Raw genomic sequence first — 125729 nt, 5'->3', positions numbered from 1 at the left:
GAAGTGCTACGCACTGTTATAGACATAACAATCATATGCCTTTCGGCTGATATGCCATTTGTTTTTCTGCTTTCATTCTCTCTACTAGACTCGTCATTGATAAATTAGGACGCCGTGTACAGCCCAAAGCTCTTGACCCCCTCTTTCCAAACGGCGAAATGTGGTTATGTATCTGTTGTGTTTGCAGTTGGTAATAGTTCTACACTCGTATCAGAGGGAACATAATAATCAATAGAAACAGGCATCAGCTTATAGCCCAACGTCACGCAATCAGCTCTGATGCCTATTACGTATAAGCCACAGGTCTTTCGTCTTTTTGTTTTTCATTTACCCATGTATTATTGATGGAATCACAAATTCAGTTGCTATAAACAGGACGCAATCCTTTCGTATCTTTGCTCGTGCGTGAAACGCTGGACTTGTTGCCGATCACATTTTTTATTTCCTGCTTTTGATTCATTTCGTTTGGAAATGAATATACGAGAGATTGGATCACAATCGTCGTCTGGCGATGGCAATATCAATAATTGAATGGCGTCGTTATCGATAGTTAAAATGGCGCCATTCCTGCGAGAATGGGTTTTACAAATGGCTACCTTCAGGTGTTGTTGAAAATGTCGCCAGCACCTTATGTTTGCCAAGCTGAGTCATTCAGGGGTTAAGGCATAAAAATCAAAAATGGCGACCATTGCCCTCAAAAAAGATGCAAAATTCAAACCCTTCCTCTATCCTTGAACTTGTTTTCATCTCTGTTTTTCCTGCTAAACCCTTCCTCTAAGAAATGCTTATCATGATCAATTGTTTTCCTTTCAAAATTGTTTCAGTGTCTCTTGACGAGTCTGGACGAGAACATGTGGAATGTCGAAATGTTCGATCTTCGTCATCAAATTTTCTTTTGTGTGTGATTGTAACGCTTCTGTAACTGACTATGTGCACGGTTAATTACTGTGATCGTCTCAGTCGCCAACTCTTGTGAAAAAAACAAGCTGAACAAAAGTTATGTCGGTGGAGTCATTAATATTGGTTATTGATCCATCAGTATTACTTCGGCAACCCCTAAATTCACGTGGTAAATATCTAGATGTCTGTATTAATCTACATCAATGTTTCTATTCGATGTTAATGAGTCCTGCGTAAAATACTCCCCTTCACTCTGCGATACGATATTTTATTAACTTTGATTTCTCATTGCTGCATTTCGTTTCCGCTTTCCTCATCAATTCATCCTCTCGCGGCCCGTTTATCTATTTTTCATCGTTGTGTTCATCGATGCATTTTCTCTAGATTGAAAATATCATTTGTACCACAGTGTAAGCAAGGATTAGTTAATTTCTTTGATGCTTAAAAGAAGCGTCGATTTTCCTGTTGTCACTGAAACATCGTTATCTGTTCTAAATGTATGGATTTTCGGGAAGGGTATGTTATCTCGGCGTTCACTCCATGATCATCTGCCTTTTGTTCTTGTGACTCGCTTTTTGTTAACGGTCGTGTGCCGTAGTCCTTATTAGATTTTGGCTATTTATAAAATAGAATCAGCCCCATTCCATTTGTTTTTAAAAATCCGGCAGTTCGCCTTTTTTGTTGTCGTCTGATGGAGGGTGAAGGGGTGGATAATTAAAATGTTGGTTAATGATTAGATCGTCATCGCAAACTTTGCAGCTATTCTGTACTGACGTAGACTGGGAGAGGAAAAAAAGGAAGTTTGTAGCGACTCATCAGATACATTCGGAAACTAAAAGGCTGTGGAGATTGTCTTTATAGATCAAATATCGTATCATCATTTCATATCTTTCCATCTCATTTCTGATGGATGAATAATACAAAAAACACAAAGGAAACGGCGGCGAAATAAACGAGCTGAGCTTAACTTACTCTCTGTCATTCTACCTCCCCCCTCTCTATTCGACATAGCCGACCTGCGATTCTTGGGCATCATCAGTTCTACAGCCGAAAAGATTCCCAACAGACTGTGCTGCACACAACAAAAAGCGAATAAATATCCTGGAACAAATGGATTCAACATCCGGTAGATTTTCATTTTGCCATCTTCCACGATATCCGCATGCCCTCAGTTGATTTGCAAACAGTTAGACACGTTTGATCAAACAGATGATCCCTTTTTTCTTCTTCAATGATGAAGGAAAAACCATGAAATGCATCAAAGAGATGGTGATGTTTATTTGATTACATTGTTTTATTACAAATACGCTCCCAGTCAGGTCATGCTCAAGACCTAACCTCGTCAGTCTTTGTTTTCCTCTATGGCACATAGTCTGTGTTTGACCTCCCCAAACAGCCAGTGCTCCTACATTGTATCCAGCTCAACATCTCCAGTTGGCTAAAAGGGGCCAAGTCGATTGAGTGTAGCTTCACTCCTTTTTCCTCAACTAGAAAAACGACAACATGTACCCTAGGTGCGATCGTCTCGATATGGCATAGCCTCTGTGTGTATGTTTGTATTATTGGGAGGTTGGATGGGGAAAAAACTGAAAACAGAAAATAAGGACAGACAAGAAGATGTGATAGAATATAAGGGAAAGAGGGAGAGTTAGTGGCTCCCCAGATGGCCGTGGATGCATTAGTCAGCTTCAGTATTGACCTAACAAAAGGTCCTCGTTGATGTTCTATACTCTACTAGACATGCATGTGTATACTCTGTTGGCTGTTGCCTGGTGTTGCCTGTCGATCAGAGCGTCGGCACCCTGGGGCAATATTGGCGCCCATCTTTTTAAAACTGTAATAAGTCTATAACGCCACAGCGTGTGTGTGTACCGGCGGCTAAATGCTGCGTGTAACGTCGAATGAAGAGGAAAAAGGGGAATCATCACTTAGAAATGTTAGCGTTTGTGTGTGAACCATCAGAGGCAATCGACGTTTCTCCCCTTCCTTTTCTCTTTATCTGCACTATCCTCTGTATATCGACTATCGATTCAATCCCGCACGGACCACGTGGCGAAGCGCGTAATCGAATGAAACTCTGTTGAGCGTCGACTCGTTACCAGTCTCTCTCTTTTGAAACTACCAATCAGCCAAGAGTTTGCGCTCATCTCTTTACTCCCCCTCCCCCTAAAACAGATGGTACGTTTGTTGTATAGGACGAAGAAGGAAAATAGTTAATATAGTTCAAAGTTGATGTCTGGCAAAAGAGGCCCAGCAGTTGGAACAGAATTGACTTTTCACGTTTCTAATTGCCTGCCTTATCTTTTTGTGTTCCCGCACAAGTTTTCCTCTTTTTTTAAATTGTATGTTAAAGATGCGAGGAACACGCTCTGATGGTCGTATCTTTAATGGCTAAAACGAATTACGATCAGTAGATTGATCCCACTCCTTCAGAGGGTAAATTCATCAATCTTTGGGTTGTATTTGTTGTTGAGTGCGTCACACACCTGGCGATCTTTAACTACATTTTTTTTATCGTGTGAGGGATGAGAAATAAACTACCAAAGTAATTAATAGGATTGTCGTCGATCCTTTTGTGCTATCGGTGGCAACTTAGATGAAGGATGCTCTTCTGCCTCCATCCTTTCATGTGTTGATTGCGCAGTACCAAAGATCGTTGGTTTGGACAAGTTCGGATTGCTTTTTCCTTGACTACCCCACCCAACATTCATTCTACCTTTTCTTTCGTCGAGGTCTGAATTGCCATCGCGTGTTTGCTCTTACCCAGCGAAGGCAATTTTTCAGCTATTGGAAATGAGATCTATTGCTATCGATGATATCTGGCTATTTAACATGGATGGATCAATATGTCCAACTGATGGCGTTCCCCCATTTGAAATGGGCGATGTACGTACAGCACGCTTGTTGCACTGTCGCATCCCACCTCGAAACATCACCCTATTATTCCGTTTGAATCGCTGAGCGACGTTTTGTTCCAACAATGGCCATTTTTGTAATGTGTGTTCAACAGCGACGCTCTTTTTCCTTCTCCTTCCACTGTTGCTCTAGACGTAATAATAGCTTCGGTCGTAACCTGTATATTTTATGTTGAATATTATATCTAATACTGGAACATGTGTGTGTGCACCCCGTTTTCTCTTGCAAGTCTTTGATGCTTGTTTAAGATCCCCGGCATGGAACTTTTCTTTTTTATTCGACTATTTTGGCTATTGAATTGTAATGTGGCCCGTCTTTATTTTTTTTTATACTTTGCAAAATATGCACGAAAAGGCATAAAATAGGAAAACAGGCAATGGGGCGTGTTTTTCTTTTATTTCCAACGCGAAAACATAAATCGTTCGTTTTTTTTTTCTTCCCTCTTATGTGTTTATTTCATTTGCGCGGCAAGCAAAAAAAAAAGGGAAATATGGCAACAAAACGTTCGGTGCCTGAGGAGAGACGAAACCCAGCAATTAAACATGCAAATGCTGCGGATCAAATGCCCAGCATCAGTTTTTGGGAAAAAAAGGGGGGGAATATATTCAAGTACATCGTACGTAGCATTTTTGTTTTCTATAGTGTCCGGGGTGTCTTGTGTGGGAGGGATACACGAGATTACAGCTGGACGAGTGTGTGTTGTCTCTGCAATTTAAGAGTGCAAACGACTTGAAAGAATATGGCCGATTCCCATCGTTTTCCATAACACTTTTTTTTTTTTTTTTACGAGCAAAAAAAGTACACGGCCAGCCGCAACGATACACAAAGAAAACCGCTGGATAATAGAGTTCTTCTTGCTTTGCCAGTAAAAAAAAAGGGACTTAAATTAGTTGTTAAAAAAAATATTAATTGCTGTTAATATAAATCAGGATATTAAACGTTTTGTTAAATTTTCATTTCAGATCCGGTGCCTTTGGTTGGAAATGACGAATGGGTTGCAGGCTAAAGCGGCCCGGATGCAGGACGTCGATCTGGAAGTGAAACAATTGCGCGAGACGCTAGCCGAGTACAACGAGGAATTCCGTCAAGTCCGCAACCAAGGTAAGCGAAACAAATAGAAATTTTTTTTTTTTTTTTGAAATCATTTTGTGCGGTTTTGCTCGTTCCATCGTCGAGGGGGAGGGAATATGAAATGACAACGAGTCGAGATGTTTAGGGACAATAAGAAACAAAACGTGACGAAACTTCTTTTCGTCATCATCGAGCCCGTGGTGTCTGCTGATCGTATTTATTTTGTTGGAATCAAAATAGGCAACGGTAGAATGTTTGCCTATTTGAAGGCGTCAGATGGTTGTCGATGAATCTTTTTCTTTTTCGGTTTTTCGCTTTTGTGTTTGCAACGAAAAACGTCCACTCCTTCAAAACATGGCTCTTAATACTCAGCTTTTTTTATAAATTATGTTTTGTTTGTTGTTGACTTCCTGCGTTCATTTGCTCAACGACCTCCACGTGATGCAAAGAGAAAGGCTTCAGCAAATCGTCAGGAAAAGATTTCAGAGCCTCCAAGAACCCGTGTCTTAGATTAGAATTGAAAGGCGCCTTTATTGTTTTCTATTTATTCTTCACTGGTCGTCTAGAAAGAGAAAAATCTCGCGTTCTTTTCTCTTCGTTGCTCTTTGTTCGTCGTCACACACAGACTGGCAAGTCTGTACTGGGATGGACACTATCGCTCACTAACGGGGGCTTCCGTATTTTTCTTTAACTTGTTTGAAAACTCATCTGTTTTGTGTGTGCCCTCGGATTGTAGTGGCAGCGGTCGACTTTGATTTTTACGGTGTCTGTGTATTCGGGGGATGTATTGAAAAGGAGGCAATTTTTGACGTCATCCTCCAACAAACACCATCAAACCGATGATTTTGTCGCGCCATCTTCCTTTTGTTGCTTCTTTTGTTGTTGTTGTTGTTGTTGATCATTAAAGTTATGGCGTCGATAGACTCGAAACAAGGAGGACTCTTCCGCTTTGATTCATTTTTATTTGATGCGAAACTGAAACTCATTGATGAAGTTACTTTGGCTAAAAACGGTTCCGCTTGGCCGGTCAATTTCCAATTGTTTTTTTTTCCCCCACTCCCCTGATTCCTTTTTTCTTACGGAGGAGGAATCAACGCAATAACAACAACGATGACGGAACAGCAGGCAACAACAAACCTCTTTTCTCTTTACTCAAAGCTCAGCAGCAAGATGGAGCCAAGTTTTCATTCATGACATGTCTTAAAAATGTCTTTTCTATACGAATTTTATCTGCTGATTTTGTTTTTCATTCTAAACTTTCATCGCCACCGTAACCGAATCGAAGTAGTTTCCATTCAAAACTGTGGCGATAAGCGATGTCGAACCTCGAAATAAGAGTCGACATTGAAAATTGTATTTTTTTATTCGATTCGTCCGTGTCCGGCACTCAAAAAAATCAACAAAAGCCGTGCGACTGGAATAGCGTAAGAAACCGGGCGGAAAGAAGAAGCAAAAAAAAAAAAAACCACAACAAACAATACACACTTTCAATACGAAAACTGTTGATCGGAATCGAGCGGAAAGAGAGTCGATAAAAAAACAAAACAGAGAGAGCGCTCTTCTTCCGCTGACGAACCATGTTTTTGTGTGTCGTTTATTGTTTGCCACTTTGAACAGTTTGAGGGAGGCTAAGATTCTTTTGTTCTCTTTTGATGGCGCAACATATAAAAACAACAACAGCAGCAGCAAATCGATGAATCTATTCTTGAAGCCGCAGATACTGCCGAAGACGGTCCACTGTACACACTTGACTCTGTAAAGCTCTTAAAAGTTTATTTTATGACGTTCGGATGGGCCGGAGCAATCCGGATGGGGGCCGTATCGGAACATCTTTTTCTTTGCGGGTTTCGCGATCTATTGCCCCGGCCCAAAAGATCGTTATGACCCTGTTGATAGTGTGGTCTTTTGACGATTCCCTATTCAGAGTCTTTTTTTTCGAGGGGAGGATACGGTCCTCCTTTGAGTCCCTTCTTTTTTATTGTTGGGCCATTTCGTTTGTTGGACCCGAGATGTCGAAAAACTTTACGGCCTTTGGTTTGCCTAGCTTCTTGATGGGCAAACCGCAATTTCGGGGTAGGCTAAAAGAAAGGCTTCCACTCCACCGCAGACTATACGAGAGACTATCGCAATTGATCTAGTCCCGAGGAGACTACCCTCCGTTTTATTTTTTTATGTACTCTGCTTGTATCGAAATGCTATTTTGAATTCCGCGCGCGCTTCTTTGTAGTCTGCATTGACGTTGTATTGTGTGTGTGGCTTGGCCTTTTTTTTTGCGCTTCCCTTCCCTCGCGATGGTTGCGGAAAGTACGGAGTGTTACACGGCAGTTGCAAAGGGCTACCAATTTCGAAATAGGTTGGAAACAAGATGGATATGCGCCACGAAAGGGAAACAAGTGAGTGAACGTGTGGGGATTATTGCGGCCTCGCAAGTTTACGTATGACGCCTGCGCGCGGATCACAGCACACAACGCAAGTTTAGTTTTCGGGGTCTCTCCTGCTCGTTGATGGGGCGCCCTTTGGATCCTATACATCAGCTTCATCAGCACCCGACTATATATCTATATGGCTGGGTGTATATTCTTGTCCGCCTTTTATCGATTGGGGTTCTTTGATCACCCCACTCTTGTTGCCCCCTCTCTTAGTCCCTAGTGATGATCTAACGGGGGCTGCGGAACTGCCGACAATCCAAGGCTTGATCAATTACCTCTCTTCGATCAAGAGTCGTCGTCTCCCCCTTCCTCCCCATTTGATCGTTGGGCCGCCACTATCGATTTCTCCTATATAGGACTTTATTCGGTGATCTCTTCCCCCCTCACTCCATCGGGTCGTCCTTTCTCCGTTGAGATGAAAGAGAGACGAATCGAGCGATGGTGCAGATATGGATGGGGGATCGTTGTCGTCGTGTTATGACAACAACAGCCCATGAAGCGGCGAGGCGGCGGCGGGGTTATAGGAAGTGAGTCAAAAGAGGCCGGCGACACCCGAGACATAATCTGATCAGCGACTTGTCGATCGATTTGATTGAACGTCTTTGCGGCCGTGACGACGCCAGCGAACGACAAGCAGCTCTTCTTGGCAATCGGCTCTCTCTCTACTCGAATGGAGTGGCAGATGATTTCATTCCTTTCATTCCTTTTGTTGCTGGCATTCGCCTATCTATCTCTTTCAGCCTCTCCGTCTTGCACTCGTCTTGTTGGCTTTTCTCGTGTTATTTATTCTCTTTGTGTTATGTTTTGTGTTGACCCTGTGTGTGTGTGTCTTTTCTATCGAATCTATTCGTTGTTTGAATCAATCGCTTCCCTTATTTGCCCGTCTTAGCCAATTACATATCCGCTCCAGCTGTCTGTCGGCTGCTGTGACAGGCCGAGTCCTTTTTGTTTTTCTTTCTCCCCGACCGGGCAAAAAGCCCGGCCATGAGAAAATCCATACATCATCCTTCATTCCGTCTAGAGTCATCACGCTAGATGAGGCGAGAGGCAGATTCTCCTTTTTTTCTATTTCTCTTCGATTCCATCTTTTTTTTTTGAGGGGGCTGCCTAGTAAAACGTTGAACGAGATGAAACGATTAACAGGGAAAAAAAGAGTTTTTATTTTGAAAAAACAAAATGGTTATATTGGATTGATACTCATTTCATTGAATGCGCCGCGAGTTTGTTTTTTTTTCTTTCGGGAGGTGTAATCAACCGGACTGCGTGTAAAAGAAAACGGTTTGGCCCGATAGACGAACGTCTTTCTTTTCTCTTCCATCACGTGTATTTTCGTAGAATTTCTTGTTCAAAACTGTCGGATGTCGAATGCCTTGAAGCGTTTGAAATTTTAAAGGTTTTTTGTTTTTAATTTTTCGTTTTTTCGAATTCGATGCCAACCGCTAGCGTTTATTACTATATATCCCTCAGAACCCGACAACTGCGCTCTTATGGCCACACCACAACCCCACCCAAACATGGATGTAAAAGCCAGTAACTGAACAGACTGGCTTAGTTGTTTTTTTTTCCAAAATAAAAGATGACTGAAAAGGCCAACCAGACGATCCACGAAAAGAAAAGAAAAAAACTAAAATGACGAAAGAGAAAAACTTGGTTAATTGGAGGGGGTGACCCTGCACCAAAAGGTCAAACGAATGCATCATCCATCAATGTCTCGCAATGTACGTACCTGCCGGATGAAGAAACTCAGACGCAACACATGCGAGACGTGTCCGTGACTGTTGGCTGCTGTTCCCGCGGCCCCTTTTGTTTTTTTTTCTTCCATCTTACGTTTATTGTTTTGTTCTCTGAAGAACATCAATCAAAGGAATTCTCGATCCAATCAGTCGTGGGATAAACGGTTGTCTTTTTTTTTTTAAAGGAGAAATTGACTAATCACACAATTATTGGGCAATGCTGGAATATGTTTTTGTATTTTCTTTTTTTGTAGACGTGTGACTCGGACGTATCGATTGTTACCTCCCGGCTTTGACACATAGTCTTTTGTCATCGAGATCCTTTTGAGGCTTTTTATTGCCTATCGTCCCGAAATCCTTCGGCACACGCTTTCTGCATCGATGATTCGTTTTTGCCCCATTTTTTTTCCTTCTTCTTCTAGACAATCCGGTGATATTTCGCTGTTTAGTTCCACTCTATCAAACCAGAAGTGACAATCGCCTTTTTGTTTTGTTTTTATCGGATGATCAGCTCCGTTATTGGCAATTTTTGTGTTTCAACTTTTCAAATTCGTTTTTGGCATTCCTTTTAAAAATTCTCTTTTCCCTTCCCCTCTTTATGGTGAAGGTATGCTTGTGAAGCGGCAAGGGTCATCCTCCTCGCTATGCGGATGAAATGGGCAGGGAGAGGCAAGACATTAGAGTGCACCCGATTTATTCCCTTGAATCGTAAATAATAAAAAAGCGAGAAGAAGAGGCCGTTATAATTGTTCCTCCTCCTCCTCTTCGTACATAATCAGAAGAGAGAGAAAAAAAATGAAACAAGACCAAAACACTAAAAAAAGAAGAAGAGGATCTCACCAAATTAGAAGCGCTGCGGTCATTAATGTATCGGACCGGTCGGGTCCGCTGCCGAAGCATTTTTTAATATTAACCAAGCCAAGGTGGTGGGGAGGGGGTATAAACACGTTTCCTGGTGCTGTGGATAATTACGTGAGTTCATCGGCTTTGGCGTTCATCAACAGGCAGGGGGGATGGAGGAAAAGAAAGAAAATGTGAAAAAAAATGTGGGGCTTCTTGTGCCCTGATTTTGTTTTGTTTTTTTTTCCTCTCTGATCCCCACCTTCTGAAAGTCGAACGATGATGATGATGATCATCACCGATAAAAACAATTGAAATCACGAGGTTGAGCTCATTTTCGAATCGGTTCTGTTAATAATTGCTAACCACCTGACCAGGTGCCGATGTTCATACAAAGTAGGACTGGCTCCTGTATGTAGGATAAATCTTTTTTCTTTTTGTTCTTTTATAAGGCAAAAAAAAAAAAAAAAGCAACTGTACCGGTATCCTTTCCTGATTGCTTCTCATTTCTTATTTTTTCTTGTTTGAGAAAAAAAATCTTTTTAGTGTGATCCCTGGGGCAATCGACAATCCAATCAAAAACGATTCATCAAATCTATCAGACCCCTATAACTCCTCTCTATCCTCTGGTAGCCGGCCTCTTGAGTTTGGTTAGAAATTGCGTTTTCCTTTTTATTTTATTTTGCATTTGCGCGACTGCCAACTCGAATCCCATATGGAATGTATTCGTTCCATCGTCGTGTCCCGGAGCCGCTGCAGCCGCAATCCAATCCATCTTGCTTTCTGATATCGCCCGTTTTTTTTTCGGCTGCCGTTGCCCCCGGAGAGGCAAACGGGAAAAATAAATAATAATAAAAAAAAAACGTTGTTTTGATCTATCGACTCTAAGTGATCTATAAGTTTAAAATCTTTAATTCGTTTTCGATTGTCTTTTTAAAATATCACAACTTTGGAAAGGACTTGATGAATTTCCAGGAGGTCAATGCGGTCGTTTTTCGGTAATCGAGGATTTATTAACTGTTTCAGTTAATTAACTTTTTCTTCATAATTCTTCTGATTTGTTGTTATCTTGTTACTTTCTGGGTATACACCTGTTGTTGAATCATTGCCAGTCGAGCTCGATGATCTTTTTTTTAAATATATACAATGGCTCGCGCGCCGCCGTTTCCCCCCACAACGCCGACGAATATTGTCCGGTTATTTCTGCCCTTGAACGCAGCCAATCCATGCGGATAATCGACCGTGAAAAGATCCAAAGTTTAAACAGAAAATAATAAAAAAAAATGGATGCCTTTCTTCTTATTTAATGCATAAACCGCTTGGTTTTTTCCATTTAAAGTAGTACTACAGTAAATTTTTGCATCTGCTTCAGTCGGACGATTTTGCGTTCATTTTTGTTTTTTGTCACGATAAATTCATTTACAATAGACCAAAAATTTGTTATAAAAAGTCTGTTTGTATTCAATCCCTTGCATATTTTCACAACTTCCCCCTAAAATGTCAGGCTCTTGTTTCCTATTTCGTTCGCCAGACCAGAAAAGGCAACTGGCCATAACTTTGGGGGAAGAAAAAAATAACAAATGGATGAATTTGACCGATGTTGTTTGAAACACTAGAACAAAACGAGTTGTTTTGCAGCAGTAATAAAATTTAAAAAAAAAAAAGAATGAACAACAAGTCAAGCGATTGTCATTGTTCCCGAACGCTGCCTTGCTCTTCTTTTTATAAATATCATTGCAAACCCAAAGATTGTTTACTTTGCTCGCTAGACCTTTAAACGGTGATCATCGTAGTGTTGCATTTCCTGTCGAGACTTCCCTTGGAAATAATAAATATTTTTCTTTTTCTTTCTCTTTTTTACATACCTGACGGAATCGAAAGACAATAAGCAAGTCTTTTGTCGTGAAGGTATTTGATAGTTTAGTTTGAATGCTGCGCTTGACGATCGTATTCTCTTGTTGTTTTTTGTCCGTCTCGTGCCAACGCGATCGTTAAAAACAGGTGATAATGACGAGCCAATTAGAGAGGTGACTAGACTGGAAGAAGCTAATTTATGAATGGCATAATTTCGCTAGAAAAGGTAATCATCAAAGAGCTGATGATTCAACGGAGCTTCTTTTTCGTCGCTAATTTCCCAATTGTTGCCGAAAATGTGACACTAGATTACCTCAGCTTTGACTAGCTATTAGGAGAGGGACGACGGTTGACAATCGTTAATGAGATGCAAATATTTAACGGTACTCTAGCCATCCTATGATTGCCGAAAATTATCAAAGCTCTTCAAAGGTTACTGCGGTGATTGACGGCAGGCCTATTTTCTGAAACACATTTATCGCTTGGGCCACTTTTAGCTGATCGCTCTTCTTTTGTTTGTGCTTCGCCAAAGTGGAGACAATCGAAGGCTCTATTTTCTTTCCTTTCAGCTCGAATTTCAAAACCGTGAACCTATTTTTTTTTTTTTTTTTTATAATTTAAATACTTTGCTCTTGACGTAGACTCCGCTTTTCTTATCTTTCGTTTGACGTCATTGACAACTACACAAGCGGCAGGAAACGCGATACGTTCGCCAGCGGAACGGACTGCGTCATCATCGTCCTGCCGCTGCGTAAATTGCACTAGAACGGCAGCGTTTATTTAACGAAAGACTTAACATGGGGGTGTAGCAGCTATATACTTGCGAGGATTAAAACAAACAAAGCGGCATGCACTTGCATCGGGTGCGACAAAAACGAGAAAAAGAGGATCGTTTATTTCCGACTGACCGGCCCGCCCTGCAGCAGCACTTTTGAAAATAAATCCTGCATAATTTCACAGAAGAAGGCGAAAGAACAACGGAAGCAGTAGGCGCACGAGAGAGGGACGGTCGTGAAAACAAAAAGGTGGGATAGGACGCGAGGCTCTGCAATAACACAGGCGACTGACGAGACGTTGTTGACGCATCCTCTCTTTTTCTTCTTCGAGGATGGCGAGGATTTATTTCCCTCTCAATCAAGAGAATTCGCTTCCCCCTTTCATCAACATTTTTATGAAAAGCGCTGAATCGACAGAAGAAACGATTCATTTCGGTCCCCACCCCCTACCCGTTGGCGCACTGCATCGTGCACTGCATTGCAGTTGTATGTATGTATCCGTTTTTTGGTTGTCGTTTTCAAGCGAGTCGTCGGGAGTAAGAAAAGCCTTTGCTTCAATTCTTCATAACTTTTTTTTGTTTTTGTTTTTCATCTCTGCCCCAACTGCTACGATCGAATCATAATAATAATTACTTTCCCTCTTGACGAGAGACAGAACGTGATTATTATATGTATACGCAGACACTAATCCCTCTGGCGTGTTCCGTTGCTCGTCATCCATCGGCGCAAAAGATCATTAAAAAAACAAGTGAATTAGTGTTCATTAATCCGCCAAGATGACGAGAGTGGAACGAGAACAAAAGATGAAACGATGCTGGATCTTTTCGAAATTACACTTTTTTTTTTTTTGAATTTTTATTCCTTTAAATTTATAGACAGGGAAAGAGGAGGAGAATGTCTTTTGTTTCATGCAAACATGTCGGCGCTCTATGGGAAAAAAAAAAAATGAATGCGTATTATATAGCGCCACCGGTTCTCATATGTGCGCATGTTGAGGGTGGTTTAAAAAAAAAATTGGAATAAACACAAAAATCTGATTGAAATGACTGCGGATGCAAGCTGCTGCTGCTGGATGCGCGCATTGTCTCTGGTGTCGAGAGAAGGTGAGAATCGTCTTCGGCTAGCCCTCGTGTGATGGGCTTTCTTTTTGCTTTATTGTATAGGTGGGGGGCCTCCTGGAGCGTCCCATGGACCGGCCAGTTATTATATGCAGTTGATTTTCCTTTCTTTTTTTTTTTTCTTGTCTAAGAAAACCAGGTGGAAGATGAGGGCAGCCTTTTTTCGGTTGGTGTAACACAACAACAACAACAAAGGCCGCCGATGATACTCCATTACCGAGAAGAAGAAAGAGAAGCGAACGTGGGGCTTCCGCCACCACACTGAGTGCGGTGAGACGCCCGTTGGTGTACGGCCGTGCCACGTTGCACCTGATTTATCGGAGATTGCACCTCGGAGTCTCTTTTTCTTTTTCTTTCTTGCTTGACGCTGAGCGTTTTACAGTCTGTGCCACCGACTTTTCGTTTCTTTCGGTGTGTTACCTGCCATCATCACCGTGGCTGCGTTTTGTTCGGTGCTATTCTCTTTATTGAGGGGGTTGATTTTTTCTTTTCTGAGCCACCATTTTTTTTTTTTTTTAATGTTTTTTTGTTGATGATGATATTCGTTTAAAATCAATCGATAAAAATGCCCATTGATGTGTTTTTTTAAACTGTTTTAAAAAATGTTTGTCGTTCTGGCAAAAACTTCTGATTTGATTTCAATGGCCTGTAGGTTCTTTTGATAATGCAAAATGTTCGGTTTCCTTTTTATTTATCAAAAATGGGCAAAATCGTTTTTTTTTTTCCTTTTTATATGGTAATATGTTTGTTTCAAGGAAATCGACGTCATTTAGAAGACAAAATATCGTGAGAATCGAAAAACAAAAAAAGATATTTCCTCCTCTCCAAAGAAATTTTTTTGCCTTATTTTGGGACCGACTCACGCCGCAATTCACGCACGCATTTATCTGTCTATTGCCTTTCCTTCTACGAAACACAGAATGCCGAAATCTTCGGGAGAAGGAAACAAAAACACAACCCCACTGCGGTTTATAGTATTACGAACACCACATATAGAAAGAAAAAGGGAACGACGAAGAACTATGCTAGGCAGTGAGAGACGAACGCGAGCGAACGTTATGTATGTCTGTATATTTATATTATTTTTTGCCTTGGAGGCTCTCTCCTGGTTTGATGCATACGTAATAAACGAGCAGAGAGAGAGAGCGGTTGATCGCGCCCCGCCTATCGATCGTTAACCGGCGAAATGTACGACCGATCGCCTCTGAAGATTATGCCACCGCCGCCGCCGCCGCGAAAAAGACCCGTCGTCGACCATATAGCGATAAGATTCATCCCCCCTAAAAAAAAATAAATATATATGAGGGTCTGAATATTATTATTCGTCCGGTTGGTTACGATCGCAACAACAGGTAGATATTGTGTGTCGGAATCAAAAGAAAGAGATGTGGCTTCTTGGAGAGAGCGACCCGTATTTTTATATTTTATTTCATTCTTTACATTTCAAATGATTATTTTTTTTCCACGTTCCGCTTGAATGATCGAACTTTTATTTTTCATTTTTAAGTGCGCCATACGGCACCATAAGGCTACATCTGTGTGTGTGTCGATCAGCGACGCAAATGACGGGGTCAATAAAACCATAAAAACGGGAAAGGGAAGTCGAGACGAGGACGCTTTGTGTGCGGGAATAAATGTTTGAAAGACGAGGAGGGGGGGGGGGAGCAGCTCGATGTGACGCCAATACAGATATAATAATAAGACAAGCAACAGCGGCTCGACCCGATAATAGAGGTCGAGCTTTAAAGCCGATCGCCCCTTGCAATAAAACTTTTGTAATCAGCAGGTTTTTTTTTTTTTATATTGACTTGATAATTTCGTTGCTGTCGGACCGGCTGACCGACCAGACATTTCAGTCTTCTATTTTTTTTTTGTCTTATTTTCGCTTTTCACTCAATAATAAAATATTGGGAAATGTTTCTAAAATGAGATATGACCTTATCGAGTCGACTCGCGCAGTTGCCAGTTTTATTTTTGGTGGGCTTTGTTCTCTTCGGGATCGCAACAGGTTGAGAAACAATGCCGTCAAAAATACAAAACAACAAAATTGTATCGTGAATGAGGTAATTTTGAATGAAAAAAAAACGAAGGCAGGGCATCTAGACTGGTGAATGAGAAGAATCAACTGAGAAAATAATGCTCGAATCTCTTGATGAGATTCTGGTGCCGCCGCCTTCCGTCCACGCCCACTGGGGGGACCCTGCCGCCGCCGCCGCCAAGTTGTGTATATACCTACCGTAGGAACGAATGTTATAACCGTAATTATATCCGTCGCTGGCTGGCCATTTCAGCGATGCCAATTGAAGATGAAAAAGGGAGGAGGAGAAGGGCTATACCAAGAAGGTAGTGGGTATATTTATTTAATAAAAGCAACACACACAAAAAAGAAGATGAGGGTCAGAGATTTCGAGTGATGGAGATTTTTTTTTTTCTTCTTCTTCTTTCCCTCCACTTCCGTCTGACTGTCGCCATCGACAATACGGCGAAACACTGTCATCATATCATCATCAACGACTCTGTTCTTCGTCGTGTGGGTCTGTGTTTTTCCTTTTTTTCCCATAGATTCGACGCCATCCACTCGGTGATGATGGCCAAAGTGTAATGTTCCGTTGACGTGTCGTTCGTGACAGACGCGCAGCCAGTTGCACCCAATTATCTACCCATCCGCCCCAAAGAAAAGAAAAAACGAACTCCCCCTTCTTTTTAACGCGCACCTGAGGAAAAAAAAACCAAACAAAGACGACAACAAAAATCAATGCCAGCCATTATAAACTGATTTTTGAAGAGGGGAGAACTGAAGTTTTGAACAGTCTAACGTCGTAGTTTGGATGTACGTTTTTTAACCTTCATACTTTTTTTGTTGTACATTTCTCGTCGCATGCGAGATACTTGCGCTTGATTGGCGACATACCAGTATGTCGCTAGTGTACAATTAACATTTCTTTTTTTTCTTAAATCATCATCGAAAAGTTTGTGATCAAAAAGAAGGAGAAGAAAAAAAGAGGAGATGCTTTGTAGTTTAAAAACTTAAATTTTACAGAACGATCGATCGATAGACTGTTCAATTGTTCGGTTTGAGTTTCAGCTAAAACGGGGCCGTAATACTGTAGATTGAAATATAAAAGTTGGAACACACATTTTCTGATGTGCCTTTCGGGCTTTCTGGCCGTTGAAAGAAAGAAGGAAAAGTTTTTTAAACTCCGGAAGGGTAGAGAGAGAGAGAGAGAGGGAGTTGGTATATAGCCAATTACATTATTGAGTAAAAGAAGAAGAAACAGGACAGACGAAGAAGACTGGAGCTCCGTTCTAATGAGAAGAATCTGGCCATCCTTTGGTTGATAATTGATTTGCCGAGCTTGGAAAACTTTATACTTTTTCGTTGGTGCGTTTAACTGGGAGGAAGGGAGTTACAACGCGAGCAAGAGTATGGGCAGGGCGAGTGCGGATGAAAATGGGGGATAAGGACAACAAAAAAAAAACCTTGGCTTCTTATTCATTCGATTGAAAGAAATCAAAGTTTTATTTTTTATTTGGGGGGGGGATTTCCTTTTGAATTTTTTTTTTTTTTAAAGATAAGAAAATGGCGGAACTTTTTAAGTATCGTCGAAACCCATTGATGATTTATTGCTCTTTCCCCTCATTTAACCGGTACCGGCTTTGGCTATTAACATATACGGCGAGCCAGTGCGTGTGTGTGAACTAGAACACACCGACGTTTGTTTGATGTGTACGGCCGGCGCTTCTGGCCATCGTTAACTGCCGTAGTTGAAAATTATACGACAAAACACTGAGGGGACGAGGGAGAGAGAGAGCGGAGGGGAGAATTATAGCTAGGTTTAACTCACAAAAATTTTTCGGGTTCCGCAACCCTCAAATATCCTACACGAAAAATTACCTGCGATAACCTTGCGAATATGGTCGATCTGTTTCACTTGATTTCTTCCGGGGGCAAAGCTTTGCCCTGGCAACCGGATTTCCTACACCCACCATTTTTTTTATTTTTAAATAAAATAAAACATTTTGATTTCCTCCTTTTTTGACTTGTTTCAACATCTTGTCGATGGAGTGGAAATTGACGCCAGTCTATTCACTAACAGTCAAATGAAGCTTAAGTGTTTTCATGTTACGTTTCTTTCTTTTTTAGGGGGGGGGGGATAAAATACTGACGCCCTTCAAAATTTGCTTCCATTTCGATCCTCTTGCTTGTCACTCCAGACGACTATTAACACGCACAAGGCCGTGTTTGTGTCTCGTTTATTGTGCACTTGTATATTTATCTTATTTTCCTTTCCCTACTTGACTTATCCGTTCGTCTTCGCATCTCTTCACTTAATGGGCGCCCACCTTATTATTTTATCTATTTACCTAATTTTTTGTTTTCCTTCTTTCGTTTGTTCAAGTTTTCACATGGAGAGTCGTGTAATCTGTAGGTTGGCGTTAGCGTTATCAGTTTAATTACGTTGCGCGCACCTTTTGCGTCGTTCCCACCTTTTAAAACAAAAATCGATGATCTAGCAGTTGTTTTGTAGCGCTCGTTTTCCATGTTTAATCATTCTTTGATTATACCTTGATTCACTAACATTATTGCCTTGTTTCTAAAAAAAAATTAATAATTTTGAAACCATTTTCGGGATCAAACTAAAGGGGGAAACGGGTGGAATTTGGCGGCGGACAGACGCACAAAAAAAAACCTGCTTTTGCTCGTAATAAGGTGATTGGCTAAGGTTGTTCCAATCATCATCATAAACACAAGACGTGTAACAATACCCTATGCCGCCGCCACTACATTTTTTCTTTTAAACTCTTCTCCCTTTTTTGGTAGAAAAAGAAAGAAAGAAAAAAAAAAAAAAACAGTGGCTAGCGTGGCAACGCTGTGTCTCAGTCGCTTACCGGGGTGTTTGATTTACGGCACCAACACTCGCACTTTACAGCGTGTTAAAGAAGAAGAAAAAAAAAAGGTGGAGGAAGAACAGAAAGGAAGGAAAAAGAAATAGGTAAAAAAAAAAAGGGGGGGGGGAAGAAATGTGATTTACAGCTTTGCAGTGGAACTCACGGATAAAAAGGCCACTTTTTTTTTCTATCGTTGCGTTGCCGCTTTTTTATTTTTTTACTTGCTCATATGTGTATTTTTTATGTAAAGCCCAAAATGGTCTTAAAAAAAAAAACAGTAGTAGGTTTGGATCGTGAGACAAAATAATTGAACTGGATGTAAATTACGAGCCTGTGCCGCTCCGGAATTGCTTTTTGTTTAACGCCTTTTGTTTTTGAATGGCCGGTGTAGGTTTTTTTTTATTTGTCTGTGCTAAATGCGGATTCGTACGCTCGTCAATTAGTTCAGTTGTATCGATGACGAACATGAGGCGAATGAAAGGGGGGGGCGGTTTATGGCAATTTATTTTTTCTTTTCATTAAAAAAATTTTTTTTTTCAGTTTTCCTGATGTTTTGAAAATTTTTTTCCGGGCGTTGATGTATTTGAATCTATGGCGGCAAAAAGGACTTGTGATATTATTTCTTTGGTAACGAAAATAAAAATGGGACAAATGAAGAAAAAGAAAAAGAAAAATCAGAAAAAAAAATGAAGAATAAGACGGGAAAATTTTCGTCGGTATTTATAGAAAGAGCCCTCCAGTGTCCATTAATTTTTATTGCCTCTAAATCTGAATGATGGTTAGAAAAGAAGCCAAGAAAAGAGACAGAAAGATGGGGAGGAGTTTGAAAAAAATGGGGGAGAAGAAGAAAATAAGAATTTGAAGAAAAAAAGTAAATGCATTATATCCATATTGTATACACGAAAAGAAAAGGCACTTGGTCCGCGTCGCAATGAACCGAACAGCAGGTGAAATGAATCACGTTATGTATCGGGTAAAGAACTTCCTGTCTTTTCAAGTGGAACGTCGTACAAGAAAATCGTGTCCCGAAGAAGAAGAAGAAGAAAAAAACGATAATTCTTCCACACACACACACACAGAAAAAAAAAAACGGGCATTACTCCGTTTGTATATTACGCTGCTTGTACATAAGTAAAAAGTGTGTAAGAGATTGATTTATTTTCGAAAAAAAAAAAACTGGAGAAAAGACCGGACACGCGTTCAATCCGAAGAGGTCGGTGAAAAGTCAAGTACAAAACATGGAAAAATCTTTTTTTCTTCTGTGTGTGTGTGTGTGTGTGTGTGTGTGTAAGAGGTCCTTGGAAACGAGTCAACTTGTTCATGCGTTGAAATTTCTAAAACTCGCTTGCGTCCATCGTGTGATAAACGACGCTAACGTTCGTCGTTGCTACCGAGATTTTTCATTCGGCAGATGGGCTTAAACGACGCTACACGTATCATTGCCATGTATCCCCCCCTTCTTCTTTAAAAAAAAAAAAAAATTATCTTTTCCATGATGAATGTTTATCATTGAAAAGAAGTTGAAAAACGAAACGTTCAGTCGAGAAACGATTTAAAATGTTGATTTTTTTCCGGGGGTTGTCGACTGAACATCGTTCGAGATTTAGTTGCGCAATTTCCGGTGCAATACAGGAGAACGAACGCTTTTGTTTTCATCTTATAGTTCAACATCTCTTGTACGGGGTAGGAAGGGGGGGGGGAGGGGGTAGTAGTTTGTGTTTATTGTTTGCAGGTAAAAAAAGGCGAGAGCGCACACAATATAAAGGTAGGCGCTACGTGATGATGGAAGAGCTTATGCCTGGACGGATGAGTGTGTATACACTTTTTTGAGGGTGTAGAACGGATGGAAACGCAAAGGGGCCTTGACTTGAACCGCGCACATTCAACCGAGTCATGCAATCCACTACCGATCAAAGCAAACAAAAAATGTTTTTTTTTTTTTTTTTTTTCTTTCCCGGCTCCCTCCTACACTTTGATGCTTCGACGACCGCCACCTGATGGCATACCACCGAGAAATGAAAAGCTCAAAGAGAAATGGGAATAAACAAATAGGATTGCGGGGGTTTGTCGAAAAGGCGCACACGGAAAGGAAAATCGTAAATGTATGTATGCATATATTTGGAAGTTTCAGAAGAACAGCAGGTTGGCCAGTAGCGCCTTACTACCGTAGTCGTAAGTACACGTCGGTCATACTCGGAAGGGCATATCATGCGATACCCCCTCTTCTTCTTCTTTTTTTTTTTTTTTACCTAGAAAAATGTAAACAAAACACGATCGGTAATTGTATATTATCCGTCCCTCTTCTGTACGTAGCAGCTCTGTTGCAAGCTCACGGTTCATACTTTCCGAACATCAGCCGGTGAGGTTTTCGACCGAGCATATCGACTTACGTTAGTTATGCAAGGTTGATTTTGATGAATAAGTAGAATATTATTATTTATTTTTTGTTTTTATAGGAAAAATGGATGCGAAGTAGAAGACAAGGAGGGGGGGGGGAGTCATTGCTTTCTTTCGTTTTTATTTATTTATTTTATTTTTTTTAAAGAACAATAGCATAAAGGGGGGGAGGGAAAGTCAACACCCGAGCCGAACGAACGAAAAAAAAAAAGCGCGAAAACAAAAAATTTGAAAAATAAAAATCGGTTGGAAATGGATCCGGCTGCATAATCGCTTTGAACACAATCTCGTCATTCGTAATATAAACAATAAAGAAGAAATCACACACCAATCTTATTCTTATTCCGTTATAATCAACCTTCACCCCACCCCTCTCTATGCATTATTTTCCAGCTGACCGGGAACCCCCTCCCCCACCAAAAAACAGGTTGCGAATTTTAAGAACCATGTCCTTGCTCCGCGTTTTTTTTTTTTTTTTTTTTTCCCTTTTTAAAAAATAATAATTCAAACATATTTTTTTCAAGTGCTTGGTAACGATGACGACATTTTCTTTGTTTGCGTTTTGCTTCCCGGAAAAGAAAAAGGGCATGAGAATTTGTGATGTGAAGAGTTTAAAGGTTCGTCGCTTGTATGATTGCAATTGAATATCTCTGCCGGTAGCTGTTTCGAACAAAATATTTAGTAAAAGTAAAAAGCGATAACAGTGGCGAAGATTTTGAAAGAAAAGAAAAAAAGGAACGGCAGCAGGAGGCGTGTTCGGTAGCGGCCATTTGGGGCGGACTTATGGGACAGATAACACGCCCCCTCGGCGAGTTTTCTTGCGAGACTTGTCAGGATGAAAATAGAAAAAGATGGGCGAAAGAGGTTGGATATTTATAGCTGAAAGGAAAAGAGACAACAGACGAAGAAAAGATCTTACCTGGTGTGTGTGTCTGTGTGTACCTGAATTGCAGCCAAACATGAGAAAATATAGGGTAGCCACTTCAATGTGTCGCCGTTTGTAATGTACGGCCTTAGGTTCGAGCCTGGGTTAGGCTGCAAACTTTTATATATCGAAAGCATTCTATTTTTTCGTATTGAAATACGGCAGGCTCAATATTTATCGAAGAGACATTTCTATGAATTGATTATATTTATTTTTTTCTGGGTTTATATATATATATTTTTTCTTTCGTCGTTGCGTAAATATTTTCTTTAAACTGGTTGGTTTGTTCCACACAAACACGTCTATTATTTATTTTTTTTAACGACGTTCCTGCTGTTATTGTACAGTGTGCATATATTTCTTTCTCTCGCTCTTTTGTGTCTTATTTTATGTGCGACCGCTTCTTTCCCCCCACGTTTTGGATGGGTACATTTTTGCTGACGATGCTGCAGCCATTTTTCTTAAACTCTGCAGAGCAATAGTCTTTCCTTCTTTGAAAGAAAAGATGTTCATCATGTTTACGTTGTTTTCTAGATCCTCCATCAACCACCAGCCAAAGACTTTTTTTTTTTTCTTTTCTTGTTTCCTAACCAGTTTTTAACGGCCATCTGGCTAATTAGCTTTTCTGGAGAGCTCTCTAGCAGCTGATATAGTAGTCCCGTTTTTTTTTTCCCCTTTAAAATGTTATTATTGTTATTATGTAAGAGCTGGTCGCTGCAACATTCGGCACTCTCTCTCTCTCTTAACAGTCATCTGATCGCCTTGAGCTAATAGTTCAATCGATTGCTTGCGACTGATAGACGTTAATGTAATCTACTTTCTCCCGGACGTTGTATATTATACAGATTAGATTTTTCTCGTTCACCTGGACTATTATATAGGCCGTTTCAACTTTACGGTCACTTCAAAAGCCCTTCATTTTTCTTTTTTTTCTTTCTTTCTTTAGAGACAGGAGGGGGAATTAAACCGTGTTAGTGCGGAGCAAAAAGTGTAGGACCGCCCGTTGGTTTGCATAGACTTGTATACGAAGGTACACACACACCTATAGGCAAAAGGGGGCATCAGATCATATAGCCACACACACACACACACGAACACACCAGAGGGGGGGTTACATAAGGTAGCTGCTGCCGTGTGTTCTCTCTTCGGTTATAATTTTTTCGAAATTAAAAAAAGGAAAAAGTAAAAGAGAAAAGAATCGCTTTTGAAAGGGCTTCATTAACTCGATATGCTTTGCGGAGGAAAAGAGTTTTGTGCCGACGCCGCTCCGTGTGTTACTGGTAACTATAGAACTGAAAACAATGGGACGAGAAAAATGAAAGGGAAGAGAACCGATCTCATGGAAACCCCCCAATGAGGAACAGAGGGGGAAAGGGTGGCTGCCATCATTTTTTCTTATTTTTTTTATTCTGCATGATAATAGTTCAAACTCTTCTTCTTCCCCTATACAATAAGCAATCCATTTGATTTTTTTATAAATAAAAAAGGGGGTTGAAAACAGTAGAAGGGGTTGCGTGATTGTCATGCAAGTTGTGGGGTGTCGTCCATCGTGCGGTAAAAAACGAAGCACCCCGAGTGTGAAAAGCAGAGGGGACAACTGCGAAATGAACGCCAGCGCATCACCATATAGACGCAACGGCATTTGCATAATATGTAGAGCGCATAGGTTTGAAATATCGGGTCTCTCTGTCAACTTCTTTTCATTGCGCAATGTATGTGGCTCGTTTGCGCATAGCGGTCTGCCTTTTCTTACCTCTTCCCTTTTTTTTCTTTCTTTCTTTCTTCTAATATTCAAATAATATAGCAGGAAAGCTTTTGTTGTTATTAACCAAGCGTATCCTACAGATTATCATGTACGAGAGTCTTTTTTTTTTTTTTTGAACTCTAGTGCACGTTTGTTTGAAATCCCGTTGGATGATTTGATATGAATCGGAAGTGCTGCGCTTTTAATGAAATTCAATAGAATCGAACATTCTTTGAATACAACAAGCGATTTTAAAAAACTGGTAGAGTCAAGTGGATAAAAAATGGAGGAAATTCCACAGTTGCAACACTTTTTTTTCCGGATTTCGAAAGGATGTTTTCTAGTATCAACTAATAACTGTAAATATTATCTTAATACGAGCTGGGTTATTTGAACGATGGGAGCAAAAACACAAGAAAAGGAAACGTACCGTTGCCGTGTCGATCACAAGACAAAGAAGACCAGATACTTAACTTTTTTCTCTTTTTTCTTTTAAATATTACAATAAAAAAAAAAAAAAGGAAAAAGGCCAACCGAAATGATCAGGCGTGACTTGACTGGCTAATTGCTGTTGAGCATCAACTCGATCCTTGACTCAAACCGTTTTCTTCTTCTTTTTAACGTCATGTATACAACCCACAGTAAAACACAACTACTGGTGAAATAAGGAAGTGACCTTTTTTTTTCTTCTTCTTTATTTTTGTATGGAAAATGTAATTTTCTTTTCTTCTTCCTCCTCCTTCATTTTTGTGTGGAAAAGTAGTAGAAGAGTTTCAAAAGAGATAACCACCAACCAACCAAGCAAACAAATAGGTATGGCGGCATCGTCGGAATTGGTTGAAACCTGTTGAACGAGTCGAGTTTTTTCTTTCTTCCCCCAACTACTGTTGTCCACTTCTTCTTTTTTGCATATCGAGTTTGTTATGTTGTTGTTTTTAAGGAGAAAAAAGAAAAAAACTACTGTGAGTGAACTTGTTTTTTTCTTCCTCTTAAACACAGCAGAAAACAAAAGAGACGCTAGTTTGACGCTGTTGTGTTTCGAGAGGGTCTACACCCTTATGAATTTATTGTGTCGTGCGTGAGGACCACCTCGTGTGTTGCAATACAGCTCCCGAAGAAGAAAATTTTTTTATTTAATGATTGCTCTGCGTCTATATGGACCCTCCTTCGCAGCCGCCGTTGTCTGTGTTGCTGACTTCATTAACGTCTTCAATTATCTTTCCAAACCCTCCCTTCTCCGAAAATAAAAGAACGTTGAAATTTTCTTTTTCCCACCACCGTCGTACGCCACTGGTGGTTGCATAGTACCGAAAAATATAGAGCTCGCATCGTTTTTTGTTTTGTTTAAAAAAATATATATATATTTTAGGGTCTTATTATTCTGTATAGACAGAGTGAGCATAGTCAGTATCTATCCTGTTTTAAATATCTATCCCTTTCTTCTTTTTGTATGATATGATATAATATCTTCGACGGGGGCAGAATGGAACACACAAAAAAAGGGGGAAAGAAAAAAAGAAGGGCCATCAAAAACAAAAATTGACGGCGGGAGCATTTTAAATTATTTTTTACGATGGACGCGCGGGCATCAAAAAAAAGACCAAACGTTTTATTCCTTTTTTTTTTTCTAATACGGGGAACAAAAAAAAAAAAAAGAGGAAGATGAGGGGGGGGGGGGAACCTGCTGCTGGATGCGTTATATAGGGCTACACCTAATGCGGTAATCATCACCTGAGGCGGCCCATCAGCAACCAATGGCGACGGCGGCACATCAGGCGGCGGCTGCGTTCAAACAGCTGCTCGACTTGGGTGTTTTTATTTTAATGCGATACGTTAAAAAGGAAAAAAAAAAAAAAGGGGCAAGGGGAAGAAGGAACAAAGCTGTGTTAGCAAAAAGAACGCCACCTGTAAGATTTAGGGATGCGCTACCGGTCCGTGGCGTCCGTTGCTATGGGTTACCATTCTTTAACTTCGTTTGATTTTCCTCGGCCGCAAATCCAATCGACTGCATTTCTTATTTCTTCCAGTCTTCAGTCAATTAAACAGAAATGATGATAACGAGGAGAAAAAAGAAAAAAAACAATGGATGCAATGGATGGGTAGATTTTTTGTTGGGGTCTGCACGTGAAAGAAACGCAACCTTGTACGTTTGATATACACACACACACACACAAAAAAAACGAGAGATTGTAATTGAATTTCAGTTCGAGAATGAGGCAGATAGCCTCAAGGCCAATCTGTATGTTCTACTAGATTATTTTTTTCCCCCTTTTTATTTTCTTCTTCCTCTTCACTGATGTTCTCCTTTTTTTTTTTCGATTCAAGGCAATCACCATCTGTAATAATAATCATGCGCCAGAAGGCAATCAGGGCCAGAGCAAAAAGCATTTTTGTGCGTAGGCTAATATATCTTGAGACTATAGCGATGAAGATCAGGCGATAGCTAAAAAGAAAAAAAAATTGATCTCCACATCGCATGCATCTAAAAAGAGATGCCTCGTCAATTGCTCGTGTATCGTTTAAATTCGGTTAAACACGACAGCTACACTTTTTTTTTTTTTTTTTTTTACGTGAAAAGGTCGCCGTATGGCGTTCGAAGGCGATGCGGAAGAAGACGCCCTTTTTGGCAATAGTTGGTGGGGGAGCTGTTGGGGCTGATGCGATTATACTTAATCACGCCCGAGCGACGTCAACACACTCTAAAAGAAAAGCAAGCGGACTGTCTGCCGTGTGCTTGTGCGGCAATGGCCATTTTAACCGCGATGGAAAGTAGCAACTCTGCCCCCCTTTCTTCTCGTTTTTGAATGCTTGAACAAGTGCTGCAACGCGAAGATCGGCAAGCGACATCAAAGTGTGAGGGACGAGGGCGAGCAGCACGGATCGGGGCAGCCGAGAATTCCGTCAACCGTCTGGAGGCGAAGAGGGATTGCTCTCTGTACGTGCGGGCATTACTTTTTTCTTTCTTTTTTCTTCAACTCGTTTCCGTGCTTCTATTTTCGCCCCTCTTCCATCGTCGGTCGTAAACTTAATGAACACGGTCGGATGACTCGTGATTGGATGCGAGCACCAAGGTCTGCTTAAATGTAGGACACAACGATGGCGATGTAAAAAGGATTTTGTTTTCTTCTTCTTCTTCTTCTTATCTTGCACGTAGAAACGAAGTGAAATTCTGTGCTTTAATTTTTTTGTTATCCTTCAATTTCGAATGAGAGTGCACGTCAATTGGGAAGGAGAGGGGAGGATCTGTGTAAATGTGAATCGTCATTGAACAGCGACAACTTCAAACAAATAGGGAAACAAATAAAGGCGACGTAATAGACGTGTGTGTGTGTGTGTGTGCAGGTCATCAACACATACACACTCGATGAGTTCTTCTTTTTCCTGGTAACAGACGAAGAGGAAGGAAAAAAAAAAAAGTTAAACGTCATCGTCGTGTCATGATGATAACCATTTCCCTTATTTTTTTTCTTACTTGTTATTCCTTTTTGTCGTAGCCCCACGTTGTCGTCGCCACTCACGTTCGAATGGCGAGGCAGATGAGGTGACACGGTAACAATGACGTGGAAAACATGTGTGCAAAAGGAGACACACGCAGGGGAAGAGCCAAGTTTTTCTATTTTTTTCTTGTGTCTATTATTATTCTAGCCTCTCTTATTTCTGTTCACTTCTTGATAAACAGCTCGACCTGAACGTCTCTTAGTTTTTTTTTTTGAATATTATTGTTTGCTTCAGCATTTTTTTCCAACCAGTCAGTACAGACTAAAATAATATGAGCGGCCATTTCTTTTTTTTTTTCTTATTAAAAAAAAAAAAAAACTCTTCAAATATGACATCTCATTTCAGTTGATTGTCGCGCCTCTCTTTCCCTGGAAAGAAGCGACTATCGTCTGTCAATTGACACAATAGGATTCGAGAAAGTTTGGTTCTTTTAAACGCGTCCCTATTTTTTTTTTCGCCTCTTCGTTTTCTTTGTTGTTTCTGCTGTTGTCTCTTGTTTTCCCCCCTCCATCAATAAATACAAGACTGTTTAGCTGAGACGGGAAGCATATGCAGATGGGATTTTGAGGGGGGGGGGATGTTATTGGCGTCTTTTATTCCGTCACGTCTTCCTGCATTGTTATTGTATGATCTCGTTTCTAGTCATTTCAGACATTCAAGAAAAAGAGAAAACGAGTCACTTCTTTTTCGTCACTAAACTTATGAATAAGATGGATCATAATAAGCTCTTTAGGATTCGATTAGATCTACTCCCCATACTCGAGAACGGATAGCGTTTGCCGCTCGGTTTAACTCGATGATTATTATTTATTTTTTTTTTTTTAAATAGGTCTTTATCTTTTCTTTTGAATTGTTTGAGAAGAAACAACAAATGCCAGTTTGGTTGATGCGTTCGAAATGAAATAACGCGGACTAAACGGAATCGTTTACATAACAACACGACGAGGTTTGCCCAGGTGCACCTTCCCGAATTGATTTTAAAAGAAAAAGAAAAAAAAAAAAAAATGCTGTTCACGTTTGTTTCGTTTGGCGCAAGAATTAAATGCAGGGAATTTATTATTATTATTATTTTTTTTCCCTTTCAACTTTGGGGGAAGGGAACGGATTGTCTGCGGACGAGTTATATCAAACGAGCAGATCGATGACTAGAACCGTTGAAGTGATGATCCAATTTACTTGAGCACAAGACCCGTTTTATTTCTGTTATTTTCTTTCGTTTTTGTTTTTGTTTTTTTTCTCTTGAACTAATTCATTGTATTTTTCTTTGTTTGTTTGTGTGTGTGTTATCTTTTTTCACAGAGGTGACAATCAAGCAGCTGAAGGAGAAGGTCCGCCAAGCTGAAGAATCCCTGGAACTAATAGTTCAGGTAAGAAGTTGTTCTTGTCTTATAGGAAGAAAAATACCCTCACACACATACGCGTATAGATGTTGTAATTCGCGTTTGATTGTCTTCCTTTATTTTTCTTGCTTTTCTCTAACTACTACTACTACTGCTTGTTATCTTTGGTTGATTGCTTGATATCCCCATTCCATCAACTTTTTTTTTTTTTTTTTACCTTTTGCGTTCGCTCGGTAGCCCCCGGAAGGGGCAAACAAACGAATCAAACCAGTTTTTTGTTGTTTTTTCCTTCCACTTTTTCGTGTGTGTGTGTGTGTGTGTGTGTGTGTGTGTTAACCATCGTTTTTATTTTTTTGATGATGCATTGGTATACCTGTAAACAACCTTGCCGCTCGGCATTCTCTCTCACACACTATTTTATTTGTTATCGCTCGTCTCGCCTTGTATTGATAGCGAGGAAGACTTTAAGAAGATTCAGCCGGTCTTTTGTGACAGAAAACAAAAAGGGGGGAATCCGATGTCAAAGGTTCAAATTAACTATTTTTTTTTCTTTGTAAAAACGTAATCGCGGTACTACTTAAATTTGCCGCCGTCGCTTGATCAAGAAATCCGACATTACAGTTCTTGATCTACTCGTCTAATCTCGATGACGTTTCAAATGTTTTCCCGCGCCCCCATAAATCTATTTCGCTTTTTTTGGTTGTGTTGTTTTTGAGGTCACATTTTTTTGTTTCCTTTCTCTTATTTTTCCTCTGAATTACTCGGGGAAAAAAAAAAAAAAGGAACGTTGAGAATCTTGTCATTTGAACTTGATGTGCTTGTCGGACTTGCACACAACGGTGAAACGTGTGAACCAATGAAAGGGAATCTTTTCGTCGGCGAAGCAAGTGAACGCAGCTCAACCGCAAGTCGAACGAAATAGACACTGACATCTTTGTGCTTTCTTTTTCTTAACACTTGGTTGTGTTTCTCTTCAACCCCCCCCTCTCTGTAAAACAAAACAAAAAGGAGAGGACATTAACGATGGGACTTTAACGAAGCGGTGACGGAGAGACGACAGCCGCGTTCGTCCAGCTGCCGATGTCTCTTTTGTCAGGGCTCGATGGCCGACTGTCCAGACGAGTTGACGAGACTCGATGTAAACTAGATGGGTTGACGTGTTCGCTGGTAATAGACACTCGCTGGAAAACGCATATCAAAATGGCGGGGAAACCAAAAAAAAAACGAAGTAAAAAGTTTAACGCGTCCCGATCACGCCCTCTGCCGCTGCCGTACTTATTAGACAACAACTAAATGCGTATATACATGAGGTGTTTGATTATTATATACTTTTTTTTTTTTCTTCTGTGCTTTGCGGTCAAAAAAAAAAAAATAAAAAAAAATATGAATACAGGAAGACGGCTTAATATGTAACAGCACCGCCATCGTTTTGCGGCATTTGACTTCTGTTTTTTTTTTTTTGTTGTTTTTAGGAAGGGGGGGGTTTCTTACTACAACCCACAGATGGTTCGTTTATCGAACTTTCTATTTGACTTTTGTAGCCATGGAGCGTTTCACGTGTACGCTTGGAAAACGAAACAACAGAGTTTTTGAAAGACAAGTAGGGAAAGAGAAAAAAAAAAAAACATCGTCTATAGCCAAGGAAGAAAAGAAGAATGATTCAAACATTGAATTGGCCTTTGAACTCGAAACTCTGATGGTTCAATGAAGACTTCCTGTCGTGCTCACGAAATTGTGTGCGCGTCTAGCATTGGATATATTTACATACGTCGTAGACAAGGGGGGGAAAAAAAACCCGAGTAGCAACGATAGAGCCCTATAAATCTCCAGTAGAAACATTTCTTTCCTCTTGTTCCAGCCAAACCGTCCACTCTCTTGCATCATTCTTTCTGTTCATAACACAATACCTTCAGTCATATTTTTGATTAGACCCCAAGAGGTCAGGTGAAACACACACACGGTCGCATATAAAGCCCTTTTTTTTCTTTTTCTCTTCCATTTTTTTTTAAGAAGGGGAAATGTGGGACGCTCGCCAAAAGTTGTACATTTCGATGTTGCTCTTTTTGGTGTGGCCATCCCACGTCGTTCAGTTTCTCGCACAGCAAAACTCGTATCAACTTTTGCTTCACTGTGTATACACACAGCACACAGACCAGAAAAGAATATGGAGTTTATACGAGGATGATGGATGGTGTTCGCATTAAGCTAACGATCTAAATGAACTGTTTGGCTAGAGCGGGGCGCGCAAGTTTTTTCGGGGTTGTTGATGAGCTCTCCTCCACCTCCTTTTTGGCAGACAGAGAGAGAGAGAGAGAAAACGCACGCTGCATGTCTGTGTAATATAGCCCCCCACGATATGTGTGTTAAGCCCAGTCCGTTTTGTGTGTGTGTGTGTGTGTCGTCATTTTTCTGGTGGTTGCTGGAAACAATCATAACAATCACCGCGGGAGGCTACCAGCAGTCAACCGGGAAAGAAGAAAAAAAACTTTTCTCTGGTTGTCGTCGATTCCTCGGTTGAGGGCGGGCGTAGTAGTAGTAGCTAGTAAGTAATCTATAAACACTAGACCGTGCTAAAGGAAGAAAAGAGAGAGAGGCCTGGAACTTTTGTTTCATTTTTGTTTTTGAACTGGTATAAAATAAAGGGCAGCACTACGGTTGATGGATGAGTTCTAGATTGAGCTTAGCCAAAAGAGAGAGAGAGAGACCCAGCAACGCGCACATATCGTGCAAGAGCAACAGCAGCGAAACGTGGGAAATTTAAAGGAAAAGTCTCGTTTTTTCAACAAAAAACACAAAAAAAAAAAATGAAAAGAAATATAGCCTGTTATTGGGCTCACGCTATACACCACGTCATCCTCTCACCGTTGTGTGTTGATGGCTCGGCACTGGCTTGTATATTATGTTACACTCTTCTCTATCTCTCTCTCTCTCTCCATATAAATATACAGGTGGAAGGCGATGATTGTTTGTATCCGCAAACGAGAATCGGAAATGCTCAATCTCTCCGGTTTTTTCTTTTTTGTTTCATCAAAAACAACGACACAACACTGAAAAAAAAAAAATGAATGTTGCAATGAAAAACATCTGGCGTCTTTGTTTGATGGCGTCGACTTAAGTGCGATATGTAACGATCAACGGCGGGTCTAGCACAACACATGCATCAGCGGAAATGCAGCAAGACGTTGAAGGAGAACCCCGAAAAATAACTTCAAAACAACAAAAAAAAGAGCCACAGGGTAAAGCGGATATTGTACGCGGATCATTACCTTTCCCTCTATTGCCTTCCCCCCTTATTGTATTTGTACTGTACGCACAGCATTGCGTGAGTCGTCCGTGTTTCTCTCGTTCGAGCCACACACACTGGTCACTGATGGACCGTTCTATCCGAGAAATATACACGTAATAAGCGGGTGTGTATATTTGTATACGTGTGTGTGTGTGCGGTCTGTAACGTGTAATCCAGCTAGTGTGTGTGTGTGTGTACAAGACATTATTTAGATGACAGGGAACTCAAACGTTCTTTCTGGTATGCACACCCTCGCCCCAATTAATATATTGGACCAAACCGCTAAAAACGTAGACACTCTCACGGAAAACATGATGGAAACTCGTAAAACTAACAAAATAGACGAGAAAAATAAAAAAGGGGGACAGCGATGATAAGACAGACAAGGTGGTGATGTGAGGCTTTCTTGCGGTTTTCGCTACTCATTTAACGACGGAAAAAAAAGAGAAACAAGTGGATACACGATGCAACATACGGTCATTGGACAGACGGGAATTTCTATTTCTTTTCAAACACAATTTTCGTGATAACTTGAGATGATTGGCTCTTACCGAGGAAAAATTGCGCTCCTTCGCGAAAAGGTAGTCAAGACAATCGATCGATAATTGGTCATTCCCCTTGGCTATTATCGACCCTCACTCACTGGACTAAGTTTCCTGCTCCTTTTTATTTTAATCCATCCGTCTGTCTGCTCCTCCCCTCTTCTCCATTGCGCCTTTGTTTCGTACGTGTCGATCCATCAACGTTTTCTGAAGGTACTCGAAACTTGTGTTAGCTCCTGCTGCTCTACATATCGTACAAAACTAAAGAGAACTCGGTTCAGTATGTATGTATATTTTTGTTTTTTTTTTGCGGCGGAAGGTGAAACGCCGGGATCAGCTGGTGATCGGTAATATAGGCAAGCGTATATAGAAAAACCAGAAATTGGGTCGAACTCGGCTGTCCAGCAAAACGCGCACGCACACGGTCCAAGAGCGGACGGACCACATCCATCAGCCGATCTGAGACTGTATAGACACGCTCGTTATTATTCCCACATCTCCTCCTCTTTTCTTCCATTATTCGTTTTTATTTTTTTGGACACGAATTTTTAGGTGGAAACATTGCCGATAATCGAAAAAAACTAAAAAAAAAAAAAAAGTACAAACCATTGCCACCGACCATCAGATAGTCGAAAATAAACGAAAGGTCAGAGGTGTTTTCTCTTAACGAAGATTGTGTTTACTTAAAAATCCATAAGAAATGAGGGAAATCTTTGTTTTCTATAGTAGCATGATGGGATGCAATTGAAAAAAAAAAAGAACCGGAAGAGGGGAAAAGAATGGATGCGTTTAGATAGAAAAAAGAAACAAGATTCGTCGTATGTGGTAGTATAGTTTATCGGATGGCAATTTCATCGATGGTGGGTGGTCGCAGCGGCGCCAACGATCGGATTGGATCCTGTCACGCAACCTATGATTCAGACAGTCGGAGCAGGGGCGCCCGTTTCGGATGTACTACGTTCACAATTTATGGATGCGAATCAGGAAATATAATAGCGTCTATGCATCTATTGCGCTCCTAAATTGAAATGGACGACAGATTCTTGCGTCTTTTCATTGCGTCGTGGACGAGAGTGTTGCAGTCGACTTGATCACACGCTCGGAATTTTTGATCCCATTTTCGTTCGTTCGACGAACGACTCCACCCTTTTTATGGGGTCGTCTTCGCATCTAGCGAAGCCCAGATGTTTCGCACCTTTGCCCAACATCACACGGACACCAACTCCTCCGAAAAATGAAAAGCAGCTGATTTCGTGTATCCGAATTCTCCGAGTCCCCACGTCTAGTTTGCAGCGCTATCTCGATTGCATCTTTTTATTAGATTTTGACCGTAGCATAATAGTTTTGCGCGTGTCCCTCTAAGATTTCCTAATTACGTTCATCACACGCCCGTCCATAACGTACACTGTTTTTTCATTTCCCAATTTTTTTTTTTTTTGTGCTTTTTCTGTACTGCGGGACGACTACAAAAGACACACGCGCATTTCATTGGGCCGCGATATGACGCCACTGTGCGCGCTAAGGTTTCGTCGTCAATCTTTATCGTTATATATCAGCGATCCCTGCAGGAGACCCCCTCTTTTTTTGTGTGTGTGTGTGTGTGTGTGAAAACTAATTAATTCCAACGCTGCTTTGTAGCCGTCTAATATCGCCCCGGAACGTCCAAGCGACGCTGCTGTGCCAGCGTGTGTCAACCTTCTCTTCTACCTTTTCAACTGTAAAGGCAATTACCACCCATTGAAAATTTCTCGTAACCCCTCTCTCTCTCTCTCTCTTTCTCTGTGTGTGTGTGTATGTCCCATATTATATATCTTTTCATCCCACCTTCCCTTTTTAACACGCAGCTCTTCGGCATATGTGCCATGGTGCCCCTTCGTTTTAGCCATCGGTCATATCGATTTGGGTTGGAAAGCAAAGCTCATTTTTTTTTTTTGTGGCCCTTAGTCGTTCTTATTCATCAATCCCCACCCATCTTGTATATATTTGATGCGTGCGTGTTACACATCCTTTAGCTACCCCTCCCATCTATATAGAACCCCCATCGCATCATCGTTACTGATATATGGAGTATATCTACAATATGGGTGTGTACTTGCTAGTCGTATAGCTGCAGTCTATACGTATAGATTTACTACTACTTATAATATAACGGAAAGGTACAAAAAAATAAATAAAAAAAAAAGGGCTCGGTTTGAATCAATCGCATCCGTGACGCTTTGAAAAACTGCTGCTATGAATAAGAAAATGATTCCATTTTTTTGCCAAGGGGAATATGTAAAAGAAAATCTTGGGCCTTGTCATCGTTCTATTATGATGGAAATCTTTTTTTTTAATTCTTTTTCTCTGGAAAAGTATCTAAAAGTAAAAACAAATTAAAGACGCTGTATAAGTGTGTCTCGTGGGATGTTATAACTGTCTGTGGGCCCGGTCAAGAATCCTATAAATTTTTTATTTTATTATTATTTTTTTAAATCTGTACCTAAGCTCCCGACCGACATTGAACGGTTGTGTAGCAAGCGGTATATCGGATCACAAATACACACACACACGCTTAAAAAAAAAGAGGAAAAGAAAAATGAAGCAAAAGCCGCAAAAATGAAGAGAATGAAAAGAAAAACCGAAAGAAGAATGTCGATCGAGAAAAAGAAGTCGGGGAATATTGTGGGAACTAAATGGCTCGTGAAATGTTACCGGTATCCGGGCACGCCGTTCAGCTTTTGCGCTATATACCACTAACCATTTATTGCACCGATGCATTTTTTTTTTTTTTTTTTTGTCTTATTATAATATTGTAAACTCGAAAATAACGAGATCGGTTGATACGCGTCATCCGGATCTGGCCACGAAATGACGGGCCATTTCGGCGTGAAAAAAAGGTAAAGAATAGAAAGAGGGAAAGAAAAAAAGAAAAAAATCAAATCAATAATGGCCGCCAATTTGTTCACCGTGTGCTTTCCTAATAACTATCCACCGCAGAATGTGCAAGTTGGGCGCCATCAATTCGATTGGAGGTCAAATGTCAAGTGTTGGGTGCACCACTTATCGGTGTGACAATGGCCTGACGACAAGAGGCGTCTGCTCTTGATCCCATCCAAACAGGCAGAGACCACGTTTTTCTCACAGTTCGTCTCGTGTGTGTGTGTGATTCCCTTCGCCATGCAAGGACTGGAAGCGTTTCTCTTTCGAATGGGTAAAGAATGAGGAAATTCGGCATTCTTCTTGGTTTATTGCTTTTACAAGAAACATGAACGCAGATAAGAATCTTTAGGTTGGCAGCCGGTCGGCTTGGTGGGACCTCGTGTGGATGCTTTTTTGATAGACTCGCTCGTACGCCGTCATAAAAAACACAAAAAATGTGTATCTATGAAAATTTGGTGGACGGTGCTCGTAATTGGCAGCTGTGAAATCCACAATGGGAGCAGTAGAGGCATCAAACTCGTTTCTTTTTGGGAGAAGCTCGCCGCCACCATGCCCGCCTTGTATATATATTACTATATGCATCTAATATATATCTGCTGCTGGGCTAAATGGGCACCAGCAAGAGAGGCCACACCACGCTGTGGGTGTTTTGTGTGTCCACATGTGTTGCCCAGTTCAACGAGCAGTAAACACACAATCTTCACCAAACCGTTCTCTCTGTCTCTCTCTCCCTGAGCTAATTAAGTAGATGGTCATTTCTTTTTCGAAGAAGATTAAAATACCCCACCTCAAAAGTTTATTTCTTTTTGTTTGGTTCTGTGAGAGACTTTTGGTGCATATGCAACAGATGCTAGACAGTTAAGTTTTGAGCATTGTTTTGTTGTTGTGGAGCATTGATTGTAGTGCCTTCCCAATTTAATTTTGTTTCCTCCTTTTCCTTTTTTACGATTTCAGAGTCGAGTAGAGGAGCACGAGGACGTCCTAAGGAGCCAATTCGAGGAGAGGGAACGTGAGTTGGTCGAGTTGAACCGACTGACTGCCCATCGTTTGGCCCAAGCCGAATCGAAATTCGCCGCCCAGCAAGCCAGTAAGTTGATACCGCCATCTTCCACACACACACACACATTGAGCGGCTTTGAGTGATGATAATGTATGCTGGCCGTTATACAAATTGTCTCTCTCTCTCTCTCTATCCATATACGACTCCAACAACTCGTACATTATCATGTTTTTCGGTCCACGCTCTCGAGGTCATCGTCCCATTTCCGTCTCTATTTTCGTTTCTTGTCCGTCATGGAGTGTTCGCACACACGAGCCACGCACTTTGCATTCGTTTTTCTCTCATTGCACCATCTCACGCCGTTAACAGATCGATGATGAATCGAAACTTGTGTTTTTGATTTTGTCCGGTTCACAGACAACGTGACTGACCTATCTGATCCTCTTGCTTTCCCAACTGGCCACCCTGCAGTGCATCATCGAACTTGATGTAAATACAGGAGGCCGAAAGACAACAAAAACATAAAACTCCCGAAAAAAGAAAAAAATTAATTCCCAGAGATACGAAAAAAGTGCTGATGGAATATTTACTACTTTTGAATGAGATAAACACCAAAGATTTTTTGATGGCGGATCACGACAGAAAAAGCCAGATCGTATATGTGTGTGTGTGTGTGTAAATAAGAGAAAAGGCCATCATCAATGCTCATGTTATACCATGTGCGATATTCCAATGAATCTTTGATGTCTTTTACAGCTGTCACTGAACTGCAGTCGGAACTGTTCGACGCAAAAGCCGGAGCCGAAGTCATTTCCCATGCCAAGTAAGTCGAGCACAACAGTTTCACTAGCCGATACGTATTGCTTGCTGTTATTTACTGCTTCTTCCAACTATGAATACCCCTCTCTCTATTTTTCATTATACGTGTTATGACTCTCATTCGGGGGGGGGGCGTCTTTGAGCTTGCGACAAGCCCAAAAGTATCCGCTTTTTAGCGAAAGGGTTGGTCGCTTGTAAGACGTACGGCAGCTGGAATGAATGACTAATGCGGGAAAATTGACAGTCCTCTAACTTTTTTTTTTTTTAAATAGGGAGTAGTGCAAATCGGTGTCAATGCCGGCTGCAAAGTTATTATCAACCCGTCCCCCCCCTTTTCTCTTATCTTTCCCGCATTAAAACCGTTTTTCCCTCTGTACACCACGTCCTCGTTTGGAAGGGGGGGATTCAAAAAAAAAAAAGTCATCGACTAAAAGCTGTTGGTACACGTCGTGCATGTTTGATTGAGCTTGAGACGAACGCTTGCTGGCAATGAGCAAACAGTCATTAATGATTGTTTGTTAATGACAGATGGACGGCCGTCTAAGAGGAACTATTTAATGCCCCATGTTGTTGAGCTTCTACGCTTCATGATATTACATTATGCATACGCTCAATGGACGTTTTTTTTTAAATATATATTTTTCTCTTTCTATATTTGCAGGCTCGACGAAATTGAAATATTAATGCAGGATCTGGATCGAGCTAATCAGGTAGGAAACTCTAAAACAGCCTAGATCTGTAGTATTTAGAATTGCGTTTGTATTTGCGTACATTTCCCCCCCACCCCGTCGCTCTTTGGTGGGGGGGGGGGAGGCCCTTCTCCCACTGCGTTTCGAATACTTGATTAAACGCTGTGAATAGCTAATTGGAAAGGCATAGGGCGAAAATTCCCCGTTGACGAAGGCCAAGTTTCATCAATACAGCGCCCACACACACACATCTACTGGAACGGGCTATTCGTCGTTGAGCCTCTCTATGCCAGTTGCCATAGATAGTAAATGGGGAAAGTGGTGGGGGCTCCATTGCTAACCGACCACCATCTCAACTTGTGTGTTAACAAAGTCCTTTTTTTTTTTTTTCTTTCCCCACATTTTGCGTGGCAGTTTCAACTCAATTTGTCGATACCCGAATGATAGCGTGTACTGTCAAGCTTCTTATTTTTTTATTTTTTTTATTTTGATTTATTTTTTTCTCTACTGGAGGAAATAGTAAGGTGCTGTGCGTAATCGGTCCTTTAGTTATCTAACGACTACTATCCGACTGGGCCAATTATCATTAGACGGCCTATTGAGTTTTGTTGGGGCTCCCCCCCCCCCCTTGTCGTACAAGCAGAAGAGACTTGTATGTTTTGTCGTTAAACTGCGTATTACTATACCGATCTGATTGAAGGTTTGTGTGTTTTCTTTCTCTTCGGTCGTCTAGAGAAAAGAGATCTAACGACAAAAGGGTATAGAAGAGAGTCGTACCAATTAGAGGTGGTGGAATCGAATGCGTGGTTATTTTTATTATTATTTTTTTTTATACATCCGACTGTGCCGTGAATGAAAAGAAGAAAAGGGGAAATAATATAAGAGGGGCTCATCATTAGATGTTGAGGTTCTCAGAGACTCTGTCTCCTCTTTCCTGTGTCTGTGTGTATTCTGTGTGTGTGTGTGCGTATATGCACACATTTGAATAATAGAACAAAAATCCCCTCGAAGAGGAAATGATTTATGAATGGAGGGGGGATCAACACACACACACAAAAAAAAGGAGAGCTTCTTTTTTTCTTTTCTATCTTCTTTAGTTTTCCTTTCGAAAAAGTCGTCTATAATCTATCCATCTTTCTCTGTGTATATATTTATATACATACCAGTCCACATGTATATAAAAAGAGTATCGAATCCCCCATGTGTGGTCCCTTATCGGATCAGCTCAATATCGAAATGTTAGTGGCAAAGGCAAAAGAGAGAGAGAGAGATATGTTTACTGTGCGTTGAGCCAATGGCTTTATATTTCTTCTCTTTTTTCAGTTCGTATTCTTTTCGTGTGTACTTTGTTGTTGCATCTAGTCTCGGGCTGGTCTGCGGGTCTTTAGGGCTAGTCCTTGTTGTAGTTTCTTTCTCTTTTTTTTTTTACGCATATCGTCGTCTCGGATTTTTTTCTTTGACGTTTCGTTCGATCGCTGGCCAGCGAGAGCCTAGATCGATCTGAACCCGCACGCATTGAAATACAAGCACTCAACGATGTAGCATCTATCTGTGTTTTTCAAACTTTGAAAAAAAAAAAAGGAAACCACCACCCACCCCCTTTAAAAAAACAAACAAAACAAAAACATGTAATAATATATTGTCCTGTCTCAATGTCATTTCCCGCATAAAAGTCTTGTTTGTTGGCGGCTGTCAAACAAATGGAAGGACGAAAGAAGACGTAAAATTTATAACAACCAATGAAGGATTGGATTTTTCGATATATATTTTATGCGTACTATGACTAGTTTGTATTGTAAAAGAGAGAAAAAAAGGGGGGTGGGGGTGGGGAAGGGGGTGGTGGGGAATTTTTGGTAACCTTGTCGTGACCGTTTCATTTTTAAAATATATTTTTATTTGTGTTGCTTTTCTCCGTTTACTGATCGATTGTGTGTGTGGTTGATCTTTTGCTTCTCGTGATACTCTTGGATGGGATATCCTGGCTCGATTTGCGCCCGAACGGAGATTGCGGAGCAACATGCATTTCCGCATCAATTTCACTTCCGGTCGGTTGCGTTGAAAAGGATTATTTTTTTTTTTCGGGGAAGGGGGAGAAAGTCGATGACAGGTGACATAGCTGCTTTTCTTTTTTTTTTGGGTTTGCGCTGCACTTTTTTAGCCTACGCCTACGCTTAAAATAATAATAATAAAAAATCAAACAAATATCGATTTTTAAAAAACTATCTAAAATTGGGTGGTGGGGGGGTGGGGAGAGATCATCGAATAAGAAAGTTCATTGGATCCCACTTGACTGGTACTGCGAACTGTCTGTTAGTGCAAGATTGATGGACGTTTGACTTTGTTTGAATATCAATAATTATTTAAAGTGTACCAAATGAAGGCCCGTTTTCCCTTTTAGCGTTTTTCATTTGTTTTTGGCTTCCTACTTGACTCGTTCCTCGAGGGTATTAGGACTGGCCAACACGAGTTCCGGCATCCGTTTCTGGATCGCCAGTCGTTCGCTTTCTCGGGCCGGATTCATAAACTCTGTATGTCGAAAGCGCCCCGCTTCAATTAACAATCATTTTGTGTCTTTTAGCCGATGATGAAAATTCCATGTCTTTATATCTCCCCCTCCTCCTTTTGACTTGTCTCTTCGCTCTCGGCTCGATATTATATGCACATACGGTATCGTTACTATTTCGTTTCGCCCCTTCCTTCCGCCTTGTGTGTGTGTGTGTGTGTGAAAATTGCCCAGCCTTTCACTGAATGGCGGAGGGCATTAATCGCTTGCCGGGCCCGCTTTTCTTCTCTCTCTCTCTCGGCTTTTGCCAATTCAATTCCAATTGGAACCGTTTTAATGAATCGGCGACGCTTGCACAGCTCCTACCTCGCAGTTCTCAATGTCTTCTATATTACATTATTGCTCAGTCTTTGCGGGAGCGAGGGGCAAAAATGTGCTTCGGTACAGAGACGATGGGCTGAATTAAATCGCAATCATCTCGACCGTCTCGCAGAAGAAGAACGCGGGCGAGACGGTCCGTTTTCAATCTTGGCGACGCCTCGAGCTCCCCTTTGTATTTGTTTAGTTGATTTTTCCGTTTTGTCCCTCCATATCGCCGTGCTGTCTGCGACGTTTAAAAAAGAGCAAAGCCAAAAAGATGATGGCTGTTATTCGTATTATTCAATGGAAGTGGCGTTGCCAATTTTCTAGCGCCTTTTTTTTTTTTTTTTTGTTGGTTGGCATCTCTTCTTTCGTTTCTATTTGAACAACATATCTTTTGTCGATTTCTTCGAATGTGCGACGTGCAACTGTCAAACCGCCTCTCTTTTTTTTGTTGAGTCGAGAGCAGCAACAGCTGATTGACACCTTTGCACGTCGTCTCAAACCGGGGCTTGGCGCCTAATCGATAAATAAATAATAAAAAATAATAATAAAATGAAAAAAAAATGGAGTCACTCTCGGGAAAAATAGAGGGGGGAAGGGAAAGGGACTTGTTTAATAGCGCAACTAGGAGTTCACTTTTTTTTAAAAATAGGAATTTCATCGTTTTGATGACGTGTCAATTTCTACTGAAAAAAGGACCAACACGTCGATGAGTTACATCATCGAGACTGCGGCCGTTGACCGCATCAGTGGTCTCCAACGTCTTGATCTGAGTCATTCAGTCAAGTGTCCATTGCAGCGTGTAATTTTCGAATGAAAGAAACGAACAATTTGAAAGAAAAAACCGGTTGAAAAACGTGAAAAATCGTAAATTTTTGCTGTTGATTGAAATTGTTGATTTTTGAAAATTATTATTTCGATCACGACGAACGATACGGTTGGAAGAATCGTTGGCCAAGATGCGCAAATCAAACCGACAGGTCTACTTTGTTCATTTTATTCTTTGTCTTCTCCGTGGCATCTCACGCGTCCCTCTTGTTCTTATTGCGTGAGTCGTTCTCTTGTGCCGAGTGCCCTAGTGTCAATTTGGTGTGGATGTGAGAATCGGACGAGAAGCGACACACTCAAAATAAAAATAAAAACAAAAAAAAACAAACAAGAAGGAAGCAAAAGAATTTCAAAGACAAAAAGAATGGAATAAATAAATAGCCAGTTGTAAGAATCAAAGAAAAAGATGGGAGACACACGAGAATAGAGGGGTAGAAAACGAGTTATTGACGACGTGACGGAACCTATTTTGTAGGCCATTTCTCACCGATCGAGCCATCGGCCGGGGCCCCCCTCTTTGCATCCACCACCTGTTTCTACCGTTTGTCTATGTCTTTGCGCGCTGAAGATCCCTTTTCGTCTTTTCGTAGAGAAAGAAGAAGAAAGATGCCGAGTGACAACTCGCTTAAAAACTGGTCACTCGCTTTGGCTTTTCAGGTCCCCATTCTCTCCCTCTCTCTCGATCCACCTGAAAAAGAAGAAAGAAAAAAAGAGCATTTACATAAATAGCAGACCGACAAGGTGAAGAACATGGTGAGTGAATAAAGAATCCGAAAAACAAAAACGAACGACGATCGAAAGGGGGGGGGGGACAAGCTGATTGAATATGTATCAGAAACAGTTTGTTATTCCTCTCGTCCGCCTTCCACGATTACTACGACGACAAAGACTTGGGCTACTATATTTACAACTTTTTTCGTTGTGTGCTTCCCAGGTCGTCCTGCGCTAACACACACACACACACAGCTGACTGCCGCCGAACATACACACAGACACGCGTTTGACCGTGACAAGATTCCTGTTCAGGAGGAGGACCCCGTACAGAAAAAGAAAGTAGAAAAAAAAAAGAATAATGAAATAGAAAATTCCGTTTCTTTTTTTGGGGTCCATCACATTGGGGAAGCATTGACAGAGGGCATTGTTTGTTATACATATCTTTTAACCAGGAAAAATATGAAAGGGAACATAAAAAATGAATAAAAAGTTTGAATGTAAGAAGAAGAAGAAGAAGGAAAAAGAAGGACGTGGATTAATGTGTCCTCAAACTCGGCAAATAACCTATACATCCCTGCTCGATGTGTAACTATCTTTCCTTGTCGTTTCTCGCCGCTGCCATCACGTATAAGAAACACAGGGGTCTATCTCATTCCTGCCTTTTTTCTTTTCTTTTCTTTTTTTACCAGCTACTATTTCGTCTCTTGCATCTTGTTGAGCACCTTGAAAATGCCAATGTCACGGCCGGCATTATTTCAATCTCTCATTCTCTTTTTTGTTTTTGTTGTGGGTTCCACTTGTTTTTCTCAACCGGCCCTGCTTGTCCAGTTAATGCCTTTTCTTGTGCAAGTCAACAAGCTGACCAATTAAATAACACACGAATCGACACGATCCCTTCCTCTTCATTTGGGCATCACGCCGAGGGTCACACCTTTGTGTTATCGGCCTCTCTCTCTCTCTCTCTTTCTTTCTTCCCCCGTTTTTTATTTTACATTATCGCCAACACCCTGCGACTCTTTTGCTGGCCCACCTTATCAGGTGTGCTGACGTGGTATTCATGTTGATCTCGGGGATCAAACAACATGTTTCGATTGAGTCATTATGTCCCACCTGCCAATGAAGTCGATTACGTATCCCGATGGTTTTTCCCCCTCGCCGTCATTTCCTTTTTATTGATTGTGAAATGATTTCCACACAGTTAATCCTTGCCCAGGTTTCGTCTTTTAAATATCGGTTCAATATATATAAATATGTATATATTTTTTACTGGGTTAGATTAACGAGATTGCGTAGAGCCAAGCGCGCACCGGCGGCTTTGTATTCGCCGCAAAGAGAGTGTGGTGTGGTGTAGGGGGGGGTAGAGGTTGTAATCCAGGCGTTGCTAAGTCTTCGATAACCGCCACCGATCAACGACGTTTTGTGGCTTTGTATGCGGTGACTCTTGTCTGTGTAACGAAAGTCCGCTTGCATGTTTTCTCTATCGTTTTTATTTCATTTTATTTATTTACTTTTTACTTTTTTTTGAAATCGATAGAACGATAGGCATTTCTTTTCAGTTAGGCCAAAAAGGAAAATTGAAAAAAAGCGAAATGTTGTGTTCAAAAATGTAGGTCACTTTTGATTGCGATGCGTTTGGAAGGAAGAAAAATATTTCGAGTCGATTGTTGAGCGAAAAGAAATGGTTCGTTTTTCATGGTTTGTTTTTAATTAAAATTTTCTTTTTTTGAATTTTTGGTTGTCGTTCAATTTGAAATTGTCGGATCGAGCGACGCGATGTTGTATTGGGCGCGTATAGACTCGCACTGAAGAAAAAGGGCCCATCTGACGACTTTGGTGGGTGGAGGGGGGTAGGGACAGTTTCACTACTCCACCGACGGACGAGAGGGGGGAGGAGAATAGCTGGTGGAGGAGGAGGTACAGCCGTGGGTGGAGAAGGAGGAGCGAAAACTTCGAGTTGAGCCCAGGGAGCAGAAGCAAAAGCAAAAGCAAGCAGCGAGAGTAGCAGCCAGAGGGGGCCTCAGGCCGCAGTTCACATCGCTCAACCGACTCAGTCCGCGTCCGTCTGCGGCCGCGTCGTGTTGTCTGTTACACCAGCAGCAGCAGCAGCAGTAGCAAACAATAACAACAAACGGGTTCAATTCAAGTGTGCGCGTGTGCTTTTAGTTTTATTTGTTGCCTTGTTTACTTCCATCACACCGCTAACCCCGTGACGATTTCGTTTGGTTTTCATTCAAGAAGAGGATTTTAATTTTTAGTTTTTAAAATCTGCGAAAAAAAAACAAAAACAAACAAAATCCGCGTTACGTATGCAACAATCTCATCGGCTCTGATCATTTGTGTTGTTTTGGAATAGAAGAAAAACGAAAATTGTAACGTTCGCCGTTTTACAAAGAATTCTGCGTGTTGTTTGCGAGTTTTTTTCTTCAGTGAAAACAACAAAGAAAAAAAACAACAATTCTTGTTGTATTTGTTGCGCAACCGGATATTGGGGTTTGTATGATTTCCCCACGTTGTGTGCGGCTTACAAGTGCGTGATCGAACATCCTCCGTCGCCATCGGTGTCGTCGACACGTTTCTTTTATTTATTTATTTTTCACATTTTTTTTGTTTCAAAGTTCGGAAACAATTGAATTCTTCTGTGCACAATCCAACTGTAGACAATTGTTGTCTCGATTTTTTGCGTTCATCAGGTATAGAACGAATCGTGTCACTGCCAGTGATTCATGTCTCGCATTCGTTTGATGTCCCCGTGTCATGGGGGTTATCCGTATTTCTAATTGAGATTAAGCGCTGATTAAAGTTCTAAAAATTATTGTTGTTTTTTTCTTAATTGTCTTGACTAAATGGCTCGAAGCCTAAGTAGTAGAATCAGATTAATTAGATTAGAAAATTAAGAAGATAGGCCCCCCATCCCGTTAATGTGATCAGTGGTTGTCGCCGTTTTCTTTCCTCGTTTTTGTTGTTGTTGTTGTTTGTTTTTTCTTTTCTTTAACGAAGAGAACATCAGTGGCGCTCGTGTTTAGTGTGTGTTTTTGAGGCACACTACAAAGCCAATCGACTACCGTTCAAATGGGGGGGTTGTGTGTGTGCGCGCGCGAGTGTGGATTGTGCTGTGTTTGTGTGTTATTCCTATAGTGGCGTGTGGTGTTGCTCCTGCACGTTCCTCGTGTCTTTGTGGATACACTTACCAGCATGGTCCTTCTTTTGCCCCTTTCTATATTTTCCTCCCTTATTCTCAACTCCCTGAAATCACTTGCGCGTTTATCCCCGTCGGCATTCTAGTTGACACTTATGTAAGAAGTTTGTGTGTGGCGCGCGTGTCTGTGTGTGTGTGTGCGTCTTGGAGACAAGAAAGAAAGGAAAACAAAAATAGGCGATTTGACCTGCACGTCCTCAAAAGTTTTTGGAAATTTGATGTGCAGTTACAAATACGTTAGGAGATTGAAAGATTCGATGAGAATTTGAACTTTGTTGTTTTTATTTTATTTTTATTTATTTTTTAAATAAAATCCTAAACGAAGTGAAACGGGGTCTGGGGGGAGGGGGCCTAGAGAAAGAAGGGAACAGATATTTGGGCATTTTTGTTTTGGGAAGTTTCGAATTACGCCATCGGGAGTTGATGTCATCGGAAGCCAACCAAAAAGAAAAGAAAAGAAAAGAAAAACATTTGCAGACATTTTTTTTTTTTTAATATACCGTAAAAAGAACCGAGTGTAGGGGTAGGAAGGCCCTATCATTCAATTCGATCTGCGTGGTTTTTATTATTTTTCTTCTATCCGACCGCCCGTTTCTGTGTCGTTGCTCCAGCAAAACACAACAAGTTACCAAGATCGGATTGTCCGATCCCCCCACCTCTTTTTCTACCGTTACGTATCATCCCATTTTTATCCGCTGCCAACTTTTCAGTATCGAAGGAACAAGTTTTTTCTCCCGTTTTTTTCAAATATTTTCAATCTTAAATGTCAATAGTAAACGTAAAACATTTTATCCTTTTTAATCGCAACTTGTGTCCACTTGGTTACTTAAAAATCGTCCATTTTATCATTTATTTTTGCTATAAAAAGAAAGAAGTAAGCTTGACCGGATCCGTTCACCCCTACCCTTTCCTTGATAATGAGTTACTAAGCGACGACGTCGACTGATGGGCGTCGGTAGCGGTTGAGAAATAATAGCGGCCGCTCTCTCATTCCTTCTCGTCCGGTATCGGTCGGGAGCGGGGCAAGTAACACGCACTCACCGTGGTGGGGTCAACAAAAAGAAAGGGGCAGAGAGAGAGAGAGAGAAAAGAGAGTTATATCGATAACGCCCGATCGTTGTCGTTGTGAGAGACTTCCTTGGCCTTCTTTTTTTTTTACTAGTCTCGATCGCTCCTAGTTTTTTTCTTCTTCTTCGCTCTTTATGATTATGATTTCCAGTCAGAGCGCATAAGCTTTTGATGGGGTGGACGGCAAAGCAACGGGGCAGCGCGCTTATTACACACAAACACACCCTCGTGTGTAAAAAGTGATAAGGTGAGATCCCCCCACTGCTACCACCTTCTCGCTTCCAGCCGATTGATCGAACAAACCTTAGCAACCAAACCTGGGGTTTAATGTTTTTTAAGCCTTGGCTTTTATTTATTTATTTCCCCCATTTTCAACTCGGCCATCCACCAGCTATCAGTTTAGAGCGGGGCGCGCGAGTGTTGGATTTATAAAAAAAGAAGGGGGGGTCCTAGTGTGGAGCTGCTAGATCCATTGATTCGTGTGATAGGCAAAAGGTGTGCCGCTGCAAACCGCCCATCCACCCACACGAGGGGAGACTTGCTCCAATTGACGAGGTGAAAACATATCGCGAGCGCCCCCAAACCCCATCATTGATCCGTGCCTTCATTGTAGTCTACCCGTACTGTTATGCACACACACACACACATTGGCGTTTTGACTTTTTGGCCGGAGTTTCGGGTGAAACGGGGGGGAATATGATCCGCAATCGACACCTCTCTCTCTCCATGGCTGTGATGTTTAACACGCAAAGCGCAACAACCGGACATGTATAATTCCTATCCCTACCCTCCCCCCACACACACACACGATTCCACCCAATGCGCCAAAATCGTAAAAGATGAAAAAGAACTAACTTAAAAAAAAAATAGAGGAAAAGTTTCGAGTATGAAGGGAAAGAAAACGACGACAGCGGCAAAAGTACAAACGACCACAGCAAAATGTTAATACCCTGAATTGTGGAAAACACACAGCACAAAAATAAAAAGCCGACATTGAGTCAATAATGAGATACACACACTCTCAAAGTTGTGCGTATGTGTGTTTCTTAACATTTTTTGTTTTGTTTTACAACCCTGGGCGCTAAAGTCCTATCGATATTTATTATCTGAAACGAAGAAGAAAATCCGGGACTTGTTGTAAACGATTACCCCCGCCACTACCGAACACTTTAGCGGTTCGTTGAGTTTTTTTTTTTCTTTTTTCTTTTTACAACCTCCAGTTTGACTTCGACACACATACGCACATCTGGTTCATACATAGATAGACATACGCTAGATAATATAATAGAAATATATAGATTTATTGAGACCTAGCGCTGATAATGTTTTTTTCGTATTTATGGCGTCCTTTTTTTCGTTTGTTTGTTTGAAGATTGCGCGCATCGCTCTGGCGTTGTGATGCAAGAAAGTCTCTTTCCTCCCCCGGTGCGGCCACATTTGCGGGAGTGAAGAAACTTTTGCGCCATGATTTAAAAAAAAAAATTGTTTAGTTTTATTTTTTATAAGAAAAGTGTTAATTGCCGTGCATGAAGACAAGGCGAAATTAAACGTGGACAAGCTTTTTTTGTCTTCTCGCCATTTTTCGTTCAGTCGGGGTATTCGACGGTTTTGTTTTGCGCCCACCCGGATCGCGTTCTACTTTACAACAAGTGTTCTCCGCTGCTGGATGTGATTTTTGTGCGTATCGTGCCGTGGCTGGTTTGCCTTTTTTTTGCGCCTCCATTCCGCCTCAGAAAAGAAAAGAAATAAAGAAAGAGAATCCAATTAAAAACAGCCATCATGTTGTGAGATGAACGCTGTAGACCTATGGAGTCCTTGGACTGGTTCACTACCAAATCGCAAGGACCTCTTATCCTGGCCCACTTTTGGCAGCAAGTGAGTACAAAAAGAAAAAGCCAACTATTATCTACATCTTTTTTTCTATAATTTTTGGGGATTTTTTTTTTTTGTGCAGTTGAAGTGTAATTGTTTGTGTTTTGTTTTTTCGAAATGTGGCGCGCGTGCTGACGAATCGCGGCCTAGAGTGTCTCTAAATTCAAGTTGTTTCTCGCATTTTTAAGAGCATCATTTTGAACTCGTTACCTGCGAACAAATCCCAAACGGTTGTCGCTTTATTCAACCACTATGCGGCAGCCCCATTTTCGAATTGAACGCCATCGTCGTTAAGAGAGAAATTTCTTTTAACCTCCCCCCATCCACGAATTAAATAATAACATAAAATAATATAAAACAAATAGAAGGAAAGGGGAAGAAAAAAACAAAAAATCGTAAGGAGGAATTAGCCCGTTTTGTTTTTGTTTGTTTTATGTTTACAATTTATCGATCGAAAATGGTTTAGAGTGCCAAGTCTATATTATATGGCCGTAGCCTTTCTGGCGGCTCCCCCGTCGCTAATCGATCGTTAAATAACTTCATTTCCAGTATTAGAATCTACTAAGCTACTCGTAATGCCTTTTCTTTTTATTTTTTTGCTTCCCCTTTTCGTTGTTGTTGTTGTTGTTTGGGCAGCCAGCTGTGCGGATGTCGAAAAAAAAAAGAGTACGACCCGCACCAACATACCGTATATTATTATTATTATTATTATAACTCGGTGGGTTCTTTTTTTTTTTTATAAAGAGACGGCCGGGGGGATACGGTGAATTGTTCGGCCTCGTTTTGTATGGTCGACCGGCTAACGAAAGAAGAAAAGATCGGACGCCAGTACTTGTTTACAAATTCGCTGTCACGTTCTCTTTTTATTACGACCAGACCGTCGTCATCTCCCACCCAACAACAAGCGTCTGCTTCCTTTATTTTTATTTTATTTTTTCGGAGGGAAATTATTGGCCTCGGGCTTTCTCTGCTTCTCATTCCCCAATCAGTCAACGCAATCAATCTATATGGACGACTATTTGCCGCCGTGCAACGAAGGGTTTTTCCTCCTCTCTTTTCTTTTTCCCGGTATATTGTCTAATCTATAAGATGCCTACTAAGCCAAAGGATATATATATATATACGTTATGTATGTATATATATAAAGGGAAGAAGGGCCGTGAACGTTCGGCTTGTAGCTCCTTGCGCTCCCGACGGATTTGCCATCAAGACTGGCTGCAATTCCAAGGGTTTTTGGTCATCAATCAACTGATCGATGCCAGTTTTTTTTTGGGGGGGGGGGGCTCCCTTTTTCTTTCACCCATCTGGCCACTTATCTCCTCTCTTGTCTGTTTTGCTCCATGTTTTGTGCCTCTTTTTTATTTTTTACTTTGTTGTTTTTCATCATCATTACCGTCTTTTTCTATTTTGTTGGTACGTTTCATCTTTTTTTGGGGGGGGGGGGGGTTTTGTTATGGGCATTTTCTTGCTAGTCGCGGTGGGTACTTGAAGTCTTCATCGTGATCGATTAGTTGGCCCATTATCGCGTGAATGAAACGCTTTTTTTTTCCTCCCCTTAAACCGCCGATAACGCAAGGATCGTGGTGGTCCCGTTTGATTCGCTTGTATTTTTTTAACCCGTTTTTTAAATTTTTATTACATTCGTCTTCTTTTGGGGTTTTTCCCATCGTCTCATCCGGTTTGTCTGACGACACCGTCGCAATGCAAATGAGACGTTGGACGTCGGAGAAAAGAAAAATGCGAATTTTTAGCTCCGCCCTTTCCTCCCCGTGTGGAGTTAAAAACCCCTCGTTCGGTAGACCCCCCCTCTAACCTTCCTGTCTGTTCATTGGACCGTGCCCTCGTAGTCACGCTTCACCCAAAAGAGAAAAAAAAAGAAATGTTGATCACCTTCTTTTTTAAATTTATTTATTCTCTCCTCATTTGTAATTTTCACATCATTTCCATATCGTACGTCAAATGAATTCGGCTTTGTCTATTAGCGGAAGCTTTTTCTTTTTAATTTTATCTTTTGCCTCGTTAATTTTAGCGAGGAAAACTAAATTTATGTGAAGATAATTCGGACAAAAGTTAGAAGAAAAACGAGAGATAAAAGTAGACACGAAGAATTTCCTTATCGGAACGAGAAACGAAAAAAAAAAAAACAAAACAAGAAGAGATAAAGGAGAAGAAGGCGATGCGTTTGAGTTTGAAACCCTGCCCACGTCCGGCCAGTTTCCACCAACCGGCCGGCAGCATTTGCTCGACTTTCTCTCTGACAGGTGGCTGTCCTTATCCCACCACCTCCTCCTGTTTTTTTCTTTTTCTTTTTTGTTGTTTGTGTGTGTGTGTGTGTGTGCTCTAAATTCCCGACCGCCTTTTTCCCATTTTTTCGCGTAGAAAGAAAAAATAAATAAATAGTCGGGGAGTTTTTAAAAGGGGGCTGTCCTCTGATGGGTTTGCAATGGCGCACGAAACATTCCGCCGTGAAACAACGACGACACATGATTATGATTTACGTAAACTAAGCGGATTCTTGGATATATATATACATATAAATATTTTTAAACAGTCGTTTCTCACCTTTATTTTTTTTTTCACGAGAAAGGCAAGGTCAATTTAAATATGAAGACAAATCCATCCGCTCACGCTTTTTTTTTTCACGTTCTCCTTACTTCGTAAAAGAACCAAAAAAATGTTTGATGTTGTTCTTGACGACATTTCATTCCGACTTTTAAAAAGAGGGATGAAAGAAACAAAAACCGGTTGGACTCGTAATGATGGTTCGGAAATGTTGGGCTGTTTTTGGAACATTTCAAATGAAATGGGGAAGGTCAATGTCGATCACGCGTACGCCCAGAGGGAAACGGGAGGCGGGTGTATCGACATCGTTCCGTTTCCGCATCTGCTCGTCAATCAAACCCACACATTTTCTTGTGCATTTGCATTTCTCGCTGGATGCCGACGGCCGGGTGGAACAGAAAAACAGGCTGTTGGCTTCATTTTCTTATTTCTTTCAATGAAATTGTCTAGCGTTTAATCACGTTGCGCAATGCACGGGCGTATCTTGTTCATAGTCCACTTTTATTTATTTATTTTTTGAAAGATTATTTAAATTTGTGCAAATCTTTTGTCCCTTTGTTTTGTTTTGTCTTTTTTTTTCTTTAAACACCTGTTGACTGTTTCATCTCGTTCCCGCACTTTACGGCGGGAAATTCTGCGCCGTTTCGGATCCCCGCCGTTCCAATCGATAATCGATATTCATCTATATCCCCCCCCTGCTTTGTTTCTCTTTAAAATTTCTCGAACAAAATTAACGCTCGGAAACTAAAAATAATAGAGAAGGGCAGCTATAATGCGGCGTTGAAATTGTGTGCGAGCCTAAGGAAAGAATAAGAATTTTAAAGGAAAATGGGGGGTACCGATCCCACACACACACACACACACACAGATGGAGGGGTGTATATAAGTGATATTGATCCAAATTGGAAAGAGCGCTGCTACTTAGAAACACACACACACTGGGGTGGCTATAGAGCAGCTCTCGGTGTGCGTCATGAGCCAATCAATAATTTCCCTCCCTTCAACTTCCCCTTCCGTCCTTTTTTTTTTATATTTTAAACGACTAAAAGCAAATGAGTAGAAAAATCTATTTTTAACTTGCACAGTACACACAACTGTGGAATTTTATTTTTTATTTTTAATGCAATTTAAATTCACTTGATTGTTGAATGAATTCACGCAAAAAACAAAAAAAAAATGATGGTACAACGAAATAGAAAGACACACTTTCAATCGTTCTGTCCGCGAACCATATGTGTGTCCTGATCCAACCTTTTCCCTCCCTTACGTGTCTCTTTATGTCCAGGTGTGTGTGTACGTGTGTGATGGCTTGTAACGTGACAGGGCAAGAAGGAAAGAGAAAAAAAAAAAGAGAACCGGATAGACAAGAATGGGAAAGAAAATGGATAGAGAAAGAGAGATGAAAACAGGTGGTTGTCGTTGAATCGTCTGAATTCTAAAAAAAAAAAAAAAAAAAAGGAAAGAAATACAAACAGAATAAAAATAAATAAATGAAACAAAGAAAAGAAGAAAAAAAGAAAAGGAATGTAAAAATAAAATAAAAAAACGTGCCCAGACTCTTCAAACAAATTTCTTTTTTAAAAAAATATATACATTTAATATCTTTTTTTTTATTTCGTAAGGGGGAAGGGGTTATAATAACAACGATAACACACATCTGATCACCGGGCCACACCCAGGCAATCGTTTTTTTTTTTTTTTTTCCCTCCTCTTTTGTATTGCGAGACGGACGACGGTGGTAGTAGCTGCGTTATTTATCGCCAATGGATGCATCATATCCGCCTTGTGTGTTGATTCAATCGTCTAAATACAGACGACGCGCTTCTGGCTTTCTTTCCCACTCCCGTTCCTCCCGCGTGCAATTGACGACCCTGCGACCAACCCTCAATCACACGCACACACACACGACAAAAGAAAACAGTTCAACATTAAAAAAGGGGGCAAGAAAACGAGCGCGCAAACATCGGAGGGTATTTACTTTTTTTAAAAAATTGTGCGCACCCTCTTGTGTGTGTTTATTATCGGATAATCTTTTCTCGTGATTCCGTCCCATTGGAGGAAGAAAAAGAAAAAAAGATGGTTATTGTTTGTGTAAGTGATTATACCGTTACACGTACGCACAGTTAGCCCCTTATTATCGACATGTTTTGTTTTTATCCCCTCCATTCTTTCTTTGTTTTTCGGTTTCGTGGATTGAGAGCTGATGGAGTCGTCGTTCAGCGGATGGGAAGAGGTTGATGATGATGAGGCGGGGTTCATAGCAGACGCGCAAAACACGCACCATCCCTCCCCTCTTCTTTTTTTCGGCGCTATACTCTTCCATTCGATCAATATCTGATTGCTTTGCCTTGATATATATCAGCAAGAGAAAAGAGGGGAATATAAAAAAAAAGGGAAAACGCAATAGATGAACGAGCAGCTCGGAACCCATCAAACACACATACGTACGCACACAGGGCGTCGTCGTCGGTAACGAATATTCGTATGCGCTATGAGTAGAGAAAGGAGCAGACCTTCCCGCAGAGGGCTCTAATTCCCCTTGGCCCGTTGCTACCGGGCCCCGGCCGCTGGGGTTACTGCCGTCTTGATTGGGTTCTTCAAAGTGAAGAGATGTGGCAGCACACACACACACACACACAAAAAAGAATGTATATATATATATATATACCCCAGTGTGTATGTCAAAGATTCGGCACTAGCGGTCATCTCTCTGCCTTGTTTGATGGGTTCTGGACCTTTTCCTTTTTCTTTCTTAGTGAGGGATTGGGTGGGTGTAGGTCTCATCGGTACGTGGTACTCGTGTGCGATGCGCGTCCAATTAAAGCGGATGACAACTGGCCGGTCCGGCTGTCGCCGAGAACTCCAAAAGCGCGACGTGTTCAGAATCTCCAATATGTCCGCTCCCAACTTTTTTTTTTTTTTTTGATTTCTTTTTTGCTCGACCTCCACAATCCACCGAATTTGGATGCCCCCCAGTCGTTCATTGAATGTTAACCTATAATTTTTATTATTTGATTCATTCTGCCACGAAGCGAGGCCTTACGTTGACCTAGTCGTTGTGCTAAAATGTTTTTAGCAAGTTGAGGTTTAAGGTTTTTATTATTATTATTTTAATGCGTCCGTTGCTCGCGACCCAAGATGGGAGCTGTCCATCCACTTAAGCAACTTAATCTTTTAACGCCCCACCCGCCAATGTCAATTAGATAGTTTCTGCTAGATAACAGGGCATCCTAGTGAACACCTTTGGCTGCGTCATAGGTGGCAGAACGTGGGAGGTCCTTTGGTTTGTTTTTCATGTATCGAGGATTTTCAAAACAGACGATTCGATTTCTTGATATGGATTTTGACTTTTTTTTTTTCATTCAGTTGGATCTTATCGCGTATCCAACCGTTTTCCATTGTATTTCTTCTTCGTGTATTTTGTTGTCCCCCCTATTTTTTTCATCGTTTTGGCCACGTGTGTTACGAGAAACTTGAAGGCAGTCAAGTGTCGTCTCTTCCATCTTTGGTGGGTTTAAAGGGCAATAATGGATGGGGGGGGGACAGTAGTCGCTGTGTTTGTGTTACCGTTTTCTGGGTATGTGTAACACGACGTAGGTTCTTTGACGTTCTGTTTGTCCTGTTCTCTGTCCGATAAAGTTTGTTTCCTGCATCTTACACCACGTCCTTTTGATCAATGAATCATCAAGCGACGTACGACAACGTACCATGGGTCTTCTCGATTTCCGGTTTTTTAAATTCAATTTTCCCTCCTCCGCCATAGATGTGTTTCCTTTGGCGTATGCAAAAATAGGGAGAGTCGTGTTCTTTTTTTTTTTCTTTTAAAATTTGAACTGGAAAAATGGCGGCGATGAAAGATGATGATGGACTTTGAAAGAAAAATGAATTTTGTGACGAAAAAAAAAAAAAGAAAAGATTTTTCTTCTTCTTCCTTTCTGACGGAGCTGAAAAGGTATAGAGAACGCGGAAATCCGCTGCGCCGATTAGCTCGTGAACGATTGAACGATCCGGCGACCGCACCCTTCCTTCCCTGATATCCCTAACCGACGTCGACGTATGTCGACGCTTTCATCCGACCCCTGAAAAATAAGCAGCAAAGAAAAATATTTGATAGCTCCCCCCTTTCCATTTTTCTCCTATAGTCCGGATGATTGGTCTGTGCGGGTCACGCCATCAACCCATAAAATCCAGTTATCTAAAAATATTCAATTTTTTTTTTTTTTTGTTCATTGTTTTTCAAAAAAAAAAAAAAATGTTTTTTTGGCTGGTTGTCTTATCGTTTTCCTGATCGTACCAGTACATTCTAGCGGGTAGTTATTGGACACATCTGGATAATTCCAATTCCCTTTTTCTTAATACAAGAAATCCCCGGTCGTTGGTGCAAAAGAAAAAGAAAAACTGCGATGGCATCGAATAACTAGCAATGTAATAACACCAACGAGCCTATAGATCTATACAACAAAGCAATACGATCTCGTGCTTTTACTATCGCTACTACCACTACTACAAGGCATTCGATTTCCATTGGTATCCATCTATCAGCCATAGCCGTTCAAATCGAATAGTGATGTTACGCGCCGTGTGTGTCTGTGTGTCTGTGTAAAAGAAAGGGAAGCGGTCCCGGGTGTTGAATGGTTATGGCGATGCGGGCGCGTCGTGCCGCTTATCTTATTTCGATGCGCCGATGAAGTTGCAAGCGTTCCGATCTATCGGGACTTCTTCCCTTTCTTCTTCGTTCTTCACACACACACACACACACACACACATAGAGCCAATCTTCTCGTCCTTTTTTTTTCATTCACCCCCCCCACTAGGTTCCCTTATTCAGTCGCCTCTTGTGCCTCCCCCCCCTTTTTTACTCCATTCCCCTCCATTCGTTCTCATCGAACGCGCCCGAGCGGTGCCGTAGATAACACGCTCTATTGATCTCCGATCGACTGTTGCTGTAGCGCCCGCTTTTCTTGGCTGTTGTTGATCTCCCAACTCTACCCCCCCCTCCCTTTCTTTTTTTACTAGCACCCCAGCGTTGACTGTGTGCGGCGGAAACACTTGAGCCCCCTCATCTCTTATCCTCTAGATCGCTCTCTCTCTTTCTTTTTTCTTCTGTAGTCGATGCGTCGATTGATCTGACCGCCATCTTTTCATCCAATTGACCTTCTCTTCGCTCCCTTTTTTTTTTTCTTTCTTTCTTATTTTCTTTTTTATTGATATCTATCTGTTTGCCCGTCTATTTGATCCTATTCCCCAAACGGCAGCTTCTTCCCGACCTCGTAAATATCCGCAGAGTTCCGTACGCTTCTTGTCGTACTCTCTCTCTCTCTCTCTCTCGCATTTCATTTTCTCGATTGATTACGAACCAGGGATGTTTCAATTACCGAACAAAATTATTCGATTCAGAATCGGATGTCGTTGGAGCGTCAGTTTTCATTGGCCACCAACTTCCTGGAAAAGAAACAACAAACATTTAGGGCGATGGGAAATATGTTGGGATAAATGTTTCCGAGAATGGTTTCACGATGGTTCGATTTTATTTTTAATTTTTTTTTTTTTACTTCTTCCATGGATGGCATCACACATGATTTTGATTGGTTCGGTAGACAAAAAGAAATGATATTTATTTATATATATATATTTATTTTTAAAATCTCTCTTGTTCCTGCGGTTGCCGCTGTTGCCGCTATTGTTCAATGAAATTCACGCACCACATGTTGCGCGCTCCCGACCGCGCACGCGTTTCCCCCTTTCATTCTCTCGTGTGTCTTTTAGCCCTCAATTTTTGCGTGTACACGTTTCTTCCTCTACTTTTTATTTCGTGAAATTCAGCATTAAGAGAAAACAACAACAACAAAAAAAAGAGACGAACGGAACCCGCATCTATCGCCGCTAATGGTGCGGTTAATTGAAACGCGGGCCCGTCCGATAAAGAAAGAAACAGAGCCTCACTTTACTCATTTTAGCAGTTCACGATGAAATCCCGCAACAAATTCGTTCGCTATATTATCGTTTAAAAAATAAAAAAAGGAGACGACCTTTCTGGCTGACCCTTTCACGACGAATCGACCTCCGTGGCGTCTGCGTGTATGTTATTTGATCCCGATGAGGGGTGTATGTGTCGTGATGTTGCCCTTCCGTGAATGAGGACCCCTGCGCCAACGGCCTATGAAGAGAAAGTGAGGGGTTGATGGGGGAGGAGAAGAATAATGGGTAGCAATTGACTTCTTGTGACAGGAAGGTGGGGCCCGGATGGTTTACCGCAACAATTGTAGAGCCCCCGATATTTTTGTTGCGGCCGTGTTGAGCGCGTCAGAGAGCTCGGGTTCAATCAAATCCCGCGGCCTTTGGTCTCTTTGACGAAGTGGACCGCAAAACAACAAAAAAATGAATTGAAAGAAAAATCTGTGGGTTGACGTGAACGGGAGGGAAAGAATATGATTGCACGGGGGCATTTTCGGTTAATTGAATTTTGAAAGTGCAGCGTTTTAAATTCCATTATCGTATATTTCTTGTTGTCTATCCATTGGAAATTTTCGTGTGCGGTTTCCCCCCACCCTCTAATGTCACGACATTTATTATTTATTTTCTGTTTGGTTGCAGCGTGCTGTTTTGGCCGAAAAGGAATTGTCTGTCCTCAAAGAGCAATTTGAGAGAGCTGAAGACAGCAGCAAGCGGCAGCGGCTTAGCAGCGATCAGGCCAATGAAGCTCCACCTCCACCCAACATGGACACGCCCCTCGACGTGATGGGCAGACCTTCATTACTCGAACTAGCCGCCAAGGAAAAAGAGGTAAGCGCAATCAATCAATCGGTCAATCACGAACAACAAAAAAAATACTGACACTATCTCTCTATGTTTATCAAAAACGTTTTCGACTAGACGAGTTTTTATTTTTATTCTTTCTGTCTCATTTCTTGGACGGGAAAGAGCGGGGGGGGGGTCTCGTTTTTTTTTGCTAATTACAAAAAATGGAATGGAAATTTCTTCTGACCGTTTTCTGTAATTTGAGATATGAAGTTCATCGACTCAATCAAAAATTCCATCTGTTTTTTTTTTTTATGTTTTTTTATTTTTGTCATTAAATTAACAACCCCCCCATGAAACTTGGAAGAAATTCCAATCCGAATTAAAAATCCAGCTGGTACTTTTTTTTTTTCCCTCAAAGTTTTCCATCGTGATTGCGTTTGTTTCATTCTTATTTAAATGAAACAAAAAACAAAAAAAACTAGAGAATAAAATAAAAAAATAAATAAAAAAAGAGGGAGAGCAGCGATTAGGGTTGGCAGTGCAGAGGGCGCGCGATCTCTCGTTTTTTTCCCCCCTCCTAACACTGGACTAACTTTGTCCCGCCGAGAATTGGATTGCCGATCGTCTAAAGCGATACTGCTCGATATATATAGACACACACACGCACACACACAACAGACGATGCAGCGACAATAGCAACGGAGCAAAAAGCCAAGGCTCAAAAAGGCCCGGCACCGAGATTGAGTCTTTGGCGCAGTGTAAACTGAGTGGGTGGGTGGTGGGGGGGTCGGGTGCGTTTTAGGCAGTGTGTGTTGTAACTTTAATTAAAGCCGCTTTGTATGCGAGGAATCCCGAAGTGTCTCTCCCCCCCTCCTTTTTTTTTCGCCTCCCTCTTCTTCCTTTTCTTTTACTGCTGGAGCCGACCCATGGGATAGGAGGGGGGAGAAAATAAGAGTTTTGCTCGTTGCTCTTCATCGGCCCTCACGACGCCGTCCCGAATGCTCCCCCCTTCTTTCCTCCCCCTCCCCCGCTCTCTTTCCACCCTTTTCGTTCATTGCCCTATGTGTGCCAAGCGACCCGATACCGATGCCGAGCTTCTTTCCTACTGATGTTTCACTCCTACTACACGACTACTACTACTACTACTCCCAATAATCAATATGCAATGGCAATCCGAGCTCTACATACACACACACACACACTATGCATATCAGCCAGGCTCTTTGCCTCTCACTCTTCTTTCTTTTTTCAACTGGCAAGGCCCTCCTTCCTCCTGTTATTCAACCAAATCTATCAGGGGAATTACTACGTAAAACTCACAATAAACCCTCTTCTTCCGCCGTTTGTCCTTTTTTTTTGGTTTTTCTTTTTAAACAAAAATGCATATTTCTAGCTACCCCACACTATATGTGTGTGTGTGTGTCTATGATCACACGACACACAGACGTCAAGAGCGTGGAGTGGGCCTTGTTCTTAGTCGTTTTTGTTGTGCGTGTGTGTCTCTTATATCGGTTGATCCATCCATCCCATTCAGTTTGCTGTTTTTCCCCCTTCTCTCTCTCCCTCTCCCTGTGTGTGTGTCTCCATCGTACGCATAATTCCATGTCTCGCGTGGGCCAGTCAGGCGGACCATATGTTTGGACGCACTTTGCATTTGGGCTAATCAATAACACACACACACAAGTTCCTTCTTTTATTCTTCTGCTTTGAATGCGATTGCGTCTGTTTTCCACGACACAGACGTGTTCCATGTCGCAAACGGATCTGTCCGTACCATTTGAACTATGAATGTCTGTTTTTTTATATTTTTAGGGTGGGTATAGTAGCATCCGGGGTTACAGAGGACGAACCCAATGCTGATTAATTTTTTTTAGAGTAAAAGGTTGAAAATGTGTTTTTTTTTTGTCCCGTAATTTTTATGGATATAAATGTACAATGCACGAAGATCGGCGCAACTGAAGACGGCCAGGATTTATTGACTTGTTTGGCGGTGGATATTAGAAACAGACGCAAAAAAGTGGGGGGGGTTGGAAAGAAGAAGAAGAGAAGTCGATAGTGGGTCGAGCTTGTAATATCCAATTGGCTGGAGGGTGTGTATATTGGCGTTCTTAATTCTCTTACATGCGCCACACGTAGATCATACAGACACACAGACACACATTTTTTTTTTTTGGGTGTGGTCTCCGGTAAACACCCAGACCTCCCTTCTCGCTCGCTGGTGTCGATCTAATATTCGCCCCGTCCTTTCTATATATACATATTACTGCACATATTTTTGTTTCCATATTCATCAAACAATGGCATAACTAAAAGAGAAAAAAAAAAGGGAACAAATGAAAATATGTGTGTGGGGGGATGGCGTGGAGTCCGTCGGGCGCACGGCATTGCTCGTCCCTCATTTCCAAACCCTCCCATCCATCGCAGACACTGTGTATGTGTATATATCGTATCCATCTATTTTTACTATCCATCTATCTAGTAGCCGGAATAGATCGTCGACTCGATACGTATCGTGTCGCAGCCAATTTTCCGATTGCGGGATGGGGGAGAGAAAACAAAGTAGCCGATGACAATCGGACCTTTCTAAGAATTTCGTTGTTAAAAAAAAAAAGTATGGTTCCGGTAAATTTAAAAGAAATTTGCATAATTGAGAAAAAAAAATCATTTCCCGCTGTGATACGAATCGCAATCGACTCGCAATCGTTATAGGGTTCATGTTTAAAGAGATAAGACGGGCGTACAAGTTTAAATATTTAAAAAAAAAAAAGGGAATCGGGGAATTTTTTTGAGGTTTTTTTGGTACGTTATGTTTTGTTTGATTTGTTTTATGTCACGCACTCGTTAACTTTGCCTAACGTCCGTTACATTCTTCTTGTTCTTTTTATTTTTGGTCCGTACTGGAAAATATGGCACCTGACCAGCAAATATCGCTCATCGTCGTCTAATTGTCAACTCTCACTTTTCTATCTCTGTGTGTGTGTGTGACTGTTGATTTTTTTCATTATCGCACTCGAAATGAGCGTGGCACAGCACCGACGGCAAACAACTTTTTCCTTCGTGTTTTCTGACGCTGGGCGAATGAATTTGACGCCTTGGCGTTAAAAGTTGAAACTCGTTTCAACTTGAACCAACGACGGACCATCTGTCCCATTTATTTTATTTTCAATAGTTAACGAGGGTTGTCGAATTTGTTGTATTGGGCGTCGTTTCTCGTTTGTTTTTTTTGTTTTTTTCCTTTCGGCTCGCAGTTTGTTGGTCATTTTGATGGACGCCACGCACATTACGAACAACCGAGAAACTCGACACATTTCTGCTGTTCTTTCGAACTAAACCGATGAAACAACAGACGAATCCAAAAATCAGCTGATGGACGAAAATATTCGTGTCACTTTATTCGTCTATGCGACGCCCCCCCATCCGTGATGATCATTTGGGTTTTTAAAAATAAAAAGAGACGGACAAAATAGAATTGGGTGTAGAGCAGGAACTGTCCCATCAGTGGGGCTGAAACTGTGGGGGGGGGGATAGAGCCCGGCGGTTGTTGATCATTCCTTAGAGAAGCTCTCTCTCTCTCTCTCTCTCTCCCTGCCCGTCTCTCTCTCTCTTTTTTTTGTTAACTAGTATGTGTGAGTTATAGGCGTCGAAACGGAAAAGGAGTGTCATCCTCTCTATCTTCTGCCATATTGACTGGGATGTGAAGTTCTTTTTTTTTTTTGTCGATGGCCATGTCCCTCTTTTGGGCCGGCCATGATGATGATGATGACGGATGACTTTGGTGTGTGTGTGTGTGTCATTTTCATCAAATTTCTGTTCCCTATCAAAAACTCGCATTTTTTTTGTTTGTTGTTCATCCCTCACTCGGCTAGAAGGGGCGACAAAATTCGAGTCCAGCTCCAAAGTAATATTACCCAATATGCAGCCCCACCCTTTTATTTTTTATTATTATTATTTTTTTTTTTAGGTGACTCCACACCCTTTTTCTCTTCGTTGCTTACGTTAGGGAATTTAACCCGTTTCTGTTTTAAAGAACGAAATGAACGATGCCAATGTTTGAATTATAATTTTTTATTTTTCAGCGCATATGTGAATCGTGTCGTTGCATATGTTGCCGACCTTCCGATATGTTTTCTCCGATGGAAAACGAAAATAACGAGGAAATATTTCCATTTCTTTTTTTTTTTTGTGACTTGACTCTGAAATGAAATATCATCGCTGTTGTAATATTTATTTATATTTTGATGCATGTGTATGTGGACAAAGTCATGCGTCAGTCTTAAAAAGATTGCCAGTCCATTTCTTTTTTATTTTTTATTTCAAAAAACAGAAAAAGAAAAAGAGGCAAAATAAGATTGAAACCGAAGAAGACCCAATGGGTTTGTTGTCGGGTGGGAGGTGGAAGGTTAGTAGCTTTGCTTGTAGGCTCTTAGATTTTGTTTCTTTTGCCTCCCCTCTCTCTTTTTTTTCCTTTCCTAGTAGTCCCGAAAGGGAGAGCGTGATAATATACGAGTTATGTAAAACACACAGAAGTCCTTTAAAGAAAATAAAGGGGGGGAAGAAGGGGAATTTGAATTTGAATTTTTTTTCATCGGTTTGAATGGTTGGGCCGATAAATCAGGTGATGGGGTACCCGACAGAAAAGGGTGGACTGCAACATTTCAACCGTTCGTGTTTGTTTCAATTTTGCGTTTCCATTGTTTTTCGATCGGCTTTTGCCTTCTTCTTTCATTTGTTTACTTTTGCGGCAAGACCTCCTTTTTGTGTTGTTGTTGTTGTTTCTGGTTTTGCCGCAAGCCTCAAAGCACAAAAACAACAAGCAAACGGCGGTGTTTTCAAATAAACGGAATGCCTCGAAACGATTTCGAGTTTATTCCCGCTGCTTTCGATCGACGAGAAATCTGCACTTTTGGTGCCCACATTTGTATTTGTTTATTTTAGATTTTATTTTTATTTTTATTTTTTTCTGATTTCATTTGCTAGTTTTTATTTATTTGATTTGATTTCGACTTGTTTTGCTTTTCGGGAGAGAAGCAGCGCTCATTGCTCCGCGTAATTTCTCCTTCTCTCGCTTGTTGTACACAAGTTATAGCTCGTAACTTAGCTCACATATAAATTTCAAAAAGAACTGGCAAGGCTCTTGTGTGCAAGGGAGAAGGTCTTTTTGGCGACTGCCGCGCGCAACTGCAACGAAAGGGGAAATTCACTGTGACCGACCGGCAGTCACGTACCGATATACACACATGCATACGATACTGTACACACAACCTAACGTGAACACACAGAAACAGTTTTAGAAAAAGAGAAAAGCTATTTAACTACTGGCCGTTATAATAATCATTAGAGATCGAGCCAAGGGTTTTTTTTTTTTTTTTTCTTTTTGAAAACGACTTGACTTGTACGGTTGTAAATCACATAATTGATTTTCCACAAAAAAACTGGAGAGAGAGAGAGAGAGAGAAAAAACACAGTTGTAAAGTTAGCGTAGTTGGGCGTTTAAGCTGCTACACCATATACCTGAGACGGGCCCACTGATAGAGAGATCTTTGTATCCACACATTTTAGTTTTTCGAAGCTTTTTCCTTTTAATGTCTTGTAACAAAAAAAAAAAGGAAATATTCTACTTAAAATCGGATGATTGTGGGAATCATTTTTTTTTCTTCTTCTTTTTTTTTAAAGTAATTTTAAGCTCTTTAAATTACAGCCATAACTAAGCCATATAGATGAAATGCAACAAATCTGGAAGGTTTCTCTCTTTTTCTTTTCTTTCCCCCCCTCCCAGTAAGTGACACTTTAGCGGCCGGAATGCATCCGGCCATCGTAATCCGAAGCAGCTACGATTCGGTGGTGTCTTGGCGCAAAGTTAATGGCCCCAACGATTTTCGAGACAGTCAGAATGGGTGGGGGGTAGTCCGTGAAAATGGTCAAAACACGGCAGCCGGAATGAAAGGGGGGGAAGAAAAAACGAAACGAGAGTCTATAGATATAACCAACAACTATATTGACTTTGGGTGTGCATTTATATATATATATATCTATCTCTTTCTTTCTTTGTTGTTGTGTAACAATCGGTCGGAAGAGCTAAAAGTAGCCGATAGCAGAAAAAAAAAAACTCTTTTTTTGGATGGGAGACTATAACTTTGAAGAAGAAGAAGAAGATAAAAAAACTAACTCGCCTCTCTGTGGGTTAGTCTTGTTCTTCGTGATCTCTTTCTTGTTTGTTTTTTGTGTTGTAACGTTGGTCGATTCCCGACCGAAAAAAAAATAAAAAGAAAGCTGCGGTAGCCGGTCTATTTCGGTTGTTCTTCCTCCCTGTGCCGACCACCACACCAACAGCAACCGCCTCCTTTTATTGGAGTTTTCCGTTTGGTGCAGCAAAACAGAAAGAAAAAGAGAAAAAGTTCTCAATGCTCGTTCCATTTTGCCTGCTTTTTTAAACGTCTCTTTATATTTATACACAAGTGTGTGTGTGTGTGTGTGTGAGAGAGAGGGATGGGGGGGGATAGAGCACCGCAGCCGCATAGCATCGATGAATAGCTTCACTCCGCCCGTCTTTCTCTTTTGTTTGCTCTTGTTCTTGGCTTTTTCTTATATACCCCCGTCACGCGGTGGTTTTTCTTTCGGGACGAACTCCCGCACGATCCTCATCTTTTTTTTCGCACAGCTTCAATCTTCCCCAACCCACCCCGTGCGCCGGACAATGCATCCAAGGCGCTGTGCGAGGCCGGATTCCATTTCATTCTTTTGATTAGAACTTGAGCTCTATTAGAGGGCTCTATATCCCGCAAATGTCCATTCGTTCGTTTTTTGTTTTTTTTTTATGATGGGGGCGTAACAAATGAAAAATTGAGAGGGGGAATTATTTCATTTTTATTCTTAATTTCAATTAAACGTTAATGACAAATTTTGAATATATTGAAAGCTTGGACGCCCGTATATATCAAATTCAATTCACGACCCATTTTTTCTGTGTGTGTGTGTGTGTGTGTGCACCACTCGAGAATCAATTACAATGAATTTTTCTTTTCTTTTTTCTTATCCATAATTACTGGAGTCTACTATTAAATTTTTTTTAACAGCTCTCCAAAATGTACGTTAATGGTAGTTTAATTTCAGAAATGTGGAGTGATTTTACATTTTCTCTCGGGATAGGAAAGAGAACAGGGTTTTTTGTGTGTGTCTGTGTGTTGAACTTTTGAACGCTGTTTCACGAACGTGTTGCCTCAATTGCCCCTGCTGTCAATCCTCTCTCTTTCCCTTAAATTTCATCCTTTTTTTCCCCCTTAAATTCAAAGACGATTTGATATGCAAAAAAGAAAAAAGAGCATTCGATAAAGAAAATATAGAAAAAGCCAAACCCTGTTTCATTTTTTTTAAAACAGGAAAGAGGGTGGGGGGCTTGTGGTGGAATCTTTCTATTTTTTACTTACAAATGATCACACACACACACACACACAGCTCTCAATGGTGTATGTGTGGAAAGCGAGAAAAAAAACGGCTGTTTTTAACCTCGACGTGACTCCCGCCCGACTACGTTGGTTACACACACCACGCATCTACTGACCTCCCCCACCACACCGCAACAACCCCCAATCGAAAAAAGGGCGACCCTCTTGTAAGTTACAACCGTCAACATGACCGAAAAAGAAGAGAAAAACGATCACGCTCAATGTTTCCATTGTTTTTTAATAACTTGATGGCTGCTGCCCCTGCCCTTTCTTACACCGAAACCTACGGCGTAATTTTTTCTTTTTTTCTTTTCTTCTTCTTCTTCTTCTTTTAGTCTTGTTTTGTTTTTTATTATCCCATTTCGTTGCCATTTCATCCGGTTTTTGTTGGGAACCCATCAACTTGTCGTCGCTTTCGAAACGAATCACAGAGAACGTCATCGACTGTGCGATAGAGAGGAGGTTTACATTTGTAACTGCGTCTTCGTATCATGTAGAACTTTGGAGACGTTAGAATGTCTAGTGTCGATTGTTTTCATTTGTAAAAATCGTTCGTTTTTAATTGGATGAAACAGGTTCAGACATTGATCGAGGACGTACAGAAATTGCAGTCGACGTTGAACCAGTTGCGCGAATCATCTGCTCGCCAATTGTCGAATTTCGAAGAAGAACTGCAGGTGCGCGGTCGGCACATTCAGCGATTGGAAGCTCAACTCGAAGCGCAAAAAGACTACCAGGAAATCCGGCGCGAACTCAGGTAACCACATGAACTAATTGTCTTTTCCCCGTGACTCGTCTTGTTATTCCTTGCATCTTTTTCCCTCTTGCTTCCTTCTTCTTATTTTTTTATTTTTGATCTCTAATTCCTTTTGATTCGAACGTATCAATAGCCTCTTGACACAAGCAATCGATCTGATCCCTCTCCCCTTCTCCCTGTATACCGGATCTTGCTATTGTATTTAGTCGTCGTCAAGGATGTCGACAGAACACAGAAACGTAAGAACAAAGGAAGAGGAACAGTCTGTCGTGGGGAAAGAAAAAGAAGAAAAAAAAAAACCACATCTATTTTCTTCCGATACGTATCGATTTTTGAAGCCGTAAATATGTCGCCCTCGTTCGAGACCCCCGCGATGACAACGACAGTAGAATATTCCTCATTGTATTTGTGGGTAGTAGAGGCAAAGAGGGGGGGGGATTTAAACAGAAGGAAAGAGAGAAAGAAGAAGAAGAAGAAAAAAATAATGTGCGCTTGAAATATTTACGTCTTCCTCTCTATTAGGCCGGCATTGCGGCTGGAGAGAGCCATCAGTCGTTGTATAGCTTGCTTTACTCTTTGAAAGAAAAAAAATATATAAGAAATGGGAGGGAGAAGACGAAAGAGAAGAGGGGAAGGGGGGGGGGTCTAATATATATATGTGATATGTAAGCGGATCATGCAAATAGCTCTCTCTCTCTCTGCCTGCATTGCCTATATGTTCAATATGAATGCGGCCAGGCTGGGGTGGGTTTGTGAGCTCCGGTTGTGCGGCTGTTTTCTTCCGTCTCTGTGTTATGCAGCTCTTGAAGAGATCCGATTGATCCGCGTACGGGTCTCTGGATGCATTTCGTCGAAAAAAGAAATACAATTGCTTTGGAAAATATTGTAAGCTCGCGATCGTACATCACTAGCCTCCAATTGCCTTTCGATCTTTTGGCCTTGTCCGTTTATTTGGGTACTTGTGGGTGGTTTTTCTGTGCACAGCATCTTGGGTTGTGTATATTTATAAACTAGGAGCTTTAGATTTCCCTTCTCCATTTGGCTTTTTAATAGGGCGATGCGTTTTTGTTTTTATCTCTTTTTCTTTTTTGGAAGAATCTCGTTTAATTACACGGTCGATTGACTCCTGTCACTCTGGACGATGGCTATCCCAAATCGAGTCCCTTTTTCCTCTCTGTGTGTGTGTGTGTGGGTAAATGATGAGGTTGACGTGCTGATTCTGATTCTTTTCTCTCGAAAATTCAACGGCAGTATCTTGAAATCGATCGAGTTCCCGCACCTGTCGTCGACCGTTGACGACGAAGAGGAGGACGAGCGTCGCGAAGACACTGCCAAGAAATCGGACAAAGTATCCACTTCCGCATTAGCTGGCGGTAACAAACCGTTAGAGGTCTTGCTGCTGGAACGCAATAAAGCTCTCCAGTCGGAGAACACGGCGCTCAAAGTCGCCAACAGTGAGCTGCAAGGTAAGCGCCCCCCCCTCTCTTTTGCTTTATTATTGCCCCCGTTCAATTTGCACCGATATCCGCACAACTCCCCCATCACCTTCCCTACCCCTCCTGCCCCCTCCCGAAAACAGAAAAAAGAACAAAAAATTCACAATTTTTCATTTGATAATCATCTTGTTGTGCATTTGTTAAAGCTTGAAGGTAAACGTGCGACCCTTTTTCTGGCCAAAAAAGGACTCGCTTCGCAACCTTATTTTTGTATCTACTTCTTTGTTGCTCTTTTTGAATTGCTGAACGGATGTTGACGCGCTTCCCGTTGATGTTTTTTTTCGCGCGTGCTCATCTTATTTTCCCATCGCGGAATACGAAATTCTCCTCCTTTTCAGCGTGTTATTCCTCCAACAATCAAATCTCCTCTCCCCCTCTCGACTTTTCAAAAAACAAAACAAAAATCCCCAAAATCGGTTGAGTATTTGCTCGTAAATCTGGCGACACTGGTTGCTTATCCACTCTCTCTCTCTCTCTCTGTCTCTGTCTCACTCTCACTCTGGAACATTCCCGAAATCGTCTGAATCAACAACAACAACAACAATAGGAGAAGAAGAAAAAACAGTGACACTTCCGTTGGAAGAAACATCACCTCCATCACCTCCGCCTTCGTCTTCCTCGTCGGCATCGCCCGGTCCGGCCGCCTTGTCTTCCAGCGACGCCATCGACGCCGGTACGGCCAACGACAACAACAACAAGAGCAAGACGACAGATTGCCAAGGCGATCATTCTGCGAGCAACAACAATAACAACAACGACGACGACGAAGACGACGACGACATGCCATCGTCGACGCGACTCGGTTTGAACAGCCCGATGGCGGCGGCGGCGGCAGCAGCTGCGGCGGCCGCGTCGGCATCGGTCGGCGCTCACGTCGGTCCACCCCCTCCGTTTTCGCCTTTCGTCGGCGCAGTTTCCGCCTCCGGTCTGATGGGTCCGCGACACTTGCCGCCCGTCTTCCACCCCGTTTTGGGCGGACTCGGATCGCTCGGACATTTCTTCAACGAAGACATGCTGCTCCACTGGCGGCGATCGCTCGAAGCTTCCATGTTGAGCCATCACCATCAGCAGCAGCAGCAATTACAGCAACAGCAACAACAGCAGCAACAGCAGCAAGAGCGACGCTTGACGTCGCCCGATCGCGCCAGAGCCTCCAGTCCCGGCAGCGACAACGGTGTTGAGGAAAACAGCAGCAGCTTGTTCGGCCAGCGGACGCCGACGAGAACGACGACGACGGCCGACGGGCCGTCCACTACGCCAACTAACGCACCCAGATGTCCGTCTACGCCGAGCGGCCAGCAGGGGCAGCAAGTCAACACATCGACGCCTAATTCATGCGGTATTACCACTCTACCCGGCTGGCCTAGCTGGGAAGATTCGCACCTTGCCCGGCTTCAACAGGAATTCATCAGCCGAGGTGGCGTTTATCCAGGTTTCGGCGGGCCGGGCAGCGTCAACAGCCTGGCTGGTGGTGCCGGCCTAGGCAATGGTAGCCTGGACGGTGGCGACGGACCGTCAGCGGCGGCGCTGGCCTCGCTGATGTCCCTTCCCGAAGGTTTGACGTCGTTGTTGGCCAAGAGCAACCCGCTCGAGGCCCGTCTGCAGGAGATGCTGCGCGCCACGATGGAGCGCTACGCCAGCCAAGCGCTGGACACGTTGGCCATTTCGCGCGGCGTCCGCGAGCTCCTGTCCATGCACAACATCGGCCAGCGTCTCTTCGCCAAGTTCGTGCTCGGCTTATCGCAAGGCACCGTCTCCGAGCTGCTCTCCAAACCGAAGCCGTGGGACAAGCTGACGGAGAAGGGCCGCGATTCCTATCGCAAAATGCACGCCTGGGCATGCGACGAGGCCGCCATTTTGCTCCTCAAGTCCCTCATTCCACGCAAAGGTAGGAAGCCCCTTACAAAATATCTTCCGGATTGATTTTAAACTTTTTGAAAAAAGAAAAGAAAAGAAAAACGATGATCAACGTGCGTCATTTGGTTTTGGCCCCGAGTACCGGCAATGGCTTTTCGCGCATCATCAATCAGGGCGGCTTCTTAATATATTGTATGTATTCGATGAATATGAGCATCGATTATATTTTGAAACTCGCAGCGACGGTGGCTGTACCGAAAGTTGGCCTATAGAAAAATTTCCTCTTCTCTTTTTTTTTTCAAACGAAAATATGAGAAGACACGGCGAATGAGAAATGGGAAAGTTTTGAAGGCTGAAAAAAAAAAAAAAGTCATTAGTCGCCGATGAATCTGATCCAATTAATGAAAGCGACAGCGGTGGTTCTTCTTAGGCTTCTTTTCCAACGTCGTTGGCTATCGATTCGAGCCGCTTTGTGGAGCGCGATCGTCGTGTTTTTTTTAGAATGTTCGTCAATATGCAAACATGGACGCGTGTGCGTAACGAGTAGAAAATCACCAAGAAAAAAAAAAAAGCTCTTCGTGCCATCGCAAGGCCGTCGAGACGGCCAATGGTGACACAGACGGGCAGTTTTTTTTTTTTTCTCCTTTATAGGCCAGTCAGATTCTTTAATTTTTCTCTCTCTCTCTTCTAACTTCCAACTTGTTGTCAATTCAGCTCAAGGCATTCCGACCCAAACCAAAGCCGAGCCCTTTTGGCTTCTCTCTTTGCTTGATGATTAATCATCCACGATGGAGGAGATTACCATCACAGGTTGTCTACGTGTGTGTGTTTCACATAGCCCTACTAGTGCGTATGTATAAGGGGGAGAGGAAGAGCGTAGCATTAGGAAGAAGCAGAAGGCAGGCGGGGAGGCCAGGTGTGCGGCAGCAACCCACTGTCACTACTGTTACAGGTTAAATGTTGTCATTCCGACTCGGCTATATATTTTATGCCGCCAACCGCATCCTGGTGTTTCATTTCGTTCTTTTTTTTTTTTTTTTTTTTCTTTTTTCTATTTATTTTTTATTTTATTTTTTTTTTAACGGAATTCATTTGAATAAAATGTTGAAGAATGAAAACAAAAAGGCATACGAGACTCGGGGAAAGATGGAACATTTTGTTTTGTTTTTTGTTTTTTTCCTCGCATTGTGGGACGAGTTCCAAGTCTTGTGTACCATTGCCTTCAGCCTCGGTATGCAAACCTTCAAATAGATTTTAAAAAACTAAAAAAAATGAACAACGTTGATGATTTTTTATTAGCCGGAATATTGCCCAGTTTAGACTTTTTCATTTGCTTTTATTTTGTTTTCTGTTTAGTTTTATTTTACGCCTCTACCGAGATACTTCCACACAAACAAAAAAATCTCTAATGAAGTGATGAGGCACGCAGTTGACAAGTTACATCGTTCCGAGGACTCTCAGAGGCCAACATAAAAGGAGGGCTAAAAAAGAAAAGAAAAGAAGGTCGATTGGTAAAAATGCGTTGTTATTAGTCTCTCCTTATGTCTGATCTCTTTCTCGTTTGGGAAACTGTCAGGAAAGAAAAAGAAAAAGCCTCTTTTTCTCTTGGAAGACGGACAATCTTCACGTGTTTTCTCGTTTGCTCGTCATTCCCTGTCGCTCTTTGAATAACGGGGACAGAGTTAGGGGGCCTCGGTGATATTGACAAGCCATCAAGAGAGAGAGAAAGAAAAGAAAAGAAATAAAAATTTTCGAAAGGGAGGCTTGGATTCTTTTGCGGTGTTGTCTTCCCATCACGTCCCATTCAAATTGGGCGACTGGCCTTGTTTAGTTTTTTTTGTCTTCCGACTTTTCTGACGGTACCATCTGTGCAAGGACTTGAGACAGGAGGACCAAAAGTTGTTTGATTTTCTTTTTGGGTGTCCTTCATGCCTATTTTTATTTTTATTTATTTTATTATTTTCCACAGTTGAGATGGAGAAGAAAAAAGAAAGAAAAACTAGTCCCCCTTCTTACTAGTAGCTTTTGTCAAACCGCTGATGATTTGAGGCCCTTTCGGAATCAGGAGAGTGGTGTAGTGGATGGTGCCGGGTCGCTCATGTTTCACGGTCCCACAGAAACACGGCATTTCTCTCCCTTCTGTCCGTCTTCTCTTTCTCTCTCATTCGTATAGTTTAAAGCCTGTCATTTCTGTCGGACAAGATCTGATACGACTTTTGGGAGTCCCTCTTATTTTTTATTTTTTTTTTAAACTTGCGTCTATACCTTGTCTCTGTCACACACTCACACACAGCTTGGTATTCATAGTCATTTTCCCCCCATTTTTTTGTTTTTTTTTCTTTTTTCTCCCTCCTTCTTGTCTTGTCCCGATATTTCATTAGAAGAATTCTTGATATTTCTTTAGCGAGGGAATCTTGGCCGAACAAAATGAGCGTTTTTGATTGGATCTGTCCCCCTTTTTTTTTCTTTTGGTTTTCCTTCTGGATTTTTCCTTAACGCCACGGTCCCGTAATCTTTTTCTAACTCGTATATATATCGATGCGTGTTGCAACGTTGGGGCTATAAAGGAAGAATGTTACGGTAGTACGGCTACTTACTGGACGTTCTCCATCATCCTGTGAAGTATGTTTTTACTTGTGAAAGAATATAAGAATTATTTTTTTAAAAAGAAGAAGAAGCCGCAAGACTGCGTCAGTCAACCTGAACGCCATTCATCGGGAGGACCGTGAGCGTGCGTGTTTGCCATATACTCGCTCGACCTTTTGTGGTTTTTCACATTTTTTTTCTTTCTTGCTGTTTCTCGATAGAGCAGATGTCGTTTTCTCATCGTTTCAAAAGTCTAACGTTCGAAGAAGGCCGATGTATTGAGAGGGGGGGCACTCACTCGCATGTGGCTCGAGGTTTACCTGAAACGCGGTAATTATAAGCCCATTATTCCGTTGTGAAGCAATGGAGTGAAGAGATAAGAAGTCTACAAAGAGAGAGAGAGAGCTGTGTTGTGTGGATGACTTATCGGTCGTATTCAACGGCTGACTGGGCAAGCGCCCAGCACACACACACACACACACACACAAAAAAAAAACAACCTGTTGCGATCGTCTTTTTCTAAGAGTACGCTCTTACAAAATTGTTGCGCTCTTGATGTTTTTTGGTCTAGACGGGAAGGGAAATGAAACGAGGAGGCAACATATATTGCTATAGATTATAGGTATAGCGAAAGGATTTTCACTTGTTTTAGGTTTTTTTAGTTTTTTTTTGTGGGCTGTGTGGGTTGGGCTTTCCCGATTGTTCCGTCTCTTTTTCGTAAACACAGGGCAGAAAAAGCAAAAAAAAAAAAAAGGGGGATGGGGGACCAAGAACGATAATATAGAGCGCCCAGAGGGAGCAGTCATTCTTATGCATCCATGGGTTGTACGTACAAGAGTTGTCTTGCATTTATTTCTCCATTTTTTTTTTCTCGTTTGATTTACCTGCCACTTTTTTTTTTTTTTTTTTAACCTCTTCTCACGCGTTGGTTCATAAAAAAAAGGGGGGAGCAATCAAAATTTGCTGAGAACGATCTGAAAACGATGCAAAACTAAATAAGGAGGTGAAGGGGGGAGCCGAAAATATCAGAAATGAAAAATGATTGACCGCTGCCAGACACACACATTTTCGGTATTTTCAGTCAAAAGAGCTTTGCCTTTGCAGGACATTATTTCGTGCTCCTTCTATTGTGGGGTACATGCAGCACAAAGAGACACACGCACACACATCAGTCGGCGCTCTGGTGCTCTCTTGGTCGACTGGTTTCAACCATTCTTCTTTTATTTTGTTAAAGTTAAAAAAATAATAATAATAATAAATAAAAAAGTGCCAGTCAAACCGCTAATCACTGCCGTGTTTGTGTGGTGACTCCATGATCTTAAACCCCTCCCCACTTTTTTTTTCTTCTTCTTCTTCCAATGGCAATGCCACTTTTGTGTTTGATGCAATCATTTCCGAATGGTTTTTTGCCCTTGTTCGGGTAATAACTTTTCGAGAAAGAGATGAAAATAAAGAGCGATTGAACCAGAACCACAAGAGCTACCACACTATCACCGCATTCGAAGCACACACACACACAAACACACACATACAAAAAAAAGGGGCAATAAGAAGAGGGGGAAAAAGAAATCATCATCATAATAATAATAACAAGAAGAAGAAGAAGAAGAAGAAGAGATGGAAGATGAGGACGACCTCTCAGTGTGTAGAGGTGGCGGGAGGGTTTGTGCCGTTTCGTTTGGCTCCGTCGAATTCTCCCACGGTCAAACCTTCATTCGCCCGCTCGATGAAGCAACTCTTTTTCTTCTTTATTTTTAATGCTCCCGGCAGCATTTGACTATCGACCCACACTATGATATTATTATCTCTCCTTCTTACCTGCAACTCTTTTATCCGAATGTGTTCTCTTTATTTCTGCTGGAGAAGAAGTTATACTTATTATACATCGTTTAAAATATCTGGAATAAAGACGCCGGGAGGCCGCAAGCCCCGCCTTTACCCCCATCATTTTATTTTTGTTTTTTTTTTTTTTTTGCCGTTGTTGTTGCTTTCGTTCCTCTCCATCATCATCATCATCATCACCTGGCGACCGGTATGCCCGAGCCAGTCTACGTGTCGTGCCCGCTTATGGAACGGAAATGAAGCTTTATTACTCTTGCACCCGTCGAATTGGTAGTACAACAAAAAGAAAAAGGGGGGAAAAATACCAGCGGTAAAAACGAAACGAAGTCCCGCCAAACCGCAAAGGGGGTCTTCGTGATCGTCTGTTATACACACACACACACACACACCCAAAAAGAACCAATTTGAAAAAAACAGTCGGCTGGCGATTTGCGACTCGTAGCGCCAAAGCAAAAAAACAAAAATAAAAGGGGGAATGAAAATTCAAATAAAACTAATAAAAATGGAGAGAGAGAAAAAAGGCGAGGGGGGGGGGGACACATTTATATAATAAATGGCTGGCAGCATTGCCAGCGGGAGTCAACAAAACACACAATAGCCACAAAAAAATAATCGACTATGAGAAAAAGAAAAAAGGAAAGAGAGAGACTGTCAAAGAAGAAGAGTAACACGGACCCATTATCTCTTTGCTTTTCCCTTTTTTTAAAATATATATATATATAGTCTGTGTTACCCTTCTTCTTTTTTTTTTTGTGTTTTAATAGACGTGATTGCATCGAAGGTGAACAATCGCATCGCTCCTGCAGGGCATTTTCAACAACAAAAAATCCAGTAGATCAACAGGTCTCGACCTGGACTGGCGGCTGTGTGTAATAGCGGTAGGAGTAGTCAAGTCGATTATTTTGTCCGTCGCCAATCGACTCTCGAGGGCAACTGGTGGCGGCACTGGTCTCACGTTCTTGTTCGTTGGGGGGTCATGGCGCGCCGTCGTGAGACGGGCAGACGGCGGACGAGAGAGTAGAAGGAGAACGGATCGAACGGATGCACGTATTGGTGACGCCCATGTCCATCATCATCAACTTCTTAGAAACGAAAAATGACAGCAGCACTATCATTGCGCTTTGCAGGAAGCACCACTTGACTTTCTTCTTCTTCTTCTTTTGATGATGATGGGGGGGAGGGATCGATTCTATTTTGTTTCTAATGAAACGAGACATCGACTATTGGGGCGCCAGTACGCTCCGTCGGTCAAGCGCATCCTCATCTCGTCGTGCGTTCGTGTATCTTTGTATTTGACCCATCATTTTTTGCGTCTTTTATTTGTGAAAAATGGTGGTCTATCGGGATTCTTTTATTTCCTTGTCCATCTAGATTTTTGTCCTTCCTTTTCGTAAGGAGGAGAAAGATTTGTTTTTCTTGTGCGAGTTGGTTGACTTGTGATATACTTGCATCTTCATCCCGGATGACGTCAGTTTCGATGTCGTCGTGCGGGACAATAGGCATCCAAGCTGTGCGCGTCGCACACCTTTTGTCGGCGTCGATTAACTTTGTTGGCCCCTATTTTCGTTCTCTACTTCACTTGTTTTCCGCTCGTTTTTTTTCTTTTCTTTTTCCAACATCGTTCCTACTAGCCGATGCGCAACTGTTTTTGTTGGCTAAGAAACTTTAAAAGAGACACCGCCGCCGCCTTATGTCTTCATTTTTTCTTTTTCTTTTGTTGGCGATGAAGGAAAATAAAAATAAAAATAATTATTTTTAACACAAAAAAATGCGCGTCGAACAAGAAAATCCCCGAGAGAGACGGGAGTTAAAAGGGAGAGAGTTGGGGGAGATCAAGGTAGCTTTTGTTATGAACCGACCGAGAAGAAAATGTGGGAGCCGATAGATGAAGATATCCCACCGCCAAGACACACGCGTGCGTTCTATATGTTGAGGTGGCGGCGTCGGTATCTTTTTCGTTTGTTAATCACCTTTTGTTGTCCCCATCATCTTTTATTCCTCCCCCCCACCCAATTCCTTTCTTGTTTCCCACAAGGTAAATATATCGGCAGCCCCCACCACACAGCAGCAGCTCCTATCGTTTCGTTTTGTTTTTTATTGTCGTCATTATCCGAAGAAATGCGCGGGCTCGTAGAAAGAAAAAAGCGTCTTTTTTTTACATTTTTTTTTATAAATTCTTGTTACAACTGACGATGAAGACATTGTCGTTTCGCGGTCCCAGAGAAGTCGAAGTCGGCGGCCAAACAAAAAAAGAAAAACGGGAGACCTAAACACTCCAGGAAATGAGTTCTAATCAAATGATGATTACTCTTTTCTTTTCTTTTGTCGAGCAACTGTTTGCTACTTAAATTGTATCAGCCGAAGTGTGCGCTGCCTTTTGGTAATTATGAAAAAGAGAGAAAAAAAAAAAAAGGGCCGTTAAAAGTTGGCCGCCGCCAGCCATGGATCTCGATCCATCTTGTTCCGTTTTGCATGCGATTCTTTCTTGTGTATGCCCAAGTGATGGTGGTACCCTCTTTTATCTTGTAAAGAAATAAAAGGGTGGGACGAAAGAGGGGCGGCTTGATTGGGTCTCTGGCGTCGTCTAGTTAGGCCGCGTCGATGATGATGAGCGCCGATAAAAACAGATGAAAATAAGTAGAGGACGAGAGTCTCTGTCGTCGTATCAAACGGATGCAAAACTTAGAAAGCCCCGCGCTCTCCTATTTCCAAGTGTGTGTAACTGTGTGTGTGTGTGTGTGTAGTCAGCGGGGGAAGGGGTTTAATCAAGGATTCGCTTTTTCTGCGCCGCCGACATGTCGGGGAGTTTACCAAAAGTCTTGCATTTGACTATCAGCCGCCCGGTTTTCTGCTCGCAAATGGCATCCGTCCATCTTGTATAAGCCGTGCAAATATCCAAAAGAGTCAAATCAAAAGAAGAAGAAGAAGAAAAGTTTGCTTCTCCTTGTCCTATACTGTTGAGGGTATCATCAAAATGAAGCTCGTTCTTCTTTTTGCTGCTCTTTTTTTCTTCTTCTTCTAAACCCGTTATCCCGATCTCAATAGCGGCGTGAGCGGGGAACGGTTGGTTCCGTCTTCTCCAATCAGGGTCCATCTTAATGAACAAACTTTTTCTTTTTTTCTGTTCTCTTGGCCTTTTTATTGAAGAGGGGAAATCTAAAGAAAAAGAGAAACGATGTTATGCGTTCAGAAAACTCCGAATCGGATGACAGAACCAACAATGGCGACCTGATCTGCATATTGCCAAACTCCCCACGGCCCGTCGCTCAGGCCGGCGTCTTCCCTTTTTTTTTCTTTTCTTTCCCTTTTTAGCATCCGGCTCACTTCATCTTCTTTATAAGGAGATGGAAAAGAAAAGATATATATACTTTGAATAAGACGGCGCGGTCAGATCCCTTTAGAGGGGCAGTGTCAATAATTACAAATCAGAAAGAAAAGAGAATCGAGAAAAAGTTCAATCCTCTACCGCGATCTATTCGGATCTTATCCTCTTACTTTCGTTAGCCTTGTAATCTACGACGACACAAAAAATTTAAAGAAAAGTTAGTTCCGTGTCCTTTTTCTCCGTTCATTGAGATCTAGACAAGACCCTACTGAACTCGCCATTATGGTCGTCTTTCTCTTTTTGGTTGGGGCCTTGCTGTTTCCTGCCACTAACATCGTCCAGTTTAAGAAGAGATTGGGGTTTTCTTCCATGAAAAATTCAAGAAGAAACAAAGCCGATCAGTCATTTCCATATCCGCAATAAGAAGAGAAAAGGAAATGATGCGCTTTTTTGTTTTTGTTTTCAGAAACATTTGAAACATTTACAAGTTGCGCTCGTCGTCTATAAATACGTAATTAGACAGTGCGAGTGGGTTTGGTCATTTGGTTATGTGGCGATCTGTTAAGCCTCTTAACGAACACATGTGAAACACATCTCTCTTTTTTTCGATCTCGTAATGCCCTGAAATCTTTATGCGCTCTGGGGTGTCGGTTCTATTTGCCCCTTCCTTTGTGTGTCTGTTTATTTATGTTCTTGTTTCTTTTCCCGCTGCCTACTTGTTTCTCTCTCTCTTTCTCTCTCTCTCTCGGGGATGGCCTTTTTTGATATTTACCTTGTTTTGTTTCTAATTCGAAAGACGACGTATCTTTCGTCTTTCCTTTAGCGGCCGCTGAAAGAGTCATTTGCCGCCAATCGCAGTGACATGTTCATCCAATCAATCGCGTCACATGCGCAACGTCAAATAACCAACTTAACACACACACACACACGCTCGTTCGTAGAACGAGAGAAAGAGAGAACAGGAAAGAAAGGACGGAAGATGTTGTCAGGCTCATCGGCGCAATCCGCACCCTGGATTCTCCAGAACGGGATATATTTGGATCAGTTTCCCATTTTTGAAAAAAGAAAATGAAATTCTTTTTCTTTCTTCACGCTGGTTGTTGTTGTTGTTGTTGTTGTTGGGACGAATAGTAGCGTTAGAAAATCCCCCAAAAAAATGTTTTTAATTTTATTTGATTTTCGCTTGTCACTCGGGAAAAAGGCGGACACGCATTCCCGGCCATCTCATAGACTCATTCTCGATAGTTTGTGGTGTATGTTGTTTCGGTGGGGGGAAAAAGAAAGAAACGCGTCAGATGTTTGCGTTTTTGTTTCTTTCTCCGTTGAAGGGGGGAGGTCGTCGGTAGTTGTCCTATTGGATACTGTGCCCTGGTGGCAACTCGCCGAGCTCCGCGGGAGGATTTAAATTTAGCTACTAGCCGTTGAGCTGAGAGATATTTATTCCTCCATCTTTTTTGTTTTGTTTTGTTTTTTCTCACTTTGCGTATTTCGCTCTTTTTTTTTTTAAGTCGTTTTCATTTCTGTTGCGCCAGTAGGAAGGCGAGAAGCCTCTCGGATCGAGAGAGAGGAGGCTTCAAAAAATCAAAGAGACGACATGACTGACAAAGAAAAGTCTACAACAAACAGTTGGGGCTAGTAATTGTTGAAACTGTGAGAGGGTTAAAGACAAGCAGTTGACGATAGCAACAGCACAGCAACAGCCACGACGGTCACAATATCAAAAAAAAAAAATCAAATCAAAATGTGCAAGTGCGTCACTAGCTGTTAACCAGTCAACTGTTAAGCTCAATGGATCTCAAGGTCTCGACAGCTGTGGCCATTGTATACAATCGTCAACAATAATTAGTCCGTATTTTTTTTCTTTCACCCTTTGCCTTCCTGCCTGTTGCTTAATATACCTGGAATCGGTCGTCCGTAACTCGCTAATTCTATCGATATTACCCGAGAGCTATGAAAGACGTCAAAGTGAAAGTCATCGGTGACATAGCCGAAATGAGAAAAAAAAATTCAAATGACGTAACAGACTTATTTGGCAACGCCGTCGATTGTCATCCATCCGAAGGTTAACACAAAAGCATAATGGCGACACACCACCCACAATAAAGAAATTATGATTTTTTTTGGTTTAGTCTTGACGTGAAATTCCGCCATTTTTGATTTCCCTCTTTTGTTTCGCCTTTCTTTTTTTTTTCCCTTCCTCTCTATCGGCGTGTAATCTAAGATTGATTCAACAATTGAACGATCGCTTATGGAAGAGACTCCCGAAGACGTGGAAAAAAAAATTCCCAGCCGCAGCGCTCAGTTTCGGCCAACTCAACGTAGAGACGGTGGGAAAAACAGCTGCCGGTCGTGTCGATTTCCCCGACTGTTTGGATTTTGTGTGTGCGGTTTGTGGTGGGCCTTTCTGATGTTGTGTCATCCCCGTGACGTTTCCGTTGTATGTTCGATTGTTGGTAAACGCGCCGTTCACAAAAGAAACTATAGGAGAACATAATCAATGCAATTACAGCGACATTTGCGCTTAATCGAGGTACTACATTATCAATCGTTTTTCGTTTTTTTCTCTTTCTACGTAATAACGGCTCTTTACTTTAGTATCTGCTATTTCATAGGAAACAAACCATTCAATTCTCTCTTTTTTTTCACCATTCATTTCTGATTATTCATTGATCCGTTTTTGTTTTGTTTTTTTCTTATTTGGGTGACCCGTTTAAGAGACAATTTTTTTGTTTCTCTGCCACTAGCTCTCATTTATTTTAAAATAATGTGAATGAAAAAAAAAAGGGAGGATATATATTTGTTATATATAAATGATTAAAAGAGAAAGAGACGGTGAAAAAATAAAAATGGAAGAAAAGAATAAACTGCCGGCAATGAGAGCGCCGCTATGCGAATGAAAGGGGGATTTGCTTTGGAATTTCAGCTTTTTTTCCTTTTTTAATGATCATTACTCGTTTTGTGTAAGGAGCGAGAACACGAAAAAAAAAAAACGGAGAAAGAGGGAAAGCAGCTGGAATTGTTAAAATTTAGCTTTGAAAAAAAAAGTGGAAAGAAAGAGATTAGAATCTCACCGGAAACAGGGTGTGGTTTTTTATTTTTATTTGCAATTCCGCCTCTCCATTCTTGTCATCGACGTCGGTGACGGTTATTTATTTATTTTTTTTTCCTCTCTTTTATTATTACTCTCTATTTTCTCTTTCTGTTTTGTTGCGTGGTTTGTCATTGCACAAAAGGGGGACATTTAAACAAAACAAAACAAAAATACGAAAGACCCAAATGACAAACTTCTACTAAGAAAAATCTCTAGTCCCAAATTAGATGAGGGTCACATCGGGGGAAGAAAAAAACGATGTGGACGACGATGCGTTCTGTCATGTTTCACACGCTATACATCCTGCGGGAAAGCAAATGATAGAACCTCCTTTGGGCTCTTCTTTTTCGGTGAGGGCTAATTCTCCTTCTTCAGGAGCCCTAGCAGACCTCTCGCTGTGTATGTTTTTTATCTTTGTCGACTTCTTTTTTCTTTTTTCTTGCTTGTTTGCTAGCGTTTTATGCTACTGTAGCTCAAATCAGTAGTAACCCTAAGGGGAGAAAAAAATAAAAAAACGAAAAGAAGGTGATGAATGGTTTCGGCACGGCACTGCTCTCATTAACGACTTATCATCCCTCGGGGACTTTAAGCGCCGCGGTCGATTTTTTTTTCTTCTTTGCGTGAGATTTTACGACGTGAGATACGACGAGCGACGGATGAATTAAAAGAAAAATCCATTTCTTTTCAAATTTTTTTTTTTTTTCGCAATGAAATTCGATATTGACTTGAAATTGTGACGTCATCGAAGGCTTCTGTTGAAATGTGTTGAAATCCTAATGGGCAAACGGGGGGAAAGAGAGAAAATGAAAACAGCCATCAAATTAAAATTGTTTGATTATCGAAACAAGAAGCGATGATTTCATCGCATGGCGACCTCGTTATAAAGCCCTTACAAATACACGATTTGCGGTCGTGTGTGTGTGTGTGTATATAGATGGAAGATGGACGGAGTGAGATGAGAGGGAAGAGGGAGGAAAGACGGGCGAGTTGAGAAAGGCATGTGACATGATGATGATCCGGGGTGGCGGCGGCGGCGGCGGGTCCTAATGGGCACTCCCGCAACATCAAACCGCGATGGCATTCGTCAAAAGTTGGCGGTAACGTTTGGACGAATGGAAAACAAACGATCCGCTCTGCCAGCGGTTGTTTTTGATTATTACCAGACTTTTTAAAATTTTCTTCTTCTTTTTCCGGATGATGTGGCCAATTGTCCTCAACGGCAGCATAGTTTGAATACCTCTAACCAATTAGAAAATCTCGATCGGGTCGGTGACATTTTGTGGGGGATTCAAAACAAAACAAAAAACGAAAACGACGTTCAAAACAGGAAGCCAAATGCCATCATCGTCGTAAATGATTTGAGGCCTCGAGGGTTTTCTTCAGCGCTGCGGGACTGGCGCCATGTTTGAATATCTCGGCTGTGTTTTTTTCTAGCACCATAGATCTTGTTTTGTTTTATTTTTTTTTTTTGTTGTTTTCGGATCAATGTTTTTGAAGTCATCGCCTTCTTTTCTGTACCTCTTACTCATTACGCGCTTCATATCAAATCAAGTTCTTCAATTTCATTTTTTTTTTCCTTCTTCCACTTCGATTCCCGCTCTTGCCCGGCAGCCAAAAAGTTCTATTTCAAGGCCGGCAGCCCGAGACGACAAACGCAGAAGGAGGAAAAGAGAGAGAGAGAGAGAGATGGATGTTTGACGTTTCATCATCCATCATCTCTCCAGCTGTCTCTCTATCTTCTCCTTTTTCTTCTTCTTCTTATCTCTCCCTCTTTTTTTTTCTTTTTTACCTTATTTATATCCACATGTGTTCGTTTTCCCACTTTTTAAATGTTGAAGAACTCTGAAAAGAGATTTCACTATCGTAATAACGTTTGAAACACACAGACACCCCCTTTAAAAAAAAAAGAAAAAGGCCAGTAGTTAATATCGGGTATAAACTATAACATCTTTGAAATGTCGGTAGGAGAAAATATAATGCGAAGAAAAGGAACCCGCAAAAAAAAAAAAATAAATAACAAAATAGGGAAAAGAAAGTGGCCCGCAGTACAGTCACGCTCTGTGGAACTGTTTCCATTCCTCATTCGTACGTTCATTTTTTGTTTTTTCATGGTGTCTTTCATCTACTAGAGATTTATCCATCTATTTTTTTGTGTTCCCCTATCTATCTCACATCTGTGTAATGTGGGGCAGATATAATAATAATAAAAAGAAAAAAAACAAAAAGAATAGACAGCGGCCATATCCCCTTCACTGACTAGTGTGCCGGTCCAGTCAACTCATTGATCAAACTCTCTCGTTGACGCCTGGTCGCTTGATCTCACGCTTCAATGGCTTTTTTCTTAGATATATACTACACACACACATATATATATATATATTTTATGATCATCGTCGAGTTGTGAAACGGACGGACGTGTAATTTAGAATGAGACAACGCCGTGTAATTATCGCTGGAAAAAAACTGACATTCGTATCCTTCAATTTTTGTTTCTGTTTTTTTGTTTTATTCAGGAAAAGAAACCGGGGGATCGTCAGTAGCGACCAAGACGGAAGAGAGCGCCGTTACCGAGGAACGCATCGCCCACATCCTGCACGAAGCCAGCGCCGCTCTACGGGCGCAACAAGTCGACGATTCGGGTAGCGACGAGAGCAAACCGCCCAGCCAAACACAGGTACAATTCAAAATAACAGGGTATCGTGTAAAGAAAAAGAGCGAAGACAGCCACTTACGGCATGGCCCATTAAAAATTGGAAGTTGACAAACAAGTTGGAATTCAATAGAAAAAACAAAAGAGAAGTCGATTTGTGTGTGTGTGTGTCGAGTCTTTTGAAACTGCCCCCGCTAGTACTATATACTTAGTATAGCCGCCTATGGCGTTTGGAGAACATCTGCTTGTTGGAGCAGTGCAATAGGAGAAGAAGAGAAAATATCCTTATATATTAGATCGACGCCCGAGAGTGTGTGGGCGGAGGCCTTGCGCTCGGCTCGGCCACCGCGAAAGAAAACGAGCACGTCGGGACATTAAATGGACCGTTTCGCTCGTTGCGCCAGCGTTGCGCGCACCCCTCCCTCGCATTAAAAATGAAATATTTCGCTGGTGAGCAGCACATCCCCTCCGTTCGAAAGAGGAGAAAGAAAGAAAGAAAAAAAAATGAGCTCAAACGCGAGCAGCTTGTTCTCAATTCCAAAACATTTCCAGATGGCTATTCAAATAGCTTAGTTGATAGCGTGTTATGCCGATGACGTCTATCCATATGTGTGTAATCATCTCTGTTTTGTTATTATTTTCCTAACACATTTTATTTTATTTTTGTATTTATTTCTCGTTTGATTTCCGGTAGACGCCATCACCCGGCCCGAAAGTGGAACCGATATGCCCATCGGCTGGAGCCAATGCCACACCAACGTCTAGTGCCACTACCACCACTACCACCCCCACCTCTTCGTCTAGCCATCACCACCACCACAACAACAACAACAATAGTAGCAGCAGTGCTAATCTGTTGTTGCAACAACAACAACAACAGCAACGTCGCGGACGCAAACCAGATCACGACGATATCTCGCAAGAGCAAGTACTGCGCATCTATCACGACGAACTGGCCAAAATGATGTCGGCAGGCTCGTCGACCGCATTCAATCCAGCCGCTTTTAATCCGGCCCACCTATCCGGATTATCTGCCCTGGCAGCTGGAGGCGGACCCAGAGCCATGGCATCCAATCTCCGCGACTACAATAGGTACGTTGCTTTATGACAATCGGCAGAAGAAGAAAACAAAACAATAAAGTCAATCAAAAATCAAAATTTGCATAAAGACAAGAAAAACAAAAGGGAAGTAACGAAATGCTGCTAGAGAAATGATTATCCATTGAAAAAAAAATAAAAACACAAAACAGAAATAGGGATGGTGTGTGACCAGAGTGATTTACAATGACCCGACATTCGTGTCGGCTGATCGTTCATCACTTTGGCGTCCATTTCAACGGATGACAGTTAAAAACAAAAGGAAAACGGGGAGAAAGAGACTCTGCTACTACGAAGCTTTCGACTCATTATTTTATTTTATTTTTTCCTTAATGGCGCAACAAGCAACACGCTTCACCGCTCTCTCTTTCAATTTTCGGGGGGGTTTTGTTTCTTGGTTATCCGTTTTGTTCTTGTTCATCCGCCGACGGGCGTTTCGTACACCCCCGTGCGAATTCAGCAAACAAAACACACACACACACACACACACACACAAAAAGTAATAATAAAACGAAAAACAACTAAACCCTCCCACATAAAAAAGAAAACAAAATCTGCATTCTTATGTACGCAAACAGCTCGTCGACTGAAAATAGAAGTGTCTCGGAATGTATCCCGAACGATTGGGATTTTTATTTCTTCTTAAATTTTCGAGACACACAAAAGAAAAGAAACATGAAAAGTGGTGACTGACCGAACTTGTTTTCTTGTTTTGCGTCTTGTTTTTGTTTTGTTTCCTTAGATCGTACACTAGCGCACTCTTTGAGCGGACACCCGAAGAGATCCGCATGGCTCTCGATGTTTACCAACAGGAGCTCAACCGGTTGATGCAGCCGCCGACGTCATCGAACGCCACCAATGCGACGACGACGGCGACAGCCACAACGGCAGCCGCTGGCCATTTGACATCGACGCCCGTCGGCAGCGCCGGAAGCCAACATCAATCGACGACAAGCATAAGCGGACACGTGAGCAATGGTTTCCCTCAAGACCTGTCGCTACCCAAAAGCGCCACGGGGGCCGGAAGCGTGCGGAGCGACGAGGAAAGCTCGGAGCGGGACGTGGGCAAAATGAGATCAGCTGTCGGCTCGGCTGCCAACAACAAATCGTTGCTGCTCACGCCGGGCGAGAATGGCGAACGGAGTAGGAGCGTCGCTGGAGAGACGGCCAGCAGCAATTTAGCGCACAGTTCGTCGAAATCGACGGACAATGCCATGGGCCTCTACATGCCTCATTCGCTGCACAACATTCTTCGGCCGTCTTCCAGCCTGTCGCCGGACGAATCCAGTACGGCGACGACAGGAGCCGCCGGGAAGTGGCGCTGCCGGTGCGGGTGTGACGGCTGCAAATGGCGGCGTAGCTTCGCCGTTGCAGCGCATCGCGTCCATCACCAACTCGTTGATGTCGCAGCCGGCCAATCCTACGCTGCCGCAGGTGACGCAACGACCGATGAAAGCCATCTTGCCTCCCATCACTCAGCAACAGTTTGACACCTACCAGAACCTCAACACGGAGGACATCGTCAAAAAGGTAAATATCATCTACCACCTCTTTTTTTTTTTATTATTATCATTTCCTCTCTTCATTGTTACATCCGGTGCGTCGTTTCTCATTTACCATCCACTCCCCCGTCGATACTTGTCAAAACTGACGCAACAAAACACCATGTGCGTTCATACCCGCACGAAATTAAACTCAGCTTGCGGGCATTTTCCCCGTTAACCGAACACGAGTTATGCCAATCAATAAACTCATTAAAGACCCACCGAGTGTGGCAGGAGGGGGGCGATGAGGGTTTCGATAGTCTCACGTTGAGTATGCCAAGATTTTCAACGCGCGCGCTAAAATTGTGACGTCTTGATCGCCCGGAACGTTGGGTTCGGTTGCAGCGCATTGTTCGGGTATCGGAGTAGCAACTTGTGAGTAGCGCGCTATGGGAAGCGTAACGCCGCACAACAATGGCAGCACACTAGACGAAGAGTTACGGTACTGTTTGCTATTTTGGGGGTTTATAGTTTACAATGCTGCCCCGTCTTCTGAAATGCACGCACAATAACTTCAGCAACGGTTACTTCTTCTTTTTTTCCTTTTTAGTTCAGTTTTTACAAATAGTGTTGGCTTTGTTTCGCTACCCCCTTAGCGCCAATTCGCCCGTTGGCGTACACGGGAGCCAGGTGAATCCAACAGACGCGGCGACGTCGAGTCTATTGTCTCTTTCTGGCCGTAGCTAATTGAAAATACCTGGAAGGAGTTTAGAGCAACTCAAAACTCGCGCTCCATCTCCCTTCCATCTAACCGACCTCCTACCGGCGTGCATTCAAGGAAACCTTGCGACTTGTTGTTGTTGTTGTTGCTGCACCGTGAACGCACACCACCCCCTCAAATCCCTTGTCTTTTAAGTTTTATCTCTTGTAAATGTATCTGTTGGAGTTTTGTGTGCAAATAGGCGAGCCACAAGTCACGATACTCTCTCTGTATTCTCTTGTGCAGTGCCCCCACTTTGCCCTCCCGCTTCCCATTCTTCGTCTTTTTTCTTCATTATTATTTATTTTTTTGTGGTGGTGGACCGGATCAATTGTTCCCTTGCAATTCAAAAGAGAAATAACCGTTCAAAAAAAAAAGCTTTGAATGAACCCCTTTTCCCTCTCTGCCCTCCTTTGGGTGCGTTTTGCACCTGCTATTCTCCTTTCTCCGCGTTCACTTTCACTTCGGGACAACGCTCTCCCGTTTGCGTAATTTATCTATTTCAATACCGACGCGAACACACACGGATTGAATTGCATCCGCACACAATAGCAGGAAGTGTGGGTGGGGGTTAAGGGGGGAAGGGGCAATAGTGTGGACTTGCCGCAAATGCCGTTAGAATTAGCGAATTGATTTGAAATCTAATTTTTTTGTTCCGATTGTTTAGGTGAAAGAACAGCTGAGCCAGTATTCTATTAGCCAGCGATTGTTTGGCGAGTCGGTGCTGGGCCTCTCTCAGGGATCCGTGTCGGACCTGCTGGCCAGGCCTAAACCGTGGCACATGCTGACTCAGAAAGGGCGTGAACCGTTCATCCGGATGAAAATCTTCTTGGAAGACGAGAACGCCGTCCACAAGTTGGTGGCGTCTCAGTACAAAATCGCACCGGAGAAACTGATGCGGACGGGCGGCTATTCCGGATCGTCACGTAAGTTTCAAGTTCTCCATTCCGAACTCGGAAATTCTCGTTGAGCACGTCCTGATTAATGTCCTGTCGTTTCGTTGAAACAGAATCAGCTTTGAAGAACTCGGTGGCCAAGATGATGACACCCACATCAATGCCGGCCACGTCGCCGGCCATGTCGGCCAGCGGCAATTCGACTGGAGGTATGGATTTGTCGCCAAATAGCCTCGCCCATTCGGCCATGGCTCTGCACGGCCTCAGAGGCCCCACCAGCGCCCTCGCATCGCTGACACACGGAGCTGGAATGGATTTGAATTCGTCCCTTTCCGGACGGACGAGTCCCATCCCGACTGGGTTGACTTATGGCGCCACGTTGGCGCATTTCATGTCTGCCCAGTCGAGCCTCAATCAGCGCAACCTCGCGTCCCATATGGCGCAACAGCACCAACAGCACCAACAACAACAACAACAACTGCATCCATCTCCAGTTCTGGTCAAGAGCGAAAAGAATTCCGGCTCTGCTTGCGTCAGCAAATCGTTGTCCAGCACTCAGCTGGGCGGCCATAATAACAATAGCACTAGTAACGGTATGACGCCCAGTCCGATGGACGACAATTCGACCCCATCAGCCGGCCACGGTTTATCCGGATCAGGAATTCCGACCTTGGCGGCCTATTCACTTCCGGCGCACAGCGTCTACGAGCTGGCGGCGTTGACGCAAGAGCTCGACACCCAGGGAATGACGACCAAGATCAAAGAAGTCCTCCTGGCCAATAATATCGGACAAAAGGTACATTATTATTATTTATTTATTTTTTCATTGACCTTACATCCTTCCTCCGTGTTTCTCTGCTCAAATCTAAATGAATTTATTGATTCAACATTCAATTGTTTGTATAGATCTTTGGCGAGGCTGTGCTGGGCTTGTCGCAAGGCTCCGTCTCTGAATTGCTGTCCAAGCCGAAACCGTGGCACATGTTGAGCATCAAGGGCCGAGAGCCGTTCATCCGCATGCAACTGTGGCTGAGCGACCCGCGCAATATCGAACACATCCAGCGATTGAAGACGGAACGACGGGAGGCCGGCAAGCGCCGACGCGATCTGGGATTCCCGATGAGCGCTGCCGATACGGCCGGACCCAATTCCAACGCTTCGAGCAATACCAATTCGTTCATGGGCGGCGATAATTCGAGCAACGATGGCTCGATGGGCGGAAGCCCGTCTCCTTACAGCGGCAATGCGAACCACCACCATCAAGCGACGTCGTTGACGACGGGCGCTGGCGCTTCGCTGTCGTCGTCGTCGCCGTCGCCGGCCAAGAAGCAGCGCATACTCTTCTCTGACCAGCAGAAGGAAGCGCTCAAGTTGGCCTTCAGTTTGGACCCGTACCCGAGCACATCGGTGATGGAATTTCTGGCCCAAGAGCTCAACCTGTCCACTCGGACCATCACCAACTGGTTCCACAACCACCGCATGCGCCTCAAGCAACAGCAGTCCAACTCTTTGGATTGCCCCGCCAAGGAAGAGATCTCGTCATCCGCTTCGCCGGCCGCCATGGTCAACGGTGGCCGTGAAAGTTCGGGCCAGTTTGATCCCATCCACTTCCGGCTGCTCTTCCATCAGCGTCTGTTTGAAATGCAAGTGGCTGCGGGCGAGGACGCTTCAGGACACGCCGCCGCCGCCGCCGCCACAGGTGGTAGCGGTAGCGGTGGTCATCACCCTGGCGCCGGCGCCGGTGGTATGAATTTACCCGCCTCATTGGCCGGCCTGCCGCCCCAGTTGGCGGGCAATTTGAACATGATGGCGTCGCTCGGTATGCCCTACCCGTTCTACGCCACTGGCATGTTGTCGCAATTTTGTATGGGACTGGGCAACCCGTCGCCGGACATGGCGCCCGGCGCCGAGGGACTCGATTTGACGTTGGCCAGGCAACGCGTTGCCGCCCTCGCTCAGAGCGATTCGGAAGCCGAAGAAAGCGATTGCGAGTCAGACACGTCCAGCCGGACGGGGCCGACGACAGCGCAGCACAGACGTGACGGACGACCCCCTGCCAAGATGGCCAGTCCCTTAATGACGGCCATGGCTGCGGTGAAGACGGCGGCTGGCAATCACCTGAGCATGTCGTCTCAAGAGGAGCCGGCCGCGCAGGCGGCCAGATCGTCTCGTCGCAGCCGCAAACCTGCCGCTCCTCAGTGGGTCAATCCGCACTGGCAACAGAATTCGGCCACCCGCGAACGCGACCGTTTAGAATCGGAAGACGGCCGTGACAGTAGCGAAGAGCGTGACAAGAAGAAAGCCAAACTGTTGTCTTCTCGCTTTCATCACAGTGTCGATGCCAATTTGAATAATTTCGTTGAGACGGACGCTAAAACGGCCGGCGGTCAAAGTTCGGCCGATGACGATAAATACGACAACGACGAGGACGAAGACGATGAGGAAGACGAGTCGGCCAGCAACAAATTCAACCATCGGCACATTACTAGCCCGTCTCGTCGGTCGTCACCTTCCCCATCGCCCTCCTCCGATGAGGACAAGATGGACGACGATCAGGAAGCCAAAGATGATGATAACAACGAACATTCTTAACCCCATCTCAATGGCGAGACACTTTCGGTCTGCTGTGGTTATAGTGTGCGTGTGTGTTTAGTGAAGCGATGGCCACACAGCCAGTTGGAAGCTGAACTTGTACGTCTAGACGTTTCTGTGCTCCATCGCCTTTCTCATCACGCAAACTGCTGCACTCCCCCCTTTCCTCCACCTCCTCCTTCTTCAGTGTCTCCCGTTTATCTAATGTGGGAAAAAGAGAAAGAGAGAGAGAGAGAGGACAAAACGTTACAACACAGCCGAAATGGGGTTGGATTCTTTAAAGAAAAGAAGAAAAAAAATCGTTTTTAAATAATTTATATTTAAAAGTTTTTTTAGTCAGAGCAAATTCCGCTCTCAAAACAGATAAGGAGACAAAAATCGATATGCGCTGACCGAATGCATGCGTGTGTATGCCTGTTTGTTGTTATTATAAATATGATTATTATATAATTCAGTTGTTTGGTAGGCATTTTTGCGGGAAGGATTAATTTTTTTTTTCTTTTTTACGTGTGTGATAATCGGCGATTAATTTTTAGCCGAACGCAGGTCTCGTCAAAGTGCCACTTGGTGGTCAGAACGGACAGACGGGAATGGGTGGCGAAAAGGGCTGCTGAATAATTAAAAAAAAAAAATTAACAAATAAAAATGGGGACAAAGTTTATTAGCCACCGAATTTATTCAAAGAATGGAAACAAAGCAAAAAAAAATAAATAAATAAATACGTACGCTGTTATCTATAGGATGAGCAATTTCCTTCCTCCTTTGTCTTTCTCCCCTTAACGTCTATCCAAAAAGAAAAGTCCTCCCCAGAAAGAGTGGGGGAGGGGGGAGGATGCGTGACATTTGCTTCGTGTTAACGTTCGTTACCAGTTCCTCTTCTTACGACGCCAGTCTTTTATTTTTTTCGATCCTATTTTATATCTCTTTTTATTTTTTTATTTACTCGGTTGCTCCCGTTCCATTCGTATGTAGTTGACACCAACATACACACACCCATCCGGTGTAGGGGCGCATCAAAAAAAGTTTTGTCGCCCGCCTATTTTGCATTGATTGCGGCAAAAAAAAAAAAACTAACAAACAAAACAAGAGAAACAGATACAAAAGTAAGAGCTCGCGTACGTGCGCGTGTGTTTATGTTTCATTCCTTCCTTCCCCCTTTTTTTTTTTCCCACCGGGATTTCTTATTAACCAATTAAATTATTTGAGAAAAGATAAGGGAAAAGTTAAAGAAAATTTAAATGCGGGGAATAGAAGTTTCTTGTACTCGTCTACTCATCCGACTCCAAAGATGTCGTCTTCTTTTTTTGTTTGTTTGCTCCCGATTTTTTACTTGTTAGATGTTGTGTGAAGGGGATTAGTTTTCTTTTACGTCTTCCTCAATTCGTAACGAGAAATAAGACGAAAGAGCAGCTTTCCATTTGGTTTTATTTTTCCCGCTTCTTAATCCGTTCTGACCTCCAATTTTTGTTCTTCTTTTTTCTTTTTTTTTTTTTTACATAATTGATGAAATCGCAAAGGTCTCTAAATCGTAACAATGGCCCAGTGAAGTGCGTGTGTGTTTACAATTTTCTTTTCTTAATTACATTGCGATGGTTTGTTTTTTTCCTTTCTATCTAACCCATTACAGTAGGAAATGGGATGGGATGAGAAACGAAACTTAAAAAAAAAAAATAAATAAAATTTAAAAAAACAAAAAAAAAGGTTTAAGTAAATATAAAAACTTGTCCGGTATTAAATCTCTCGGTTCGTTTGTTGGTTTTTTTTTCAGTTTCGTGCCGATAAAAGCTGTAATTTTCTTGCTTCTCTTCTGCTATTATCGTCTGTTTAATGGTTTCATTACCGCACAGGTGAAAATGAATTTCGTTATTCATTTTGTTTACGTTCTCCATTTTTAAAACGTATGCATGTTGGTCTAGCGCGCCATAGGAATTGTGTCCCTTTTTTTTGCCAGAGATGAATCATTTTAAAACTGTAGTAGTTAAGTTTGAAACAAACAAATTTGCATACCCAGACAGAAAGGTTGAAAAAAAATTGCATTTGTCGATGTAAATAGATGATTTTTTTTTTTGTTTAAATTGTCACAGCCCCCGATATATATTTATACATATATCCGGTCCCATCCGAAAAAAAACAAAAAAACTCTGCCCTTTCCCCCTTTTTAACCTCAATTTTTGAAAAACGGGCTGGGATGTCGATGTTTAAGGGTGGGAGAGTATTAATTATTTTCGGCTGTGTACGTTCGTTTTCTCTCTTCCCGCAAAACCCGCCCCTCGAATATTTCTCCCGTCTCATTCTGCCCATATCCCCCCGATGATTGTAACTATATATTTTTCTGACTTATCACAATTGATGTAATCGCCCTCGTATGCAGAGCGTATTTGGAGGAAAGGTTGTTGATTTCTTTTTTTTTCTTTTCAATGTTTTATTTTTTTTTGTTTGTTTTTTGAAGGGAAAATAAGGAAATCAGTTTTTATTATTTTTTATTTTCGGCGTTTCGTCTTTCTCCCTGTGGGCCTCCTCGTCTAATGTTCGTTCAAGTATTCGTGCGTGATGCCAGCCTCTGTGTGCGTGTGTGCGTTCTATAATATAGAAACAAAAGAAAATCGTCTTTTTTTTTTTTTTTTTTAGATATTCCTCGTGCAACATAACTGTTGAAAGACTGGGAAAAAGCAACAGAGTGTTTTGCTCTTATTTCTCGGCTGTGTACCGTCTTTTGTTTTATTCCTCCCTCAAGCCTAAACTTGAAATCTGTTTAGTTGTGTCATTTTTTTTTTTTTTTAAAGAAGAAACAGATTTAGAGTAAGGCTAAGAAAGACAACCGAATGTTGTCTGTGTGTGCGTGTTCTCCTTTTGATTCATTCGCCCGCAAATAAGTGGCGAATTCGTGTGTGATGCCATGGCCAATCCCCGTGATGAGTTCATCCAATACTTCTACGGTCTCCCTCTTTTCCTGCAAACCCATTCTTCTTGCTCGTTCCTTGCTCGCAACGCACGTTTGCCACTCGCTAATCGAATCCCGCACACAGGAAACACACATGTAAAATCCCTCCCGATTCCCTATTCTCTTCCCTGTCCCTCTCTCAAGATTTTGCATTGTGGTAGCGTAAAAAAAACGTGTCCGACCTGCGAGTCTTTTGATGAAACAGCGGGAAAAGAAGAAAATAATTTTTTTTTTTTTTTTTTATGTTGGGTTTTCTGCTTATTGCGTGAATTTTTCTGCCCGGCAGGTCTCGATTATTATTTTTTCTTTTCAATGTTTCATTCTTTCTTGCCCCTTGCAAATTTGTTTTCTTCGATTTCGTGTTTGTCGTTTTTCACGATGACGCAATGAAAAACAAACCAACCCAAATCTTCCAAATTCCACATAACAAAGTAGAAAAGAAAAACAAAGGAAGAAAAAGAAATTGTGTGTTTCATTTATTGTACATAACTACAATTCATTTGAATTGGGTAAAACAAAACAGACGGGCATAAAAACAAAAGGCGCAAAACACTAGACGGGATTTAATTCTGTTTCTTATTTTGAAACAACTGTTTTAACCTTTTGATTTGATTCCCCACGCCCCTTTCAATCTTTTCCCCTCAGCACACGGACTGACTGCCCCTTGTGTTTCTGTCACATAATCGTTTCTGTCCTTTCGTCCAGAAAGCACAGAATTTGAATGGAAGAAAATACAAACAAAACAAAAAACCGAAGATGTGTTCTCGAAAACGAACCATCCCATCTGTATAATCTCGTTTTTCCATGGCCTTATATATAAAATTTCTTTGACAAAACACAAAAAAGGAAATCTTTTTTTCTTCTTTCTTTTGTTTTTTTTTTTTATTCTCTCGTTCTTTTTCTTCTTTTCTTCTTATTTCCATCTTTTAACTTGCCCTTTCTTTCATCTCTCTATCTCTTGTCTGTTTCTCTCGACTCTCCACCTCCTCCAGTGTATATGTATGTTTTGTCACCTTGTTTGTTCAATCGTGTGTCGATCCCCCCCCTCCTCTCCTCGCCACTGGCCCTGTTGTCTTCTTTCCCGTTTTCCTCCGGGAAAGGAAAAGAAAGAAAGAAAAAAAAGGGAAGGAAGTAACAGAAAAGACGATTTCTGATCTTTTGCTGTGTATATTTCCCGATTTTTTTTTTTATTAGGGGGCCATCCCCACCCACGACCTCTCTCCAATATCTTGTTCGATTTCTGAAACTTATTGATTGACATTTTTTGATCGCGTTTTTGATTTTCCTTGGATATTTCAATCATTACACTTGTTCCATACGCTGACACGTTCGTTTCATTTCTCATTCATCTTCTTCTACTAACACGGCCATAGATATTAAGCGCACTTAACCCAATTCATTTAGAAACCTTCAACTGTCTTGTTTCTGATTTTGTATTTAATTCTCTCTATTCAATAAAACATTTTTTTTTTTTTTGCACGCAGGCAAAACAGGACAACTGTCGACCGAGAATGTCAGCCTTCAATCCGAGGTGAAATCGCAACGGGAACTGATTGAGCAGCTCGAATCGGATGTTAGCAGCCTTCAACATTTATCGACCCTGAATCGCGGTGAAGCCGAGGTATGCCATTAGTTTATGCCGTTTTTTTTTTTTTAATTTACATCAATTCTCTTGTTTTATCCGATTGGTATATAATAGTCGTCTGTAGGACTTGCGTTGCATGTGAAGATTTGCCATATATCGACAGAAAAGGTTCCCTTTGAAAAGATTGATCAAATGCTAGGGAGGGGGGCGGATTACACTGACACCCCGCTCTCTAAAGGCTCAAAGTGGGGAGTCGGTTATTGATATAGATTGAGCCGAGTCGAAAATGATTCCACTACTTGCACGGGACATTTAAAGTTTTCTCATTCTCAACTCTCGTTTGGCTCCTTTCTCTATCAATATCACTCCAGTCGTCTCCTATCAACTCCCAAGTGTCGTGTAACTTGATCGCTCGATGATGGCCTTCTATATAGCGCCATCCTCGACAGCTATCATGCAACGCCCTGTCAAAATTCGATCCGTAGGCATAAATTAACGCAGACGGAGCCGTCAGGTATATAGATGTGTACTTGTACCATATAAACTCCATGGCTCCCTCCCCTTTTCACAATTTTCTTCTTTCCCCTCAATTGCATCGATCGCGGGCCCCGCGTTCCGTGTCGCCCCCCCCCCCTTTTTTCCTCATCCTTTGGGATGAGGCAGAAAAAAATGGTGTTTCAATGTATGAACAGATCTTTTTTTTTCCGCGTTCACATTTAAAATGTGATGAGAAGCGACTCGCGATCGGGATCATCGTCGTGCCGCTATTGCGTTCGAGTCAGTCAGTCATAACGTCGACGATCCGTAATGGAAGAAAACATTTCATAACGCGATAGAGGGAGGTATAAGAGGTTGAGCTGATGCTTTGAACCGGAGGTGATGTGCCGGTCGTGACAGAATCGACTTAACGAAGTGCCAAGAGAGCGAGTTCTGATTGTGATAGACAGGACCCAACAGAACGGAACTCTACGATTGATGACATTTCACTAAAAGGCGGGCGAGAAGGGCAGCACACCGAACGACTTCGAGTCCCGGGATTCAGTTGGTTTTTTTTTTTTTTTATTTTATTTTCCAGTTGACTCGGGTCAAGGCAAATAAAGGAGATTAGCTCCGGGCCTCAGTGCCGCATGGATGCTTTCTCCCATCCAAACGCGGCATCTTAGGGCTTTATTGAAATTATTTCTTGATTATTTTCGGTAAATGCGCCATCGATTCGATGTCAGCGCGGGACTTTCACTTCTTACATAATCCAACATGTCGCTAGTCAGGGGATGCTTTCTTTTCGATTTTATTTCGTACCCAACGGCTGCAAACGTTTTGAATTAAAAATAACAGTTTCTTTCAATTTGTGCAAGTTTTTGCTCCTCGTTTTTCCTTGCGGGAATTTCCATCCGTCGTCATCGCTGCGATCACCAAGTTATTTCGCTTAGTGGGGAGTTTGAGAAGTCAGCATCCCGTGCATATTTATAGGAAGAGGAACTCGGGTCGGGCGATGACTCGCGAGGATTCGAAACACATCCGAACTGGAGGCAAACACAAGAAAAACAGGAAAACATTCTTTCTAGCAGCTGGATTTTCGATCGGATCACGATACTTTCTTTTCTTTTCCTCCATGTTAGTGGATAATAGAGAATGCCGTCAGAATATAGACAGAGAGATATGAAGTAAGTTTGAGAGAACGAAACAAGAAAAATCAATAACTATACTTTTTAGACGTACTATTCGGATAAATGTATGTATATTTACTATATACTGTACTACTGTATATAGTTTATTGAGCTTTAGATACACGTATCCGCCATCGATATACAGAGGCTAAGCGCGTGCCTTCTTTGCTGTTCTCTCGTTCCCTTTTCCCTTCTATTCCCTCATCCGGGGTAGCTCTATGTGTTTGCTCATGGGAATCAGCCGGGTTTCAATTATTTAAATGTGGTTATCCTTACTTATGCAAAACGATCCAACTTCAAAAGGCAGCTTCCTGTCGGGGAGTTTCATTTTTTTTTTCTCCCGTTCTTCTATTCTTTTTGCTCGGCTTATATTTCTTTTATTCTTTCGATAGATGTATACAATTCTAGTTTTTTTGGTTAGATGCTCTAGTTAAAAGTCCCTCTTCTGGCTGTGCAGTACATACATCCGTATAAAGGATACATACCGCAGGGTTTCGATACATACAAATACTATAAACAGTACATAGAGACTCCACTGCCCAAAGTCCTCCTCACGCCCCCTTAAATCTATGAAGTTATATCTATATATTTAATGCGGATAGGCAGCGTCTTTTTTTTTTTTTCTGTGGAAGTAGAAACTAAAAAAAAAATGACTGGACTGCGCTCGTATAGCTGACTCACGCGCGAGCTCATACTCGTCAATAAATCAGGATGTTGAGAACCTATCTTCAAAGTATATGCACTGCCAGAGCAAACCGAGTTACCGCCGCCAGTGAAAACCATTCCGCGGATCCCGTCGGTCTGTTACAGTCCCGGCCGTCCTCATTCCTTCAATTGGCTCACTCCTGCCACCCATCACTTGCGTTGCTACACGCCGCTATCACTTTCCTATAGAAATATATATACGTACACTCTTTGGCCGCCTTCTATAGCTGTGCAGCCCACTCCAGACAGCAATGCAATTATGTAAAATTTTAAGTCTCCTTGAATGTGATGCCACTGCCGCGTCTGGTTGGCTGCGCCGCTGCTTCTATTCGTTCATCGCCACGGCCGCTACAGAAACTTACCGACTCCGCGTGACCACTTAGAACGAATGTTCTTAATCACGGATAGCATGGCAAGTTCTATCTAAAGAGAAGAAAAAGAAAAATACGGGAGAGGGGAGCGAGCTCGGGGAGCGAGGGAAACTGGTGGTGGTGGCATGTAATTACATTTGGACGATAATCATCCGACATGTGGGTGCAAATTTCGACGCCAGCCAGTGGATTTCAACGTTTATTGGAGCTTGTGATGCGACACGTATGAATTCCTCTTGCGCAATGATGACGACCGACTCCTCCTAGTCCTGTACAAACCAGCTGTACAGAATGGATTGATTGCAATGGCCGCGTCAATTGGACGAGAGCACAGGACATCCTGCCGCTGCGTATGCCAGGCTTGATTGGTCATTTTATATGAAAGGGGAAAAGATCACACTCGGACATTAATTTTTACATTTCGGTAATCACATCTTGTCGTTTCAATTCAGTTCTTTCATAAATCCATGCAGGAATATGAGAGAAGACGGCGAACGGGGGGAGGGAGAATCGGATCCGGCGCCCGCAACGCCATTTGCTTCCCTTAATGAAGGTCGTAAAAAGAAATAGAACTCCCCAGGATTTTATTAGTGTCACCGTATTTGGTTAACTAGACCCATAAATTGAGTTGGCGAATAATAACGTTATGGAATCGGTTAGGGAGAAGTGAAATATGCATCTTGTTCAACTCCGTTAATATTCATAAACCAAGTGATTTGATTTGTTTTGAAACCATTGCAGGGCCAAGCGAATGCCAATGATTGGGTAGCTGAAGCTGTCAAGGATGTTAACATGTTGGGCAGAAGCTCGTCGGCCGGGATGTCACCGGTCTCCGGTGGATTGCATAGCGACTCGGAAACAGCCATCACTTTGCTTCCAATCTTGCAGGCTCAACGTGAAAGATTCAGGTAAATGGCGTTTGAATCTCAACCAATAATTCAAAGCATTTACTTTCAGCATGTTCGACTTCATTGATCGACACTTGAAATATATATTTCTATCATTTATCCAAAAAGGCAACGTAACCAAGAATTAGAGGCGCAAAATCTGGAACAGCAGCAGCAGATGGCGATACTGCACAGTGAGGTCGAACGCCTTCGCACCGATAATGTGGCCCTTTACGAGAAAGTTCGCTTCCTCCAAAGCTATTCCGGTCAGGTACGGGCGTTTCCTTAAAAACGTGATAGATTTTGCGTGTATTATTAGAATTTTTCACACACATTTTGTTTGCTTTCTGCTGATAGCGTGCTACCAAGAATACCGGTATTGGAATAAGTTCCGAAACAGAGGAACTCTACGAACGCCAATACGAGGACCGTCTGGATCCGTTTGCCTCGTTCTCTCGTAGAGAACGTCAACGTAAATTGGCTCAACTGGGCCCATTTGAGCGCATCACTTACTCGATGGTACGTGAAATATACAGCAAGCATCGAATTCCCAAACGTTCGACAAATAACGAGAAATTGACTCCCATCGTGGCTCCCCAGCCCTCTCTTTCCAGCCTTCTAGTTTCTTTTTCTCTTTTTTTTTTTTTTGAAAGTAATTCTCTATCGACGATTTACAGGGACAAATGATCCTATCAAGTCGCGCAGCTCGCACTGCTGGTGTCATCTACTTTTCCGTTCTACATCTGCTCGTCTTTCTCGTCCTCTACCGTCTGGCCTATACGGAAACCTGCCACAGAGATATGGCTGCCGAGTGTGCTCAAAAGTAGCCCTAATCAATAATATATCAATGTCAATTAACGCTTTCTTATTGTTTTTCTTCAAATTTTTCTCCTAGGTATGATGATCATATGCTAGAAGCGCATGGTTTACACAACTGAAAAAGATCAAACACTTCAAAAACACAAGGCGATGAGAAAAAACCGCCGCAATTATACTTTTCTTTTCATTCTTTTTACGCTAATGTTTACAGCCATTGCGCTGCTACGGTGAAGGCAATACATAATCGTTTTGGTGAACGAAGCAAAAGAAGATATTTTGCAACACTATAGTTCGTTAGGTGTTTGGTTTTTAAAAAGTAAATCGTAAAATTTTGAATTGGAATTCGATTAAACATTACCTTTTACAACTTAATTCAAAGGCGGGGTTCCAAATAAAATATTAATTTTCCGGTTAATGATATAGTTTTTGATTAAAATGCAATCAAAGTGGTAAGTACTTTTACAACTGAAAATCTTAAGTTCAAACCCCATCCGAATTATAAGGTTTACTTCATTCGTTGAATATGTATTCTAGATTGCCGGAGAAATAGGACCCAGACAAATAGGACCCGGAGAAATAGGACCCAAAAAAAGGCCATGGAGAACTTATCTAAGCCTAAAAGAGATGATCCACCAGAACAAGGGGGCAAACTGTCGTAAGGCATAAACCACGTGCGAGATCACATTCAAAGAAAGAAACACTTTTATCAACTATTATCGAAAGCAAACAAAAAAAAGTCGGTACTTTCTTATTACAGATAGCGTACATTGATAATAATACCGCAATTTCCATCCTGAAATCTGCTAACAGCTGCAAGGAACACTTTGAAACTTCTATCATGGTATAAAAATTCAAACACCTTAATGTAACAGTCCAAAAGGGGTAGTCCCATAAGAGCCTACGTTAAAGTACGCCCTCTAGTTACACACCCGGCCAGAGTTGCCGATAGTTGACGATTCCAATTTTCGTCCCATTTTCGCAGTCGACGGCTCTGGCCTCTGGGAAGTACGCGTACCATGTTCCTATACCATGCTTTAAGTTTCAATCCTTGCTTAATCCCGTCAAACTCGTGTTTTTATATTTCCATTTGAATAAATATTACCATTCTTTGTGATATTTTAATTAATGATCATCATTTTAAATAATATATTGATGCTAGAAATGCAAGCGTGAAGCAAAATAAATACTCAGCAAAATAAATACTCAGCAAATTTTATTTAAGTCGATCTTGTCATTTTTTGTGTGTGCTTCAGGTACGAGCCTGCTTCCATCTGATATAGCTTCTGAATGAAATGCAAAATATTTAAAAAAAAATGGACTCTCACAAGGTAATGTCTTTCGGCCAAACGTACCAGACGCAGCAGGGGCTTGCGAGAGAAGGGAGGCGAGTGAGGGATCCCTCTGCTATCCCCCCTTTGTATCCTTCCTTTGTTTATGCACCTCAAATAACAATTAATGTAATTCACGGCGAGGCCTCTAACCAACCCCCTATGGACTTCTACTGTCCTGACTGTGGTTGCATTTACGAAGATCCCTTCTTCGATAATGCAACCCAGAATCCGCATTTCGAGGATGTGCGGTATCCCCCCCAGAAACATTCGCAGAGATGTGAATCGTGAAACACCAAGAAACATTCGCAGAGATGCGGGTAGAAACTTGGCCCCTAAAGACAACCAGAACAATAGGCCTAATGAAGAAGCACCCGACGAAACTGGCGATACGCTGTACACGCTCCACCAATGACTAAATTGAAATCAGCGTTTAATTTCCATTATGCCGTCTGATTTTTGAAGAATTTCCAGAGATGTCGTTTTTGGCCCATTTTGACAAAAGTGGGAAGGCTATACCCTTCCCACTTTTCCATTTTTGGCCAAATTTCAAATTTGGCTTAAAATACATGATTTAGATTCAGAATTGAATGAAAATCACGGAAATCAGGTTTATTTTTCTATTGGTCTTATAGTTTTTCATTTACATGTTAAAAACCATAAAGGAAGTTGGTGCGCTAACAGAACAGTTTTCATTAATTTTTTAAACGGCTAGTCTAAAGAGAAAACCAATGACTAAATCAAAATCAGCGTTTAATTTCGATTATACCGTCTGATTTTTGGAGAATTTCAAGAGATGTCGTTTTTGGCCCATTTTGATAAAAGTTGGAAGGCTATACCCTTCCCACTTTTCCATTTTTGGCCAAATTTCAAATTTGGCTTAAAATACATGATTTAGATTCAAAACTGAATGAAAATCACGGAAATCAGGTTCATTTTTCTACTGGTCTTATAGGTTTTCATTTACATGTGAAAAACCATAAATGAAGTTGGTGCGCTAACAGAACTGTTTTCGTTAATTTTATAAACGGCTAGTCTAAAGAGAAAACCAATGACTAAATTGAAATCAGCGTTCAATTTCCATTATGCCGTCTGATTTTTGGAGAATTTCAAGAGATGTCGTTTTTGGCCCATTTTGACAAAAGTGGGAAGGCTATACCCTTCCCACTTTTTCATTTTTGGCCAAATTTCAAATTTGGCTTAAAATACATGATTTAGATTCAGAATTGAATGAAAATCACGGAAATCAGGTTTATTTTTCTATTGGTCTTATAGTTTTTCATTTACATGTTAAAAACCATAAATGAAGTTGGTGCGCTAACGGAACTGTTTTCGTTAATTTTTTTAACGGCTAGTCTGAAGAGAAAACCAATGTCTAAATCGAAATCAGCGTTCAATTTCGATTATGCTGTCTGATTTTTGAAGAATTTCAAGAGATGTCATTTTTGGCCGATTTTGACAAAAGTGGAAAGGCTATACCCTTCCCACTTTTTCATTTTTGGCCAAATTTCAAATTTGGCTTAAAATACATGATATAGATTCAGAATTGAATAAAAATCACGGAAATAAGGTTTATTTTTCTATTGGTTTTATAGTTTTTCATTTACATGTTAAAAACCATAAATGAAGTTGGTGCGCTAACGGAACTGTTTTCGTTAATTTTTTTAACGGCTAGTCTGAAGAGAAAACCAATGTCTAAATCGAAATCAGCGTTCAATTTCGATTATGCTGTCTGATTTTTGAAGAATTTCAAGAGATGTCATTTTTGGCCGATTTTGACAAAAGTGGAAAGGCTATACCCTTCCCACTTTTTCATTTTTGGCCAAATTTCAAATTTGGCTTAATATACATGATTTAGATTCAGAATTGAATGAAAATCATGGAAATCAGGTTTATTTTTCTATTGGTTTTATAGTTTTTCATTTACATGTTAAAAACCATAAATGAAGTTGGTGCGCTAACAGAACTGTTTTCGTTAATTTTATAAACGGCTAGTCTAAAGAGAAAACCAATGACTAAATTGAAATCAGCGTTCAATTTCCATTATGCCGTCTGATTTTTGGAGAATTTCAAGAGATGTCGTTTTTGGCCCATTTTGACAAAAGTGGGAAGGCTATACCCTTCCCACTTTTTCATTTTTGGCCAAATTTCAAATTTGGCTTAAAATACATGATTTAGATTCAGAATTGAATGAAAATCACGGAAATCAGGTTTATTTTTCTATTGGTTTTATAGTTTTTCATTTACATGTTAAAAACCATAAATGAAGTTGGTGCGCTAACGGAACTGTTTTCGTTAATTTTTTTAACGGCTAGTCTGAAGAGAAAACCAATGTCTAAATCGAAATCAGCGTTCAATTTCGATTATGCTGTCTGATTTTTGAAGAATTTCAAGAGATGTCATTTTTGGCCGATTTCGACAAAATTGGAAAGGCTATACCCTTCCCACTTTTTCATTTTTGGCCAAATTTCAAATTTGGCTTAAAATACATTATTTAGATTCAGAATTGAATAAAAATCACGGAAATAAGGTTTATTTTTCTATTGGTCTTATAGTTTTTCATTTACATGTTAAAAACCATAAATGAAGTTGGTGCGCTAACAGAACTGTTTTCGTTAATTTTATAAACGGCTAGTCTAAAGAGAAAACCAATGGATAAATTGAAATCAGGGTTCAATTTCCATTATGCCGTCTGATTTTTGGAGAATTTCAAGAGATGTCGTTTTTGGCCCATTTTGACAAAAGTGGGAAGGCTATACCCTTCCCACTTTTTCATTTTTGGCCAAATTTCAAATTTGGCTTAAAATACATGATTTAGATTCAGAATTGAATGAAAATCACGGAAATCAGGTTTATTTTTCTATTGGTCTTATAGTTTTTCATTTACATGTTAAAAACCATAAATGAAGTTGGTGCGCTAACGGAACTGTTTTCGTTAATTTTTTTAACGGCTAGTCTGAAGAGAAAACCAATGTCTAAATCGAAATCAGCGTTCAATTTCGATTATGCTGTCTGATTTTTGAAGAATTTCAAGAGATGTCATTTTTGGCCGATTTTGACAAAAGTGGAAAGGCTATACCCTTCCCACTTTTTCATTTTTGGCCAAATTTCAAATTTGGCTTAAAATACATGATTTAGATTCAGAATTGAATGAAAATCACGGAAATCAGGTTTATTTTTCTATTGGTCTTATAGTTTTTCATTTACATGTTAAAAACCATAAATGAAGCTGGTGCGCTAACGGAACTGTTTTCGTTAATTTTTTTAACGGCTAGTCTGAAGAGAAAACCAATGTCTAAATCGAAATCAGCGTTCAATTTCGATTATGCTGTCTGATTTTTGAAGAATTTCAAGAGATGTCATTTTTGGCCGATTTTGACAAAAGTGGAAAGGCTATACCCCCTTCCCACTTTTTCATTTTTGGCCAAATTTCAAATTTGGCTTAAAATACATGATATAGATTCAGAATTGAATAAAAATCACGGAAATAAGGTTTATTTTTCTATTGGTTTTATAGTTTTTCATTTACATGTTAAAAACCATAAATGAAGTTGGTGCGCTAACGGAACTGTTTTCGTTAATTTTTTTAACGGCTAGTCTGAAGAGAAAACCAATGTCTAAATCGAAATCAGCGTTCAATTTCGATTATGCTGTCTGATTTTTGAAGAATTTCAAGAGATGTCATTTTTGGCCGATTTTAACAAAAGTGGAAAGGCTATACCCTTCCCACTTTTTCATTTTTGGCCAAATTTCAAATTTGGCTTAATATACATGATTTAGATTCAGAATTGAATGAAAATCATGGAAATCAGGTTTATTTTTCTATTGGTTTTATAGTTTTTCATTTACATGTTAAAAACCATAAATGAAGTTGGTGCGCTAACAGAACTGTTTTCGTTAATTTTATAAACGGCTAGTCTAAAGAGAAAACCAATGACTAAATTGAAATCAGCGTTCAATTTCCATTATGCCGTCTGATTTTTGGAGAATTTCAAGAGATGTCGTTTTTGGCCCATTTTGACAAAAGTGGGAAGGCTATACCCCTTCCCCCTTTTTTTTTTTTGGCCATTAAATTTCAAATTTGGCTTAAAATACATGATTTAGATTCAGAATTGAATGAAAATCACGGAAATCAGGTTTATTTTTCTATTGGTTTTATAGTTTTTCATTTACATGTTAAAAACCATAAATGAAGTTGGTGCGCTAACGGAACTGTTTTCGTTAATTTTTTTAACGGCTAGTCTGAAGAGAAAACCAATGTCTAAATCGAAATCAGCGTTCAATTTCGATTATGCTGTCTGATTTTTGAAGAATTTCAAGAGATGTCATTTTTGGCCGATTTTGACAAAAGTGGAAAGGCTATACCCTTCCCACTTTTTCATTTTTGGCCAAATTTAAATTTGGCTTAAAATACATTATTTAGATTCAGAATTGAATAAAAATCACGGAAATAAGGTTTATTTTTCTATTGGTCTTATAGTTTTTCATTTACATGTTAAAAACCATAAATGAAGTTGGTGCGCTAACAGAACTGTTTTCGTTAATTTTATAAACGGCTAGTCTAAAGAGAAAACCAATGGATAAATTGAAATCAGGGTTCAATTTCCATTATGCCGTCTGATTTTTGGAGAATTTCAAGAGATGTCGTTTTTGGCCCATTTTGACAAAAGTGGGAAGGCTATACCCTTCCCACTTTTTCATTTTTGGCCAAATTTCAAATTTGGCTTAAAATACATGATTTAGATTCAGAATTGAATGAAAATCACGGAAATCAGGTTTATTTTTCTATTGGTCTTATAGTTTTTCATTTACATGTTAAAAACCATAAATGAAGTTGGTGCGCTAACGGAACTGTTTTCGTTAATTTTTTAACGGCTAGTCTGAAGAGAAAACCAATGTCTAAATCGAAATCAGCGTTCAATTTCGATTATGCTGTCTGATTTTTGAAGAATTTCAAGAGATGTCATTTTTGGCCGATTTTGACAAAAGTGGAAAGGCTATACCCTTCCCACTTTTTCATTTTTGGCCAAATTTCAAATTTGGCTTAAAATACATGATTTAGATTCAGAATTGAATGAAAATCACGGAAATCAGGTTTATTTTTCTATTGGTCTTATAGTTTTTCATTTACATGTTAAAAACCATAAATGAAGCTGGTGCGCTAACGGAACTGTTTTCGTTAATTTTTTTAACGGCTAGTCTGAAGAGAAAACCAATGTCTAAATCGAAATCAGCGTTCAATTTCGATTATGCTGTCTGATTTTTGAAGAATTTCAAGAGATGTCATTTTTGGCCGATTTTGACAAAAGTGGAAAGGCTATACCCTTCCCACTTTTTCATTTTTGGCCAAATTTCAAATTTGGCTTAAAATACATGATATAGATTCAGAATTGAATAAAAATCACGGAAATAAGGTTTATTTTTCTATTGGTTTTATAGTTTTTCATTTACATGTTAAAAACCATAAATGAAGTTGGTGCGCTAACGGAACTGTTTTCGTTAATTTTTTAACGGCTAGTCTGAAGAGAAAACCAATGTCTAAATCGAAATCAGCGTTCAATTTCGATTATGCTGTCTGATTTTGAAGAATTTCAAGAGATGTCATTTTTGGCCGATTTTAACAAAAGTGGAAAGGCTATACCCTTCCCACTTTTTCATTTTTGGCCAAATTTCAAATTTGGCTTAATATACATGATTTAGATTCAGAATTGAATGAAAATCATGGAAATCAGGTTTATTTTTCTATTGGTTTTATAGTTTTTCATTTACATGTTAAAAACCATAAATGAAGTTGGTGCGCTAACAGAACTGTTTTCGTTAATTTTATAAACGGCTAGTCTAAAGAGAAAACCAATGACTAAATTGAAATCAGCGTTCAATTTCCATTATGCCGTCTGATTTTTGGAGAATTTCAAGAGATGTCGTTTTTGGCCCATTTTGACAAAAGTGGGAAGGCTATACCCTTCCCACTTTTTCATTTTTGGCCAAATTTCAAATTTGGCTTAAAATACATGATTTAGATTCAGAATTGAATGAAAATCACGGAAATCAGGTTTATTTTTCTATTGGTTTTATAGTTTTTCATTTACATGTTAAAAACCATAAATGAAGTTGGTGCGCTAACGGAACTGTTTTCGTTAATTTTTTTAACGGCTAGTCTGAAGAGAAAACCAATGTCTAAATCGAAATCAGCGTTCAATTTCGATTATGCTGTCTGATTTTTGGAGAATTTCAAGAGATGTCATTTTTGGCCGATTTTGACAAAAGTGGAAAGGCTATACCCTTCCCACTTTTTCATTTTTGGCCAAATTTCAAATTTGGCTTAAAATACATGATATAGATTCAGAATTGAATAAAAATCACGGAAATAAGGTTTATTTTTCTATTGGTTTTATAGTTTTTCATTTACATGTTAAAAACCATAAATGAAGTTGGTGCGCTAACGGAACTGTTTTCGTTAATTTTTTAACGGCTAGTCTGAAGAGAAAACCAATGTCTAAATCGAAATCAGCGTTCAATTTCGATTATGCTGTCTGATTTTTGAAGAATTTCAAGAGATGTCATTTTTGGCCGATTTTGACAAAAGTGGAAAGGCTATACCCTTCCCACTTTTTCATTTTTGGCCAAATTTCAAATTTGGCTTAATATACATGATTTAGATTCAGAATTGAATGAAAATCATGGAAATCAGGTTTATTTTTCTATTGGTTTTATAGTTTTTCATTTACATGTTAAAAACCATAAATGAAGTTGGTGCGCTAACAGAACTGTTTTCGTTAATTTTATAAACGGCTAGTCTAAAGAGAAAACCAATGGATAAATTGAAATCAGCGTTCAATTTCCATTATGCCGTCTGATTTTTGGGGAATTTCAAGAGATGTCGTTTTTGTCCCATTTTGACAAAAGTGGGAAGGCAATACCCTTCCCACTTTTTCATTTTTGGTCAAATTTCAAATTTGGATTAAAATACATGATTTAGATTCAGAATTGAATGAAAATCACGGAAATCAGGTTTATTTTTCTATTGGTCTTATAGTTTTTCATTTACATGTTAAAAACCATGAATGAAGTTGGTGCGCTAACGGAACTGTTTTCATTAATTTTTTTAACGGCTAGTCTGAAGAGAAAACCAATGTCTAAATCGAAATCAGCGTTCAATTTCGATTATGCTGTCTGATTTTTGAAGAATTTCAAGAGATGTCATTTTTGGCCAATTTTGACAAAAGTGGAAAGGCTATACCCTTCCCACTTTTTCATTTTTGGCCAAATTTCAAATTTGGCTTAAAATACATGATATAGATTCAGAATTGAATAAAAATCACGGAAATAAGGTTTATTTTTCTATTGGTCTTATAGTTTTTCATTTACATGTTAAAAACCATAAATGAAGTTGATGCGCTAACAGAACTGTTTTCGTTAATTTTTTAAACGGCTAGTCTAAAGAGAAACCCAATAACTAAATCAAAATCAGCGTTCAATTTCGAGTATACCGTCTGATTTTTGGAGAATTTCAAGAGATGTCGTTTTTGGCCCATTTTGACAAAAGTGGAAAGGCTATACCCTTCCCACTTTTTCATTTTTGGCCAAATTTCAAATTTGGCTTAAAATACATGATTTAGATTCAGAATTGAATAAAAATCACGGAAATCAGGTTTATTTTTCTATTGGTCTTATAGTTTTTCATTTACATGTTATAAACCATAAATGAAGTTGGTGCGCTAACAGAACTGTTTTCGTTAATTTTATAAACGGCTAGTCTAAAGAGAAAACCAATGACTAAATCAAAATCAGCGTTCAATTTCGAGTATACCGTCTGATTTTTGGAGAATTTCAAGAGATGTCGTTTTTGGCCCATTTTGACAAAAGTGGGAAGGCTATACCCTTCCCACTTTTTCATTTTTGGCCAAATTTCAAATTTGGCTTAAAATACATGATTTAGATTCAGAATTGAATAAAAATCACGGAAATAAGGTTTATTTTTCTATTGGTCTTATAGTTTTTCATTTACATGTTAAAAACCATAAATGAAGTTGGTGCGCTAACAGAACTGTTTTCGTTAATTTTATAAACGGCTAGTCTAAAGAGAAAACCAATGACTAAATTGAAATCAGCGTTCAATTTCCATTATGCCGTCTGATTTTTGGAGAATTTCAAGAGATGTCGTTTTTGGCCCATTTTGACAAAAGTGGGAAGGCTATACCCTTCCCACTTTTTCATTTTTGGCCAAATTTCAAATTTGGCTTAAAATACATGATTTAGATTCAGAATTGAATGAAAATCACGGAAATCAGGTTTATTTTTCTATTGGTCTTATAGTTTTTCATTTACATGTTAAAAACCATAAATGAAGTTGGTGCGCTAACAGAACTGTTTTCGTTAATTTTATAAACGGCTAGTCTAAAGAGAAAACCAATGACTAAATCAAAATCAGCGTTCAATTTCGAGTATACCGTCTGATTTTTGGAGAATTTCAAGAGATGTCGTTTTTGGCCCATTTTGACAAAAGTGGGAAGGCTATACCCTTCCCACTTTTTCATTTTTGGCCAAATTTCAAATTTTGTTTAAAATACATGATTTAGATTCAGAATTGAATAAAAATCACGGAAATAAGGTTTATTTTTCTATTGGTCTTATAGTTTTTCATTTACATGTTAAAAACCATAAATGAAGTTGGTGCGCTAACAGAACTGTTTTCGTTAATTTTATAAACGGCTAGTCTAAAGAGAAAACCAATGGCTAAATCGAAATCAGCGTTCAATTTCCATTATGCCGTCTGATTTTTGGAGAATTTCAAGAGATGTCGTTTTTGGCCCATTTTGACAAAAGTGGGAAGGCTATACCCTTCCCACTTTTTCATTTTTTTGGTCAAATTTCAAATTTGGATTAAAATACATGATTTAGATTCAGAATTGAATGAAAATCACGGAAATCAGGTTTATTTTTCTATTGGTTTTATAGTTTTTCATTTACATGTTAAAAACCATAAATGAAGTTGGTGCGCTAACGGAACTGTTTTCGTTAATTTTTTAACGGCTAGTCTAAAGAGAAAACCAATGTCTAAATCGAAATCAGCGTTCAATTTCGATTATGCCGTCTGATTTTTGAAGAATTTCAAGAGATGTCATTTTTGGCCGATTTCGACAAAAGTGGAAAGGCTATACCCTTCCCACTTTTTCATTTTTGGCCAAATTTCAAATTTGGCTTAAAATACATGATTTAGATTCAGAATTGAATAAAAATCACGGAAATCAGGTTTATTTTTCTATTGGTCTTATAGTTTTTCATTTACATGTTAAAAACCATAAATGAAGTTGGTGCGCTAACAGAACTGTTTTCGTTAATTTTATAAACGGCTAGTCTAAAGAGAAAACCAATGGCTAAATCGAAATCAGGGTTCAATTTCCATTATGCCGTCTGATTTTTGGAGAATTTCAAGAGATGTCGTTTTTGGCCCATTTTGACAAAAGTGGGAAGGCTATACCCTTCCCACTTTTTCATTTTTTTGGCCAAATTTCAAATTTGGCTTAAAATACATGATTTAGATTCAGAATTGAATGAAAATCACGGAAATCAGGTTTATTTTTCTATTGGTCTTATAGTTTTTCATTTACATGTTAAAAACCATAAATGAAGTTGGTGCGCTAACGGAACTGTTTTCGTTAATTTTTTAACGGCTAGTCTGAAGAGAAAACCAATGACTAAATCGAAATCAGCGTTCAATTTCGATTATGCTGTCTGATTTTTGAAGAATTTCAAGAGATGTCATTTTTGGCCGATTTTGACAAAAGTGGAAAGGCTATACCCTTCCCACTTTTTCATTTTTGGCCAAATTTCAAATTTGGCTTAAAATACATGATTTAGATTCAGAATTGAATGAAAATCACGGAAATCAGGTTTATTTTTCTATTGGTCTTATAGTTTTTCATTTACATGTTAAAAACCATAAATGAAGTTGGTGCGCTAACGGAACTGTTTTCGTTAATTTTTTAATGGCTAGTCTGAAGAGAAAACCAATGACTAAATCGAAATCAGCGTTCAATTTCGATTATGCCGTCTGATTTTTGGAGAATTTCAAGAGATGTCATTTTTGGCCGATTTTGACAAAAGTGGAAAGGCTATACCCTTCCCACTTTTTCATTTTTGGCCAAATTTCAAATTTGGCTTAAAATACATGATTTAGATTCAGAATTGAATAAAAATCACGGAAATCAGGTTTATTTTTCTATTGGTTTTATAGTTTTTCATTTACATGTTAAAAACCATAAATGAAGTTGGTGCGCTAACAGAACTGTTTTCGTTAATTTTTTAACGGCTAGTCTGAAGAGAAAACCAATGTCTAAATCGAAATCAGCGTTCAATTTCGATTATGCCGTCTGATTTTTGAAGAATTTCAAGAGATGTCATTTTTGGCCGATTTTAACAAAAGTGGAAAGGCTATACCCTTCCCACTTTTTCATTTTTGGCCAAATTTCAAATTTGGCTTAAAATACATGATTTAGATTCAGAATTGAATGAAAATCACGGAAATCAGGTTTATTTTTCTATTGGTTTTATAGTTTTTCATTTACATGTTAAAAACCATAAATGAAGTTGGTGCGCTAACAGAACTGTTTTCGTTAATTTTATAAACGGCTAGTCTAAAGAGAAAACCAATGACTAAATCGAAATCAGCGTTCAATTTCCATTATGCCGTCTGATTTTTGGAGAATTTCAAGAGATGTCGTTTTTGGCCCATTTTGACAAAAGTGGGAAGGCTATACCCTTCCCACTTTTTCATTTTTGGCCAAATTTCAAATTTGGCTTAAAATACATGATTTAGATTCAGAATTGAATGAAAATCACGGAAATCAGGTTTATTTTTCTATTGGTTTTATAGTTTTTCATTTACATGTTAAAAACCATAAATGAAGTTGGTGCGCTAACGGAACTGTTTTCGTTAATTTTTTAACGGCTAGTCTGAAGAGAAAACCAATGACTAAATCGAAATCAGCGTTCAATTTCGATTATGCCGTCTGATTTTTGGAGAATTTCAAGAGATGTCATTTTTGGCCGATTTTGACAAAAGTGGAAAGGCTATACCCTTCCCACTTTTTCATTTTTGGCCAAATTTCAAATTTGGCTTAAAATACATGATTTAGATTCAGAATTGAATAAAAATCACGGAAATCAGGTTTATTTTTCTATTGGTCTTATAGTTTTTCATTTACATGTTAAAAACCATAAATGAAGTTGGTGCGCTAACAGAACTGTTTTCGTTAATTTTATAAACGGCTAGTCTAAAGAGAAAACCAATGGCTAAATCGAAATCAGGGTTCAATTTCCATTATGCCGTCTGATTTTTGGAGAATTTCAAGAGATGTCGTTTTTGGCCCATTTTGACAAAAGTGGGAAGGCTATACCCTTCCCACTTTTTCATTTTTGGCCAAATTTCAAATTTGGCTTAAAATACATGATTTAGATTCAGAATTGAATGAAAATCACGGAAATCAGGTTTATTTTTCTATTGGTCTTATAGTTTTTCATTTACATGTTAAAAACCATAAATGAAGTTGGTGCGCTAACGGAACTGTTTTCGTTAATTTTTTTAACGGCTAGTCTAAAGAGAAAACCAATGACTAAATCGAAATCAGCGTTCAATTTCGATTATGCCGTCTGATTTTTGGAGAATTTCAAGAGATGTCATTTTTGGCCGATTTTGACAAAAGTGGAAAGGCTATACCCTTCCCACTTTTTCATTTTTGGCCAAATTTCAAATTTGGCTTAAAATACATGATTTAGATTCAGAATTGAATGAAAATCACGGAAATCAGGTTTATTTTTCTATTGGTCTTATAGTTTTTCATTTACATGTTAAAAACCATAAATGAAGTTGGTGCGCTAACGGAACTGTTTTCGTTAATTTTTTTAACGGCTAGTCTAAAGAGAAAACCAATGACTAAATCGAAATCAGCGTTCAATTTCGATTATGCCGTCTGATTTTTGGAGAATTTCAAGAGATGTCATTTTTGGCCGATTTTGACAAAAGTGGAAAGGCTATACCCTTCCCACTTTTTCATTTTTGGCCAAATTTCAAATTTGGCTTAAAATACATGATATAGATTCAGAATTGAATAAAAATCACGGAAATCAGGTTTATTTTTCTATTGGTCTTATAGTTTTTCATTTACATGTTAAAAACCATAAATGAAGTTGGTGCGCTAACGGAACTGTTTTCGTTAATTTTTTAACGGCTAGTCTAAAGAGAAAACCAATGACTAAATCGAAATCAGCGTTCAATTTCGATTATGCCGTCTGATTTTTGGAGAATTTCAAGAGATGTCATTTTTGGCCGATTTTAACAAAAGTGGAAAGGCTATACCCTTCCCACTTTTTCATTTTTGGCCAAATTTCAAATTTGGCTTAAAATACATGATTTAGATTCAGAATTGAATGAAAATCACGGAAATCAGGTTTATTTTTCTATTGGTTTTATAGTTTTTCATTTACATGTTAAAAACCATAAATGAAGTTGGTGCGCTAACAGAACTGTTTTCGTTAATTTTTTAAACGGCTAGTCTAAAGAGAAAACCAATGACTAAATCGAAATCAGCGGTCAATTTCCATTATGCCGTCTGATTTTTGGAGAATTTCAAGAGATGTCGTTTTTGGCCCATTTTGACAAAAGTGGGAAGGCTATACCCTTCCCACTTTTTCATTTTTTTGGCCAAATTTCAAATTTGGCTTAAAATACATGATTTAGATTCAGAATTGAATGAAAATCACGGAAATCAGGTTTATTTTTCTATTGGTCTTATAGTTTTTCATTTACATGTTAAAAACCATAAATGAAGTTGGTGCGCTAACAGAACTGTTTTCGTTAATTTTTTTAACGGATAGTCTAAAGAGAAAACCAATGACTAAATCGAAATCAGCGGTCAATTTCGATTATGCCGTCTGATTTTTGGAGAATTTCAAGAGATGTCATTTTTGGCCGATTTTGACAAAAGTGGAAAGGCTATACCCTTCCCACTTTTTCATTTTTGGCCAAATTTCAAATTTGGCTTAAAATACATGATATAGATTCAGAATTGAATAAAAATCACGGAAATCAGGTTTATTTTTCTATTGGTTTTATAGTTTTTCATTTACATGTTAAAAACCATAAATGAAGTTGGTGCGCTAACGGAACTGTTTTCGTTAATTTTTTAACGGCTAGTCTAAAGAGAAAACCAATGACTAAATCGAAATCAGCGTTCAATTTCGATTATGCCGTCTGATTTTGGAGAATTTCAAGAGATGTCATTTTTGGCCGATTTTGACAAAAGTGGAAAGGCTATACCCTTCCCACTTTTTCATTTTTGGCCAAATTTCAAATTTGGCTTAAAATACATGATTTAGATTCAGAATTGAATGAAAATCACGGAAATCAGGTTTATTTTTCTATTGGTTTTATAGTTTTTCATTTACATGTTAAAAACCATAAATGAAGTTGGTGCGCTAACAGAACTGTTTTCGTTAATTTTATAAACGGCTAGTCTAAAGAGAAAACCAATGGCTAAATCGAAATCAGCGTTCAATTTCCATTATGCCGTCTGATTTTTGGGAATTTCAAGAGATGTCGTTTTTGGCCCATTTTGACAAAAGTGGGAAGGCAATACCCTTCCCACTTTTTCATTTTTGGTCAAATTTCAAATTTGGCTTAAAATACATGATTTAGATTCAGAATTGAATGAAAATCACGGAAATCAGGTTTATTTTTCTATTGGTCTTATAGTTTTTCATTTACATGTTAAAAACCATAAATGAAGTTGGTGCGCTAACAGAACTGTTTTCATTAATTTTTTAACGGCTAGTCTAAAGAGAAAACCAATGACTAAATCGAAATCAGCGTTCAATTTCGATTATGCCGTCTGATTTTTGGAGAATTTCAAGAGATGTCATTTTTGGCCAATTTTGACAAAAGTGGAAAGGCTATACCCTTCCCACTTTTTCATTTTTGGCCAAATTTCAAATTTGGCTTAAAATACATGATTTAGATTCAGAATTGAATGAAAATCACGGAAATCAGGTTTATTTTTCTATTGGTCTTATAGTTTTTCATTTACATGTTAAAAACCATAAATGAAGTTGGTGCGCTAACAGAACTGTTTTCGTTAATTTTTTAAACGGCTAGTCTAAAGAGAAACCCAATGACTAAATCAAAATCAGCGTTCAATTTCGAGTATACCGTCTGATTTTTGGAGAATTTCAAGAGATGTCGTTTTTGGCCCATTTTGACAAAAGTGGAAAGGCTATACCCTTCCCACTTTTTCATATTTGCCAAATTTCAAATTTGGCTTAAAATACATGATTTAGATTCAGAATTGAATAAAAATCACGGAAATCAGGTTTATTTTTCTATTGGTCTTATAGTTTTTCATTTACATGTTAAAAACCATAAATGAAGTTGGTGCGCTAACAGAACTGTTTTCGTTAATTTTTTAAACGGCTAGTCTAAAGAGAAAACCAATGACTAAATCAAAATCAGCGTTCAATTTCGATTATACCGTCTGATTTTTGGAGAATTTCAAGAGATGTCGTTTTTGGCCCATTTTGACAAAAGTGGGAAGGCTATACCCTTCCCACTTTTTCATTTTAGGCCAAATTTCAAATTTGGCTTAAAATACATGATTTAGATTCAGAATTGAATAAAAATCACGGAAATCAGGTTTATTTTTCTATTGGTCTTATAGTTTTTCATTTACATGTTAAAAACCATAAATGAAGTTGGTGCGCTAACAGAACTGTTTTCGTTAATTTTATAAACGGCTAGTCTAAAGAGAAAACCAATGACTAAATCGAAATCAGCGGTCAATTTCCATTATGCCGTCTGATTTTTGGAGAATTTCAAGAGATGTCGTTTTTGGCCCATTTTGACAAAAGTGGGAAGGCTATACCCTTCCCACTTTTTCATTTTTGGCCAAATTTCAAATTTGGCTTAAAATACATGATTTAGATTCAGAATTGAATGAAAATCACGGAAATCAGGTTTATTTTTCTATTGGTCTTATAGTTTTTCATTTACATGTTAAAAACCATAAATGAAGTTGGTGCGCTAACAGAACTGTTTTCGTTAATTTTATAAACGGCTAGTCTAAAGAGAAAACCAATGACTAAATCAAAATCAGCGTTCAATTTCGAGTATACCGTCTGATTTTTGGAGAATTTCAAGAGATGTCGTTTTTGGCCCATTTTGACAAAAGTGGGAAGGCTATACCCTTCCCACTTTTTCATTTTGGGCCAAATTTCAAATTTTGCTTAAAATACATGATTTAGATTCAGAATTGAATAAAAATCACGGAAATCAGGTTTATTTTTCTATTGGTCTTATAGTTTTTCATTTACATGTTAAAAACCATAAATGAAGTTGGTGCGCTAACAGAACTGTTTTCGTTAATTTTATAAACGGCTAGTCTAAAGAGAAAACCAATGGCTAAATCGAAATCAGCGTTCAATTTCCATTATGCCGTCTGATTTTTGGAGAATTTCAAGAGATGTCGTTTTTGTCCCATTTTGACAAAAGTGGGAAGGCTATACCCTTCCCACTTTTTCATTTTTGGTCAAATTTCAAATTTGGCTTAAAATACATGATTTAGATTCAGAATTGAATGAAAATCACGGAAATCAGGTTTATTTTTCTATTGGTCTTATAGTTTTTCATTTACATGTTAAAAACCATAAATGAAGTTGGTGCGCTAACAGAACTGTTTTCGTTAATTTTATAAACGGCTAGTCTAAAGAGAAAACCAATGACTAAATCAAAATCAGCGTTCAATTTCGAGTATACCGTCTGATTTTTGGAGAATTTCAAGAGATGTCGTTTTTGGCCCATTTTGACAAAAGTGGGAAGGCTATACCCTTCCCACTTTTTCATTTTTGGCCAAATTTCAAATTTGGCTTAAAATACATGATTTAGATTCAGAATTGAATGAAAATCACGGAAATCAGGTTTATTTTTCTATTGGTCTTATAGTTTTTCATTTACATGTTAAAAACCATAAATGAAGTTGGTGCGCTAACGGAACTGTTTTCGTTAATTTTTTTAACGGCTAGTCTAAAGAGAAAACCAATGACTAAATCGAAATCAGCGTTCAATTTCGATTATGCCGTCTGATTTTTGAAGAATTTCAAGAGATGTCATTTTTGGCCGATTTTGACAAAAGTGGAAAGGCTATACCCTTCCCACTTTTTCATTTTTGGCCAAATTTCAAATTTGGCTTAAAATACATGATTTAGATTCAGAATTGAATGAAAATCACGGAAATCAGGTTTATTTTTCTATTGGTCTTATAGTTTTTCATTTACATGTTAAAAACCATAAATGAAGTTGGTGCGCTAACAGAACTGTTTTCGTTAATTTTATAAACGGCTAGTCTAAAGAGAAAACCAATGACTAAATTGAAATCAGCGTTCAATTTCCATTATGCCGTCTGATTTTTGGAGAATTTCAAGAGATGTCGTATTTGGCCCATTTTGACAAAAGTGGGAAGGCTATACCCTTCCCACTTTTTCATTTTGGGCCAAATTTCAAATTTGGCTTAAAATACATGATTTAGATTCAGAATTGAATGAAAATCACGGAAATCAGGTTTATTTTTCTATTGGTCTTATAGTTTTTCATTTACATGTTAAAAACCATAAATGAAGTTGGTGCGCTAACGGAACTGTTTTCGTTAATTTTTTTAACGGCTAGTCTAAAGAGAAAACCAATGTCTAAATCGAAATCAGCGTTCAATTTCGATTATGCCGTCTGATTTTTGGAGAATTTCAAGAGATGTCATTTTTGGCCGATTTTGACAAAAGTGGAAAGGCTATACCCTTCCCACTTTTTTATTTTTGGCCAAATTTCAAATTTGGCTTAAAATAGATGATATAGATTCAGAATTGAATAAAAATCACGGAAATAAGGTTATTTTTCTATTGGTTTTATAGTTTTTCATTTACATGTTAAAAACCATAAATGAAGTTGGTGCGCTAACGGAACTGTTTTCGTTAATTTTTTAACGGCTAGTCTAAAAAAGAAAACCAATGACTAAATCGAAATCAGCGTTCAATTTCGATTATGCCGTCTGATTTTTGGAGAATTTCAAGAGATGTCATTTTTGGCCGATTTTGACAAAAGTGGAAAGGCTATACCCTTCCCACTTTTTCATTTTTGGCCAAATTTTCAATTGGCTTAAAATACATGATTTAGATTCAGAATTGAATGAAAATCACGGAAATCAGGTTTATTTTTCTATTGGTCTTATAGTTTTTCATTTACATGTTAAAAACCATAAATGAAGTTGGTGCGCTAACAGAACTGTTTTCGTTAATTTTATAAACGGCTAGTCTAAAGAGAAAACCAATGGCTAAATCGAAATCAGCGTTCAATTTCCATTATGCCGTCTGATTTTTGGAGAATTTCAAGAGATGTCATTTTTGGCCGATTTTGACAAAAGTGGAAAGGCTATACCCTTCCCACTTTTTCATTTTTGGCCAAATTTCAAATTTGGCTTAAAATACATGATATAGATTCAGAATTGAATGAAAAATCACGGAAATCAGGTTTATTTTTCTATTGGTCTTATAGTTTTTCATTTACATGTTAAAAACCATAAATGAAGTTGGTGCGCTAACAGCAACTGTTTTCGTTAATTTTATAAACGGCTAGTCTAAAGAGAAAACCAATGACTAAATCGAAATCAGCGTTCAATTTCCATTATGCCGTCTGATTTTTGGAGAATTTCAAGAGATGTCGTTTTTAGCCCATTTTGACAAAAGTGGGAAGGCACCCTTCCCACTTTTTCATTTTTGGCCAAATTTCAAATTTGGCTTAAAATACATGATTTAGATTCAGAATTGAATAAAAATCACGGAAATCAGGTTTATTTTTCTATTGGTCTTATAGTTTTTCATTTACATGTTAAAAACCATAAATGAAGTTGGTGCGCTAACAGAACTGTTTTCGTTAATTTTATAAACGGCTAGTCTAAAGAGAAAACCAATGGCTAAATCGAAATCAGCGTTCAATTTCCATTATGCCGTCTGATTTTTGGAGAATTTCAAGAGATGTCGTTTTTGTCCCATTTTGACAAAAGTGGGAAGGCTATACCCTTCCCACTTTTTCATTTTTGGCCAAATTTCAAATTTGGCTTAAAATACATGATTTAGATTCAGAATTGAATGAAAATCACGGAAATCAGGTTTATTTTTCTATTGGTCTTATAGTTTTTCATTTACATGTTAAAAACCATAAATGAAGTTGGTGCGCTAACGGAACTGTTTTCATTAATTTTTTTAACGGCTAGTCTAAAGAGAAAACCAATGACTAAATCGAAATCAGCGTTCAATTTCGATTATGCCGTCTGATTTTTGAAGAATTTCAAGAGATGTCATTTTTGGCCAATTTTGACAAAAGTGGAAAGGCTATACCCTTCCCACTTTTTCATTTTTGGCCAAATTTCAAATTTGGCTTAAAATACATGATATAGATTCAGAATTGAATGAAAATCACGGAAATCAGGTTTATTTTTCTATTGGTCTTATAGTTTTTCATTTACATGTTAAAAACCATAAATGAAGTTGGTGCGCTAACAGAACTGTTTTCGTTAATTTTTTAAACGGCTAGTCTAAAGAGAAACACAATAACTAAATCAAAATCAGCGTCCAATTTCGATTATACCGTCTGATTTTTGGAGAATTTCAAGAGATGTCGTTTTTGGCCCATTTTGACAAAAGTGGAAAGGCTATACCCTTCCCACTTTTTCATTTTTGGCCAAATTTCAAATTTGGCTTAAAATACATGATTTAGATTCAGAATTGAATGAAAATCACGGAAATCAGGTTTATTTTTCTATTGGTCTTATAGTTTTTCATTTACATGTTAAAAACCATAAATGAAGTTGGTGAGCTAACAGAACTGTTTTCGTTAATTTTATAAACGGCTAGTCTAAAGAGAAAACCAATGACTAAATCAAAATCAGCGTTCAATTTCGAGTATACCGTCTGATTTTTGGAGAATTTCAAGAGATGTCGTTTTTGGCCCATTTTGACAAAAGTGGGAAGGCTATACCCTTCCCACTTTTTCATTTTAGGCAAAATTTCAAATTTGGCTTAAAATACATGATTTAGATTCAGAATTGAATAAAAATCACGGAAATAAGGTTTATTTTTCTATTGGTCTTATAGTTTTTCATTTACATGTTAAAAACCATAAATGAAGTTGGTGCGCTAACAGAACTGTTTTCGTTAATTTTATAAACGGCTAGTCTAAAGAGAAAACCAATGGATAAATTGAAATCAGGGTTCAATTTCCATTATGCCGTCTGATTTTTGGAGAATTTCAAGAGATGTCGTTTTTGGCCCATTTTGACAAAAGTGGGAAGGCTATACCCTTCCCACTTTTTCATTTTTGGCCAAATTTCAAATTTGGATTAAAATACATGATTTAGATTCAGAATTGAATGAAAATCACGGAAATCAGGTTTATTTTTCTATTGGTCTTATAGTTTTTCATTTACATGTTAAAAACCGTAAATGAAGTTGATGCGCTAACATCAAATGTTTTCGTTAATTTTATAAACGGCTAGTCTAAAGAGAAAACCAATGACTAAATTGAAATCAGCGTTCAATTTCCATTATGCCGTCTGATTTTTGGAGAATTTCAAGAGATGTCGTTTTTAGCCCATTTTGACATGGGCTTCCCACTTTTTCATTTTTGGCCAAATTTCAAATTTGGCTTAAAATACATGATTTAGATTCAGAATTGAATAAAAATCACGGAAATAAGGTTTATTTTTCTATTGGTCTTATAGTTTTTCATTTACATGTTAAAAACCATAAATGAAGTTAGTGCGCTAACAGAACTGTTTTCGTTAATTTTATAAACGGCTAGTCTAAAGAGAAAACCAATGGCTAAATCGAAATCAGCGTTCAATTTCCATTATGCCGTCTGATTTTTGGAGAATTTCAAGAGATGTCGTTTTTGTCCCATTTTGACAAAAGTGGGAAAGGCTATACCCTTCCCACTTTTTCATTTTTGGTCAAATTTCAAATTTGGCTTAAAATACATGATTTAGATTCAGAATTGAATGAAAATCACGGAAATCAGGTTTATTTTTCTATTGGTCTTATAGTTTTTCATTTACATGTTAAAAACCATAAATGAAGTTGGTGCGCTAACAGAACTGTTTTCGTTAATTTTATAAACGGCTAGTCTAAAGAGAAAACCAATGACTAAATCAAAATCAGCGTTCAATTTCGATTATGCTGTCTGATTTTTGAAGAATTTCAAGAGATGTCATTTTTGGCCGATTTTGACAAAAGTGGAAAGGCTATACCCTTCCCACTTTTTCATTTTTGGCCAAATTTCAAATTTGGCTTAAAATACATGATATAGATTCAGAATTGAATAAAAATCACGGAAATCAGGTTTATTTTTCTATTGGTCTTATAGTTTTTCATTTACATGTTAAAAACCATAAATGAAGTTGGTGCGCTAACAGCAAATGTTTTCGTTAATTTTATAAACGGCTAGTCTAAAGAGAAAACCAATGACTAAATCGAAATCAGCGTTCAATTTCCATTATGCCGTCTGATTTTTGGAGAATTTCAAGAGATGTCGTTTTTGAGCCCATTTTGACAAAAGTGGGAAGGCTATACCCTTCCCACTTTTTTTCATTTTTGGCCAAATTTCAAATTTGGCTTAAAATACATGATTTAGATTCAGAATTGAATAAAAATCACGGAAATCAGGTTTATTTTTCTATTGGTCTTATAGTTTTTCATTTACATGTTAAAAACCATAAATGAAGTTGGTGCGCTAACAGAACTGTTTTCGTTAATTTTATAAACGGCTAGTCTAAAGAGAAAACCAATGGCTAAATCGAAATCAGCGTTCAATTTCCATTATGCCGTCTGATTTTTGGAGAATTTCAAGAGATGTCGTTTTTGTCCCATTTTGACAAAAGTGGGAAGGCTATACCCTTCCCACTTTTTCATTTTTGGTCAAATTTCAAATTTGGATTAAAATACATGATTTAGATTCAGAATTGAATGAAAATCACGGAAATCAGGTTTATTTTTCTATTGGTCTTATAGTTTTTCATTTACATGTTAAAAACCATAAATGAAGTTGGTGCGCTAACAGAACTGTTTTCGTTAATTTTATAAAGGGCTAGTCTAAAGAGAAAACCAATGACTAAATCAAAATCAGCGTTCAATTTCGATTATGCTGTCTGATTTTTGAAGAATTTCAAGAGATGTCATTTTTGGCCGATTTTGACAAAAGTGGAAAGGCTATACCCTTCCAACTTTTTCATTTTTGGCCAAATTTCAAATTTGGCTTAAAATACATGATATAGATTCAGAATTGAATAAAAATCACGGAAATAAGGTTTATTTTTCTATTGGTCTTATAGTTTTTCATTTACATGTTAAAAACCATAAATGAAGTTGGTGCGCTAACAGAACTGTTTTCGTTAATTTTATAAACGGCTAGTCTAAAGAGAAAACCAATGGCTAAATCGAAATCAGCGTTCAATTTCCATTATGCCGTCTGATTTTTGGAGAATTTCAAGAGATGTCGTTTTTGTCCCATTTTGACAAAAGTGGGAAGGCTATACCCTTCCCACTTTTTCATTTTTGGTCAAATTTCAAATTTGGATTAAAATACATGATTTAGATTCAGAATTGAATGAAAATCACGGAAATCAGGTTTATTTTTCTATTGGTCTTATAGTTTTTCATTTACATGTTAAAAACCATAAATGAAGTTGGTGCGCTAACAGAACTGTTTTCGTTAATTTTATAAACGGCTAGTCTAAAGAGAAAACCAATGACTAAATCAAAATCAGCGTTCAATTTCGAGTATACCGTCTGATTTTTGGAGAATTTCAAGAGATGTCGTTTTTGGCCCATTTTGACAAAAGTGGGAAGGCTATACCCTTCCCACTTTTTCATTTTTGGCCAAATTTCAAATTAGGCTTAAAATACATGATTTAGATTCAGAATTGAATGAAAATCACGGAAATCAGGTTTATTTTTCTATTGGTCTTATAGTTTTTCATTTACATGTTAAAAACCATAAATGAAGTTGGTGCGCTAACGGAACTGTTTTCGTTAATTTTTTTAACGGCTAGTCTGAAGAGAAAACCAATGTCTAAATCGAAATCAGCGTTCAATTTCGATTATGCTGTCTGATTTTTGAAGAATTTCAAGAGATGTCATTTTTGGCCAATTTTGACAAAAGTGGAAAGGCTATACCCTTCCCACTTTTTCATTTTTGGCCAAATTTCAAATTTGGCTTAAAATACATGATATAGATTCAGAATTGAATAAAAATCACGGAAATAAGGTTTATTTTTCTATTGGTCTTATAGTTTTTCATTTACATGTTAAAAACCATAAATGAAGTTGATGCGCTAACATCAAATGTTTTCGTTAATTTTATAAACGGCTAGTCTAAAGAGAAAACCAATGACTAAATTGAAATCAGCGTTCAATTTCCATTATGCCGTCTGATTTTTGGAGAATTTCAAGAGATGTCGTTTTTAGCCCATTTTGACAAAAGTGGGAAGGCTATACCCTTCCCACTTTTTCATTTTTGGCCAAATTTCAAATTTGGCTTAAAATACATGATTTAGATTCAGAATTGAATAAAAATCACGGAAATAAGGTTTATTTTTCTATTGGTCTTATAGTTTTTCATTTACATGTTAAAAACCATAAATGAAGTTGGTGCGCTAACAGAACTGTTTTCGTTAATTTTATAAACGGCTAGTCTAAAGAGAAAACCAATGGATAAATTGAAATCAGCGTTCAATTTCCATTATGCCGTCTGATTTTTGGAGAATTTCAAGAGATGTCGTTTTTGTCCCATTTTGACAAAAGTGGGAAGGCTATACCCTTCCCACTTTTTCATTTTTGGTCAAATTTCAAATTTGGATTAAAATACATGATTTAGATTCAGAATTGAATGAAAATCACGGAAATCAGGTTTATTTTTCTATTGGTCTTATAGTTTTTCATTTACATGTTAAAAACCATAAATGAAGTTGGTGCGCTAACAGAACTGTTTTCGTTAATTTTATAAACGGCTAGTCTAAAGAGAAAACCAATGACTAAATCAAAATTAGCGTTCAATTTCGAGTATACCGTCTGATTTTTGGAGAATTTCAAGAGATGTCGTTTTTGGCCCATTTTGACAAAAGTGGGAAGGCTATACCCTTCCCACTTTTTCATTTTTGGCCAAATTTCAAATTTGGCTTAAAATACATGATTTAGATTCAGAATTGAATGAAAATCACGGAAATCAGGTTTATTTTTCTATTGGTCTTATAGTTTTTCATTTACATGTTAAAAACCATAAATGAAGTTGGTGCGCTAACAGAACTGTTTTCGTTAATTTTATAAACGGCTAGTCTAAAGAGAAAACCAATGGATAAATTGAAATCAGCGTTCAATTTCCATTATGCCGTCTGATTTTTGGAGAATTTCAAGAGATGTCGTTTTTGTCCCATTTTGACAAAAGTGGGAAGGCTATACCCTTCCCACTTTTTCATTTTTGGTCAAATTTCAAATTTGGATTAAAATACATGATTTAGATTCAGAATTGAATGAAAATCACGGAAATCAGGTTTATTTTTCTATTGGTCTTATAGTTTTTTATTTACATGTTAAAAACCATAAATGAAGTTGGTGCGCTAACAGAACTGTTTTCGTTAATTTTATAAACGGCTAGTCTAAAGAGAAAACCAATGGCTAAATTGAAATCAGCGTTCAATTTCCATTATGCCGTCTGATTTTGGGAGAATTTCAAGAGATGTCGTTTTTGTCCCATTTTGACAAAAGTGGGGAAGGCTATACCCTTCCCACTTTTTCATTTTTGGTCAAATTTCAAATTTGGATTAAAATACATGATTTAGATTCAGAATTGAATGAAAATCACGGAAATCAGGTTTATTTTTCTATTGGTTTTATAGTTTTTCATTTACATGTTAAAAACCATAAATGAAGTTGGTGCGCTAACAGAACTGTTTTCGTTAATTTTATAAACGGCTAGTCTAAAGAGAAAACCAATGACTAAATCAAAATCAGCGTTCAATTTCGAGTATACCGTCTGATTTTTGGAGAATTTCAAGAGATGTCGTTTTTGGCCCATTTTGACAAAAGTGGGAAGGCTATACCCTTCCCACTTTTTCATTTTTTTTGGCCAAATTTCAAATTTGGCTTAAAATACATGATTTAGATTCAGAATTGAATGAAAATCACGGAAATCAGGTTTATTTTTCTATTGGTCTTATAGTTTTTCATTTACATGTTAAAAACCATAAATGAAGTTGGTGCGCTAACGGAACTGTTTTCGTTAATTTTTTTAACGGCTAGTCTGAAGAGAAAACCAATGTCTAAATCGAAATCAGCGTTCAATTTCGATTATGCTGTCTGATTTTTGAAGAATTTCAAGAGATGTCATTTTTGGCCGATTTTGACAAAAGTGGAAAGGCTAATACCCTTCCCACTTTTTCATTTTGTGGCCAAATTTCAAATTTGGCTTAAAAATACATGATATAGATTCAGAATTGAATAAAAATCACGGAAATAAGGTTTATTTTTCTATTGGTCTTATAGTTTTTCATTTACATGTTAAAAACCATAAATGAAGTTGATGCGCTAACAGAACTGTTTTCGTTAATTTTTTAAACGGCTAGTCTAAAGAGAAACACAATAACTAAATCAAAATCAGCGTTCAATTTCGAGTATACCGTCTGATTTTTGGAGAATTTCAAGAGATATCGTTTTTGGCCCATTTTGACAAAAGTGGGAAGGCCCTTCCCACTTTTTCATTTTTGGCCAAATTTCAAATTTGGATTAAAATACATGATTTAGATTCAGAATTGAATGAAAATCACGGAAATCAGGTTTATTTTTCTATTGGTCTTATAGTTTATCATTTACATGTTAAAAACCATAAATGAAGTTGGTGCGCTAACAGAACTGTTTTCGTTAATTTTATAAACGGCTAGTCTAAAGAGAAAACCAATGACCAAATTGAAATCAGCGTTCAATTTCCATTATGCCGTCTGATTTTTGGAGAATTTCAAGAGATGTCGTTTTTGGCCGATTTTGACAAAAGTGGGAAGGCGGGATGAAGGCGTTGATGATCAGCGCATGCCTCATAGGACATGTATACGGAGTCTGTTTTGCCGGAAGAGCAAACGGTTTCCGAGATATTATGGCGAATTGGCGACCAGGCCGTACCCTATCGGGAACTTCCTGAACGGAGTGAGGGCCCCTAGTTCTTACAAGATGTGCTATTGGCTCCCAATATTCTACTAGAGTTGGATCTCCAATTTACTAAGAAACTTTCACTTTGAAGTATGCTTAATAAAGAATTTATTTAATGTAAGTTTTATTGTTTTGTTCAAGGACTTTTTGTATTGATATGATTTTGGTGTGTACTGCTCTAGAATGAGCAGTATTAGAATATCAACATCAATGTAGTTCTCACAATAAAAAATGACCAATTCTTGTTTGAACTTGCTTTTCTTTCTAAATTGGAAAACGAGATGGCGCTGCTGCTCCTTTATACTTGTTATGTGATCAAGCTCTATGTGACTAGTGAAAACCGTATCCCAATATTTGTTAATTATATTACTTTCCAATTTAAAGTTCGATCAAATCAAATGGTTTTTCATCTACTATCAAGTGTTTTTCAAGTGAAGCATATCAATGGATTATTTTGTGTCTAACAGGTAATTTTGTTATCAGCTATGCCTGCTGCCAAATCCAAAAACTGTTGGTTACTTGTCACTAAGAGATTCCATCATGCTTTTCTATTGCTCATTAGGAGGTATTATACTTAAATTTTGAAAATAAGAATCCAATTTGCATAATTCTGCTTTGATGAAGTAGCTCGTTAAACTAAAATCGCAAAGGATGCTGACTTGCAATCTTCTTGTCATTTCCACTGAGCCGGGCAAGTGGCATGATTTAGTTTTGAGGGTTGAGGTATTAGACT

The 125729-nt window shown here is 40.0% G+C and overlaps 2 protein-coding genes and 1 long non-coding RNA gene across 8 annotated transcripts in view; all 3 read left to right on the top strand.

Moving 5' to 3' along the window:
- Positions 1-4793: 4793 nt before the first annotated feature.
- Positions 4794-90902, top strand: LOC123467590 (homeobox protein cut-like; the record flags this gene model as incomplete). The annotated part of the gene is given in 16 exon segments (XM_045167460.1): positions 4794-4917; positions 28391-28458; positions 36133-36265; positions 36935-37001; positions 37659-37707; positions 57387-57575; positions 65551-65732; positions 66984-67198; positions 67776-69116; positions 82443-82603; positions 83274-83671; positions 84420-84989; positions 84991-85207; positions 86589-86847; positions 86931-87613; positions 87724-90902. Coding segments are annotated over 16 exon segments (6342 nt in total), but the record flags the coding sequence as incomplete, so codon positions are not given.
- Positions 90903-97324: 6422 nt separating this feature from the next.
- LOC116930469 (protein CASP) lies at positions 97325-98503 on the top strand. The gene is made up of 6 exons (XM_032937877.2): positions 97325-97333; positions 97420-97586; positions 97695-97836; positions 97923-98084; positions 98243-98388; positions 98461-98503. Exons 1-6 carry the CDS (start codon positions 97325-97327, stop codon positions 98501-98503), a joined length of 669 nt encoding a protein of 222 aa, XP_032793768.2.
- A 26716-nt stretch (positions 98504-125219) lies between these two features.
- Positions 125220-125729, top strand: part of LOC116930907 — a 1384-nt gene continuing 874 nt past the window's right edge. Inside the window, exons 1-3 of one of the 6 annotated variants that reach the window (XR_004398620.2) lie at positions 125220-125397; positions 125464-125561; positions 125621-125719. This is a non-coding gene — a long non-coding RNA (uncharacterized LOC116930907). Of the gene's footprint in view, positions 125720-125729 lie in introns of all 6 variants that reach the window. The other 5 variants (XR_004398619.2, XR_004398621.2, XR_006641809.1 and 2 more) reach the window with 5 other exon arrangements.

The sequence above is a fragment of the Daphnia magna genome, unplaced genomic scaffold (assembly GCF_020631705.1).
Source record: "Daphnia magna isolate NIES unplaced genomic scaffold, ASM2063170v1.1 Dm_contigs200, whole genome shotgun sequence".
NCBI lineage: Eukaryota > Metazoa > Arthropoda > Branchiopoda > Diplostraca > Daphniidae > Daphnia > Daphnia magna.
Note: the sequence above shows the minus strand (reverse complement) of the source record. Positions and strands in the feature narration are given on the sequence as shown.

What these genes read in the sequence shown, in the direction of transcription:
- LOC116930469 (XM_032937877.2), top strand. An exon ending in GCTCAACGTGAAAGATTCAG is followed by an intron (nt 97,587 to 97,694) that starts GTAAATGGCGTT and finishes TTATCCAAAAAG; the next exon opens with GCAACGTAACCAAGAATTAG. An exon ending in TCCAAAGCTATTCCGGTCAG is followed by an intron (nt 97,837 to 97,922) that starts GTACGGGCGTTT and finishes TTCTGCTGATAG; the next exon opens with CGTGCTACCAAGAATACCGG.